Below are 144,179 nucleotides of genomic sequence, written 5' to 3' on the forward strand. Positions count from 1 at the left end.
CAGCCAATGAACACTCTAAGTCTCCCTTTACCTGGAGGCATTTCAGTTTTGGAAGGGACTGATGAAGTGAGGGGCAATGATTCCAGGTACAACTTCTAGAGAGAGGCTGTGCCTGGGTCCAAATCCTGACTTTACCATCTACTACCTCTGTGATCTTGGCAATTTACTTAACCTCTCTGAGCCTCAGTTTATTCATATGGAGAATGGAGATAATAATTCTGCTAGGATAAATGTTAGCTCTTATCATCAAGTGTATCTTAATGTTGGCATTTTTGCCCTCTAGGTAAATGAAAGAATAAATATTTGAGAGTTGGAAGCCCTGAAGTTTGCCACTAAATTCATACTGGGTGAGTGGTTAGCTCATCTGCTTAGAAATAAGTAGCAACAGAATTTCTGAGTTGTAAATGTCATCACAACCAAACCAGAGGCCTGCAGTTACAGACTCAAATGCCAGTGAAGCAGACCAGATGAAGACTGTCAAACTGGAGAGCTCACGACCCTTCTGAAGATGGCAGCCCTATCTGGCACCCACATGAAACTGTGGCCTCAGTAGTACCAAATCTTTGCCTTTTCCCCAAAAATACCAGAAGTACAGACTCTTCCGTAAAACCTTCTAATTTTTAAATGTTGGCAAATTATTTTTTAAATATTTAGCATCTTACATGTTTACTGACAACATACCAGCAGTTTGAACCTCTGGCCTAAAGACTGAAGTTTGAAGCCCCACTCCCCTAGTTATAGAAAGCACTTGTAGCTATCACATGCTATAACCATGACTACAAATAATCCCAGAGATAGGTCAGGAAACTTTATCTTATTTATGGAGCACCTCCAGACGGGGAAACCTGCGTGTCCACTCAGCTATGTGCTAGAGTCACCCTTTTTTTGCCACAGATATTAATTTACCACAAGACTGCTCTTGTCAGATCCTCCAGAAATTTCCAGGTCAAATTCCTGGCCCATCCCAAGGTTCCAGGCACTCACCGGTGATATTATCTATGGTGTCAATTTCTAATGGTGCTGAGATTAAGAACCTGGTGAAACAGTTGCCAGACAAGCTGTTGCTAAAATTGTCTGTGTATGGTTAGAGGCAGGGAGAACCAACCCCGCCCCTGTCCTGCGCATCTGTGGAAGAGAGGGGGAGGTTACTGGAGCCAGCACCTAATGTGCTCACAGTCAGGTCTGCTGAAGCCCACAAGATGACCCATTTGGGGAAACCAGGGCTGGCGGCAGCTGCTGAGTAAGCCTTGCTCATTGGAGGATTATAAGAGAGCTGGAGAAGCCTTGATAAGTCACTATGAGTCAAGTCTATCTTTGGAATATTCAACAAATTTTCCAGCAGATTCAACCCATAAAGGCTAGAGCCTAAACTTATCCAACTTTTAATGCATACAAGTAGCCAAAATGTATATTTTTAAAAGTTTATTTCAGCATTGTCTGGATTCACAAAACAAATAAATAAAATAGAAGCAACCTAAATGTTTATCTGTAGAGAACAGATAAAAATATAGTAAATCATACTATGAAGTAGTATAAAGGCAGCTATGGGATAAATGAAATTAATTTTAAAAAGCTACCTATAGAATAATACATATGGTACTAACACTTTGGGGTTAAAAATATTAATAAAAAAGAAAGGAAGGAAATAAAAACCTATGAGAATATATGTGTAAGTGTGAGTAGATATGTGAGTATGTGGGCTGAAAAGACTTAGGAAAAGACTCTGGTAAGGTACATACTAAAGAATCAACAATAGTACGCCAGGAAAAAAATATTTTTATTGAATATATGTTGGCATTTTATTTTGTTAAAACAGACAAGAAGTAATTTTATAAATTAAAAAAGTGAATATGTAAAGAAAATATTTAATCCTTATCAGATCAAGTCAACTCATTATTAATTTTGTACCTACTGTGACTCTAACAGGTGCTGCATATCATCAAAAATATAAAAGAAAAACTCCTATCCTCAAGTGTTATAATCCACCAGGAGAATATATATATATATTTAATACTACTCAAACCCAAATAATTGAGTCCTTCTCATTTCATCAATAAAAGAAAGTTAGTAAAGCTGTCACTGTTTGCAGATGACATGATACTATATAGAGAGAATCCTAAAGATGCTACCAGAAAACTACTAGAGCTAATCAATGAATTTGGTAAAGTACCAGGATACAAAATTAATGCACAGAAATCTCTGGCATTCCTGTACACTAATGATGAAAAATCTGAAAGTGAAATCAAGAAAACACTCCCATTTACTACTGCAACAAAAAGAATAAAATATCTAGGAATAAAACTACCTAAGGAGAAAAAAGACCTGTATGCAGAAAATTATAAGACACTGATGAAAGAAATTAAAGATGATACAAATAGATGGAGAGATATACCATGTTCTTGGATTGGAGGAATCAACATTGTGAAAATGACTGTACTACCCAAAGCAATCTACAGATTCAATGCAATCCCTATCAAACTACCAATGGCATTTTTCACAGAACTAGAACAAAAAATTTCACAATTTGTATGGAAACACAAAAGACCCCAAATAGCCAAAGCAATCTTGAGAACGGAAAACGGAGCTGGAGGAATCAGGCTCCCTGACTTCAGACTACACTACAAAGCAACAGTAATCAAGACAGTATGGTACTGGCACAAAAACAGAAAGATCAATGGAACAGGATAGAAAGCCCAGAGATAAACTCACGCACATATGGTCACCTTACCTTTGATAAAGGAGGAAGGAATGTACAGTGGAGAAAGGACAGCCTCTTTAATAAGTGGTGCTGGGAAAACTGGACAGGTACATGTAAAAGTATGAGATTAGATCTCTCCCTAACACCATACACAAAAATAACCTCAAAATGGATTAAAGACCTAAATGTAAGGCCAGAAACTATCAAACTCTTAGAGGAAATCATAGGCAGGACACTCTATGACATAAATAACAGCAAGATCCTTTTTGACCCACCTCCTAGAGAAATGGAAATAAAAATAAACAAATGGGACCTAATGAAACTTCAAAGCTTTTGCACAGCAAAGGAAACCATAAACAAGACCAAAAGACAACCCTCAGAATGGGAGAAAATATTTGCAAATGAAGCAACTGACAAAGGATTAATCTCCAAAATTTATAAGCAGCTCATGCAGCTCAATATCAAAAAAACAAACAACCCAATCCAAAAAATGGGCAGAAGACCTAAATAGACATTTCTCCAAAGAAGATATACAGACTGCCAACAAACACATGAAGGAATGCTCAACATCATTAATCATTAGAGAAATGCAAATCAGTACTACAATGAGATATCTCACACCGGTCAGAATGGTCATCATCATAATATCTAGAAACAATAAATGCTGGAGAGGGTGTGGAGAAAATGGAATACTCTTGCACTGCTGGTGGGAGTGTGAATTGGTACAGTCACTATGGAGAACAGTATGGAGGTTCCTTAAAAAACTACAAATAGAACTACCATACAACCCAGCAATCCCACTACTGGGCATATACCCTGAGAAAACCATAATTCAAAAAGTCATGTACCAAAATGTTGATTGCAGCTCTATTTACAATAGCCAGGAGATGGAAACAACCTAAGTGCCCATCATCGGATGTATGAATAAAGAAGATGTGGCACATATATACAATGGAATATTACTCAGCCATAAAAAGAAACGAAATTGAGTTATTTGTAGTGAGGTGGATGGACCTAGAGTCTGTCATACAGAGTGAAGTAAGTCAGAAAGAAAAAGACAAATACCGTATGCTAACACATATATATGGAATTTAAGGGAAAAAAATGTCATGAAGAACCTAGGGGTAAGACAGGAATAAAGACGCAGACCTACTGGAGAACGGACTTGAGGATATGGGGAGGGGGAAGGGTGAGTTTTGACAGGGCGAGAGAGAGTCGTGGACATATACACACTAACAAACGTAGTAAGGTAGATAGCTGGGGGGAAGCAGCCGCAAGGCACAGGGATATTAGCTCGGTGCTTTGTGACAGCCTGGAAGGGTGGGATGGGGAGAGTGGGAGGGAGGGAGACGCAAGAGGGAAGACATATGGGAACATATGATTATGTATAGCTGATTCACTTTGTTATAAAGCAGAAACTAACACACCATTGTAAAGCAATTATACCCCAATAAAGATGTTTAAAAAAAAAAAGAACCTAGGGGTAAGACAGGAATAAAGACACAGATCTACTAGAGAATGGACTTGAGGACACGGGGAGGGGGAAGGGTATGCTGTGATAAAGTGAGAGAGTGGCATGGACATATATACACTACCAAACGTAAAATAGATAGCTAGTGGGAAGCAGCCACATAGTACAGGGAGATCCGGTAGGTGGTTTGTGACCACCTAGAGGGGTGGGATAGAGAGGGTGGAGGAAGGGAGACACAAGAGGGAAGAGATATGGGAACATATGTATATGTATAACTGATTCACTTTGTTATAAAGCAGAAACTAACACATCATTTTGAAGCAATTATACTCCAATAAAGATGTAAAAAAATAATAAAAAATAAAAGGAAGTTATCATTATTTCTATTTTATAGATGAAGGAAACTGAGGTTCAGAGAAGCTGAATGACAGCAAGTGAAGTAACTGGGTTCTGGTTCTAAACCCAGGCATCTTCACTACTGAATGTTTAAAGGTGAATGTCTTTGGGGTTTCCTATTTCTTGGAGTGTCGTGACTGTGAAGAAGAAAGGACATTGCAACAAATACTAATTAAGTAACATTTAGAAGGTGCTTGGGCAGAGATGAGATATCCAAGTTTTCCTTTCTGCACAAGTGAGATTTTTCAGCTTATTGTTGATCTTTCTTTTCACTTATTTCCTTAAGTAGAATCTATTCTAAAGATTGACCAAAACATCATGGATGAGATCCAGCTATCTTCCATGGAGCATCAAAGATGGCAGACACCTTAGAAATCACCTCTGTGACATCTCTATTTTAAGGAGAGGAAACTAAGGCCCAGAAAGGCCTGAGGACTGTAATACAGCTAACTGGAGGCAGGCATGAACCTACTACCATTTTAGCCCATTCACTTCATGCTAGTCCCCGTGAATGACCCAGCTAGTAAGATATCAATTGGTGGGAGCACCTGCCTGGTAAACTGGGGTACCGAGGGATGCTACTTTGATGTCTCACTAGCTGGCAAGGTTCTCGCTGGTTCAAAGTAACCCAGATCAACTTTAATGGAGCAGGCAGTCATGCCATTCTAATCATGTCTTTTTTGAAACAGTTTTTGCTAATGTGTTATTTTCTGTCAGAAAGACAGATGCACAAACACCAGTACAACTAGCATTTATCAAGTGCCTATGTTATGACCCTCACTGTGAGTAGGGCTTTGTTTTGTTTTTGGTTTTTTTTTAGCTGTACGCAGGCCTCTCACTGTTGTGGCCTCTCCCGTTGTGGAGCACAGGCTCCGGACGCACAGGCTCAGTGACCACGGCTCACAGGCCCAGCCGCTCCACGTCATGTGGGATCTTCCTGGACCAGGGCACGAACCCGTGTCCCCTGCATCGGCAGGCGGACTCTGAACCACTGCACCACCAGGGAAGCCCGTGAGTAGGGTTTTTGATTGCACTGTCTTTTAATAATCTCAGAGGTAGATGATTATTTCCATTTTACAAAACCGAAGGCTCAAATCCAGGCCTTTTAAAAATACGTCTAGGGCATGTTCCCTGTGTGATGCCTTCCCTGGTGTAGCAGGAAAAGCACTGGATATGGCCCAAAGACTGTAGCTTCTCTAGAAGCAAAAGTGCTAATAAAAATCTCTGCTTCCAGGGTGGAGCCAATTGAAATCAAATAAGGGTAAATTTCATTCTGTCATCTCCTGACCTATAAAAGTGAGTTAGAAGAACAGACTCCTGGAGAGTTGCTGCCTCCGGGCTCTACAAGAGTCTCTATTCATTTCTTATTGTTCCAGATTTCTGATCTTGTCTTCTGGCCAGCTTCCTGCTCTCCTGTAATCACAGCAGCACTCCATTCTGTGCTTGGACAGTTTGTAAAATCTGTACTCCCTTGGAACAGATGATAGGTCTCAGGCTTCAAAATTCAATAAATCTCATCCTGTGAGTTTCTGGAGGTGAGCATTCAGGAGAGTGGAAGCCAAAAATAGATGCTCTTCATTTAAGTCTAGGGGTTACTCTATCATCCTCCCACTTCCTTCTTAATGTTTCCTGGTTCTGATCAGGTCTACTGCTTAACTCAGTGGAAGAAGAAAGATGGTCTGGGTGCAGCAGGATGCCCCACTGGAGCTTGTGCTCCTGGAGTACAACTCTGCAAAGCACCATTTTCCCTGAGATAATGAGCTGGAGTGAATTTACCCCCTACTACTGGTTCTTCTTTAATTATTTCTTGAAACAGAAAGGACAATGTCATTCAAAGTATAAAATGCACCTAAAAAAATATTCTTCAGTGAAGCCCAGTGGAATTAAGGTGTGACATCCCCAAGTCACAAAAGAGCTAGTCATGCTAAAGGTCAAGTTAAATAACTCATAATTTTGGATCTCTGGGTCCTGCTAGCACTCGAGAGTGGGCTTAGGAAATGCCTGAACTGAACAGGCAAGACGGCCCCTGTTGAATCTTGCTTGCCTTGGCCCTTGCATGGGTAACTCTTCCGTGATTTGGCTTTCCCCACACATCTCACACCTTCTCACAAGTGACATTTTCACCCAGTGCTTGGCTTTTCTGTGGTGGGTTAAGTGTCTGCACACATTTACGTCATCAATTTCCCAGTGTGAGGATGACGTGGCCATACATGCTGTTGCTCTCCAGACATGCGAGAGGAGTTGAAGTGCTGCTAGGGTTCCTGCAATCTTTCCTGGGATAAATATGGATGAAAAGGATATGGCGTAATGATGTATGCCTTGTGTCTCCATGATGCTGCTTCCTGTAGCGCCTTCTGATGGCCAGCACTTTTTTTTTTTTAATCAAACTGAGTTTCCACGTGGTTCCAATGGCACCTGGTTCCTTGGAACTAAATCTTCGACCAAGTGTTGTTATTTCCTAATATTCCAGATTCACATCTGCTGATATGAGATTTCCCTGAATTCCACGGGTATACTGCATCATGTAGCAGTGGGCTTCTGAACTTCTTTGGAGCATCGATACAGCCACCCTGATTACAATCACTGGTCCTCAGCTTATCCCGTGTATGTGTGAAGCAGTCTTGCTTTAATCATCTAACATCACCTCCAGGAAGTCTTCTCTGAACTCTGGATTGAACCAACTACTTCTCTTCTGTGCTCCTGCAGCATCCACGTTTGTCTCTACCCTAGTATTTCTACAATACACTACATTAATTGTTTCTGTCTATGGTCTGTCTCCATACTAGAATGTGAACTCCTAAATTGTAAGGACTATATATTACTGACATCTAGCACCATGTCCTGCACAAAATAGATTTTCAGTACATGTTGATGAGCCATTGTTGAAGGTTTAGTTGAATGAGTTTGGGTGAATATTATTTCCAGGCCTGTGAATTAATTCTATTCCAGAAATCCTTTTTTGCCAGTATTACTTTGTCAGGAAATGTTATACATGGCTTGTGTTGACACTCAAATAAATAGAAGGACACACATCCAGCTAAAGCTGTTACCACAGAAAGACTAAGTAGTTTTAACACCCAAAGGGTAACTGTATTTAGCAGGTCTTGTGGAGGCCATGTGGAGGGAGATGACTGTCTTCCCCCCATGCTTTCACCTTGTTAAGAGACAAGAAATTAGCAGCCACTTTGGATTGGCCTTTAGTTTGGTCTATAACTCAGTATCTTCTGACCGCATCTTCCTTAAATCCTCCCAAAAGACTCTCCTGGGATTCATACACATTATGAAATCCAACTGTCTGATATGACATATGGATGCCTCACCCTCTATATCAGATTTCCATCCACACACCCCACAAGTGTGTTCGTGTTCCTATATTAGATACAGACTGGGAACCCCAGAGATAATCTTCTTTCCCAATTTCAACAACTTCAGCTTGCTTGAGGATAGTTCTGTTCAGCTACATAATAGAGAATGTCCTTGAGTGATTAAGTCTGGAGGAGTCTTGCATCCTGGTGGTTTGAGGAGAAAAAAAAAAAAAAAAGTCTTTCCAACTCTGGATCCTCTGGTTTTTTCCCTGATATTTTACTAGGGCCTCAATCTTCTCTAATTCTGAATGGTTAAGGAAGACCTTTCCAGGCCACGTTTCAGAAGAATTAACCCATGTTAGAGTGAGGCTTGGAGAGCTTTAAGGAAAAGATGTACGTAAGCCCATATTACAAAGAAACAAAATCAGCATTTAGGAAAAAGGCTCTACTGATGAAGCATGAAACCCTGCTCAGGCCAACAGACTCTGCAAGTGGGAAAAGGATCTTGTGGCAGTTTGCCTACATGTTTCTGGGAACCATTTCTGGATGAAGGGATTGTTGAACCAGTTCTCCTTGGAAAAGAAGACTAATTGGACCAAGATGGTGATTGGCTTGTTCTACTGGGTGCCTCACTCTCTGAGCTTCCTCTCTGAGGCTCATCACCAGCAACACTCTGAGCCCAAAGGCCTGGGTGTTGTCTCAGGGTCAGGCAAAGCCTAGTTCCAGAAACCCAGCTTGGGAGTCACGGAGAAACATTTTACTGGGTCTTTGGCTATTGAACAGAACGTTACATGACAAGGCTCTCTGTGCTCCTACTTAGGGGTAGGAAGGGTCATTCCCCAGGCCTGCAGAATTACAGGCTGCAGAGAAAGTGATCCTGATACTCTAGAGCTGGCTTCCATATCTGTGTCTGTTTTGAGATGGTCTCAGCCTATGAATAGTGATGTTACTGGCTAGGAATGCCTGGGGGCGCTCACCTGGGCCCTACTACTGTGACTAACCCCCACAGACTTTTCCCCAGCCAGAACCAATGTTGTGACTGGACCAGCCTTTGTGGTTCTTATTAAGATTGCAAGATGCACCTCAGCAACAACCATCAGGAAACTTTGAAAAAAAACAAGTTTTCTTCACAGGTCCTGAAAGGTACATGGCAAGCCCAGGGCCACACAGCCAGATCATGGATAGAAAGAGAGAAAGAGACAGCGTGAACCTGGGGTTCTGCCTTTGTTGGAATTGAGGGTGGGGTGCCTAGTGTTTTGTGGATTCACTAGTTACTGGTGAATTTAAAACATAAGAGCAGGAATTAAGGTACTGGAAGCGAGAAGCAGAGTCAGTCAAACCCTCAGTTATCTAGGTGACTGAGGACTTTCTAAAAGGAGAAATTTATGGATGGGGTGGCCTTTATCTGGTTGTGTAGGTGACAATACGTTTATTGAAGATGGATGTCTTTGAAGTGAATCCCTTGAGAATCAAAAGCTTAATATCAGGCACTTACATTATAATCAGAAAAGCTAATCCTTATGTACTTACACTACGGTGTCATATGTGGCATCTTTCTGGGTGAAACCAAATAAGAGTCTATTCCTAGGTATCCCATGTTCTTGAATTGGAAGAATTAATATTGTTAAAATGGCCATACTACCCAAAGCAATCTACAGATTTACTGTTATCCCTATCAAATTACCCATGACATTTTTCACAGAACTAGAACAAGTAATCCTAAAATTTATATGAAACTGTAAAAGACCCAGAATCACCAAAGAACACCTGAGAAGAAAAAGCAAAGTTGGAGGCATAACACCCCCACAAGACTTCAGACAATACTACAAAGCTACGGTAATCAAAACAACATGGTATTGGCACAAAAACAGACATATGGATTAACAGAACAGGACAGAGAGTCCAGAAATAAACCACATACCTACAGTCAATTAATATTCAACAAAGTAGGTAAGAATATACAGTGGGAAAAAGACAGTCTCTTTGGCAAGTGGTGTTGGGAAAGCTGGACAGCTGCATGTAAACCAATGAAGTTAGAACACTCCCTCACACTATACACAAAAATAAACTCAAAATGGCTTAAAGACTTAAATATAAAACATGCCACCATAAAATTCCTAGAAGAGAACGTAGGCAAAACATTCTCTGACATAAATCATAGAAATGTTTTCTTAGGTCAGTCTCCCAAGGCAAAAGAAAATAAAAAATAAACAAATGGGACCTACTCAAACTTAAAAGCTTTTGCACAGCAAAGGAAACCATAAACAAGATGAAAAGACAACTTACAGAATGGGAGAAAATATTTGCAAATGATGCAACCAACAAGCACTTAATTTCCAAAATATATGAAAAGCTCATACAACTCAATAACTAAAAAACCAAAACCCAATCAAAAAATGGTCAGAAGACCTAAATAGACACTTCTCCAAAGAAAACATACAGATGGCCAATAGGCACATGAAAAGATTCTCAACATTGTTAATTATTAGAGAAATTCAAGTAAAATCTATAGTGAGATATCTCTTAACACCAGTCAGAATGGCCATCACCAAAAAGTCTACAAATAATAAATACTGGAGAGGGTGTGGAGAAAAGGGAACCCTCCTGCACTGTTGGTGGGAATGTAAATTGGTGCAGCCATTATGGAGGACAGTAGGGAGGTTCCTTAAACTAAAAAGAGATCTACCATCTACCATATGATCCAGCAATCCCACTTCTGGACATGTATCCAGAAAAGATGAAAACTCTAATTCAAAAAGATACATGCACCCCAATGTTCACAGCAGACTATTTACAGTAGCCAAGACATGGAAGCAACCTAAATGAACGTCCTTCAACAGATGAATGGATAAAGAAGATGTGGTGTGTGTGTGTGTGTGTGTGTGTGTGTGTGTGTGTGTGTGTATATATATACACACACAGAGATATATGTATATATATGATGGAATATTATTCAGCCATAAAATGAATGAAATTCTGCCATTTGCAGCAACATGGATGGACCTAGAGATTACCATATTAAGTGAAGTAAGTCAGAAAGAGTGACAAATATCATATGATATCACTTACATGTGGAATCTAAAATATGACACAAATGACCTTATTTACAAAATAGAAACAGACTCGCGGACATAGAAAACAAACTTATGGCTACCAAAGGGGAAAGGCGGTGTTGGGGGGAATAAATGAGGAGTTTGGTATTAGTAGATACAAACTACTAATATGAAATAGATAAACAACAAGGTCCTACTGTATAGCACAGGGAACTGTATTCAGTATCTTATAACTATAATAGAAAAGAATCTGAAAAAGAATATATATACACATACATATACACACACACACACACACACACACACACACATATATATGACTGAATCACTTTGCTGTACACCAGAAAATACAACATTGTAAATCAACCATACTTCAATTAAAAAAGAAAAAAGAGGCTATTCCTTCTATACTATAAGCTCTCTAGGGCAGAGAACATGACTTATCTATAGCATTCTCAGCATTTTGCCCAAGTAAATAAATATAAAAACAAAGAAATGAAAAAGCCTGCTGTAATTAAGTAACATATTAATTAATAGTGCAGGTTCTGAATGGGACAGCTTGAGCGTGCCCTTGGGCAAGATTCTTAGCTTCTCTGTATATTTTCTCTTACCTACAATATGGGAATAATGGTAATAGTATCTATCATGTAAGATTATTGTTCAGAATTAAATAAGATGATGTATGTAAAGCACTTAGCTGGTATGTAATAGCACTTGATAAATATTTCTTGCTTTATAGTTATTACCACTTGAGAAAATCTCATTCTGCATTTTGTAAATCCTCAAGATGTTTTAGGAGAATGGGAAGGAACTCCTATTGAAAGATATATCTTAATGATGAACTGAACCCTAATGGGGTAAAGTCAACTTCTCCGGGTTGTTTTGCAAAACATTTGAGTAGCTGGGACCAGAAGCTAGCCCTCTCTTTATCTGCTGGGTTTATAGGAAAAGCAGATCTTAGAAAATAAGCCTAGACTGGCTCAGGGGCTTGCAGAGACTCCTAAGTCATACCTAACAAATCTGTTTCCTTTCCTTCCTAGGTACTCAACTAGACTATATTTCCCAGGTTCTCCTGCAGTTAGGCGTGGTTAGAGTTCTAACCAAAAAATGGGGAGGAAGTCATGTAACCAATTCCAAGCCAGGCATATAAATATTTCCCATGTTCAAGTTTCCATTCTTCCTCCCTCTGCTACCTGAATGGAAAGGTATCAAGCTATGTGTTGAAGATAGTGGAATTTAGAAGGAGCCTGGTTCTCAGAATCACTGCTTGGAGAAGAGCCACCTAACCAGGAAGCCCATGCAGATTGTGAGATGAGTGAGAAATAAACATTAACTTGTTAATATTTGGGAGTTTATCTGTTACATCATCTAGAGACAGCTTAAGGGGGATTTTACCTGCCCATGGGTGAAAGAGGAATGTACAGTGTGGCAAGACAGGGAGAGCTCCAAGATTCCTCTTCATGGCCAGGAACTTCTCCTAGAACGCGAATTGCAGGAGGGTTGCCTTGGCCATCCTTTGGCAGCTCACTTTATCTGTTTTGGCTTTATTGAATAAAAGTACTAAAAAGGACTCAAAATCTCTTTGGTTTTCTGTGCTTATACTGGGCCTGCATTAAAGTTTAATAAAAGCAAAAAGTATGAGTAGGAAGCATCTGAAGTAGGAAATGCTGTTAGGTTGACCCATAAAACATGAGTGCTAGGAGCAGTTGTAGGGATGGAAAATTTACTCTTACCTTCTGGGTTCTTTAGCTGATTTAATAATTAAATTGACATAAGACAGATTAACAGAAGCAAAACAAATTTAATTCTGTCTGTACAGAAGCCCCCAGAGATATGAGACTAAAGGGCAAGTAGGGCAATTGAGGCTTACATGACTTCCTGAGCTAAAGAATGTCCTAGGAGCCTGGAGCTTCAAAGGGGAGGAGGGTAACTCACTGAAAGGTAAGAACAGCTGATGTCTGGTAGTTAGAAGTTTGCCCTGCCATGCAGGTAATCAGATAAAACAAGATGTCTCTGATAATGTTTTTGTTTTTTTTTCTTTCTGGTACAGGCCCCCTATTTAACTCATTTAGGTAATTAAGGGAGAGGTAAAAGTTTTTCCCCAATCTGCTGGGTCTTGCTTGCCTTCAGCTGAAAATAATCCATTCGCCAAAGTGGCATATTTTGGGGTGGCATATTCTGCTCCCCTTCACAGTAGAATGAGCTAAGAAAGAAAACATGATCTATGTTTTCTCAGCCTTAAGCAGCAAGTTTCACCTCTCTCCATCTCGTGTGGCATTGCTTTGCCTGGCTGAAGAAAGCAAAGGGCTCTGTGCAGAGCTGTATACAAGGAGCATGGCACCTGAACCTAACCCTGGGGACCTGGTGGGGTGGGGTGGGAGTGTTGGGGGGATGTAACTTGACTCCTCGATCACCCCCTAGTCCCCACTGGTACTTTCCAGAGTGAAGGTTCCCACTGAGACACTGGATGGAATCCTGAACTGCCCAAGTTAGAGTGTTGGGCTGCACCCCACAGGCTTACAAGGCCTGTGCTTGCCCATACTTAAGACCGAAGAAAGAGCCCGGAGTCAGCGACAGAGACATCAATGGTTTAACGGATGGGAGAGCTTACCTGTCTGAAGCAAGGTCCTGGGTTGACTGTGTGCGGTAGAGGGTCTGGCAAGTCATGGCGGCAGGCTTCGCTCCCCGGGGGAGGGGAGGGGTACCAGTTATAGGAGGAATTGATGTCAGGTGGGCTCATCGGTTACCAGGGAAACCAGCGGAGGAGCTCGCCCCTTAACAACCCTTTGATAAGCATAGTGGAGGGTTCTGATCTAAAGCTAGAACAGTCCTTAGCTGGGGCCTGGGGCGAGTATGTAGGAGGTGAAGCAGGTACTGGTGAGGGGGTGGGGGAGGAGGAGGATGTCCAGAGAGCAAGAGAACAGCCATCTTGAGTGGCCTGACCACACACAGAGCTAAGACATCTCCTATCAGAAAGGGGAGTCCAGGGGCCTCCCTGGTGGCGCAGTGGTTGAGAGTCCGCCTGCCGATGCAGGGGACACGGGTTTGTGCCCCGGTCCGGGAGGATCCCACTATGCCGCGGAGCGGCTGGGCCCGTGAGCCATGGCCGCTGAGCCTGCGTGTCCGGAGCCTGTGCTGCGCAACGGGAGAGGCCACAACAGTGAGAGGCCCGCGTACCGCCAAAAAAAAAAAAAAGAAAAGGGAATCCAGAGTCATGGAACTAGGAGCAGCAGGGAGAACACACGATTTAAGATTTTTGAGATTTGGCTTAAGAGAGCAAACATCCTCTCCCCCAATCACACTACCATAACTCATTGTCCCATACAGAGAACACCTGTCTTTGCCATGCTACTTCCCACCCTCGCATCTGGACGCCCTCCTTTCTCCTCAATTTATGTGGTTTCCATGAATTCTGAAAAGGACAATTCAAATTCAACCTCCTCCATGAACACCTCTCTTTATTATTGACCTTATAAATCTCATTTTGGGAAAAACACAGTAGTGGAAAAGCCTCGGTTGCAGCTCTTTGTTGCATACAAGCTGTGTTAATTTTGTGCACCTTACTGAACCTCTGTAAGTTTCAGTTTCCCTATCTATAAAATAGGGAATGAAGCACAAATCCTACAGGGTAGTTGCGAGGATTATAGGGATACCTTGCATAATATGGAGCATGTAATAAAGACTCAATGAAAATTTGCTTCGTTCTAAAGTTCTGCCCCATATATGGTGTCTACCACCAATTTAATGCTTTTATAATTCACTGTTTCATACACATATATCTTGACTCCTCGACCAGGCTGAAATCTTTTTGAAGGTAGAAATTTTTGCTATCTATTACATAGAACAGTTTTGAGAAAACCGTAGAATACTAAGCCGTATTTAGTATTTTCTTCTTATTATTATGAATATTAATTGGTTGCTTGATCACTTGTTGTAACCTTTTAATAAAGTCAGAGAGAAGGGATGACTCTCATCCTCTACCAAGTCATGAAAATAGAACTTCATTGGGACCATGTAGAAGACAGATTCAGATCTGAAGAGCCCCTAAGTGGTCCTGGTTCCAGAAAGTCAGCAGCAGGACTTTAGTGAATAAGTATCAGTGCTACAAAGCCTTTGGAAAGACAAAAATGCCTGGCTCCAGCTAATGCAAAACTAGCAGAGCACGTCTTCTAGTGAGGATATGGCTGCCCTTGTCATAAGCTGGAGTAAGCGAATTCTAAGATAAGGTCTTCCTTTGCACTAACTCAAACGTCACCCACTTAGAGTAGCCCTCTTAGAAAACCCTGTCTAGATGAGCCTTGACCCTCATTCCCCAATCACTCTCTATCATCCTATTATCTTTAATTTCCTCAGAATGATTTTTGCAGTCTGAAATTATATTCTTCATTTGTTTGCTATGTCACTCACACCAGACCATGAGCTCTTTGAGAGCAGGAGCGAGTTTAATTGTTCATTTCTATGTCTTCATGTCAAGTGAGGGCAGTGACTGATAGGCATTAAATAAGTATTTATTGAATTGAATGAATGAAGCCGGTCACAGTCATGGCCCTCTCAGGAAATCAAATCTCCAGTTGACAATCATAAGCAGAAAAGCTTTGTGAAAATGTGTCTTTGTGACTGGTTTTCCTTGAGAGGACAACTCTCCTTTAGCTTATTGAATGCAAATTGGTACAGCAGAGCTTCTCTGAAATCCTAAGTACCTACCAATGAATCAAATACGTGTCATCAGCCAAACAGCTCTGCCCTTCCATCTCAGCCCTCAAAACTTCCACTAATGATACAATATTTCATAAAAGAGGGTGTTAGTCTGTAGGCTGCAAGAAGCTTCCGAATACCTCCAATTTTATTAAATTGCCAGGTTTCAATTGAGATGCTATCATTTTCCCTCCAAAACTTATCTATTGTATTGACCTTTAAAATGTTATTTCATTCTTAACCTGTCATTCCTAACTTCCATAAAAATTCTGAGCATCCTTGAAATCTCAGTCAAGTTCTCCCTTCCCAGTGAAAACAATCCCAACTCCACCTTCTTACACTGAATATCTTCTTTGAATTTTCAGAGCATTTTATATCATTTGCCTCACACGCGCCATGACTGCCTAAAAAGTGAACCCTTTTAAGGACAAAACTATGACATGTATTTTTAAAAACCCCCTATTATGTGTAATGGATGCTGCCAAGCTAGTTTCTAAAGTAAATTTTCATTAATCTGTCACAGAATGCTATGTGAAGAACAATAAATCTTTGATAATGTGGGTCCCGTTAATTTGGACTGAATTCGGCCATGTAACCATTTTGCACTATCCTTGAAAAGTGGGTTTGGCCAACAAATTCAACAGTAAGAATGACTATGTATTAGGATTCATATTGGGGCCTTGAGGATCAAAGGGGAACAAGACAGCCTTTCCTCGAAAACACGAGCATCTTAACTCAAAGAAGAATAATCTTTCAATAGCCCTTCGTATGCGATCATTGTGCCAATTGAAATAAAATTTCACCATTTCATTAAAGATAATTGGGTAGAGTATATTCTTGACAATTCTTTATCCAGTTCGTGTTAAAATAAATCGTTTTATTACTTTCTCAGTTGCAGGTAGAAATGTATGCTACAATTCAAATGTAACCAACTTAGATTGTTCTAATTCATCCAAATTATAGAAATTACCTATACTTAAAACTCTTAAATGATTATTGCTCTTTAATAGGAAATAATAAATAAAATAAGAAATTATTATTCTTACTGTTAAATGAAAATATGGAGGTTCTGTGTTGAGTTTGCTGCTCAACGTATCATGCTTATCTATTACCTAAAACCTCAAACACTGGTAGACCAGTGAACAATATTTGGTATGCTGCTAAGTCAGTAAGAAATAACAATAAGCTTCATACGTAGTTGGTCTCGGTCTACCGTTATGAAGCGAAGTGTTGACTGCAAGGTTTTCAAATAGCAGTGTCGTTTTAAGTTTTGAGATGTCGCCCAGAGAGTTTACAGTCCATGAAGATACTCAATCAGCTACTGTCCCGGCTATTTTAGCAACAATCTGATGGCTAATGGAATTAACTGGCATGCCACTCTTTAAAGTTATCCATAAAACCAAAGCAATGACTAATTAAAGTTTTTGCTTTCCCAACCCAAGCTCCATTTCCAGTGAAAGAGTATGGTGGTCCAGCAGCCTCACCCTCCCCAAATCAAACCCTGGTGAAATGGGTCAGTGGGCTTCCAGTGTAACCGTCCACTGGGAAACAGTCTGAGGCAGGTGTAAGAGCAGGAGATTTTAAGTCCTGGCTCTGCTGCTTCCCAGCCACGTTTATGTATAGACAGGTCCCAGGTTTTATAATCCTAGTCTCCCATTTGCAGAACAATACGTCCTGCCCAACCACTGTGAAAATGCTTACAAATGGAATAGCCCTGGGCACTTTATTAGTCTCTTATATAAATCGTCATTTGATGCGTGACAACTCGAAATCACTCCTCCTGCGCTGGGTGGCACATTCAAGGGGGAGGGTATATATTTATGATTAAACATCCTAATCTGAGGTCCTAACCCAGCCTCAGAGACACTTTTGCCCCAACCCCTTAGAATTCTTTCTTGGTGGTCCGCGGGCGTCCTGAGACTGCTGGGGCTCCAGCAGAAAGGCATCATGTCAAATTACCAGCTCAATCACTTGCTACCTGAGGGCCTTGGTCCATTACTTTACCTTTTTAAAGTTGGCTTCCAAATCTATAAAATGATAATAAAAATAATACCTACCGCAGAATTGTGGGAGGATTCTCATTAAGACACATGGTATGATATCTGGCACTTAGCGACGATGAGGATTGCTATTAGACTCACAGGTTTTTGCAGCTAACATGAAAGTGGGTATCCCACTAGAGTCACACCTGGTTTCAAGTCCTAGTTCCCTCTCTGAGTGGCTGTGTGGACCTGGATAATTCACTCAGTCCCTCCGGAGCTTAGTAACTAACCATAACATGAGGACGATAATATATACTTCATGTGTTCTGAATAAAGATCATGTTACATGGTAGAGATGAGAGTGCTGTGCTTATTGTAAAGCACAATGTAAAGGCATCGGCTGCTGCTTGCTTTTTCCATATGGACGAACACACAGAAAACAATTGCAAAGATTTTATTTAGCGGCTTTCTGTGCTTGGCACTTAGAAACAGAGTTCCGTGCATAAGGGCAAATTTTTATACACCTTTCCTTCATACATATTTTACATACCCTTTTTATTGCCCCCTTTTTTAATATTCATAATACTGGATTCCCCACTAGGCACATAAATACATTTATCTACAACACCTCAAAACCAAAACTCTTAATAATATCTGTATTCTTTTACTTGGTATTATTTGCATTTCCACACCACTTAAAAAGTTTAGCTTGTACCAAACTTCACTTGTTTTCTTATCATTAAAGGATTTGAAGGGGAAGGGAAAGATGAAGGAAAAAAATCCAAAACTTCAAAATTGCAATGAACTATTTAAAAACAAAAATGGTAATCTAAGGGCAGGTCGAAGGATGTAGAAGACCCATCTGCAATTCTCTGGAACATGACAGGACTCCTCCTGCCACAGGGGTGATGGGCAGGTGATCCAGGTCAGGCGTCTGGACCTGGCATTCGCAAGGCCAGACCTCCATTTGTCACCTCTGTTCTTGGTATCATCTGTCGGGATTATAAAACCCTTCCTTCCTCACACTCCTTCTACTTCCTTTCCCCTGCCAGGCTGCATGCTCTGGAATCGGCACTTCCTGTGTGGCGCCCCTCTCTTCTGGATCACAATGGTCAGAACTGTGGCATGAAGACGCATTCCTTGCCCCGGTGCTTCTCACCAGTGCTCTGACCATGCAGTGTCCCAGAGAGGTTTACTCCTCAATGACTTCATGGTTCCTTCCATAACCTGTGGGGGAGAGGGGGAGAAACAAACCCAAACCACATTTCCTTGGTGAATTAAAACTCTCATCGTTGCTCTCACTTCATCATTCAGTCTTGCTCTCCACCTCTCTCTTGGTCTCTGTTCGTTCTTCTCTCTCTCTCTCTCTCTCTCTCTCTCTCTCTCTCTCTCTCTCTCTCATCTGCTCTTACTCCCCTTTTCACAGGCACCACTGGGAACATCAATGACAGCACACCAGTTGAAGAGAGCCAATGTTCAAAAGCGATCTTTCTCAGGAAGCCCGGTCCAGTTGTAGTACTGATGTCTTTCCACCCTCACTGACCCGAAGGGGTTCCAGGATACACGGTTCATTCCAGAAACAGGGTAAGCTGCAGAGGAGAAACGTTGGCAGCTGCTGCTGGCCCAGTCCATCTACTGTTGTACCTAGACACATTTTTGGTGAAAGCACCCATGCTGGGCTTCCCTCCACAGAGTTCACCCAGTTCCGAGTCAGCGTGCATGTATGTTTGTGTATGGATGAGTTTGTGTATGAATACATATGTATGTGTGTATGCATGCATGCGCATATTATGTGTGTATGTGTGTATGTATAGACCTGTATTTGTGTGTGGGTAATTTCATGACTGCTACATGCTAGCATCTCCCTTAACATTATTATAAAATGATTATTCAGTTTCTTCAAAGGCCACTCTGGGGAGACGATGCTTTATAAAACTAAGATTTGGGAAGGCAAGAGAATGGCCACTGAGTCAGAGATGATTCCACCACAAGTATCTTTCAGTGGCTTAAATGTCTCTTGTTCTTGGGTATGTGCTTTCCTCCTCCAGTAAAAAAATAATAATAATAATAATACACAGTTCCTGTTTTTCAAAGGCGTTGGGCTCCCAAAGAGCAGGATCTGCCCATGGAGACTCTGGGGCCTTGGCTGCTGTAAGCTCCGTGGTGCTAGGACTGGCCACTAAACCATGTGAACGGACATCTGGGAGGAGGAGCCTGGGACGGCCCCATACTGCCGGCCATCACAGGTGTTAGTCGCCTGCTGATTATTGGCTGAGGGGCTAATCATGTGCATGCCATGCTCCATCCCTGTAGGCAGGTACTGCCTCTCTCCAAAGGCCCCATTGGAAGGAGAAGAACAGAGTAAAGTGCTTTGAGAGGTGCTCAGTTTTTCTGGGCTTGCAGCTAGCCTTGGGGAAGTGGGGAAATTGTATCCGTATAGATTATAAGGGTTGTGGAGAGAGAAGGCATTGTAGGAGCTCTGCTGCATGTGGCTGCCCCCAAACATGTGTGGTGATGAGGAGCTGGACGCTGCATTGCCTGCCTGCATGACATACTGAAACTGGGAAGTGGGGAAGGACCCCAGCTGGCCACCGTAGGCTTCCATCTTGCTGTTGCTAGGCAACGAGGAAGGAGTAGGTATTCCTGAGATCAGGGATGGAGTCCTCTGGGGCATGAAGGTTTCGGAGGGCTGAGGGGCTGAAGCAGTGCCACTCTGGAGCCTGTTGTAGCCACTGTCACTCAGCCCTGGGTAGCTCTGCAAGGCAGCCATGTTGCTTCGGGCACATGGTGGGTAATCAGAGAGGTTTAGGTTACACAGCTGGCTCTCTCGGCAGCCCACGTTGAAAGTGTTGGGGGCCAGATGAAATGTTGGAGGAGAACAGGATGGAGATAAAAGATGAGAAGAAGCTGAAGGGGATGGTGTCCCAGTGCTGGAGGTGGTTGGGGAAGTGCCTGTGCTGCCTCCTGAAAAATAAAACATAAATACCGTTGAGACATGAGAATCACCTGAAGGGCTTGTTAAAACACAGATCGCTGATTCTACCCCAGAGTTTTGAATTCTGTAGGTCTGGGACAGGGCCCGAGAATTCGCAACAAGTTCTCAGATCCAAGGACCACTCTTTGGCTAGAGGATGTCCAGGTCCCTTTTATCTCCTAAAATACCTGAATTTGTATTTGAGAGAGTTGTTCTAATAACCTGGGGATATTAGAACTAGGTTGGTGGCCGATGCACCAACAGACAAAGGGCCAGTTTAACCCAGTCTACTTCAAATGTGTTCTCAGGTAATTTAAGAAGGTCAAAAATGACCTTTCCAAGCCTCCCCTTTACCGGGCTGGGGAGCAGCAGTGCTGCACCCACTTCCTGTCTCATCTACTGGAAGTTGAAGGCAGTGGTGAGTGTCAGGGTTACTGGACCTTTCATGTGAATTGCAGAATGGGCAGCTACTTTGTCTTCCATAGGGCATCTCCCATGATGGAATTTCTCTATCAGGGCAAGGTTGACTTGCCCAGAATTGTTGAGCACTGTGATTCTCAAGGAGCATCTTATCCTTTAGGTCACCCACAACTCATGCAGGGGGTCCTAGAACATGAGCTGCTATACAAGGGGAAAGGAACTTTTAAGTAGAAGGGAGCAGGAATAAGGTTTTTAACAGTGAGAAAAAATGTGAATAAAATCATCAGGATTCCAGAAATATAGGGACCCAAAGAAACCATCCACAGTGTACCAGGGAGGAAGGTCCAGGTGTGCAGGCTGAGAGGCAGATACCTCAAAGAGAAACCCAAAGCTAAGTTTTAGCACAGGAAAAAAAAAACAAAAAGCCTTAGCCTACCTCCACAGATATTGTAGCAGTTTTGGCTGTAGAAATACAAATTTAGCTCTTGTTAATGTTTTTTTTCAGAGTTAAAGTTTTCACAAAGCCCAACCAATATCGTCTCTTGCTTGGTCAAAAGAATTTCCCCAATGAACTTCCAAGGTAGAACTGGATTTAGATATAAACAGCTCCTGATTTCAGAATCATTTCAGGAAATTCTCCTTCTCTGTTTCTTGTTTATATCTTAAATTCCCTTAAGAGAAGTAAAAAGATTTTTATTCCACAAATTGAGATATGGCCAACATTGTAAATACCATTGGAGAAGTAAGCCAGCACTGACCATGGAAGGAAGGGCATCAAGCCTGATTCTAGGTTCACTGGCCTCCGTCCAGCTCCTGACCACAGGCAAGGCAAGCTACGTCTTAAATCTCCTCCTCTGTGAAACAAGGGCTCCAACTGATAGGATTCAGTTTCTGTCCTTCTCAGAGTTTATGTCTGAGGATTAAATTTCTGCTAAAGTGTGAATGGCCAGTAACAAGTACTTTCCGAGGAATCATTTAAGCACGAGGAAGTTCTTGAAGGGGAAAGCTAAGAAGGATGATGGAAAACACACTTCTTGTTTTTGTACCACTGAACAGCCTAGCCTACGGTGACTTAACGCGAAGCTCAGGGGTTCATTTTCTGCCAGCGTGGGGTTCCTCTCTGAGGTGTCCTACACATTTTCTCCCTCTTCCACCCTAAATGCCAGGCACTTCAGTGAAATAAGTGCTATGGCACAAATAGAGAAACTCAACTCCAGCTGTAAAGAGATTTGTGTTTTATGGGATGTGTATCTAGTCTCCTCTCTTTGAAAGTCCGTCCTTGCCCTCCCAGATATGGTGTTTATGTGGTCCTGGAGGAGACCCCCTGTTCAGCACGCTGCACAGTCCCGTTATAGGTATGCTCCATCAGGCCCGAGCCCTAGCCCTGCAGCAGGAAGTGCAAGATGGAGCAGATGACTTTTTACAACCCTAAATGGTTTTCTCGGATGGCCCAAGATGGAACGAATGGTACTGATTTAAGGCCTCAATTGGTTTCACTAGAAAAAAATAAGACGGGAACTATTAACAAGTTACAGGGATTTCTGCTGAGCAGATGAGAGGCACATGTTAAAAAGTTTGTAGTCAGCTTGCTTTGGCTTTCAAATGACACTCACTGGAAATGAGACTTGGTAGCCTGCTGAGCTTCAGGGGGAGAGAGTGCCCATACGAGCTAGTGTTTGAAGAGGGAGAGCAAGCCTGCCCAAGAGAAGGTCACATGGCTTCCATTCCCTTTGAAGAAGTGCTCTTATGCACGTAAAATACTCAGTACAGATAACAGCCATTTTTCAAAGTCCACACAGAGAGAGAAACTATGGCACTCGTTTATGCAGAGAAGCAAACCGAGATACTGAGAAGTCTTTACTCTCTTACGATCTAACAGCTTGTCAGCTGTTAAACAAGATTGGGCGTGCAGGCCAAGTGCTAAATAAGCAGAAGGAGGCAGGCTGCCCTCCCTGTGCATTTCAACACAGCTGCGTAGAGGCCTCTCGTCCCAGAAGAGCCAGGGCCGAGCGGGAGGCCAGGCCACTCTGATACAGAGGGGTCAGAGCTACCTCTCAAAGGAAAGCAGGCCTCCCTTTCCTGCGTGGCCTTCTCTTCTTTCCCTTATTCCCCTCTGTGCTCACTGGGTCTGGAAGGCTCTACGAGTCTTGATTTAAACTTCATTAAATGGATGAATGTGGACTACAGAGTCAGACAAGCCCAGTACTAATCCCAGCTGTCTTACTGATTATGGAACCTTAGCAAGTGAGCCTCTCCATATAAATGGAATTTTGAATATTGACCTTGTAAGCATGTATTGAGAATTAGATGAAATAATACAGATTACAAAGTGCACACAGGCATAAAAATGTGTTTCCTTTTCTTATCTATCAGTGAAGAAGGAGTGAAGGAAGGGGAAAGGCATCTTAGGGCATTTGGGTCCTAATGGGGATGGCTGCGGGGTGTTGGCCTCTGTCCATGGAGATGAACATCTCAGCCTCTCCACACTCTGGGGAGCCTCATGTCACAGCCAACTGCCTGGATGTAACAGGCGACAGGAGCCTTCAGAACTGTGAATGATGGAGAACTGGACACCCATCGGGCCCATATCCCCAAGGCTAATCCAACTCTGTTTCCTTTCCAAACTATTGGCCCCTGCCCCCTCACTCCCCACCTGGGATGGAAATCAGATGCCCCATGTCTCCATCTCTTCTCAGATCAGATCAAGCAGAGTGGAATTGAACACAAACAGGTAGGTTGGTGTCTTTCCCACTATCCTCAGAGGTCTTAATCCACATCTGAGAGGTGACTAAAATGTAATGCTCTAAGTAGCTGAAAACTCTCCAGCCTTGCGGGACCCATCCTCCACCACCGCACTTCCCTGCATCCTATTTTACCCATGGCCCAAAGTGAGAAGGTACCCGAAATTCGTATTCAACATTAACTTGCTCCAATATCCAAAGCTAACAGTCAAAATGACCAAAAAGAATACATGTTTAGCAGCGATTCCATACAAGGGCAATAACCTAGAATAGACTTGTGTACCATGAAGACAAATTAAATGTGACCATGAAAATCCTGAATACCAAACCTGCTGACTTCTGCATCTTTAGATTGATCACTTCCAGACTGTAACATGGAGGCTTTCACGTACAGTTCCCTTTTGGGTTTATTTTGTTGTGCTTTCCGCCCCCTCACCAAAAAAAAAAAAAAAAAAAATCGAAACACAGTGAAACAAAACCCATCTGGGCTAGCGAAGAATAAATCTCCATGTAATTGCTTGGTGCCACGAACCACACTCTTCTGTCATAGAACTTGATGGCATCTGTCCTTGAGTAGCCTTCTTCAAGGCTTTCAAACAGGTAAGAGGTAATATGTCAGCACTCTATGGACCGATCCCAGGGAAAACCCAGAGGCCATAAAGTTTAATGATCAGAGCCCAGTTCATCCCAACTAAGGAATTCCCCTTCGTTGAAATAAGTACCCTTCTCAAAATGCAAATGTGAAATTTTATAGCGCTAATGGGAATTGCGTGCTTTCAATCCTAGAAAGATTCCTAGTGCATCCTTCTCCATAAAATTTAAAGATCTGCATAGATCCAAACCTCCTCCCTTTAGAACAGCTTTTAATATATTCACCCGTTCTCATTTTTCACATTGGTTCTCTGGGTTCTGAGTCTCTCTGCTTCTTCAATGGCCCTATTTTACACCTATCAGAGGTGGAATACCTATTGATAGGTATGGTTAATGATACCTATTGATAGGTATGGCTAATACCTAATGATAGGAATGGCCCTATCATTACACCTATCATAGGTGGAATACCCCCCCACTTTTTCACTTTCCATTAACTTGCTTGTTTTCTCTGCTACTTGTTTTACTGCCTTCCCTGCTGCGGTTTACATCTGTTGTTATGGTCATTTAGAACTAATCTGCCTCTCTCCTGGCAACAGTACCATTTTCCCACTGAGAGACACCCCCTTTCCCACTCTTACCCCTTCACCTGTACCTCCAGGGAAGGCATGTGACGCATGCCTGGACAATCTAAGCATCCCCACACCCTGCCACAGCAATTAATTCAATGGTATCCCAATTAGAGTCAGTGAGACGCAGTGAGATTTTGCTGGAAATCTTGAGAGAGAGGCACATGACCCTTGCCATCCGATGTAAGCCTAAAAAGATGCAGGTGCCAGGGATGCTGGTAGCTATGTCACCACCCTGGGGAGCCCGAGAATGAAGTCAGGTGAGAGATGATAATGCCTTGGAGTGGGGTGGTAGCAAGGGAGACTAGAGACGTGGGCAGAATCAAGAACCTGGTAAAGGTTGGACATGGTGGGTAAGGAGGGAGGCAACCGTCTAAGGTGATTAATGGATAGTGGCGTCCTCCTCCCAGGAGAGGGCGCCAAGTCTGTGAGGTAAATCATGGACTCCATTTTGGACACATTGAGCATAAGGGACTTCGGGCCCAAATAGAATATGTAACCAATAACCATTTGCCTTAATAGACTGAATTGAGATACTCTCCCCTCCTTGTCAAGACCTCCTCACAGGCATTATTCCTTGTCTCAGGGATAAACGAGATCAGGATAAGTTGGCTACCTTTGAAACATTACAATGATCACACAGTAGTTCAAAGACTCCGTTCCCAATCTTTTTACTACTATGAATTTGCTCAGTATTTGCTATCTTTCACCGACCAACCTCTAAGTAACACAAATCAAACTGATGAAAATCCCAACACCAACAGAGACCTTCATGATCCTAATTTTTAACTGCCTGACAAACATTAAAAGACGCAAAGGTGTTGAAATCTAGTGACGTCTACCACCAGTTGAGGAGAAGGGAGGCCTTCTGTAAATGGCAGGTCTCCTTCTATCCACAGATGGAGACATATGATCAGCTTTGGTGTTCTGGTCCAGGATGGTTCCTTTTCTCACAACAGTTGTCAGATCACTTGGAGATGCCACCCACAAAAACTCTCGGTTTTGGTTATGCAAATAGCTCCACTGTATATATATATCTCATCAGAACAACCTCATAGCAACATCAGGATATCATCAGAACAATAGGATTGAACTTGGCTCTTATTTCTTTTTACGTCTTCGTCTGTGTCACCTCACTCCACTTCCGCCAGCATAACTTACTTGTTTAGTTCATTTTGTCCTGCCACAAGTAGTGTTCAGGAAAAAGCCATTCCTGAAATATAATTCCTATCTCCAGCCTCTCCAACAGCCTAAACTCCTTGCTGATTCTAAATGAAGATGTCTGAAAATAAAACCATACACTTGACTTCATAAAAATGAAATATGGACCTACTATTTAGAGTTAACAGTCAAGTTGCTGACACTAAGCCATCAATTGGATGAGTGAGCTAATTGTGTGTGTGTGTGTGTGTGTGTGTGTGTGTGTGTGTGTGTGTGTGTGTGTGTTAAGTAAAAAGGAAGAACGTGTGGTGGAAAGGAAAGGGCCCCGTAAGGCAGGAGACCCTCTTTGGAGCTCTCAACTTAGTTCTGCCACCACTTAACTGCAGATATGTTACTAGGCTGCTCTATACCTCGGTTTACTTTTGTGTTAAAGGCAGAGGAAAATGAATCCCACGCATTCTTCTCCATCAGAGAAAACAACTTTATAGAGCATCCATTCAATATGTTTTTGAAAATAGAAGGATTTGGACTTTTTTAAAACCATGGCTAATTCACCTAAGCACATTCCTTGAAATTTTATCAACAGATGGGTCTCAATGAAAGAGAAATTACAATGACAGCAAAGGCAAGAGGGGAAAAGCACCCTGAACTTCACTCCAGCAGAATGGCTGATCCAGTGTCCAGTAGCAGTAACAGCACAAAACTGTCCCAGGGCCACGTGTTTGACATCCAGATATTCATGTGCCTGAAGCAATGAGGTAATGTGGACACCTGGGTGGGTCGGTCACTTTGGATCTTCGGTTTGGTGCCAACACTGCCAATACTCTCTTCACCAAAAGGGAGTTACTACAAAAATCAGTCTGCCACTGAAGCGTCCACTAGACGCTCACCACTCTTTACGTCTTCTAAGACACAAAACAGTTCGACACAGATGGCTGTGTCTCTTTTCTTCATTTTATGACTGATACTGTCCAGGGTTACTGGAACTCTCAGTTTTTAAAGGAAGAGGGAATGGGTGTTGTTACTTTTACATCCTTTGCTAACGTCAAGAAACCAAGCCACATATTTTTTAATAATGAGAATCTGGATCAAGTTCAGTGTATAGTTCAAAAATGTATTCCAATTAAACTATTTAATAGAGTCTTGGCTTTTCCTCTAGCCCCATTTCACCACCATATGTATCCAATAATTCCACACTCATTTCCCCCATCAGCATAAAAATGGACTCAGTGAATAAGTGTGACATTTTGGTCTGAAAGTTCAGTTTCTCTTAAACCATTGTTTCCCACATGTCAATAATAAGTCTTCAGATCAATAAATTTTCAATAGAAGCACCATGAAACCTGCTATGCTGTACACCTTAGCAATGCAGGCTCCCCTGCCGCTTCCCCATGCATGCACCTGCCCAGTGGGTCCACATGCTGGTGAAATGCAGGTAGCCATCCACAACTATCACTCCACATCTGTATCCACGCACATTTCAGGTGGCTGTGCTCCAAGATTTAATCAGATAGTGACCCTGCCTACCTGAGCCACAGTGCCACCAAGTGACCTCATTCATTGTTCATTAAGTACTTCCTGGGTTCCGGGCCCTGGAGTAGATTTTGGGGACACAGCAGTGAACACAATGTCGCCACCAATGCTTGCTCTCAGGAACTGGCAATATCCCTGCCCACCGTCTCGTACCAGCCTCTGTGATACAAACTCCTGCTTAGCTAGAGCTTGGAAAGTCAACACATAAAGCAAAGGCAGATGAGCAAGAAGCCACCTCAGAAATAAATAGGGTCAAGTAAGTGTCTTTGCATGACACGTTTTCATTTATAAGGCATGTTTATATATTAAATATATTAAATGCATTTACAAATGCATATATTGGGGCTTCCCTGGTGGCGCAGTGGTTGAGAGTCCGCCTGCCGATGCAGGGGACACGGGTTCGTGCCCCGGTCCGGGAGGATCCCACATGCCACGGAGCAGCTGGGCCCGTGAGCCATGGCCGCTGAGCCTGCGCGTCCGGAGCCTGAGCTCCGCAGCGGGAGAGGCCATAACAGTGAGAGGCCCGCGTACCGCAAAAAAGATAAAATAAAATAATAAATGCATATATTAAACAAAGCATGTTATATATTAAATTCTTCACAAAAAAGAATTATCCCTCTTTGGGGTGAGGAAATGGACTCAAGAGTAGAAGTAACTTGCCAAGGGTATATAGAGGGTTAGTGGCCATCAAAGACGAAGGCCCAGATTTCCTGACTTCCCTAAACCTCTGCCCTCTTAAGGGCCACGACGGCATCAAAGCCACAGTGACACCCTGAATACATATGGACCCTGCTTCTATGACAGCATTATGAGGAGCAAGTCGCTTCATACGAAGGGCTTCCATTTCTCCTCCACTTATTAAAAAAAGAGATGGAAATTCTGGATCACTTGCCTCCCCGGATCCCTGTGAAGATGTATGGTCTAATCATGTTTTGAATAATTATTAATCAGAACAGCAATATTTCCTGTCCCCGGTGCATTTTCTTCTCAGTTACATAAGGGGAATGAAGACAGTGATGATGTTGACGATGACAATACCAGTTAACATGTACTGAGGGCTGACTGTGTTTTTAAATGCATTATCTCATTTAATCCTCACAAGAATTTTATTATATTCTCCCACTATACAGATGAGAAAACTAAATGTCAGAAAGGATGAGGGACTTGGCCAAGGTCACCAAGCTAGGCAAGAACAGTGATAAGAGCCTAACCCAAGTTGCCTCACTCCAGAGCCGCTGCTTTTAATCACCATCTCCATCTTAAAACCTGAGGGAGTTCAGTAATTCAGCTTCCAAGACCTAATTTAGTGTGCAAACTGCTAGAACCTCCCTGAGAAGGGAGTATAATATAATGTGTTATCACAAAGCCCCAAATTCAAAAGCTAGAACTCTATTAATGGCAATCATTTGACAGAACAGAAGGAGCTCCATCTGTAATTTTGATCCCTGTCACTTTGGGGCAAGAGGAGGGTGGAGAGGAAAACTCACAAAGTGTCTGACATTTTGGGAAGCTTTCAGTTGGGTACCCAGGTGCATGGGTGCTGCGCCTTGGGAGAGCCAGTGGTTAAACTGAGAGAAGGAGTTGAAATCCGCCCATGAGCCATCTGTACACATGGCCACAGGCTTCCCAACCTGAGCTGCAAGAGAAGGGAGATTAGAAACTGGATGAGAAGCACAAAGCGATGGAAGGAAAAAGTCCACTTCCCCCATGCACTTGAGATGGGTGTGGCTCCACGTCAGCAAAAAAGGAGAGAGCACAAGTTACAAGATTCAGAGGGGCTTGCGGCAGCTCCCTCCCCACTGTCAGACCTGAGCGACTTATCCCCATTGTCGGGAGCTAAGTTGTTTCTCATCTACAAACTAGAATAAGAAAACCGATGAGGCTGCCATGAGTAATAAATGAAATTATTATGAAGATCTCCAAATCCCAAGGGCTACATGAACACTTAGTGATAGAAATAATCATTTCACCACCATTACGTAACCTTGCTTTTGGGAAGGGAGAGAGAATTTGGGGTGCCAGGTGAAACACTGCCTCTGAAACCTGCTTATTTGCACAAGTGGTGATGCCTTGGTTATTTACGGAGCTACCTAGTTCTCTTCATTCCAGGAGAGTCGGTGTAACTCGTGGCTTGGCTTGGGGCCAGATGTGCTATATTCAGTTCAGCTCCCATTCCCTCCCCAGCACTGCCTCTAAGCAGAGGCCTTGCCCAGGGCTTTACCTTGCTGCTTTTGCATGGTGGTGAAATCTTCAAAGGTGAGTGTGCGGACAGGGGGTCTCCAGAATGCATAAGTCTCCATGATGGCTTCCAGTCCGGTTCTACACAGAGAAAAGCCAGCAAAGGAAGTTGTAAATAATCCCAAGAAATGCATGGACTTTAAAAAAAAAAATCCTTAAGTGGTCTGTCTGAGAAGTGGTATATGCGTAGGCACTGAGCGATACCACCACCAGGGTAAATTAGTCTGGAAGAGCCGGTACAGGTGCCACTGAATTGCAAGAAAAAGAAGAAATTAACCCAATTCAGATTATCTGCAAGCAAGTCAGAGCTATGATGGAATTTCACTCCAACCCTTCTTCAGAGAAGGTTTGGTCTGCATGAAAAAAAAATGTTAAGTGTGTTAAAGGTCAAGGTCACTGGTAGCATGCATAGAGTTGAGCAGGGAGTAGCACTGACCATTTCTCTAGCACAGGATGATGTGATCATCATTACCACAACACACTGACACAGCCCGTCCCAGAGTCCACTCCACCACCGGGTATGTGGAGTCAATGAAACTGTCATATTGCTGCGCCTTGAAAGGCTTCTTAAGTCCTCTTAAACAGAGACGAGCGCCATAATAGAAATAGGAGAGGTAAGCACTCAAATATACTTGAGTTTCTGCTGCAACAAGAAATACCTACCTGAAGGCACAAAGAGGGTTTGGTCCCAGAAATTATACCTCAAACAAAAAGACCAATACATTTCTGCAAATGTTTATCTGTATTTCGTAATATAATAACCAAACTGGTCTTTGAGAGTCACGTACTTGGGACTTTAGGAAACATCCAGTATTTTACCAATGTACTACTTTAAGGCTTCTGTTTCACTGACACTAGAAATCCCATTAATTGAACTATGTGCACACTGCCTAATTTATCCTTCAATAAATTCTCTCTATCATATATATGTATATATATATATGAGATGTTGATGAACATTGTTTTAACATAATTGTCCAGGCTATCTGGATTATCTTAGACATATTCTCGCTGATATTCTGTATCCTCAAAACAGAATATTGGTTGGTGCCTTGTTTGAAGCTTTGAACACAGCTTCTGATTATTGACTCCTCTTTAAAACTAACTGCTTCACTTCTAGCTAAGGGGAAAGAGGGGAAGTTAGGGTAGAGGAAGGTAGGAGAAGGAGGGTGGAGAAGAGTAGGTGGCATAAGTCCTTTCATTGCAAAGTTGCTGGAAAGTAACATGGTGTCCCTTCCTGGAAAAGACAAGCTTTCCCTCTTGAGATGAAACTCATCCTGCCTGTTCTTCTCCCTAGGTAATACATTTCCAGCATTCTCTTCAGTCTGGCACAGCAAGAATAAAGTGAGAAGCTTTACTTTAAGTGAGAACAAATAGCCCTTCCTTATAAATGACTATAAGGTCCCCTGAGGTTCTTCTGTGATGAGCTGCTGATACACTGATTGGCTCTTTGTGTTGGAAAATTTCCTCTCTGAACTGGCCTTACTTGCACAGTTAACTTTCTAAAGTCTCCCCTGGAATCTTGGAGGCTTTAAATACACCAATGTTGGCAAATTAAACTCTGTATTTTTAGAAGAGGTTGAGAGGAGAGGGTGTTGCATGGTGTTTATTAGCTGTTAATCTGTTAAAAGTAGGAATAGAAGACATTTCCACATAGTCACCCTGCATTAACGCTGAATGCAGTACATGAAACTACTTGTGGGAAGAAAGAGTCCAGGCAATTAGGGAGCTCAGAATAATAAGGGGATAGGCAGATAAAGCCATGCTGAGCCTTGATGGACATAAAAAATAGATAGGCCAGGCTTAGATCTTACTGCCCTGTTTTGGAATGTTGGGGGCTCACCAGAACATCTTAGGATTCCCTTTAATGGCACGGGAGGCTCACTGCAAATGGCAAGGTCTCTATTGTTCCACCTCCTATTCCATTCTTTCCAGCAACATGTACCAATGATGAGGACAAAATATTAGCTCAAGGACAAAGAACAGTCCTTTCTCATTTCATAATAAAGTGATAGAAGACTGTGAGTTAGCTATAATACACCGATATACTTCCAATGTTATATTTATTAAGGGAATAAAAAAATCAATGTTGATTTTATTTTCATAACAGGCAAAAAGACTATGGCAAAGGTATTAATAATTTTATTTAAGTAGTCAACGCTGTATAGGATAGCGACCATTTATCCAAATCTAATGATACCATCTTAGATGGAGAGTTACCCAGCCTCTGTTTGAGTATTTCCCAAGGAAAATACTTTGTTTGGGGACAGATCTGTTAGAAAGTTTTCTTTGACCTTGTGCTGAAGTATCTGAGGTAACTTTTCCCCTCTGGTTCCATTACCAATGGGTAAATGGTAAGAGTGCCAAACACTTTCCACATCCTCATCAGGAAGACCTTCCTTAACTGTTAAGAACACAATGTGTGACACACCACATATGGACACACCCATGGTCCATCCAGTCCAGGTGTCTTCACAAGAAGGGTCTTTTTGGTGACGAAGTTGGGTGAGGGGGATGACTACCAAAATCTAACGGCTAAGTCCACACATTCCTTACCACACTTTACTAATCTGTTGTGGATCTATCTCTCATAGATTCATCCTGGACCTTACTGAGTCTATTTATATATTCAGGGTGGATCTCTTTTTTAAGAAATTAATCCTATTTGTTTACTATATGCCACATCTTATTTGTCCTCAAACTCCATTAAGCTTCCTTGGATAGATCTAATTGTTCAGTAGTACTAATTCTATTTATCAGGATTTGGTGAAGTGCCACAGCAAGACAAGTATTAGCTAATTCACTCTCCACCAGGTTTTCCACCTCCCAGTACTTAGCACAATGCCTATTACCTGACAAGACTTCAATTGATAGGCATTAAATTAATAAGTAAAGGAATTATTTGTATTACTATTTTTATTTATTTAATATTTATTACTATTTTTATTACTGAGTCACAATTTCCTGAACTTTAACCAGCAATCATTTTTTCTAAGCCTAAATCTTAGGAAAACAACTTGATATCAAATCAAGAATCTGAAGACAGAGAGAGTCCTCTAGAACTGGTGACTTGGGAATTGCTTCTACGTATAGCTATTTGTGCCTTTCTTGACTCAGGTCCCAGAGAGGTTTCAGTTTTCCTTTGGTTTCTTCTTTTCTGGTCATGGAATTTCTGACCTTCAACAGAGTCTGAGTTCCCTAGCAGAGGACAGTCATTTATACTCTCATCTTCTCTTATAAGAATCCTTGCCAACCACCTGTTGACATCTTCAGCCACTTGGATGTCTATTCAAAGTTTATACTGAGCAATACGTTGTTTACTTATTCATCATCATTGTATCCCAGTTTTATAAAACTTTATCTCAAGGTTCTTAAAAGTGAATTCATTGTCTAACAGATAAAAAAAGTGGTGTTAGGTAACCACATGTCATTAACATATTCCACATGGTGGGCCTCTCCGGGTCTGCTGAACACCAGAGACCTGATGTCATCTCTTAAGTTTCCAATCAAAGATGATCAAATTGGCAAGTGTCCCCCTCTTGCTTACTTTTCCCTGTTCGCTCCAGTGACAACAGAGACCATATCCAAACCCCCTTTGTTAAGTCATTTGGCTGTAATCACCTCTCTGATTTCCAGGCCTCTTCTCTTTAGACTTTTCAGTCTGCTTACTGGCCAAACCAACAGAATGTACTGAAGAGGAGAGAGAAAAGGAAGGAGAGGAAGCAAGCCAAAGAGGTCTTTTGCAAATTGATGATGCCTCAAGATCAACTGATTTGGAAAAACAGCCAAAGTGCAAAGAAATATTCTTCCAACCTTCTCATTCAAAAAAAAAAAAAAAAAAGCTGGGACCATCTTTTTGAAGTTCAGCAAACATATGGTAATTATAACAATTACAACTACATTCATGAACCTGTTAGGTAACACTCCAATGCATAGTTTCTGCTTTTTATTTCTCTTGAGATAGAAAATTATTTTTTATGTTTCTTTCATTTATTTTCTTTGTAATTCTGACATCTGACTCTCTTTGCTGGTGATACCGTTAACAACAGGAACCTACGCTAGGAATCGATAAGATCACTGGTTATCCCTCAATAGAAGACAGTCAAGGACTAAGGGAAGTCTACTGAGATGGGGTCTTGAAGTCAAAAAGGGGTTATCCAATCAGGAAAACCATTATGTGCTAGGTTCAAGAGATATAAAGGCAAAAGAGGTGTTTACCCTTAAGGAGAATCCTGCTCAACAAAAAGATAACAACATGTAAATGACTAATTTCTGAACTGTGTGATAGATGCTACACTGGAGATGTGTAGACAATGCCATGAGGCACTGAGCAAGATGTACTGAATATACCTGGAAAACTCAAGGGGGATTCCATAAAAGGCCAGTTATTTAAGGTTAATGTTACAGGGCACTCAGTAGTTTTCCACACAGACAAGAGGCAGAAAGAGCTTTCTTAGTAGAGTTAATAGTATATGCAAAGACGTGGAGGTATGGAAGAGAAGCCATGTTCTAGGAACTGAAAATAGTTCAGGGTGACTGGAGCTCCAGGTGTGAGATGGGGGCCGGGGGTGGGGGGAGGCAGGCGGACACCATGGGTATTTATTCCATGTGAGGCACTTGGATTTTATCCCACGGGCGATACTATGCCCCTGAACTCCTTTTCTTTCTCCTCCTGTTCCAACATTTGAAAAGACACAAAACCAGAATATACTGTTCTTTCAAATCTAATCACCATGTGTCAACTTTCTAATCCTTTTCCTTAGACTGTCGTTGATCCACTGAGGTTAGGTCGAACCTTCCACACATCCCTCTCCTTCACTGGATCTGGAATTCGCTCCTACCTTTAGATTCCTCAGGGTTTTTATTGTCCAGAGATATTCTTAAAGACCTCCCAGTGGAGGTCTGCAAATTGGCAAAAGAGCCATCAATTCAAAACTTGGCTTTAGATGTACAATAAATGTATCTACCTGATGAACTGGATGTCAGTATGTGCTTTACAATGGTTTGGACGTTGAGTTAAGATTGGAGTTGAGTTAAGATTGTTCCTTGCCCAGTGATTCCCAACTTGGGAACCCTGTCCCCACTTGGAGTCCGAATAGGTAGCGATGGTGGTCCAAAAGGAGTTTTCGCTGCCTCAAGAAGTACGATAAAAATCCTTGATAACACAAAGCAGGCTGCCTAAAACATTAAGTTTCTTTGCATTTGACTGGCATGGTCTCACTTTAACTTAGTAATACTAAATCACATAAGGCACAGATTAGCATAGTGGTTAAGAACACAAGGTCAGGAGCCAGACTGCCTGGGTTCCAACTGCAACCCTGCCGCTTACTAGGGCAGCGTTGCCTAGTTGTATAACCTTTTCACGCCTAAAGTCTCCCTACCTGTAAAATGGGGATAATGATATTATTCCCTCCTAATTGTAACTTAATAAATGCATATTGATTAAAGACAAAATATTTCAAAACAAGAGAGAAAATACAATGAAAGCGTGAGGACCATTGGTCTAACTCAAGTAAAAGAAATCCCGCCATCTGCTCAGATTGTGATCTGTAACACGAGAAAACACTTTTCCTTCACTGGGATTCAAAGCTGTGTCAGCCCCCTGGCTCTGGATTGAATGTGGAAGGACCTCTACGTTACCTAATTTCATTTCTCATTCTCTCCTCTAAAAACAAAAAAAAAACGTGTCCCTCAAGCCTCTTTAGGCCTCATTATCTTGAAGATATTTCAGATTCCAATATGTTAGCCATTAAACAGACGTCTATCTGTTAGATGACACCATCCCTGGGCAAGAGCCATAGATAATAAAACAACTGCCAACTTTCTCTGGCAAACCCACATGGCCAAGAGGACAATGGTGGAAAAGATTCATGACAGAGGAGGGAGAACAAATAACAAGGCAGAGAAAAATGTTAAATACTGGTTGAAAGACCGTAAGCTGGGGGACATGAAAAACAACTAATGCCTGGATGAATAGGAGGAGTCTGGCAGGATGCTGCTGCCAGAGTCCAGTATGGAGCCAGCTACCTTGAACTGCAGATACGGCAATGCCTGCAGGGGAGTCCAGCACTGATTACTTCCATAGATCTGCTGAATGGCACCCATGCCAGGGATAACAAGAGTATACACAACCTACAGGGGCTAGTGAGACTGCCAGGAACGAGCAGGATGAGATTGGCTGGAAAAATACAGCCAATGGCTCTAGGGAGAACAAATGAAAATATAGAAATTGAAAGTGAGAGAGATACTTGGAAAGTTGTGCCGGTTGAAGGAAAGCGAGTGGTCAGCTCCTTGGCTCTAAGCTTGCCTTCAGGAGTGACAGGGAAATGGAGGTGGACAAGGGCAAGCTATGCCTATCAGAGGAGTGAGACCTCATTCTCTGGATGTTGTCACTGGCTGGCTTTGCAAATTCTAAAAGCTAATACCTCACTGTACTCAGTTTTACCGTCAGTAAGTGGGAAACGCTGTACCGATACCCATCAATGCAGAGGTAAAAATAGAAAACTTGGACCACAGATACTAAATGAAATGATTCTTACTATTATTTGTATATGTATGATTTGATGCCTAGAAATAAATTTACAAGGTTGAACTATATGAAATTGCTAATATCTTACTATTTTTGACCTACAACTAAGGAAATTTTGTATGTTCAGCTTAATAGCCAGATAAGGGTGTAGACAAGATTTGAGATACTTAGTTATACTAGAGAAATCTACCAACAGATTTACACTAGAGACCCACCCTGTACCTTGACTCCCAGAGAAAAGTTGTTTCTTTTGGATCTAAGCAAGGATGATCTGGCCCTGGAGCTAATCTTTTTTCCTCTTCCCTCCTGTTAACTTTCAGCACTCTTAATTCCTCATCTCACAGTCCTCTTTCTGTCTGCATACTTGTCTTTGTTGGGTGTTGTGAGGAGGGGCTGGACCTTGACAGGAGTTCCCATCGTGCCAAGGAAGTGGCTCTTCACTCTGTGAACGTGGCCTTGGGACAGCAGCTGCTTAAGAGGGGGCATCACAAACAAATCTCTACTCCCAAATACTTTCCCCACAACCAGTAGAGATTCCTTCCTTTGGGTTAAGTCTTAGCCTCGTTAAGCATCCTCTTCCAGCAAGTAAATACATCCATTCCCGTGATGCACCGAATGGCTCCATTTTTAGATCACCATCCCCCGATACATGTAAGGGACACTAGGCACGGGAACGACTGTCACCAGCCACATTCCCAGCAAACAGCAGTGCTTGCTGGAAACACTCTGAGAATTAGCCTATGAAAAAAACAATAGGCCCTATTGTTTTTTTAGTGAGGGACAACCTATTAAAACTACTTTCCCATGTAAACCAACCTCCCCATGATACAGGGCCTGCCACTGACCCTTTCTGACAGTCCCTGCCTTGTGGAATTTGAGTGTCCTTGTTCAAGCCTCCAGGGGAGAACTCCACAGAGACAAAGACACCCTCCCAAAAAGCTACAGCAACTCCCTGGACTACAAAAGGGCCAGTCCAAGGGGGAACTGTCATGCAGCCATAGCAGTGGCTTCTGGAGCACCAGGCCAGTAAGGAGCATCTGGAGGAAACCATGTCACCTGGGACAATCCCCCTTGCAGTTGTTTTAGATACTATGGAAGCTGGAAGTACAGGTAGATCCCAAGGTCAAGACAGGATGAAGGTTGCTGACAGAGGAGAACCCAGGGTCACAGACTCCACGGCACCTCTAAAACAAGTTCATAGAACCTTCACTCCACTTGACAGGTCATAATTTTAATCCTCCCCTCTTTATGTATGTGTTTGCTTCGGAGGAAGTCACTGGGAATTATATAAAAGTTCCCAAGCTAACTCGGGCTTTCGGTAAAATCTTGGCAGCCACTCCTCACAGGGACAAGGTTTTCACTTTAGATGTGGGCTGACACCCACAGAGTCTTCCTTCCTTATGCTCATCTGTCTATCCCCTTTCAAGTGCAAGGTCTCTGCAGTGGCAATTCTCCCTCTAGCTGAGCACAGTGGGCTCCCCAGGCACGTGGACAGATAGACATCCCGAGGCTGCTTCTCAACCATGAGACTCAGTGCAAAGACTACTGCTTCTCTTCAGCCTCATGCCCTTCGTCTTCTCTTTGGAAAGAACTGAACCATTGGGGTGGCCATCACCAAAGAAGTAATTTGACCTCTCATTTTGCTACTGACTTTTCTCAACCAAACCTCACTCTGCTTGGGCTCATCCTCTGCGAGCCCTTCTTTCCTGAGTCTCATGCCTCTGGAACTTGCTGGGTGTCTTCCTTCTCCAGGGAGCCAGGCAGCACAGACATGCACCCACTGTGCAGAGCCAGCTCAGATGGCCTGAAGGGTGTGCATGCCTAATCTACAGTTAAGCTAGATCAGTGTCTTCCAGCAGCAGTCCATCTCAGATTTGAATCAAAATTGCCCTTAATCTTTCAAACAAAGACTATTTATAGATTCACTCTTTCTTCCTTTCTCAGTTAGTATCTAAAACTAGCTCCCCACTCTTTCTCTACCTGACTCACCCTTGCTTGGGGTAAGGCTTTCTCACTCCCGAGGTCCTGGTTTTTAACTTCTCTGCCACTTGTCAACTCTGTTCAATGTTTTGTAACTAAATGAATGATTATTATTTTACTTTATATACCTGGCACTACAGGAAAAGAAATCTAAGAACAGGAAGCTGAAAAAGGTAGAGTTCTTTCTTCAAAGGTCTTCATTCTAGCAGGGGCCAGACAGAACCCAGGAACACAGACCACAAGACAAAACTTATTATCAGGCCGAGGGAATCTATCTTCCCCCAGGAACAAAAAGGTGTTACTGTCTTCTCCTTATAGGAGGAATCTCCCACAGGTAATGCTGGATATTGCACCATGGGGCTATGCCTGTTAAAGGTAAATATATATTGACCCCTCCACCCAAAACTACATTTGGGCCACATAATTTCTGAGAAGTCTAGAAGGAAGAACAATTTAGACATAAACAATTTCCCTCCCATTGCAGAGACAATGTCTGGAAGCAAAATCTGTCAGTGTTTCCACTCCAAAAGAACCATATGTTTACTACTCTTCTCTGTAACATGAACACACACACACACACACACACACACACACTTTGGTGGAGACTTCTAACGAGGGACATAATTACATGGGAATGAAAAGTAGCAGCTCCATAAGTAAAGGCTGAAGGGTGGTGACCTTCTCACACTGTAGCGTGAGAATGACACTTCTTAAAGAATCAGGAGGGGCTTCCCTGGTGGCGCAGTGGTTGAGAGTCCGCCTGCCGATGCAGGGGACACGGGTTCGTGTGCCGGTCCGGCAAGATCCCACATGCCGTGGAGCGGCTGGGCCCGTAAGCCATGGCCGCTGAGCCTGCGCGTCCGGAGCCTGTGCTCCGCAATAGGAGAGGCCACAGCAGTGAGAGGCCCGCGTACCCAAAAAAAAAAAAAAAAAAAAGAATCAGGAGGAACTATGATGGGCTCTGATGATGGTGATATCACAGAGCTGACACAGTGAACTCACTAGAACTCCTGTTGGGGTTCTGCATGGCCCAATGCACATCATCCCTTGTCCTCATTTGAACTCAGAATAAACTTCCAAGAAAGACCTAGGAGACTGATGTAGTAGAGACCAAAATACCAGTTTTATTATTGATAAAAAGTGTCTGGAGACTATAACATAGGTGTGAAGGCTGGAGTGAGCTAGAACTCCCTGAAATAAGCTGACTTCCCAGAACTGCAGGCCTCCTCTGCTGGGCTTACCACACAGTGGAAAGAGCCCAGATGGTACACTTTCTGCAGACAAGCGGGTCCCAAAGAGTTCCAGACTCAGCAGTCACATCAGTCACCTTGGTTCCCGCTGAGGGGAAGGAGAAAGTGATGGGGCTAGAAGCCAGGAATACTTCTCATGGATATCTCTTTTCATTCAAATAAGAACGGGGACTAAGTGTCCTGGCCACAGCTGCCTCAAGTTCTTCTCGACACTCAGAGGGCACTGTTGTGAACCCAGCCAGCTTCTGACTGCCCTGCAGTGAGAGGCTTGCAGGATGAGAGAGACTCGTGAGAGGCATTTCAAGAGAGTGCAGTGGGCGGCTGTGTCCTCCCCAGCTTTCCTCTCACACTCTCTTCTGGAGCCTCGGGATCGCACTGGCATGGATTGAGATCGACAAACCTGAACGTGTTTTGGTTTGAGGTTTGGCAATTTCTGTAACTCCAAAGTATTCCACAAATGTTTTGTGTTCTACAAAACCAAAAAATATTGGCCAAGCACTTTCCCCCCTAATTTTTAAGCTCATGTGTTTTTCAAGGAAATGTAATCCGTATGTTTGGGGTACATTTCTATGCAACTCATCAAACCATGCTCATCTGTACGAGTCATTTGATGTCGAAAATGCATGGGGAAAATCACAGATTTATGAGAAGAACTGTGTTAGCACAAGCAGGGCCAGCGATGGTGCACTGGTGGGCACTGCTGGGAAGGTGGTGAACTAACTGGATTCTGGTTTTGGCACAGGCCACCTCTTCCCAAAGATTTATAAATAATCCTCTATATCCTCAGCCATCAATTTTCCCATCTGCAAAATGGCATTAATAATTCTTGCCCTCATCCTGCAGGCAGCTAGTGAGAGTTAAAGTGTGATCATCAGGTAATTTTGAGCTTTTTAAAGAGAAAATAAAAGGGCTTCAATACTTGTCCCAACAAGTTGATTTTAGTCTAGCTTCCCAGAGTGCTGGAGGATGAAAATGGCTTCTACCTTCCCTAATTCATCCTTGTCCCTTGATGACACAGGTGACTTCAGTCTCCTCATATCACAGTTTCACCTGCTAGGGACGTTCAGCCTGACTTCCTGTCCTTGACTATGGAACCCTTTTTTGGGATATAGAAAGTAAATGACACAGTCATGGGGAAGAGTCTACACAGACAGAGAATATAGGTTGATTTATGTGGAAAAGAGAAGGTTCTGGCTACTTGAGTAGGATCTTTAAGTGGATGAAGGGGGTTTAGAGAAAGAGCTCTATTCTCGATATCTGTTGAAGATAAAACGAGTCAAGTTTAAACTGTTAGCATGATAAAGCACAAAGCGCACAGACTTTGACATCAGATGGACTTGGGTTTTCATCCCTTCTTCAATTTACTGTGTGACACTAGGAAAGCTGCTTAAACTCTCGGAGCCTGTTTCCTCATTTGTAAAATACAGGTTGCTTTAAAGATTAGAAAGAATGTAAGTAAAATGTCTGGAACACAGCAAGTGTTCAATCACAAATAACTTCTATAATTACTGATATTACTTAAAACAGCCTGAAGATTTAATAGGACACAATGAAGAATTTCCATGCGATCAGAAATAAATAAATAAGGCACTGACATGGGCTAATGAAGATCCATAGTTTTGCTTTCCTGGAGTTCTTACAGAGAAGAGCAGCCCAACAGGCAGGACAGGCAAGTAACTGTCTGTCCTGAGCAGTAAGATATTCACAGCCTTAAGGCAGACACAGGCCAGGGCCAAATGATGTGTCAAGGTCCTTTCTAGCCCAGTGAGAGGACAGAAGAACCTTGGGACTTTAACTGAGCTGTCATCACAATTTCCTAACCAGAGACAAATGCTTCAAGACACAAGGTCTTAATCTCAAGATTAAAGCGTGGCTCCAATTCCCAGCACAAGCTCTAATGCTGGTCAATACAGCCACTCTATTCCAATTTTCTGTTCTAAGTCATGCCTCTGAAAAACAAGGAATCCAATGGGATGACAAAGCAAAGAAAAAAGAGACAGAAAGAAAGCAGTCTTTGGAGTGCCAAGAATAAAATAAACAAATACTAAATGCCACTGGAGATGCAGAAGGAAAGAAAAAGAAAGTAGTTGGATAACTAAAGTCAGTAGGGTTGGTCTCTGGAGACAGATGGTGATGTCTAGAGTGGAAATTCTTAACTTTTGGTCATAGACATTTTTGAAATTTTGAAGAAAGCTGTAAACCTCTCCCCAGAAAAGTGCACACAGCTCATCCACACACACGTTTCCTTTCAATATCTGGGAACTCACAGAACTCCTGAAACACATGCGTGAACCCCAAGCTAAAGATCTTAAACACCCTAGAGGCTTCTTTATGAAAGGCCAGCTTCTATTTGAGCTCCTTATCACTAACAAGTTCCTCAATAAGCCCAGAAGGCAGAGCCCTGAAAAGGAGGCAACAGGAAATGGCTCACAGGCATGTTTTGTGACCTGGACATGGAATAGAAACTAATTGGGAGGAAGAGGACTGTCTATCTGAAATGGAAGGAATAAGCATTGGCTTCTTCATTGGCTAAATTTTGAAAACAAAGGCCTCTTATTTTAAACAAAGAGTCATTAACTGGAAAGCATTCAGCCTGGAGTCCATATGCCTCAGGCTATACGACTAACCAGTTGCTTGACCTAGAAAATATTACTCAATTTTGTCATCTTCAAACCAGAAGTTCAAGTGAATTTTACTTAATAGATGTGACGTTCAAAAATTCTGAGGAAAATAAAATTTTAAAGAAATCTAAGTGTATTTTAAATATGATAAAAAGTTTCATAAAAAGTGCTTTCATAAATCATTTTGTAAAGAAAATGATCACTACACGCATCTGAGTTTTAGCATAAACTAGGTTCTAATATAATGTGCTACACAGTTCACGAAGTGATTCTAAATATAATATTAGATAGTTTATCTGAAAACTCTTGAAGAGAAAATAGCAAAGATAAATCCTGACAAACTGTGTCATTCAGATGTAAAAAAAAAGGCCCCCAAATTAGGAAAATGTCTGAACATTAAAGTAAATAGTTATTGCAAGGTCTACACACTTACAGGACACATGTGTCATATTTGCTGTTTCAGTATAGTTTATATAAAATGAAATTTTCTGATTGAATAATCTTCGATGTATCTGCTTTCCCTGCCGATTTCAGCTCTCTCCTAACTCTCTGTGAATAACAGATTTTAATTTTATAGATGAAGAATGAGACAGGAAGGATTTAGACAGAAGCAGAGTTAACCAGAAAAATACCACAGTCCCTAAGGCTATTTACAACAGGCGCAAATAGTCCTACAAACGTCACCAATTCCTAAGAGTTCCACAGTATAACAACCTAATCATAATGATGATGCTGGGTCATCAAGAAAGAGTGTTCTATAAACTCTCTTTACTAAAGCAGAAAACATCTAGTAGAGTTTGGAAATATTTCCTAGGAGAAAAATGGTCAATTTTTAAACGAAGTTTTAGCTCTTATAGGGAATACTTTTCTGAAAAATTTTATTTGTCCACAATTCCTTTTTTCCTGATAATGAAAAATAAAGGAGATATTACTATAGTTGCTGTAGCCACCTATAGACACTTATCAGAAAAAGTTGCAATCTTCTAATGACAATAAATCACTGTCAAATTTGTTTTAAGTGACTAAATTACCAAGTACGATGCAGGGAGAAAAACACCACGAGGGATTCAATCTGATGATTTACAGTGTGTTAACAAAGAATTTCGAGAGTTCAACCTCTGGGGGGCAGCTTTTTGATTCTTGGGTCAACTACCCATTTCTCTTTGCCTGCAGCAACACAGTTACCTAGCATGCAAACGTTCTCCAAAAAACCAGAGCCAGAAGCCACCAATGGGGCTTGGAAAAAAGAATGTCATATAGAAAAGAAAGGTCAGTGAGTCTCTTGCCCAGTTTGCTCACCTGTTTCTTCCAGAATCTCTGAATCCTTTAGCAAAAGGGTTTCTGTCAATTTTTAATCTGGTGATCTGGAAACAAACAAAAAAAGCATGAATTGTATTTATATTAACTGACTTCTTTATTGGTTGCTCCTAGAACGTTAATAAAAATCACTCTGTTAACAACAGCTGTTGTTTTTATTTAGTTTCCTCTTAGTTTGAGATTTAGATTGAAGTTGATACAGGACTTGGTCCTGGCACACAGACGTCTGACCCCTCTGACCCACATCTCCCTAAAAACCAAGGTTTTCCCAGTATGCGACTCTGTAAGCTCTCCATCCTTGCCCCAAAATGGTGATAAATCACTTGCCCAGACAAACAAAGGTATCAAAATGGAAAATTGGACAGTGGTCAGATCCATAGTGCATGACACACAGGAGACAGTTGAAACATGCTTGTTGAATGAATGAGTAAATGAATGAGTGAGCAAGTGAGTGAAGAACGAATGAATGGGTTCAGTCAATCCAATCAGGTGCAATCAGGTCACCAGACAACCTGCCTCAGCCTTAAAGAACCAAATAGTTGACTGCATTTCCCATTTCACTTAAGTTGTGCCTTTCTTGCCGCTAGGGGTTGTTCATTTGATGACCTAAAATGGTCTTGTAAAAAGACACAAAAAAGTAGCTGGACTTTTGTCAAGGTTGCATCCAAAGAAAAATCTACAAATGTGGGACGGGATGGGGCAGGACACAGTGCAACTCACCCAGTCTCCAAGTCCCACAAGCCACTCAGGAGAAGCAATGAAGCAGCTTCATAAGGCTAAGCAAATCCAGTGCAAACAGTTGTGTGACCTCGGTTGGATGGGTCCTTAGTAGATATCTGGTTCGACCTCCACTCAGTGCAAGAGTCCCTCTCTATTGTATCCTATCTTAGTCCCCTCCCACTCTGCAACCGTATATATTACCCTCTCGCCTCCAGACTAGAATGGCCTGACCAACGAATTCCATCTGCGCTCTTGTGTTTCCGCCTTTAGCCTTTGTCATGGGAGGCATTTGGATACCTTCTGTCTGAACCTGATGTTAATGACTCGCTACATTCAAGCGATAGAGACTTAGAGGTGGGGGTTAAGGAGTTCAGGAAAGGAGGAAAGTCACTCAATAGAAGGTAATTCTGAAAAGAAGGGGATCTCATTTTCAAGACCATCTTCCCATTCCTGATCACTGTAGAATTTATCACTAGGACGGCTGAAGTTGTTTCTTGTGTTGCAAATCTTTCCAAGTCCCTCTTCTGTCTCACTTCGTCAGAGTGGAATTTCCCAAAGCCACATTCTAAAGGTCTTTAAAACGCAATGTGAGATTCTGACAGACTCTGACTTGAAAGTACCAAAGCTTTTTTTCCCCCCTAAACGTCCTTTGCCTCTAGAGTGGCACACTAATAATGTAGCACTCACAATGAAGCAAAAGCAATTTGACATCTATTTTATAGACCAGAGCAGGAGCCTGAAGCTTTGGCTTTCTCAAGTCTAGCGTCTGCCCTGTGAATATTGTATTGAGTTTAAAGATTGTCACTGCTTTTCTGTTGTTGACTTAAAATCAGTTCTTTCTTCCTCCATAATCCACAGCAATAAACCACACACCATATTTTCTTTTCAAGTTGGGGTTATAATATTTTATTTTCTCCTTCAAGTTGGCTTATCCTGTCTGACTCATTTATGATAGGGGTTGCTGATATACGATTGTGCTGCTATGTTTTGGGGGCACAGACCCCTGTAAATATAACGACCTTCTATTTCACGGTCCTGGGAGAAATGGTTGAAAACCAGTTCCCCACAGCTCCCTGTATCACAGGCCAAGGAGTCTGCATGGAGATTTAATAGACAAATGACACCAAATGTTAGGAAACACAACACCTCTCTACTTGTTTCAAAGCTTTTATTGTGGGATTTGGACCGCTTTATGAAGAGTGTGACCGTGCTGCTCATCATTCATTTATTATCAAGTGCCTTTTGTGTGCAAAGCAATGTGACAGGTAGCACAGGTGACAGCGTGGCAGACAGTCAGTATACGGCTGTGTATCATCGCCCCCAAGAAGTTTATAATTGAGGAGAAAAAAGAAGACATACATATTAATAATTACAATGTAAAACAGAAAGTGATAAGGTTTGAAATAAAGGTAAAGTGCCCCAAGAGCTTAGAGGAAGCAGTAATTGCTCCGAGCTGAAAGGCTCTGGGGTTTCACTTTAGTGGAAGCACGTGAGCCAAGCTGGGAAGGATGCATAAGATTTTAATGAAAACATTAAAAAGGGGAGAAAGGAACAAGGGAAGCATTTCAGAAGAAAGGTCCTATGTAAGCCATAGAATTGAAGTGGGAAGGAATGAAGCATTTTTGAGAAACACTGAAGATTCCAATTTGACCAGAGCACAGGGTACAGGAAGAGAAGCAGTGAGAAAGAAAGCTGAGATGCTGGCCTGAGGCCACATCATGAAAAGCCTTTACTACCCTGCAACATTTAGATACCCTATAGGTAGAAGAGAGCAATTCTAGCTATCCAAACCGAATTATGATCCCAGTTAATGCTTGTGCTGACAACTTAGGCTATATCTACAAATAGCAAGGGTAACAATGAGAGTATTTTGGAGGAATAAATCAATGTATTCACAACCTCAATAATCCTTAGTTTCTAATAGTCCCATGGTTTCCATATCAAGAAACTCCTGGTAGACTCAGTATAGAAAGGGATGCAAATGACAGGTTGCTGTCCTACAGGAGACAAGGATGTTGCATAAGATGAATTCTCACCAGGTAGAAAAAGAAGTAAAAATCCTCCCCTTCCACTCCAGGGGAACATGAGAAGAGAGGAGAGAGACAGGAGAGAAGCAATCAGTTAGACTTACATGTGCCTTAGCTTTCTACTCAAACCAAAATCCAAGGGCGGTGGGGGAGACTCAGAGGAACACGGGCAGGGTCACCTCCATACACACATGGGGGTGGCTGCACCAGTATAAGTGCTGTAGGAAGAGGCCTGAGTTAGGATCCCCAAGCCTTCCATGGCCCTTTGGCAGTGGGTCAGGGACTCAGAGGTCCTCACATGCCATGACAGGGAAGGCAGGGTGACCCCGACATAGAGGTGCTACAGTCCAGACAGGAGTCAAACAGAGGCCCTGGATGAGAACTGAGGTGAGGCTGAGTCATTCAGGGAGGCCCAGGAGGTCCAACTGAGGCAAGAACACAAAAGCACAAGGTCAGCAGTCTACTGCCAGTAAAACAAATCAACACAAGGAACCCCAAGACCAGCCCAGACCTGACCCCACCCCAGCAGAGGCCAGTGAGGCCCAGAGAACAGCACAGGGGTCCACAAGCAACCACAGTGAGGGCTCAGAAACCTCACTGCCTCCACCCCTGCCCATGCACCGTACATCTAGAGGCCGTCTGGAGGAGGAGGCGAAGCTCATTTAAATAGTTAATTTTCAACCCTCCCCTCAATTATATTTATCAACTAGGCTCAAATATGGCGGTCGATCTCCACCTCGTCACCTTAGACCAGGTCAGTGTCGTATTTTGACTAAACCACTCTAAATACTCTTCAAACTGATCTCCCTTCTTCCACTCTTTTCCCTGTCCAATCTCTTCATTCAGCAACCAAAGCGATCTTGGTTAACGCACCATAGTTGGACGATGTCATTCCTTCAGTGCCTACCACTGTGCTCAGAATTCAATCCAAACTCCTTGCCTGGCCTTGCGGGGCCAGCATGCCCTGACCCCTGCCTATCTCTTCATCCCCACCCACCCTCCCCTGACTCTGGTCCCCAGGCTCCAGGCAACCTGAGCTGCTCTCAGTGCTGGCATGTGCCCTGCTCTTTTCCTGCTCAGATTCCTCACATGCACTCTACCTCCAGACTGAAATGCTCTCTTCTGTACTCTTCATATAGCTGACCCCTCATTCTAAGTCTGAATCTAAATGTTATCTCCTGAGAGGCATCTTCCTTGATCCATTCCTCCAAAATAGGATATTTCTGCCACTCTCTTTAACTACACCCTCTTTAATTCCATCTTTACTCTTAACCCAGTTGGTAATTACACATTTATTTTGTTGTTTACATATTTACTATGTGTCTCTCCCCCTAGACTACAACTAGGAACCCTGTCTATTTGATATACCATTTTATGAAGCAGAACCGAATATGACATGCTATTCATGCTCAATGAATATTTGTTCAGTGAATGCATGGAGTGAGGGAGTAAATGAATGAATGAGGATGCGGGAAACAGAAATCACCAGTCCCAAAGCCATCACAAGCCTTAGAGGATACAAATCAAACAACTCCCCCAATCCCATTTGCTTTCACTGTAGGCATTACAGACGAAAGTCTTGAATGTCTTTCCAGTCAGAACAAGGTCTATTAGTAACTTCCATTGTAGCTAAAGCTATGCCACAGCAGTCATGCTCAAACTTGGTCTGATGATAATGAGGAAACATGGAAAATACAGAGGTTGTGGAAGCATTTTTCTTCCCTGATTTTCCTTCCATAACGTTATACTGATGTGTGTAGTCTGAGTTATTGAAGACTACGGGATACAAGGGGGTAATTACTGGCTTGCCACCATTCATTTTAATCATTTTCCCTCACTATTTTGCCTAGTAACATAGAGGCAGTTAATAAATGAGGTATACCTCACCACGCACAGTGCAGACATAAATAGCACAACCTACAAAGAAAATGAAACCTGAATATTCTCAGCATAATTTTACAGGACCAAGGCTCAAAGAGACTTCCCTTATTAACATTCTTATTCTTTTTTTTTTTTACCATATTGCTTGAAAAGCATTCCATCAGGATAAAAAAAAAATTTTAAGCCAACATAAAAAAAAATTCTGCACTAATTTGATTGGAAAGTTAGAGCAAAACTGGCTCAATAGTTCAGGATCTAATGAGTGGCTCAGAAATCCTATTGAATTTGCTTATACAACACTGGCTGTAGTTTCAGACTTCCTATGTAGTTCATGTAGCCAATTCTCATCAAGAAATAAGACTGTATTACCTGAGGAGAACATGGCTGTGTCATTTTGAAATCTAGTTTCCTGTTTGGAAAAAAGAAAAACAAATCAAGGTTCAGCAGACTTTTTCCCTTAGAAAAGACAAAGACTCTGCAGTGGAAATTTCCTGCTAATTCCATGAGGACATATTGGCGTCAGCCTCTTCCAAGGAAAAGCATTAAGTGTAGAATCACCTTTATTCCCGCTTCTACCACCTTGTTCTCCATGATGAGAGTCTGGGCATGGTGTACTTTCCTCTCTGTGAAAAGCCTGCCAAGTTGGCACTCCAAGAGCAAATAATAGTAATAATAACTTCAGTATGCTAGCGGCCCTGGGAGTCTATGCATCAGTCAGCAAGGGTGAGAAGGAATGGGAAAGGGGGAAAGAAAAGCATAAACTATTTCATGAAAATAGAAACTCTTTCTTCACACTTCACTCCTACCAAGAAACTCTTTCTTCACACTTCACTCTTCATCCAAGGAAGCAGAACCACGGATACATAAGGAAACTGGTAGTAGAGGTATGCTGGCTAATTATTCAGTCATTTTCCAAGCATGTAGTCAGTACTATGCATAGACTATAAATATCTTCGAATTATGGAAATGGAAGGGTCCTTCCTCCTAATTAGTGGCTTGTGGGCTTCAAAATGTCATAGGCCAATTCTAATCCCCTCCCCTTCCAACATGTGAAGGATCAACATTGGCATTACAATTTTTTATTCTACCAGATAAAGAGAATTAACAGCTCTCCATTATCTCCTGCCATCATTATTCCATAAAATAAATGACATTTTAGTAACAAACTGAAGCCCAGAAAGAGAAAATAGCTTGCTCAGAGTGACACAGGTAGCTAGTGGAGAATTTAGGACCAAAACCCAGGTCTCCAAATGCCTAACCCATTGCTATCTGTGGAACAGGCCACTGCCTTTCCTTAGGAAGGCTAGGCAACAGTTCATTTCAGTTCCGTTCCCTCCATTGTCCTTCCTGACTTGTGCTCCTCCGAACAAGTCCCTGAGAGCAATGAGGATCTATCACTGGCTCTTCTCTCTTTCCTTTCTCATTGCCTTCCTAACCCTTCCCTTTAAAAAAAAAATGAAGTAAACAACTTTGCTTTAAAATATTATTTGTTCTCAATCTAGAAGGTTGAAGGAAATAAAAACACGGTAATCACTGAATATAGCTCACAAAAGAGAACAGTTTATGCTACCCAGCATCTTCATGACAAGTCTGCAAATTATTTTTAGGTAACAGATCTGACAGGATGCAGACCTCAAGATTCCTGGGGGAGAGACCTGAGGTTAGTTTGCTTTATTAGAAGGCACTGTATCCTATTAAATCATATCTACACAGCTAAAGGGAATGTTAAACAATCACACTTGATTTACCCAGGGACTGGAGGCTTGTTAAACAGGCAAAAGCTGTTATCTAGATTTTAAAATGGGCAGAATTGAGAATGACTCATCTATTTTGAATGTCAGCACATCATGAATTCACTAACGTGACATGAGAACAGAGAGATCAAGGTAGTTACCTATTGAATATAATACCTTCGAGAGCCCATGTAGCTCCTCCAATTCCCAAGAATCTACTTTCTTCTTAATGAGCAATTTATTCTTTAAAATTGCCTCTATTCCCCACTAGCCTTCATGCCTGTGCAGGTGCAGGTATTTAGCAATGTAGGCTGACTACTGACAATTTGATGCCAGGTTTGTGTCAGTGACTTAATGCAGGTTCCCTCGTCTAGTCCTTATAATTCTATGAGGTCAGGACATTTTCAGACCAGGAAACACAAGTTGAAAGGGGTTAAGAAACTTGCTTAAGGTCACACAATTCACCAGTGAAAAGGTCAGAAACCAAACTAGATATGCCTACTACCAAGTCCCACGATCTTAGTCATGGCATCCTACCCCCACCAAACCACCACTGCCCCACTCAAGTCCAAATATAGACAAAATATTTATATGAATAGAATGTACTCAGGTGCAGGAACACTGTGAAATAATGCAGAGGAAGTGAAAGGGATTTCAGGTACCCATGTTTGGTCTTCACAGTGAGCTGTAGGTTTTTAGTTTTAGCTTGGGTTATACTGACCCTTCTTGGCCTCTAGAACCGATCTCAGTGAGGCAGTAGAATGGTCATTTATCGGTGTTCTAGTTTGCTCTACAAACTACGTTCTTGAGTCATATTTATTGCCACATCTGTCTGTCTTCATGAGAAAGTAATGATAAAAATGGTGGCTGGGGTGGTCTTGGAAAAAATCCAATTTTCCGAAGAACTTAGACTTATATTCCCCCTTTTCTGTAACACAGTTAATCCCAAAGTTCCATTTGCTCAAAAGCCATGTCTATAGTGCTGCTCTATCTAGCATCAGAGCTTAAAACATCTTGATTACTGAAGTTTTCTGTAAGGACTCTCCATGGTCTCTGCAATTTTACTATCTGAAGAGTTCGAGAGGGCTTAATAATTTTAAAATAGCGTCCATGGCAAACTAAAGCTCTTCTTCTACTTTAGATCAAATGCGGCATCTAAAAGGAAAGTCCAAAGTTGGGAACACTTTACAGCTGCTGAGAAAGCCCAGCAACCATAGAGCACTTAACATTTATTGGACTAAAGGGTTGTTGTATATCAAATTCCCCTGAAGGTAAAAAGCATCTAAGGAATTTTATCAGGATGTGCCATGAAAGATAGAAAAATTCTTTCTACTGTATATGAACTAAAGATTGTATAACTCACCTTCATCTGCCTGTTACATACTAAGCCCTTGATAAATATTTAGTAAATGAATGTTTTTCCTCATTGCTTTCTTTGTCAGAGCACAGTATTCAATATAAAAGGTATTAAGTACTATAGTATACGTCCATTTTGCTCCAAGCAGGCCCAAAATAAAAGTAAGCAGATTTTCAAGCTAAATAAACAAGCAAAAACTCTGTTGTAGAAAAGAATTCACTGCAGGATCCTACGAATTAGACAATTTACCAAAATATGAAATACAATCTAACTTACAAAAATGAGATTCACATACAACTTTCAGAGAACTGCATAAAGTGAGATCACTTGTGAATCCAACCAGTCACCCTCCTCAGAAAAAGAACATTGTTTAGAAATGCCCACAGTAATTCCAGACTTGGCCTCTCTCTTCCCCTCACCCACTCACTGGCTAATTAGTGTCTCAATGTCAGAAAAAGCATCGGTTCTTCCACAAAAACTTCCCTCATTCCCCAAACCAAAACGAAAAAACAAACAAAAAACTGTGTCCACATCTCTGTTGTTAAGTTATTCCACTGTGTTATCATTATGTATTTATGTGTCTTTCACTCAACTCAAACTCTTCTTTTCTTAGGGAGAAATGCCTTCATCTGCTAAGCTTAGAATATCGTAAATTCTCAATAAACATTAATGGAATGAATGAATATATTACTAACATAAAAACATACACATCTTAGGGTGTGGCTGGTGAACACATGGAGGCCAGTTTAGTCTGAAAGTGTAAATGGAAGCAGTGGGTCTGACATAGAGTTTGAGAGGCTTGATGACTTTGACGTAGCCTGATGGACGGCTCCACGGAGAGGATAAGAGGGAAGGAATGAATCAAACCTCAGGAATTTCAAGTGATGAGGAACATTTGCCAGGATGTAGTAGAGATCACGAAACATGGGTACAAGTCCAGAGAGACATGAAAATGACTTAGGAGGTTTGGTCCTCCTGGTCAAAGATCTTGCCTCTGATCTAAATCTAGACTCTGACAGCTGCTACTAGACATTACCCCCTTGTCATCACCAGTGCCGCGTGTGCGCCGCCAGCCTGGTGTCTCTCATTCCAGCATTTCAGTGCCATGCAGAAGGACTAAGCACTTCTTACAAAAGGATGAGTAAACTCCTTTAAAAGCGGCTGCAGCAGGAGACTCTCCAAGGCAGCCTCTTACCTGCTGGTTCTGATAGGCTGTGACTGTGGTAAACACGGTCTCAGGAAAGTTGAATGTTTTCACTCCATCCCCAACAGGAACGGCTTTGGTGGGTGAAAGGTCGCTGCTGAAATCCTTGCGAATCACATGAACCCGAGGCTGGTATTTGTGCATAGAGTGAAGAATGATCTGAAAGGAGAAGGGGAAACATTACTCCAGCGTTGTCTCTAAGGTCCCTACATCTTTTCCAGCTCTCATGCAAACAAAATTACAGGATAAAAGCGTTACAGGAAGAGCACAGTTTAGAGGTGGGATGTATGGGAAACTGGAAATCAGTGTACATTCCCATGGCTGGAAGGACTAAGTGATCGGATAGCATCACATCACATGGAACCACGTAGCAAATATCCCAATCATAGGTGGTGAGTGCAATATGTTTGCTTGAATTGGATAACTACTGAATGAATCGGTTCCAGTACCAGCAGACATCACTCCACTAAAAGGTCTCAGAACCTCTACTATGTGACAGTCGTTCCCTCCTGCTTCAAATTTTCAGCACGAGTTCATCTGTCTTTAAATTCTACAAGCTACTATTTGCACTTTGTTATTGATTTTACGGACATTCTCTTATGTCATGTCAGAGCTAAGGGTATATGCGTCTTCTCTCTTCCTTAGAAAATTATCATTTCCCTAAAGATAGGAGCCATGGTTTTAGCTTCTTTCATCTCCCCATATCATCCAGTATGGATCCCGGCATTCAGTGAAAATTCAGTATGTGTTTTACTACCAAAAATAAATTAATAACATTAGTTGCACCAATTATACCTGGCAAGCCTTACAACCTATTCTTCTCTTATAAATTCATAAATTTCTTGACCAAGCAGCCAGAACTGTCCCCACAACAGTTTCCCTGAGTTTACTGCCCTGTGAGTTATTCTATTAAATACTGTGATTTATTCACCATTTTAAAATGTGTCCTCTGCTTCTGTCGCTGAATTCTCCTGACTTGACCGTGAGTTCCTGGAGCACAAGAACTCTGTCTGATAAACACAACCTGACTTACAGCAGACGTTTGCTAAATGTTTGATTCGTAATAAATGTAATTTCACAAAAGGAAAAAAACATTTTATGCTTACTTACTTAAAATGACTCAAAGATTCATTTGAGATGATCAAAATCTCAAATGAATCTGAGAATCTCAAAAAGATTCTTATTTTACATGTTTGAAAAAAGCCTGGGGCTAGTCATTTCTAGAGCAAAAAAGGGGGAAGAGGGAGGAAGAGGAAGATGGGATTATTTGACTCACATGTCCTTGATCATCCAATTCATTGTTGGTCAGCTTGAGTTTGTCGAAACTGACCACCTGTCTCATCCAAGTATCTCCAGAAGCTAGAGAATCAGGGTGTATATAAACTCTTGGGGGCACAGGGGAATCAGCGTTGCCAGCCACCATCCACTTGGAGCTGTGATACACATATCTGAGACAGAGAGGGAGAGAGGAGAACTCAGAGACAGATGCAGAGAGGGAATACAGGCCCAGGAAACAATTAGGGACAGGAGGGAGGAGACACAAAGAGATGAGAAGAATGGAGTAGGATGGATTAAACAGAGAATACAGAGGAGAAAGAGAGAAGGGTGGATAACAAGGGAAAATGAAATAGAGATGGAAATGGAAAACAAGATGGGTGGGGGAGGGCAGGAAAGTGTTGTAGTTAATGATCAAAGCTGCAGCTCTCACAAGGAAAACATTCTCACAGTCCTTTTTCTTTCTTCTTCCTCTCCTTGCCTTGCACCCCTGTGTGCACACAGGCATCCTGAACCCACGTGTTTAGCTATGGAAAAGGTATTTTACTGCAACCTTTCACCTTTCAAATGCAAACCATATAATCCATTGGCCACTTGTTCAGGATTTGGTTCCTTATTAAAAACATCTTCCATATTGTCCTATAAAACACAGCCATGTGCAGAGACCCTCCAAGCCTCTCACGTGTTAACCATTTCCTAGCTAAGAGTCTGAATTTAGAAGCATTTCAATGAAAACCTAGTTTTGAACATCATCACCTTCCACATTATTTTCCCACAAAGTCACTGGAAATGAGACTAGGTTAATCAAAGGCTTCCCACTAACTGGGAAGACTTAGCGGTGTTTCTGGGAACGGCTGCACTAAGGCAGAGACCTCCATTTTCATTGAAATGGAGGATGTTTTTAAAGAAAAGAGCATCTCCCCTCCTAAGTCCTACATCAAGACCACTTCTTTCTTAGCCAGCTCACCCTCTAAAATACAAGCAATGGTCTTCTCTATTCACCTCTCACCTCCAAATTCATGGGCTCAGGACCAAGTTCTGAAATATCTCAAAAATGAGCCATGACTCACTGATTTGACTGAGAGCTCAGGAGATCAATTAAGCCACAACTTGTTTCAGACAAGAACTATGTGTAAGACACATGGAGACTATGTTGGCTTTTAATGGCTTTGAAGGAAAGTTATTTAGCAAACTTGTTCACAACCCATTTTAATGAACAAAAATTCCCCTTAACTAGATGTTCTTCTTGAGGTCTTACCCAATTCTCCCATTCTTCCCCTCCATCATCCACAGGATAATCCATCAGATATATGATTGAAGGTATTGTACTAATCCACTTCTCCCATTTTCCAAAATAAATCATCTCAACTCACTTAGTACTTCATAAACCAAATCATTCAATATGTTAATCACTTTCAATGTTAAGTGAGTTAGTTTTAGACTTAAGATCCATTTGATTTTTGCTGCTCTGGCAGACATTATACAATCCCACTCTTTAGAGAGATGTAAGGAGGATTCCAGACCAAACCATTACTGGTTCTGACTTCCTACCTCTAGGGACTACTTCCTGTCTGGTGTTCTGCCACAGGCCATTGGCATGTCCTCCATCCTTGTTCCTCATCCAGTACATTGTACAGTGCACTGTTAAAATGCTTCATCTAATGAGTTTAGAGAACCATCCTGGGATACTGGTGATGCCCACAGTTCCACATCTCAGAGTCATCCTTACCTGTATCTTTTATTGTCCACAGGTACAATGTCCATTGCTATGTAGTACTGCTGGTGTGGATCCAGGCCAGTGATCTTCACTCTCATGGCAGGAAACATCCTCCTGTGGATGGGAATAACGTAGGAAGCTCAGCAGTCAGAGGGGGAGAAGTAGCAAGAGTAAAAGCTTGATGAGTCTCTTAATAGAATGCTAAGCACACAAAGTCCCATATCCTCTAATTCTCAAAGTTGGCTGTTTTTTTTCACTTTGGAAATGATCACTGTCAAATATGCTGATGATTTACATTGCTGAAATAGCACCTCTTCTTAACTTAAATTGAACTGTTTGATTATTCATACACTCAAAGACCTCATACCATAACTTGTTTTATAGTATTAGTTAATCTTTAATGTGAGATAGATGGATAGACGAGAGATACATAGATAGATAGAATGTGTGTATATACATTTCCTATTAGACTATAACACTCTTAAATATACTTATACTCTTATACTTAATATACTTGAATAACTTATATTCTTCTTATTCCCCAAGTAGCTTGTCACAGTTGATTGTAGTAATCATGAAATATTTTCTGATTGAGTCTATTTGAAAATGACCACTCTAAAAATAATATCTCAAGAAAAGAAGAAAAAAAGGAATGTGCTACCAGTTCCCAAATGAAGGACCACCAAAGTCTTTTTATCTTTATGCATAAAGCTGTAGAAAAATTTCTGCAAGTTCTCAGGCTGTCAACGTGTCTGTCAGAGGAAGGACACCGCAGAATAGGGAGCAAATACCAAATGAATTCTAGTGGCCTCTGGGCAATACCTCGTTTCTACCACAATGGCTTGTTAAACTTGCCAAAGCAAGCGAGGTCAGGATATGACACTTTACAACTACTCTCATAATTGAAGAGGAGAAGAGGGAGCAGCCCCAAAGAGGTATTGAGTTTCAAGGAGACTAAAACAAAATTCACCCTTCTTCTTTAACCGTAAGAAAGAAGAAAAACATCAAACTCTTTTGCATGTCGTGAATTTAGGAAACAGACATAAGAAGTGCTTGGTTCAAAAATTTGGATTGCCCTGAATGTGCTCTAGAGTACTTGTACACAAAATGCTGCATTAAGGTTAACCATCTGGGGCCAGTTAGTTGAGCTGGGCAGAGCATGGTGCTAATGAGGTCAAGGTCACAGGCTTGATTCACATATGGCCTAATTGGCTTTGCTCCATTTCACGGCCATAGACCATACCCTAACCCCAGACAGCCATCTTGCAAATGTGCACTGGTTGTTTACATGACAGGCTTTCTGTGCTAGTCACACGCTCTACTACTCAACAGAAACAACTCAAAAAGCAAATATCCTCTGGTAATAGGTTGGTGACATCATAATCATATTTGGGGGGAAAGCACAGAGGGACCACAGACCTTCAACAGGGATGATGGCTAATTCTTAAATATTTACAAAGAATAATATATTACCAATTCTTTCCCACTTTATAACTTTTCAGAAGCTTCTACTGGTATATCATTTTAGATTTTCTTTCTCTACCCTCACAAGCTTAATTAGAAAGCCTTATATTTTATTTTATTTTAAATTACTTATTTATTTTTGGCTGCGTTGGGTCTTTGTTGCTGGGCACAGGCTTTCTCTAGTTGGTGCGAGCGGGGGCTACGCCTCATTGGCGGTGTGCAAGCTTCTCATTGCAGTGTCTTCTCTTGCTGCAGTTGCAGAGCATGGGCTCTAGGGCATGCAGGCTTCAGTAGTTGCAGCACATGGGCTCAGTAGCTGTGGCTCGCCGGCTCCAGAGCACAGGCTCAGTAGTTGTGGCGCACAGGCTTAGTTGCTCTGCCGCATGTGGGATCTTCCCGGACCAGGGATTGAACCTGTGTCCCCTGCATTGGCAGGCGGATTCTTAACCACTGTGCCACCAGGGAAGTCCCCAAAGCCTTATATTTTAGTCTTACGGTTGGCTAATGAAGTTTGATGGTGGGTTGCTCATAATGACTAAATCTAACATTCACTATAGGTGAGGCACTTTGACTCACATTAACTCTTTCCAAAAATTTGGGAACCTTGGTCTATACATGTATATATAGATCATTAATTCCCGACTTAATAACAATGATCTGTGATTGCCCTGTATATATAAATATTTGGAGAGCATCTTGCCGGGGATGGAAAGTCCTCTCCCTTGCTATCTGAGATACGAAAATGTGGTTCCTCTCAGCCATCTAAAGAGGCTGCATTACATTGAAAGAGATAAATTTATTTTCTTGATGACTTTAAAAAAAAGGGGTTAAGGTGTTTTTAAAGTCAATACCTGTTTTGTCTGAAACACTTATATGACCTTGAGTAGAGAAGCTACCTGTCTCTTTTCAGAACTCAGGTTCTAAAATGAATGAGCTGTGTGGCTCTGGATAAGCCATGTAACCTCACCATCTATAAAACAGAGGAAAGGAACTAAATAATCCTTAAGGTGACCTTTTGCTTTAACATTCTCTGACAATTCTTAAAATCTGACCAAAGTTGCTCTTTCTTTTTGTCAGTATTTTAGCACAGAATATCAGGTAATGTCATAACATCCTAGAGAAAAACTAATCTTTCATATTCATAAAATGAGATGTGTTTGGTTTTAATTTTATGCCTAAATTTAGGCCAATTCTTTTGACTTCCAAACCCGTTCATCCCTACAAACACCTCTGTCCATGGTGCTGATCATGCAGGTTTTGTTGGTGCATTCAAAGATTGAGGGCTCTGTAGACTACAGTAGTTCTGAATCAACGGGATTATACTTTGGGATGTGAGAAGAAGTAGGTGGTGACTAAGATCTTCTGAGAGGGAAAAAGAACAGCGAGTCATACATAACTAACAGTAACTAAGAAAATGGAAATTGGGGCTTCCCTGGTGGCACAGTGGTTGAGAGTCCGCCTGCCGATGCAGGGGACGCGGGTTCGTGCCCCGGTCCAGGAAGATCCCACATGCCACGGAGCGGCTGGGCCCATGAGCCATGGCCGCTGAGACTGCGCGTCTGGAGCCTGTGCTCCGCAACGGGAAGGGCCACAACAGTGAGAGGCCCGCGTACCAAAAAAAAAAAAAAAAAAAAAAGAAAGAAAAAAAATGGAAATTGGAGTTAAAACTGAAAAAGACACTGCATAGGAAGAAAAATGAAGTGAAAAGCAAAGAATCAACTTGGAGGATGGGGAGGGAATGAAAAAAATTCACAGAAGAGGAAGACTTCTTTGCATGTTTCTGAGTGGTTCTGGAATTACTTGAGCAGAGTTACTGGTAGCAACAGCAACAACTGAGGCACTCCAATATGGAAGCAATGAATGTAGTTTCTAAACCTAGATAAAGGGATATGATTAAAGAACAAACTGTATGTCTGTGCTGGGAATCTCTGGATATATTCAGGTATCAACATGAATTTGTGAAGGCAGAGATATGGAAAAGTAAACATTGCAGAAAATCATGAAATGAGGTCACAGGAGAATTGTCAAGGAGGTGCTCAGGTAAACTGAATTCACTGAAGTGCAGGGAACAAGGGAATGATATCAGGAACAAAAGTGACTAAAATACACAGACATAATAGTAGTAAGTAAAGACCCAAAATAAAAACTGGAAAATCTTACAGACAAAAAAAGTAATATTTCCCCCTCTCACCAAACCAATGCCCTTGCCAAAAACTAAGAAAAAGAGTAAACACTTTTTCCTTGAATTGCTGTTTCTTTCCAAGTCATATCTCAAAATGTAGACTCAAGATGTAGACTGAAAAAAAAAAAAAAAAGATGTAGACTGAAACACAAGTAACAATAAAGAGATGGTTTTTGAAAGTGATTCTGGATAAACAACAAGGTCCTACTGTATAGCACAGGGAACTATACTCACTATCCTGTGATAAACCATAATGAAAAAGAATATAAAAAATAATGTGTATATGTGTGTGTGTGTGTGTGTGTGTGTGTGTGTATAACTGAATTACTTTGCTGTACAGCAGAAATTAACACAACATTGTAAATCAACTCTACTTCAATTTTAAAAACAAGAAATTCCGAAAAGTAATTCTCCTTCAAAATTGCTCCTCCTAAGAAGCTTTTTAATGGTTTTATTCTCTACTAAAACTTAAAGAAGGAAGAGGGTTTACAGAGGAGGATGAAAATGAATAAGACTTCAGGTTCATTTTAAGCTCACCTTTTTGTGATATATTATTGTATTGAGAGGTTTCTCTATGTGCATTCAAGTGAACTAGACCCAATCAAACTATGCTTTTACTTTAAACGTCTATGTGCATGAAGACAGCTTATGATCAATGAGGTGAGTCTTTCTGGTCTCTGTGATGTGAGACAGTGGGTTCACTTTGTAAATATGAAAGCACTATCATTATTTTAATTTCAGTGAACTATTCCTATATACTAATAAACTCAGTCCAAATTTATTTTGATTTAAATCATTTTCATTTTAAATCCAAGGGGCAAAAGCTATAACCATTTCTTAACAGTGCAGACTTACAAACAGTTGAGACAATTGTTTTGGAGCCAAACAGATTTGTGTAGAATTCTGGAGCTGCCCTTTACTACCTGTGTGGCCTTAGTCAAGTTAATTAACCTCTTCCAGCTTTTGCATCCCCATCCATATATGGAATTATCACATCCTACCTCATACGATTCCTGTGAAGTTTAAATAATGAAATACATGTTGAATATCCAGCACAAAACAGATACCTAACCATGAAAAATTTAAAGATACCAATAAAGGAGTAGCTTAATTAACTGTTTATTTCAAGAGATGCTGTGTTTTTAAAACTTTTATCATCCTTACATAAATCATTTTGCAAGAGTTTCCACCAGGTCCCATTAAAGTAATCACATTTCAAGCCAACTATAAAACACAATGGATCAATCCGCAGGGCTCCAAAAATGCACCAAGCCCAAATTTTACCAAAAACAAAATTCTTACAAAAATACCTGACTGATTTAAATGCCTTAGAAGATGCAAGCTTTTTCTCTTGAAAACATTGGCTGGTGAAGTAACACTTGCTTTGGAAATCTATTGTTTGACTGTTATGCACCATGGATCTCCAGTATTAGCTGGAATACATTTGCAGGCAGAAAATGTTTGTGAGGTCAGAGGCGATTTAGGTTTGAGTGGTCCTTGGAGGAAAATAGCAAAATCACAGTAAACACAAGAAAAGCACTTTATCAAGACATCCAAATGCTGAAAAGTGAGTGTGAGTTGCTTTGGCTGCACCAATGCTACTACCACAAATAAGTGAAAAGAAAAATGTAACAGCTCCTACATTTGTTTTCCTGTTCTTCGAATGTGGCTCTGCAAAGGAACTTGTCCTTACCTGCCTGCTTTGGTGATGATCATCTCGGTTCCAATGTCATGGAACCTCTTCCAGAGGTCAGCACACTGCAGCTCCACCTGAATCTCCTCCATGGAAGACATGGCAGCAGGCACAGGGCCTGCAGCACCAGGGCCCAGGTCAGTGTGAGTGTCAAAGGAGCAGGAAGACCGCTCAGTGATCACCTCAGAGTCTGAACCAGTGCTCTGCTCGGAATCTGCAAAACAAACAGTCAAGACTTAGGTGAGAAACTGCTGAGCTCCCTCCACACCCCTGGCCCTAAAAGATGGATGCAGGGTAGGGAGCTCGATGGGGTGGGGAGAGGGGTGAACAAAAGGAGACTTAAAGCTGGGAAGCTCCAGAGCACAGCACTCAGCGTATTTTATTATTTTTTTTTTTATGGTTTGTTTTTGTGATTTATGACCTTCTTTCAGGTTTCGTGTTTCCAACATGACATCTGGCATTTTAGTAAGTTTTAGCAACAGCTGAAGAAAATTGGTCCACAATAGGCAACATAAAGAGTACTAATGTCACCATGTTGAAGGGAATGAAGCCAAACTGGAGCAACAAAATAGACAAATGCCAAATTTTAAAAATAATAATAATCACAGACTATAGCTGCAAATCTAGATTAGACCATTTAACTTGGGGTAAAAGATTCAGTGCTAACAACAATGTGTTCTTTAATTCCATACCACTCAGCATCACTGTCCTTCAGTTAGTTATTTTTAAACACATTGAGTTTTCCTCCATTTATATATCCTGGTCATCAAAAGTAATGAAAAGTTATTTGGGATCTTTAGAAACACTTTGTTGTATAGTTGAGTAAATGGCTTTTCCTAAGTCTAATCAGGTCATTTTGGATGAAAAAAAAAAATGTCTGTTGTGAGGCAAGGATGTAAGCATATGGAAAAAGTTACCCAAGAAGGTGGTTGAAACAAAGGGAATAAATGAGTTTAGGAGACACCTTGATTGGTTTCTGAAGTATGGGCAGAGGGGAGGGTTGATCCAAACAGGAAGGTAGGATTGAGAGCAACCAAATAAAAAGCTGGCATGCTGGGCCAGATGGTCCTTTCCTCTTTCGTCTTCTGTTCTCATGAAGAGGGTGCTGGTGGTGGTGGTGGGGGGGTGGGGAGGCAGGGGGGATGTAGACAGATGGAGAAGCCTAGAGTCAGATCTACTAGAGAATTTTCTGTAATTTTTCAGATTTTTTACTTTTAGAGGCCCTATGCCAAGAACTTTATCTCCTAATATTTTCCAAACTTGGATTAGCTAGTACAGTTTCCTTATGTCACACGATACTGCAAGCCAAGCCTAAGAACCTATTTCTCTAACTCACCCTTAACATCTAGGATTCCGATTGCTTCCCCCATAATTAAATACATACATAAAGAAAGGTTGAAAACAATGATGTCTTACTCTGACAACTGGCTTTTCAATGCTGTCAAAGGTCAGGACCGCTTGGGTACCAGTCCTTGACACTAGCAGGATGGAAGGAGGCTGGGACAGAAAGCCGTATCATCTTGCTGCCATCCTCACTAACTGGAGCAGGTTTCTAGGCCTGTGAACAACCCCTCTCATGACACCTTTAATTTTCTTTTCTTCTAGCCCTAGTGTGCTCCTCTCTCAAACCCGGGCAGCATCACTGCTGAAGACATTCAGCACACTGCAGAACTGAACCAAGCTCCTAAATAACACGGAAGTCTCTGCCCCAAATCTTTAGTTTATCCACGATCACTGGCCCAGTCACCATCTTCATCAAAAACATTAAAAAGTTATATGACTAGATACTACATGTATAAGCATATCATTTTATATCTTGGACTGAACAGGAGCTAATATTTGTCTCCTTCAAGTACAGAAAAGTGGAGCTGCTTTTCTAAGGTGAGCGCTGTTGGGTGACAATCAGGCTCTATCCCAGCCTGATGCTATCTGCTTTTCGGTAGCAGAGCCATGATGTCCTCACACACTCTCCAAACACAGTAATCTGATCCCTTGAGACATGGATTCCCAAATCCCATTTTGTTTCTGCGATATGCCAAGGGCTCCTCACTTATCACTAAAATTGGGAATTTTTCAAGAACTTCCTGAAGCAAGATTTTTAAAAAATAGTCTTGTCCTACCTTTGGAAGCAAAGTGTTATGAAATCTCCTTACCATAAAGTGCTACGGTTATGAAACAGTTGGAAACAGGCAGGGCCCAGCAAAAATTTTGGACATATAATTTCTCCAATGTGTGTTTAGGAAGGGGGAAAGGAAAGGAAAGATATCACTGCACTAAGTGATAATATTTTTAAGGTAGCCAACTTGAGGTTAGTATTGGAATGGGAACTGTGGCTGGAGATTTAGGAAGTAAGAGACTGCTCTTAACTCTCTTATGTCATCTGGAATAAAACAGGTACTCAGGGCTTCCCTGGTGGCACAGTGGTTGAGAGTCCGCCTGCCGATGCTGGGGACACGGGTTCGTGCCTCGGTCTGGGAGGATCCCACATGCCGCCGAGCGGCTGGGCCCGTGAGCCATGGCCGCTGAGCCTGCGCGTCCGGAGCCTGTGCTCCGCAGCGGGAGAGGCCACAACAGTGTGAGGCCCGCGTACCGCAAAAAAACAAACAAACAAACAGGTACTCAAAATGTAACATTAAACGGATTGATGAATAACCTTGGACAAGTCACTTAGCCGCAATGGACCTATTTCTTCATAGTACAATTAAAAAGATTGAACTGAAATCTCTTATAATCTCTTCCACCTCCAATGGCTTAAAGAATGTAAGACTCCTTCCTAATGCAATTTTCAGTGATAACCCAGGTGGCCCCAATTAGAAGCATCAAAAATATTTTTCTTCTACTTAAAAACTTTTATTTAGGAAAAAGTCCAAAATAACATGTAAATAAGTCAAAAGAGATAATCCTTTTCAAAGATCATTATACAAATTGTATAGTTTAGTTCTAAGTAACTCAATGGCCAATCATTTGTAATATAGATTGTTAGTTGTTCATGTTTTTTTTTTTTTAGGTAAAACACCAAAACCATGATTTGTGAAAGAATTAATTGATAAGTTGGAGTTTAAAAAACTGTAGAAGCATCAAATTTAAAACTGTCTGGGAAAGACAAGTTAAATGAGAAAAAAGACTGGGAGCTCACATTCACATTATCATAGGAGTTAAAGAATTGAGTTAGTATTCTGTTTATAGTTTCAATCAAACCCATCAATAAGCACCTATCAGCATGTGGCCCTATATGAGATACCATTCAGATAATTTGAAACAGAATCCAGACCTTGGGAAATTTCCCAGTTAGTGTTGATTAATTATGCATCTACTGAGTGCTTACTATGTGCCCAGCACTGTGCTAGATTCTGGGAAATATCAAAGTACACAATGGGGCTCCTCTTAAAGGTATTTACAGTACAAGTGGAAACTGGGAGCATTCGCAAATAATCAGAGACCAAGACAAATACTACCATGCAGTTTTCCACACCATTACACATTTTCCTGTATGTCTCATAGGAATTCAGAAAACAGAGGGATCTGAGAGGGCTGGAACATTCCTGGGGAACTCATGGTTACTAATAAAGAAATGGACAAGATGTGGAGGCATAGGCAGTATTTTCCCATGAAGAGGATTTTCAGAGACAGTTATTTGTTTCCCTGGAAATACTCTGTGCTCCTCTACTCTCACTCCCTCACAAAATAGAGTCCAAGTGACTTTTATATACAGAATGCAGGCACCAGCCCTCATTTTCAGTCACACGAATGTATCATGTAATTTTCCATTCCTGATTGTTTCTTAACTTCCATAGGTTGGAAACAAAATTAGTATTATATTTTATATAGTTTGTTTTGAACCCCTAGAGTAATGAGGGTTACCTGTGACATAAACTACTCTACAATACCCTTCAAATAGTAATCTCAGAGTCCACATCAACAGCCCAGGTAAAAATAAAGTTTAATTCTTTGTAAAATATATTTCTAAATCATAGTTATATAAAATATTTCGGCTAAACAGATCAATTATTTCAGCTATTAATCAGAATGTATAACCAAGTTACCTAAGTCATAAATGTAAGAAATGCATACAGAGCGGGTGGGTTATTTCAATCAGATCAGGTCATCCATTCAGAAATATAATCAGTCTTTTGAAGATCAGAAAACACCTCTGTGTTTTCAAGGTTTTTTCATTCTTGGCAATTTGTGACTTCCTGCCTTCAAAAAATAACCACTAGGAACTCATTTGAATGACCTGGAAAGATGTCTTGGCCATCAGACGTCTCTTGGGAGTAGTATTTTAACAAGGAAAGTTTTAGTAAGTCAGAACATAAATGATAAAGTTATACATAACTAAGGAAGTTAAAGAAGAAAACTTTGGGAACCTGCGCTAAGCCAGCTACAAGTCACTGGAGAATACCATGTGACCGACTCATAGGGTCAAACTAACATATCTATTACCATCCCAAAAAAAATCTCTAAGAAGGAGAATCTGACCATCCGTTCGCTGTGTCACTCATTTTCTATCTCTGACCTATTTCACATTGAGAAAATGGATACGGTTAACGCTAAGTTCCCAGAGAAAGTTGAGTTTAGCTTAGAGAGAATTTCAGTTCTCAACTCATACAAAATAGTAGCAATAATAAAATCGTTTCTTAATTTATATTTTACATATTACCTAATATATCCTTCCATTGGATGAGCTAGACATGGCCTATATTTTTATGTCCATTTTGTGGATGAGGAAACTGAGACTAAGAAAAATTGAAAACCACATGGCCTACAAAGTAGGTCTCCTGCCTCCTGAATCAACGATCACGTCTCCCCAAGATCCTACTACATTCATCCCTGGCCAAAGCAGTCAGCAATTCTGTAAGACCCTTCAACTGTTTTGGCCATCCTTACAACTGAAATGGCTTAACATGTTTGATCTTGGCCAAGTCACATAACTATTCTGGTCCCTATTTTCCTTGATCTTTATAGCACAGCACATGCACATTTAATTAGGGCCGCTATAAAGTCTCTTTTAAGTTTAATGTTTAACGGATGGATTCGTAGTACAGCTTAAAGACCACCAAGTCTAACAGCAGCAACCCAACCACGATAAGCTGATTTGGTTGACATGTATAGAAAAAGCCTGAGTTATATGTTCTCTGACTTCATTTCAACATTAGGGGACTTCCCTGGTGGCCCAGGGGGTAGGACTCCACGCTCCCAATGCAGGGGGCCTGGGTGCAATCCCTATTCGGGGAACTAGATCCCCCATGCATGCCTCACCTAAGAGTCCGCATGCTACAACTAAAAGATCCCACATGCCGCCACTAAAGGATCCTGCCTGCTGCAACTAAGACCCGGCGCACCAAAATAAATAAATTTTTTAAAAAAAATTAGACGTTATTAGAACATATTTCACAGTCTGCCAGGTGATTTTCATCTCCACTTAACTAATAATTTTAAGGAATCATTTTTTTACTACAGGTAACAAGGCACATTTACTTTTAGGGCTCTGCTACCCACCAAGAGTGGGGTCTTGGAAAGTCACCTCATTTCACCAACCCTCAGTTTCCTTATCTTTAGTATTTCCTTACTTTACTATTAGGGTCAAGGAAAAGATACCTTCCTTCTCAAAAATCACATTTATATCTGTGTGATAAAGACAGAATCTAATGGTTCTGCTGATAACAATGTCAGTGACTTTGGACAGTGAGACGAATACAAGCTCTCAACAACGATCCCAACCAAAGAGTTAATAGTCAACATGTATTGAGCACTTACTGGCACTCTGCTAAGACCTTACATACATACCATCATTTAATAGAGCAACTCTAAGAGTTATTATTATTCTCTCCATTTCAAATATTATTGACAGCCAAATCCAAATTGCATCGGTTCTACCTCCTAAGGATTGCAGGCATGTGAAATTATACGTAATTTCTTTTTTTTGAAGAAGATGTTGGGGGTAGGAGTTTATGAATTAATTTATTTATTTTGGCTGTGTTGGGTCTTCATTTTTGTGCGAGGGCTTTCTCCAGTTGCAGCAAGCGGGGGCCACTCTTCATGGAGGTGCGCGGGCCTCTCACTGTCGCGGCCTCTCTTGTCGCGGAGCACAGGCTCCAGACGCACAGGCTCAGCGGTTGTGGCTCACGGGCCCCGTTGCTCCGCGGCATGTGGGATTCTCCCAGACCAGGGCTCGAACCCCTGTCCCCTGCATTAGCAGGCAGATTCTCGAGCACTGCACCACCAGGGAAGCCCTTTAATTCCATTTTTATTCCACCAAACATTTCTGCTTTGTATAGATCAGGTTGTGTATTCATGTGGGAAGACAGACACAACAGGTTCTTACTCTGAAGGAGCTAACAATCTTGTAGGAAGGATACAGAAACTGTTAAAGAAGATGGACTGTGATAGGTGCTCTGGCAGATGTATAGGAGCAAAGCGCTACCAGGAGCTTTGAAGAGCAAACAAGCCAATGGACAAGAGGATCGAGAAGATGTCACGAGGTGACATTTGAGAGTGGGCTTGAAATCTATATGCGCTTTATATGAGTTTAATATGAGCAAGCAAAGAAACTATGGGGACAGAATCTCAGGTACTGGGAATAGCATAAGTAAGAACTTGTCATTTTTAGAAAATTACAAGCACACAGATATGGCCAGAGCTTAAAATACATAAGGGAAGAGGGGAGGTGAGATAAGAGATAAGTTGGAAAATCAGGCTCAACGCAATTATACAACAACTTATTTAACATTTAGTATGTGCCAATCACTTTTCTAGATTCTTGAGACATCATCAGGGAAAAAACAAAAATCCCTGGCCACGTGGAGTTTATATTTTAGGAAAAATGTGTGTGTCATAATATGGAGTTTAGACTTTATTTTCTTTATACCAAAGTTTTCTTTTAAATGTAGGTGATGATGGTTCGGTCTTCCCTTCTAGACTATGAATTCCATAAACTGAGTTTCATGCTTTGCCACATCTCCTGAATGAATGATACACGATAGCCTGGTTTCAATGTGGAAGATGGGTGGTAGAAGACTACTGCAGAGTCAGATAAGAGATGCTGAATTTTCTGAGATTAGATGCACAAGCCACTTCCATGAGACTGGACCTCAGCTGTCATATTTTACCCAAGGGAGAAAATAGCTTGAAACAATTAAAAGAGAAAGACCCAAACCAGATGATAATCAAACAATCGTTCTTGTTTTTGTTTCTGCCAATAACTGGGACATGACTACATTGAGTGGTGCCCCCTAACTGATACTGGCAGGGCAACCACTCCTTGGCCTACTTCTTAAGTCCCAAAGTCTCTAAAACCAAGACCCACCCACAGTCATCTCAGGGCTCCCATTCACACCATAGGAGACATCAGAAGCTATAACCCAGGTAGCACTCTCTGTACCAGGCTCAAGTAAATTCTTATTCCCAGAGGACCTCTGAGGTGGAAATTGGTTCTGGGACATCAGATTTTATCAGATAGCTTAGCAAAATCTGGTGATGAAACTTTTCATAGAGTAATTCTAAATACAGCAGAAGCAGAGCATTTGGCACTGACCTGAGTACGCACTGAGCCCACATTTGATACCCAGTCCAGAGCTTCAAGGGAATGAACTATAACCCAGGTTGGATTAAACTAAAATTATGATGATAGCAAACACTCAAATGAGCCTGTTAGATGACTTTAGTAATGGAATGAAGTCTCTGAGCCCTCCATGCCCTCCAAGTTCTATTTGGGAAAAAGGGGGGTGGTAACCTGAAGCCTGCAATTCCCATGCCAATAATCCAATTAGGGAGACTGAGAGCACATATCCTTCAGCTGCCTAAAGCACTCTCCACCTGACAACCAGCGCCTCTCTCACTGACATACAGACCACAGGCAAGGACCCAACGTCATCCCTGAGATCTAAGCCTTTTAAAGAGGCTTTGCAAAGAAGTGGCGGCAGGCATTTCTACATCTATTTCTTGTGGATCAAACGAAGGCTCAATGTCATTAAAGGTTCAGCCTCTAGTGCTCCAGCTTGCTTTGAAGGTGGAAGCAAACAAAAGAAGAGAAATAACAGGCACTACACTAAATAGTTTATATACATTTATATTTAAGCCTCATGCAATTTTCACAGAAAACCCTATGAAGTAGGCATTATTGCTGCCACTTTTTAAGTGAGAAAGCTGAGGTCTGGCAGATGAAAAAGCTTTTCTCACATTATATAACTAGGAGGTGTCAGAGTGGGATTTGACTTAGTCTGACACTAGAGGTGATGCTCTTTCCACCGTCAACTGTTGCCCAGGTTTTAGAACTAGACCTGCACAGTTCTGTGCTTCCCACTCTGAACTTGGAAATGCAGAGCTCACGTTCAGGCTGCTCGGTCAGAAGATAGCTCTATGGAAACTAAAACATTATCAGTTATTTGGGGAAAACAGAAAATTCAAAGCCAGGTCAGATGGGAATTTACCTTTCATAGTAGCAGAGCAGTTATGTTCAGGAATATTTTAGGCCTCTTCACTAACTTAACATTATTTAACAAGTAAGAACAAATGTAAAAGGCCCTCTTTTGTTGCATTTCACTTCCTGTTCCCAGCACCCCCATGTAAAAGATACAAATGTGACAGAGAGATCACTGAAGATCACTGTCAGCGTCAAATCACTCTTTTGCTTCAGCCTAGAGCATAAGAAAAATAATGTTAGAAAGTACTTGGAAGATGTCTGGACTTTGAGAAGTGTGTAATGACAGCATTGAGAGACAAGAAAAGGCAGCTGAAGTAGTTCCTACTTGTACATAATTTGGTTTACACAGGCTTAAGTCAAGAGTTCAGGGCACATAAGTGTTTGATAGTACTAAATATATATCTGTACTTGAGGAGAAATCAACTGATAATTATATATATGAAAGCACTTTATAAACAGTAAAGTGCTAAATTAACAGATAAGATTATATGCCAATGATCAAGGTAGTCGGGAAGGCCAAGAAAAAATAAGGACAAATATGGGTCCTGGATTTTCTAGAACAATCCTAATTTCAAATATTTTATTTCATCCTCCCCATAAAATTAAAAGTTTTGAGACCAACTTTTGGTTCAGAAAACATTCTTGATGAAAGCACAGAAAATGCATAAATGGAATAGTCAAAAATTGGTCAGAAGCCACGTGGCAATATTCAGATCTAAATACCTCTTGCCCCAGAGGTCCTCCAAAAGTTGATCCTGATGGACTGGGTGGTCTTCAAGATTTACCAGTAAATTTTAGGCCAGGAGCTGTCAACACAAGCCCCTTCACAAGGCTCTTGGCATTTTTTCTGAGTGAATTGACACATTAGCTCATTCCTAAGCCCGTGCTTATTTGCTCTTTGCAACCACAGCTACTCCCAACCTCCCACCCCCACCCCCATCGTCACAGCAGCCACTACCATTAACACCATCAGATGTTTGCCACAGTGGTCTTTTAATTTCCATGATGTGAAAAGGAGGCCTTCCCCCAAAGGCCCTGGAAGAACTTGCCTTATATCGTGTTAGGATATTCTCACTGAGCACCAATAAATAAATAAACCCATGCTAATATGCTAAAGGGGAAGAACTAAGCAGCCAGTTTCCAAGAAACAAGTGTAATTTAACTATGACTTCAGGAGACAGTGCCCTTGGAGGTGGCAATGTCAAACATGTAAGTAGGATAGACATTCGAGTATAGCCAGGAACATGCAATACCCTTCAAATTACGCTCAGGACACCACCAGCTACACTGAGTTTAAAATCTCCCCAACCACTTTGTTATAAAGCAGAAACTAACGCACCATTGTAAAGCAATTATACTCCAATAAAAACGTTAAAAATCAATAAATAAAATCTCCCCTACCTATCAAGCCAAACATAAAGAACCATCTGTTTGATGAACAAAAGAGCTAAATGGCTGGCAAACATAACAACTTCTCCAGTAATTTTCAGAATTCATCCATTCAATCAATTATTTATTTTTTCAACAAATACTAGTTGATTATCTAGCCTGAGCCTGGCAATGTGTTAGGTAATGTGAGGGGCACAAAATTAAATAAGATACGCTCCTACATCCTCAGGAACTTACAAAATCACTTAGGAGACAGGACAGGTTAATAAATAATCTAATAAAAGTAGAAGAGTCAAAATCCAGCATGGCATAGAGCATGCTGAGGGACTGTAATTCAAAAGACCAAGTTCTAAAGTTCATCTCTTCTTTTTCCAACTGTCTAATCTTGAACAAGTCACTTAACCTCTTTGAGCCTTAGTTTTATCATTTGCAAAATGAGGGTATCATTAGTACCTACTTTGTGAAATTTTTATGAATCACTAACAAAGTGTGTGTCTGTGTGTTTACGTAAATACTTTATCAGTAGTAAAAGGGATATATGAATGCTAATTTTCATGTATGATCTAAAAGGAGTATCAATAAATGCTATGGGGGTTTAGAGGTGAGAAGAACTTCTTCCCGCCCGGTGGTCTTTTCTGGACCTAATGGAGAGATGTGTGCAAGATGAAAAGGAAGAGATGGGAAAGGAGGAGAAAGATCTTCCAGGAAAAGGGAATTTTATGGCAGAGGCACAGGAATAAAGTCTACCAAGCAGGTCTAGAGAACAGCAAGTAATTGAGACCACATCTGTGTGATTCCTCTTGTATCCTCAGCACCTGGGACAGTGTCTGGCACCTATCATGCACTCAGTAAAATGTTGGTTTTGTTAAATGAATGAATGAATGAAACGCTGTATGTTTAGCAAAGCAAGAGAAGAAATGTGGCCAGAGAAGAAGGCTGGAGCCACATCAAGAATCTTGAATGCTATTCTTCTGATCCTCTTCAGGAGACCACTATATCCCTAGTAATGAGGTGTTTTAATTGAACTCTGTGTTCCCAACAAAATCCCAACAGGGTCACCTCTACACATAATCTAAGCTATTGGAATCCCACTAGCTTTTCCTTCCATGACCGTGAGTTGGCAAGGTCTAACCTGAAATCTTTCAGGGGCATCAAATGAATTCAGTGACTTTGATCACTTCTGTGAGTAGCAGTCACAGTCTATCATCTAGAAAATTCTCAATACTAACTCTCCTCCACGTGAACCTAAGAAGAAAAGGTGCCTGTGATCACAAGGGTAAAATGAGGAAAGGAGCAAGCCCTTCTACAAGTGCTGGAGCTGGTGATGCTTTCGTGTGTGTGTGTGTGTGTGTGTGTGTGTGTGTGTGTGTGTGTGTGTTACCTGGCAGGGGATGGGGTGCAGAGATGCCTTCTCCTTCAGGAACAGGATGACTCCTGCACACAGAGCTGCTGCACCCTCTAGACCCCCACACAGCAAGCGGCCCTGCTGTCTGCAATGAAGTGGGGTTTCCAGAGAAGCTGCCAAGAGGGGGAAACAGCACGGTCCTTCTTTAGAATCATACAGACCCAGCTTTATGACTTTGGGCAAGTGATTTAACCTGCCTGAGCCAATTTCCTCCATAAAACAGATATGCCCATGGCTCTCAGTAAAGCCCCTGGCACACAGTAGGAGTATATTAAATGTTAGTTCTGTCCATAACTTGGAAAGGGAGGTGGCCACAGGGTTAGATCTTTTCCCAATCACTTGCCAATCCACATTTGCGAGGGAGAAAGAAGGTTTGTGTTCTTTCAAAAGGAGAAAAGCAAATCCCAACAAAGAAAATTTTAAATGTAGAATAGGAAAATATCACACAATGAAGAAAATAATTCAGGGCCTGAAGCAAAATTATCAGAATTGAATATGTTAGAAGGAGAAATTGTGGAAAGGCAGAAGGAGGGAAAAGCAAAGGAATAGTAAAAATGCCAGCTAAGAAAGCCTGTTTTTGTGTAGGTCTACTCCAGGTTCATGATGGCTGCCATACTAGTTGAGAAGGAAAATGACTAGAATCTGAAAGAAGAGAAAACAGGGTAGACCACTGAGAAAAGATGTAGGCTGGATCTTCAGTTAGGAAATGGGGCCCCGAGAGCAAATTCTAGCCTTCAACAGAGAAGCAGAGAGATCAACCTTGGCTGAAGAAGCAGCCCAAGGGCACTGCTCCACAAGAGGTGCGAAAGACAGAAAAGAGCTGGGGGGCTGCAGGATCCCCTGACTCCAAATTGACAACCTTGTCAAGAGCTCTCACCCTCTGGCTCAGGCTAAGGAAAATATATACATTGAGGAGACAGAAAAGATCTAGTGCCTGAGGGAGGCTCCCAAGAGCCTCAAGGTGAGACCTGAGAGTTGCGCATTATAACCTATTTGACAGGTGAGATTACTGAGACTTAGTCAAGGTAACATGCCCAGTGCCACTCACCCAGAAGCATCAGAGAGAAGAAAAGGATCCAGGTCTTTCTTACCCCAAAGCTTGAATCAACCACCATCCACTCCACCTTCAGAAACCCTAAAATAAAATGCTTTAACAACAGAAATGAATCTACTTTGGGGGCAGGGGGCAAGCATTAAGAGTGAAACAAACACTCTGGATTAATTGTATTCATAGCAGTGTCTGTATTCTTACAATACACCATCCCCTGCTTAAGATGCTTGCCAACCTCAGAAACTTACCCTCATATCCCAAGTCCCCAGACTCCTCCAGGAAAAGTCCACCTGCCAGGTGTCTCTCCTGCCTTCTTTTTTTCCTACAAAGCCCTCCCCAGAGGAGAGTGAGTTGTCAAAGGAGTCTAACCTGATGGGAATTTTGGTGATAGCCAAGAGAGTGGAGCAAGGTAAAACAGCCTAACACTGTCTTCTACGTAAAAGCCGACTTGGGAATCCCGGAGTCAATATTCCTACCTCCATTCCTGACTCCTCGAACCATCTTGACCAGGTCACTTAATTCCATTCATTCCTCAGCCAACACCTTGGCCATAGCATGCCTCTGTTTCTCCCCAGGCCTACCTACCTTGAACGGTCCCAGTGACCTTTGAAGAAAGAGTGTCCTCCAAGTGTGCCAGCAATTCAGAAACGGACAGCTTCTAAAATAGCTGGTATGTTGTTGGGTGTTGGTTGCCTTCTGAAGGAGTAGTGGTGTCGCAGAGGCAGCAGGATTTCCTTGCCAAAGTGGCTCCCACCCTGCTCCCCATGAGGATCTGCACTGCCTCTCCCAATCCCAGCCCATGAAGAGTTCAAGCCCAGGGGCCGCAGCATTTAAGCACTGTCAGAGTTCCCACTTCAGTCCTCATAGTGGTGCCAGTTCAGCATCTGTCATGATGACCCAGCCTGAACTGTATTTAGAAGTTTTGGACACGGCACCATGTCCTGGCCCATCTCAGAGTGACAGATTTCCTGAGCACCTGGGCCTGTGATTCAAGGGCTCCTCCTCCCAGGGAATGGGGGTCAGAAGGACTTTCCTAACGGTCTGTTTCCTCCTCAGGTAGGGGACCCATCTGTTGGAGGAGTCTCTCTGAGAGTCGATCTCCATCAATATTATTATACAATGTTATTTTTTTTTAAATACATACTTTTTATAAAGCCTGTAAGACATGGCAGAGGAAAAAGAGAAAAGCAGTCAGAAAATGGGTTTAGTGCTCTGTTCACGGACTACTCTTACAAAGATAAATTTCCCTGGAATTACAACCTGGGAGCGCTCAGAATCTAGCAGATACTGCCAGTGAATAGAAAGAGCTAGCCTAGGACTCGGCCTCTAGGGACAGTGCATAATAATTCACATCATCTTCTTGACAGGCTCTATGCCAGTCCTGAAAGTAGCCTACTGGAGTCCAAAAAAATTTATAAGTGATCCCTGGTTAGCGGTTAACAAAATAAAATTTAATTTATTTACAGTTTAACATAATCTCCGCCAGGCAGGAAGACTGATAATTAAATAACACTAATCGGGTGGGCTTTGAGGGTTACTACACACAGAGTGGGTGTGGGTCCTCAACTCTGCTAGACCACAGGAGAGAGAAAGGCTTTTTTTTCCCAATTGACCCTCAACTCTCTGCCCCAGTGTCCCTGACCAGAGTCCCATGGAGATACCCTGTCATTTAAAAGGCATCAGTGTTTGTGGCCTCTCCTCATTTCTGGGCAAGGACCCAACATTCAGAGAATGTGGTTTTAGGATCAGGGCATCTAATCCATTCAAGGATTATTTTTCCCCCCTACTGCTCAAATGGGTGTGTTAATCATCACCTCCCTTTGTTCTGTAATAAATTCAGCCCTGGCTAATTCCAAGCCTCTATGCATCACTAAAGTTTAAAGATGGCGTTTTGACAGGTCAGATATTTAGAATCAATAGACCACCAACCAGTCAAAAATCTTAAGTAGTTTTAGGAACATGTGGAAGTAATTTTTTCCAAGAATTCACAAGTTTGGAGGATGAGATCTTATGGATGGTGTGTGGGCTGTTGTAGATATTAAAGTATTACTTTATATACCATATTCTACATGTAATCAAAATTGATTTACAGTGAAGGCAGATTTTCCTTATTATACCAAATATTACACATTATCAGATATAAATTACAATGGAATGCACGCTATATAGCATCTTTAAAAGAAACCAATAAAAGACTGAGATAAAATTATAAGTGAATGTGCAATGATTATACATGTAAAATACAAATGTCATAGGCTAGGGAATTTCATAGAAATCAGAATATTTTGTGTGACACTGGCTACAGACCTACATTTTAATTACAATCATTTCAACTGCATGCAGTGAATCTGTTTGTAAAGGAAAAATTATTTCATAAAGTGTTAATTTCTAATTTTTAATTTTTTTACTTTTTAAGAGAAATATTTATTTTAATTCAACATAAGGTAAGTTCTAGTCACCTGTCATCTTTCAGCCTAAAAATTAGCAAAATTGTTGAAACAAGGCACAATTTTTCCCCATACTTGCTACATGGCTCCAGTTATGAAATATATATATATATGAAAATTTAAAAACAAAAATAGAAGTCTGAGGGGTTTTTTTTAAGTGTATAAAACTCCCACAAAACCTATCAGCATTGTTTCTTATTCTACAAAGTAGCACCAGTAAGAAGAGTAAAGGGTGTTAAAAACCATTATGACAGCATTTCTGAAATTAGGGATACATTTCTAATTTTTTAAATGAAGAGGTTATTAACCTGAAGTCAATGGATGGGTTCTGGGGGTTTATAGGTGACCTAAAATTATAAGTTAAATTTGTAGGAGCTTTCATTTTTCTGGGAAGAGGATGTATGGTATTCATGGAATTCTCAAAGGAATCTATGACTTTAAAAGGACAAGGACCACTGGTTTAATAGGATTCCTTCAAGTGGGAAAATTGTCTATTTTCCAAGCTCTCTTCTGCTGTAATGTAAAGCATTTCCCCTTAGCTGGATATTTCCAGTGGGAGAAATATTCAAAAGAATATGACACAGAATACTAGTGGTGCATCCTAATAGAAATATATTCTTTGTCTCCCTTACGAAGACAAAGTGGTTTCATTTTCTGGGACTGTTAAATGGTCATATGGGACCACCCCAACTTTCTCTGTATGGGCCCTTATTTCCTATCTGTCTTTATTTTAGCCACATATACATGCATGTATAATTTTTTTACTGTAATTCATAACACATCATTTTGGGAAGTAGGGAGATTAGAAATTATCTTTAAGTGAACGAAAATGGGGCTTTTCCTTTAGCCTGGCTACTTTTATTCTTTCATACTCTCTCAGTGTCCTTCTCCCTGCCCCTCAGAAAAACCTCAGTGGCACAAGAATCCTGGGGTCCCCAGGCTGTTTCTCCTGCTGTGTGCCAAAACCAAGCAAGCTTGCTGCTGTGGGACACACGGTCCAGTCCCCACACCAGGGGTGTGCTCTCAATCCATGGCCTCCAAACCTCAGAAGAAATCTTCCTCTCCCTCCACATCCCCCACCCCTGCCCTGTGTCCTCTAGGGCAGCACCTGAGTCTGGCCCTGGAGCCAAGAGGCAGCTCCTCAGGGAAAGCTGGACAAGGTGAGTAGCTGACACTGTCCTCAGCAGGACTGCCAAGGCTTTCCTAAAGGCCACGGCAACCAAGCCTGCCTGCGAGAACATTTTGATGAGCTCAGTTTGTTTGCTACCGCGAACCTCCTTGCCCTCACAGTCTATTTTGACCATGTTGTGACGCTGAAGACTCTGCTGTCATTGAAGTGAATGATAAATAGAGTAAACTGTCCATTATCTATTGTTCTATGGTGGAAGAAACCCCGGATTCAGAATCAGAAGGCAGGAGCTTGAGTCCTGGTTCTGACCTTGGTGTGGCCTTGAGGACGCCACTGAACCCTGCTGAGTCTCAGTTGAAGCATCCGTGGAAAGTGGTTACGGAATCCTACGGCTTACCCAACTCCGTGAGTCCTCAGCAGGATAAAATAATGCAGATGAAAGCACTTTGGAAGCTACAAAGTGACTTAGAAATGGAAGTGATCAGTACTACATTTAATCAATCATCTCATTCACAGAGATTTCTCCCTGTGCGCTAAACACATGCTGAATCCTCACTTACCTTATAGAGCCCATTAAAGATAGGAAACTGAGACTCAGAAGCAGAGCAGTGACATGAGAAGACCTGGATTTCCTCCTCTCATTCGTCTACACCTCCCCCGTGTTGCACCCTTAATGTACTCTTACTGAGCAACTACGGCCTTGTCTTTAAAATGTAGATGATAATCCCTAGCTCCTGTGAGGCACAGATGTAGACAAAATGACCTCCCAGCATCTCATTCCATGACCTATGATTCCACTAGATGTGACCAAAGTCAAAGGGTGCCTAGTGGTAGAGTGGGAACGAGCACTGACCCATGGACCCCATCATATCCTTGCTGCCATGCCCTCTGAACCATAGCACCTGCTCATCTCCCAAGTGATGACCCTGCAGTATGACGAGATCCCGAATTATCAATGAGAAATCACAGTACAGTTAGATGCTAAGTACATCTTACTATATAGTCTGATTCCCTGTTAATCAAAGTATGTTGCATCTTTTCACCGATCAAGCAAAATAGCCCACCCTCCAGTGAGGCAAGCAGATTCCTTCTTTAAATGATCATTTATACTCCATTCCAGGAGATCAGCTCTATCACGTACCCCTTTATATGGAGGTCACGAGGCTGTAGGATAGTTATTATAGCCATACTGCTTTAATCATTACCAGTGACAGGAGGTTTTGTTCAATCCAATGGCGAAATGTCTTGTCCATAGGCCCATGGAATTCCCAGACCTGCATCAAAGCTGGCCTTCTGCTCCCTTCGTGTGAAATGAAGGCCAGTCCCAATGAAACCTCAGGTTTTCCATAAAGTTACTCAGCTTCTCCAGGGTCCATCATTCCTGTCTCTTTTCTCTCCAAGCCTCAGAGTAGCTCTTCTCTCAAAGCCTGCCTCACTTCTTTGCCCCACAGAGTCACTGTTGTAGCAGGACTCAACAATGTCTACAACCTTCTTTAAACTCTGCAAGGAAATGCTTAATGAAGGATGCTGCCTTGATTCTCATTTCTTAAAAGGACCTTGTTCAGAGGAACTGACTTCCTTCCCCTCCAGAAAGATCCTACTGTGGTTTGGGTTAGGATTGCACATTTGGATTCAGTTCACACAAAACTGTGTATCTCTGGCGTTAGATGTTCTGCTAACTTAGTCTTTAGAAGAAAGAATATGACATGTTTTGTGTCAGCTCCTAAACTAAACTACCTGTGAAAGACTTCCTTCTTGTCATTATTTACAATTTAATGATGAGCCAAGATGGTCCATGATAAAATACATCCCCTTAGACAAAGAGGACAAATGAGTTTTAACTAACCTATGTCAACTCTGGTCATTTGATGGGAGAGCACAAAATTGAGGAGTATGAGGCCCAATCCAAGCTTAGAAGAAGAGATCGATTAGTGATGTCTGCCATGGGCACAGGAGTAGGGAATAGCAGCTCACATGTTACATATTCACTATCATATTCTTTCCAAGGTTTCTACTGAAATGCTGCCATGCATGAATTGCAGTGCTGTCCCTCTTATCTGTTTTAAGGGAATAAAGGCTATTGTATCATTGTTCGTATTTTGTGTCATTCTTTCCAAGTGGACCAGGTTTTCCAGAGGCAGCAGATAGGCCACTAATCTTTCTCCTTTACCAACAAGGTCATCACGTTAGCAAACGTCCTCTGCTCTGACACAGTTTTGGTTTTAATGGCGAACTAATGTCTTCATCAGTATCTGTGCTATTTCACACTTCATTTCCGTCCCTAACTCTTGGATGCAAACCATCCAGTCCTGGTGATTTACTTTGCGAGAGTTTCTTTCAAGTTAGTTTCCTTCTCTAGGGATGCCACGCAAGCATTTTCAGGGCTCCAGCTGGGGAGCACCCAGCCTTGAAACATCAGCATGTGATCAAGTCATTCAAGAAAGCCAAAGGCCTTGGCAGGGATCTGACAGTGAGGCCCTTAGCTGAGGCCTTCGAGTCTGAGGGTAACAGAAGCAGCTGCTAGTTGTTCTGCTTCTCAGTCAGCACAGTGGCTCAAGGTGGTCCAGATCATCAGAACCAGAGAACTGTGAGCAGATGGAAAGAACACAGATGCTCTGAAACTGTGATCCACAATTCAAGCTGTTTCCAGAGCTCTCAATGCGTTTCACAAAATCTCCAAACACTCTCAAGGTAAGAATGGTCTTAAACTTCTTTTCTATGTCCTATAGTTGCTGCAATCATCCAACCCAGATTTCTCTAAAATAGTCCTAATTTCAAATAGTTCATTCTGTGGTCCTTGAAATACATTTGCATTTAAAATGTAAAGATAGGAGATAATATCCTAACATCTTGCTTGAAAAACCATCCCTTAGCATAAGTACACAATAAATACTTTACCTTTGATTTAGTACATTCTGGCCACAAGGCACAGCTGGGAGGAGTGAATGGGGAGGGTGAAGAAAGAAGTGTCATGATTTCAAAAAATCTGTAAAGGATGGCTCTTATGGAACCGAAACAGAAAGTATCCCTCTACGGTAAGAGTCACACACAGCCCTGGGGGCTGTGCATACGTGGCTTGTGGAGAAGAGATTTCTCTGCTGAGGTCTGAAGCTTCATCGGGGCAGGGCCATGTCTGACTTTTCTCCACAGGGAGGGAACATATGGGGCTGAGGATGAAAGACCCAGGATGAAGCTGGCTAATGCAGAGCCAAGACCCAGTGGCATAAAGAGGACCTCTCTCTTCACGCATCCTTGGGGCAGAAGCCCTCATGATGTGGTCTCATTTTCGGCCATAAAGATAGTTTAAATGAGGACCACTGAAGTATCTGTCAATGCAGCAGAAGTAAATATATAAGCACCTTCCCTCAGAGCACACTCCAAATAGAAGGCAGAGCTGAGGCCTTCCAGACAAGCCTGAGCTGCGTGACCTCTGATGTGGCTTTGCTGTTACTGTTTTGTTTTTGTAAATGAATATCCAATATTTATACCCTGATAACTGTGAGACTACCCCTCACCATTCTACCAAAGGTAAGCTTTAATCAGAGCACCCGACAGAGCTCAAACAGCATTACCAAGAAAAATAAGAAAAGACAGCCTCAGTTTCTCAAAGCTTGCTGGTATGAAAGCACAATGTGCTTCATGTTTCTCACTGGAGGAGCAGGTGGGTCAGTCTCAACATCAGCCTGTGACCTTGGTTCTTTGCCAAATGAGGCAGTGAAGACGGACAGGAAGGCTGCGCGTGCCGCTCTGAATAGGTGCTGCTGTTTATGACCCCAGAAAGCAGCACACACGAGCAATTTTGATATGCAACAAATTTAAACTTTTAAGAACAGAGAGACTCATGAATTCAGATGTCATCCAGCTATATGCAGTAAGGAAGGGCAGATTACTCCAGAAAACAAATGACTAGAAGTAAATTTCGTCAGTAATGTCACAAAACATTGGAATGAATTTCCTTGACAGCCAAGGTTCTCCTTAACCAGAGACTAACAAGGTCCAAATTGCAGCTGTCAGAGGATAACAAAATAATGAGGAAAAAGTTCATCTCCCAACAGTAGGCGATACTGGCCCTGGTTGGCTTGGTATCCTAAGCCTAACATTGAGTTCTGTGGAGTTCCACACACAGGCTACTGCTGATGTGAAATCCCCCAGAATAAGAAGCAGGACGTCTCTCTGCCAAGGAATAGGAGTAGCCTGTGTCCTCCTACTCCTCCCAGCTGGAGAAGGGCCACTGGAGGAGTTTGGGGGTAACTGTAACAACAGTCATTGGCCCTGAGCCTGGGGCAGCAGATCTGTGGAATCCCAGGCCCTGGTCCTCCCCTTCTGGCTGGCAGGGTCTCCAAATGGCTCTTGAGCTCTCCTTGGCAGTCATTACAGTTCACCTGTTGCAACCGCAGGTGCCATTTTCTGCTCGGCCTCATGGACGTTGTTGCAACACCCCATTGTCCCTGATCCCATGTGCTGAAAACTGAAGGTCACCACTGACCTCAGCCAAAATTGCTTCTTGCTCCCACCCCTGCCAATCTGTACCACATACTCCAAAGGTCACCAGCCCCGTGTTAGTGCCCCCTGTCCCAACATGGGCCTTGCTGCTTCTCCAGACTTACAGCCCCTACAAGGTCCTCTCTCTTCCCTGTGCCACCCCTGCTGCTGCAAGTGTGAGAAGGCCCTGTCCTCGCCAGTGCCAGAAATCTGAATATGACTCTTCAGCAATGCATTCAGCTGGCAGGAACGTAGGGCTGGGGTGTAAGATGATACAAGTCTAAACAAGGAGTGCAATTTCTTTTAAGTGATATTCCATGCTTAAAACCAACCATGCCTTCAAAACAAAACAAAAACAAAAACAAAAAACAAACAAAGGGGGCTTTCCTGGTGGCGCAGTTGTTGAGAGTCCGCCTGCCGATGCAGGGGTCACGGGTTCATGCCCCGGTCCGGGAAGATCCCACATGCCGCGGAGTGGCTGGGCCCGTGAGCCATGGCCGCTGAGCCTGCACGTCCAGAGCCTGTGCTCCGCAATGGGACAGGCCACAGCAGTGAGAGGCCCACGTACCGCAAACAAAAACAAAAACAAAAACAAAAACAAAAACTAACCATGCCTTCACAGATTGAAACCAAAACTCAATTCTCAATTATTTTATGTGCAAGTGCCACTCTCACCCAGGGCTCTGAGAGGCAACAGTCTTAGGCCCACTCTTTTTATAAGACCTTTTACAACCCTGGAGCCCACCATCAGTTCCAGGTGTTTAATCCCTCTGTCTCCTGGTAAGCCTGCCCTAACATAGGCTTAAACACCCACAAATGCCCAGACTGGGCACCCACATGAAGTATGGCTGAATTTCGCAAGTAGACTAGCCCTAGGAAGCTCAGCAAATAGAATCACAGCTACACTTTGGCTCCCGGAAAGCTGACAAGGACTTTTTCCTTGGCTAAGAACCTGCACTAGAGCCCACAAAAGACAGAAATTGAGTACTCCTTTTACTTGAAATTCTGCTGTCTCAGAAAACCAAGAGCAGGAAACCACCAGGAAAAGGCTGTTAGCACTTGAAGCAACGGTACATCTCATATTTAGATCTACCCTCAGCTCAAGCCTCTGAGCAGTATGAAATAGAGAAAGCAGCCACAAAAGAAGGCTGGAGAAAAGGGGGGCATTTCATTAAAAAAAAAATATAGACCCAATACTGACATTTTTTCCATATTACAAAGGACTGGGTTCTGGCCTGTGGACGGCTGAGATAATACTCTTTAAAAGTGGATTTTATTTAAAAAAAATGAATTAAAGCCACTGATTCTAATTATAAAACACATTTTAAAATTCAGTTTCATTATTTCACAGTTCACACCAGAAGATTTCAGATGGGAATGGATGACACACGAGAAATGCCGAGTGCTTATAATATGTATGATGTTACACATATGGGAATTATCTGAAACCAATGTCTTCCTAACCCAGCACTAATGTTTTACACACAGGGTTGTTTCAGTTTTCTTTTCCTCCCTCCCTTCCTCTCTCCCTCCCTCCCTTCCTCCCTTCCTTTTTAAGTTTACTGACCTTCACACTCAAGAAAGTCAACAATTCTCCTCTTTCCTAAATGAAAACTTTTAATGAATTTTGGTGAATACTTTCTTGCCCCATACAAAGGTAGACATTATTTCAGCAGATCTGAATTTATTCTAAATAAACACTCTAAAATTAACCGGGCCAAGCAGTTATCTTTATTTGCAGTGGGAGTGGACTTAACATGAATATTGTAAGCTGTCTATGGTGGCCCTTGCCTACCTTTCTAGGTTCTCATAACCAGGAAGACCAAATAAAGCCCGATGTCCTATTCCCCAAGAATTGTCCCATGACAGCCAGGTGATGGCTGGGAGGAATACTAATCCTCACATGGACGCTTGGAAAAGCATCAGTCTGATCAGCTACTTTCCAGTAGACTGTCAAAGCTTTTTCTTCTCCAACCAGCAATCAAATCAATCTGTAATTTGAAGACTAAATGTCACAAATTCTCAAAGTCAGATGAATTTGGGGGGACCAAGGAAAGCTAAGGAGTTCCCCTACTTGGCTTGCCAAAGCAAGGATCAAAGGAAGCTTGGAGTGGGTGCAGTATCACAGCCCTGGAACGGAGGTCAGGTATTTGGCCTTTCCCCGGCTTCCAATGATATTGAATACAACAGATAAATTAAGATCAAGGCACACGGCAGTTCTAAAAGCACCAGCCTGTCCCCAGGAGATCCCAAGGGAGAGTCGTCATCTACCACAGGCCAGGTCTTTTCCTCACTTGGAAGAATGCCTGTTAACATTGGGATGGATTACATACAATAACGTGTAATCCAAAGCCCTACAACATGATCACAGAAGGGGGCACACTCATCAAGAGCGTTCACTTGACCAAGGAAGAGATCCTAATGCAGCACAGGGCACAACCGACAAAATTCACTCTGCTCCGACTCCTGATGAAGCATATGTGTGTGGAGAGGTGACTACCCGAAATAGCAAGAGCTCAAGTGCTTACAGGAAAATCTGACCCTTTAACTTAAGGCAAGCAGAGCCTACCACCAAATCTCAAAGACAGGAAATGTTTCTGGGCTTAATAACTCAAGCCGATATTCATTTCAAGTTGGGGGATTTCCTTAATCCAACTGTTGGTTTCCACAACTGATATACACAGACATCCTAGCTGGGAGCACTGCATGATTTAATAGGTTCTTACTTGGCACAGCCTTCAGGTTCCGCCAGACCTACCCAGACCAGCAAGACGGCAGACTCCTAAGCACCTCCTAGGTTGGAGGAATGACAGGATACCAAGCTTCGGGCTTCATCAGGCTCAAGAGTAAGGCCCAAGAAGGGAGTATGAAGAACGTAAGCCATCTTTCCAGAAGCCGTCTTCACAGGTAATGTAGAAGTCACCTACATTTTAGGGTTGCCAGGAAGGCCTCTCTTGCTCTAAGTTTGCCTATAGCTCAATACTGGAGATCATCTAGGCCATGGTTTTATTTTTATTTAAAAGAAATTTTTCAGCATATAGGAGCCTCCTTCTTTTAAAAGGCCAGCTGCATTTTAAATAAGGAAGAATATGTTAAAATATACATATGTATGTATATAAAAAATATATATACACATATATCTATATATAGATATATGTGTATGTGTGTGTGTGTGTATATATATATTTTTTTTCCTTAGGAAAAGTGAGGTCTGGAACTGCTATAGTGATTTTGCTTCTGCAAGGGAAAATTTAGAGCCACTCCAGGTCCACAATGTTAAGCTAACACAGCAAAGACTTTATATTTACAAGAGTCAACAAATTTCATCATTCTGTCTCCTATCACACATATCCCAAAGCAATCAGGGATTTTCAGAAAACCAATCAATCAATGAATAATTCATGCAATGGGGGCACAGGCAATGGGGGATGCCAAAAAGTATAATGCAGGGCCCTGCCCCCAAAGCATTTACAACCAGAGTGTAGACAGTATAGAAATATAAAATTGTTGGGTCAGAAAAAAAACCCTGTCATGCTTCTCTGCTAGGTAATATTCTTTCTGCGAGCATCTGGAAACACAGCTCACAGAACAAGTTCACAGAAAGGAAGAGCTTCCTGCTCTAGGACAATCATGGAGTGAAAAAAAGGCAGAGAATCACATAGGTCATGCTCTCCTGCTTCAACTCCATGATCCTGTTCTAGGCTCCAAGGAATGCTTGTGTATGGAAATTTTAGTGAGCCCCGAGGCTTAGTGATAGCAGCCCACTCTTCCCCATGTATGTCCTATTGAGATTTATAACCCCTGTGTAAAAGGTCACCTATAAAAGATCTCATCTTTCCAGGCAAGGTAAATGTGCAGAGTCCATTCTAGGTCTGTAAAGACCTCCTGTCCTGATGGCTATGAGCTGTAGAATCTTGTCTGCCTTCTCCATCCTCATCCATAACCTCCTCTCAGAATTGGTACAGACTTACTGTTGGTACCCGTATAACACAGTGATGATTTATATACCTTAATGCAGTACTGACCATGGCTTAGTATATGCTCTTCTTGTCCACCTTTTAAGAATATAAACTTCTTGGGAGGAGGAACCATGTTTTATGCTCTACAGAATCTATAAGGACTAGCAAAGAACCAACCACCACTAGACAAAAGCATATTAGTTAACTGAGGGGTTTATTGCAGTTCTCAACAAATATTCAAATAAATCAATTACCTAAACAAAAATTATACATCAATGCACCTGTGTGAATCACACCCAGGCTTGAAATGGTGAACCAAAGCAGATTCAAAGAAGACTAACTGATGACACCTTCTCACAGGAAATACTGATGACGTCACATAAAGAATATGCTGCCATAGCACAGTGAACACAACAAATAACATCAAGTTGACTTTCCACATGGAATCAAAACTCCATCCTCAGAATAACCTCCTCAAAAAGGAAAATAGTTAATGAACTAAAATTCAATCATATTATTCTAGGGCTTGGGCAGAAAACGTACAAGTCAAGCTCAGAACATCTTGTTTCATCAGAAAGTAAGAAAGTGCTCAAAGAATACTGGGAACATGTCAAAGCACACAGGAGCTAATTGGAAAGGACTTCCTCTGGCCAAGTCAGGAGTGATTGGAGTATCAAAGTGAATAATAATAACAGATTATAATCCACTAAATAAAATAGGAACTAAAGAGCCCAGAAGTTCATTTAAATCAAGTTAATTAATTAATCAACTATTATAAAAGAAAAGCTCTTCCTTAGAGTAAAAGGTCAACTAATAAATATAGAAGGAATGATGGAGACAAAAATGTCATTATCAATAGACTTCCAGTTCCCATGCCAGCATGTAAGGAGCTTAGAAGTCAGCACTCCACTTTAACAACAAGTAAAAACCTGAACAAACTGAAAAATCAACTACTCTTCTTAGATATGTCAGAGAAATTAGGTCACAAGGCAAGTCCCTCTCCCAAATCAAAGAGACAGAGAGGGGGATACTTAGAATCACAACTTACCACAGCAGAAACCCATGAGCACAAACCTCTGCAGGAACTGGAGCCAGGGTAGGAAAACCTAAACCATAACTGACCAACTGCTGGAGGCAACTCCAGGGAGACCCAGTTATAGGGGGAATCCCACACTTTTGTGAGTTTTACCTCTAGGAGCTCTTTTTAGTGAATATCAGAGAAAAATACCTTCATACTTCCATCATGGAGAGGGAAAAGGGAACCATTTTGAAATACACCAGAGCATTCTCTTCTCAACAAGGCCTCCCTTAAGAAACTATTTGCCAGAGCATAACATACCTGGGGGAAGGAAATTACCCAACTTCAGCACCCCTCTATCCATCCTGTACCACTCAAGGGGAAGGAAGGAGGAAACTGAGAAACACTGGTGAAGTTTACAGTCCAGGACACAGGCTCACCTGTGCACTAATTATAGAACTATAGAACACTTTCTCTCCCTTCCACACCTTACCACCACACCACTAAAAGCCTATTGACTACAGTTCCTTTCACACAGTACAACACGTCCAGATTTCAACCAAAAATTACAAGGCATACTAAAAGGCAAAAAATACAGTTTGAAGAGACTGAACAGCAGCAGAATCAGAGTCAGATGGCAGGGATGTTGGAATTATCAGACCAGGAATTTAAAACAACTATGATTACTAATGGAATTTAAAACAACTATGATTAGCAATGGCTCTAATGGAAAAAGTAGACAACATGCAATAATAGATGGATAATGTAAGCAGAGAGATGGAAATTCTAAGAAAGAGTCAAAAAGAAATGCTACAGATTAAAAATACTATAACAAAAATGGAAAATGGTTGTAATGAGCTCATTGGTATACTGGAGAAGGGTGGGGAAAGAATCTCTGAGATTGGAGATATAAAAATAGTAACTTACAAAACTAAAAATTAAAGAGAAAAAGACTGAAAAAAACCAGAACAGAATATCCAAGAACTGTGGGACAACTATAAAAGGTGTAACATACACATAATGAAAATACCAAAAAAAAAAAAAGGGTGATAGGAATGGAAGCAATATATGAAGCAATAATAACTCAGAATTTCCCCAAATTAATGTCAGACACCAAGCTACAGATCCAGGAAGCTGAGAGAACACCAAAGAAGATAAATAAAAGAACAAAACAAACAAACAAAAAACTATACCTGGGCACATCATATTCCAACTTCAGAAAATCAAAGATAAAGAAAAAAAATCTTGAAAGAAGCCAGAGGGGAAAAAAACACATTACCTAAAGAGGAACAAAAATAAGAATTACTTCTGACCTTTCCTCAGAAACCATGCAAGAAAGTGGAGAGTGGAGTGAAATAGTTAAAGAGTTGAGAGAAAAAAACAACCAACCCAGAAGTTTGAACCGTCCAAAATTCTCCTTCAAAAGTGAAGGAAAGATAAAGACTCTCAGGTAAAAGTTGAGGAAACTCACTGCCAGTAGACCTGCTTTGTAAGAAATGTTGAAAAAAGTTCTTCACAGAGAAGAAAAATGATACAGGTCAGAAACCCAAATCTACATAAAGGAAGGAAGAGCATCAAAGAATAAGTGAAGGTAAAATAAAAACTTTTTTTTTCTTATTAGTTGATATAACAGAATAATGCTTATATATTTCTTTATGCTTATGTGTATATATATATATATTTACATGTATATGCTTATTTATGTATGCTTATTTGTATATACATATGTGCAAAAGCATATATATATATATGCAGACATACAAATAATATACTTATGTATAAGTGAAATGAATGACAGCAATGATTCAAGAATGGGACGGAATAAACTATATGGGAAAAGGATCTGAAAAATATATATATATTCATCTGAATCACTGTGCTGTACACCTGAGACTAACATGACATTGTAAATCAACAGTACTTCAATTAAAAAATGAAGAATGGAAGGGAAGAATTAGGAATATTTGGTTATTATAGGAAATTATCAGGGAATTCCCTGGTGGTCCAGTGCTTAGGACTCAGCACTTTCACTGCAGGGGCCCAGGTTCAATCCCTGGCTGGGGAACTAAGATCCCACATGCCACGCAGTGTGGTCAAATTTAAAAAAAAAAAAAAAAGAAAGAAATTATTACTCACACTACCCATGAAAATACACTTGTATTAGTTGTAAATGTATATTACAAACTCTAGAGCAACCACTAAAAACAGTATTTAAAAAAAAGAGTATAATTGATATTCTAAGAAAAGAGAGAAAGTGGAATCATATAAAATGCTCAATTAAAACCACAAAAGGCAGAAAAGTCAAAAGAAAGCAGAAGTAGCTATTAAGTTCAAACACAGCAGATTTCAGAGCAGGAAAATTATCAGTGATAAAGAGGGTAATTACATAATAATAAAGGGGTCAATACTGCAAGAAATCATAACACTATTTCATGTGCCTAACAACAGAGCATCAAACGACATGAGACAAAAACTGACAGAACTACAAGGAGAAATAGATGAATCTACTATTATGGTTGGAGACTTCAAATACCACTCTGTCAGGAACAGACAGATCCAGCAGGTAGAAAAATCAGTAAGGACATAGTTGAACTCAACGACACCGTCAATCAACTTGATATAATTGACATCTATAGACTACTTCAGCTAACAACAGCAGAATACACATTTTTCTCAAGCTCACATGGAACAGTCACCAAGACAGACCACATTCTGGGCCATAAAACACACCTTGATGAGTTTAAAAGAACAGAAATAATACAATGTCTGCTTTCAGACCACAGTGGAATTAAACTAGAAATCAATAACAGAATGATAGCTGGAAAATCCCAAAATACTTGGAGATTAAGCAACACACTTATAAATAATGCATAGGTCAAAGAAGAAACATCAAGAGAAATTTTAAAATATTTTGAATGAAATAAAATGGAACAAAATCATCAACGTATGCTAAAACAAATGGGTGAACGTTTAATTAGGAACAAGATACGTAGTCTCAAAATATCTCTCCATAAATTATTTATTGACTTCAAAGTAGAACAAACTAACTTTATAGTGGAGAGAAATGGTTGACACCATCTAAACCAAGTGATCAGAGTTAACATCACCAAAATGGACTTATTGTGGTAATCATTTCACATTAAACGCATATATCAAATCATCAGATTGTACACCTTAAACTTACACAATGTTATACATTGATTATATCTTAATAATACTGGTCACAAAAAGACTGGGGGAAAATGCAGCTAGGTGATGTCTTCTTTAAAACAAAAGTTAACATCACTAAAATTAGGAGAAACCAATATCATGTGCTCTTGATATGGTGGTGTACTTAGGACACACTTCTGTGGTATTCCTGCCAAAATATGTATAACCTGAATCTAAACATGAGGAAACATCAGACAAGCCCAAAATAGCTGGCCTATAAAATAACTGGCCTGTGCATTTCAAAAAATAACAAGGTCAAGAAAGATAGAGAAAGGCTGAGGAACTGTGTTGCAGATTAAATGAGATTAAAGGAATTGGACAGTCAAATGCAATGCATGATCTTGGATTAGACCTTGAGTTGGCAAAAAAGAATATCTGTAATGAACATTAGGACAAATAACGAAAATTAAAAGACTTGATTATATAACAGATTGTATCAGTGAACAAGGTCTCCAATTTATTAACAAATGGTTCAGAAAACAATTATATAAATGTGTGTGTATGTATACACACGCAGACAGAAGCAAATGAAACAAAGTATGCAATTAGTGAAACTGAATAAAAAGTATACAGACAGAAGTTCTTTGCACAGTTCCTATAACTTTTCTGTAAATTTAATATTATATCAAAACGAAAAGTTTAAAAAATGCTTAATTTTAGGAAAAGTTCAAAAATTTTTTGAAAAAAGTCACCATAATATCAGATAGCTGAAGAGACATTTGTAGTCTTTAAAATTAGATTAAATCTGCTGACACACCAAAATTGCAGAAGTCACCACCAAAGTTTGCCTAACAAAGCTGAACATTCAGAATGGGTTCTCTGGTTCCTGCCTACCTCCATTTATAGGAGAAATGTAAAAATTAGACTTGATTATGGAATACTATATTTAACTAATTGCAGTGTTGGATGAAATGCAAAGTACTGTGAAACGATGAAAATAATTAAATGTTGAAAATGCAACCACACACTTGACAATAATCAAGGAAGAAATAGGAAATGAAGAATTTGGTCAGCATTGGACAATCCAATGAGTGATCAGACCCTGACCCTTTGGCTCAGGGTGATGCCTTGGCCCAATGCCCCCACCCCAGAACCAAGAGTAGGGGTTTCCCTAAGGCAGGGCCAGGATTGAAAATTTTAAGGAAGCACCAAAAAATTCAGCTATCAAGATAAACGATATTTTAATGCAATTTTTTTATGGGGAACATTTTTAAAGTCTTTATTGAATTTGTTACAATATTGTAACAAATATCTTTTATGTTTTGGTTTTTTGGCCACAAGGCATACGGAATCTTAGCTCCCCAACCAGGGATTGAACCTGTACCCCCTGCATTGGAAGGCCAAGTCTTAACCACTGGAAAACCAGGGAATGAACAAAATATCAAAATATTAAACAGAGACAGTGGTATGAACTGAACGTTTGTGTCCCTGCCAAAATTCGTATGTTAAAGCTCTAACCCCAATGTGATGGTATTTGGAAATGAGGTCTTTGGGAGGTAATTAGGGTTACATGAGGTCATGAGAATGGGGCCCTCATAATGGGATTAGTGCCCTTATAAGAAGAGACACTAGACCTCTCTCTCTCTCTCTCTCTCTCTCTCTCTCTCTTCCACGTGAAAACACAGTGAGAAGGCAGTCATCTGTAAGCCAGGAAAAGAGCTCTCACCAGAAACCAACACTGCTGGACCTTGATCTGGCACTTCTCAGCCTCCAGAACTGTGAGAAATAAATTTCTGTCGTTTAAGCCAGCGGTCCCCAACCTTTTGGCACCAGGGACTGGTTTTGTGGAAGACAATTTTTCCATGGACAGGGCAGGGGTGGTGGGGTGGTGGTGGTAGTTCAGGCAGTAATGCGAGCGATGGGGAGCGGCAGATGAAGCTTTGCTCACTCGCCCGCCACTCACCTACTGGTGTGGGGCCTGGTTCCTAACAGGCAGTGGACCAGTACTGGTCTGCAGCCTGGGGTTTGGGGACCCCTGGTTTAACCACCCAGTCTATGATATTTTGTTATAGCAGCCCAGGCAAACTAATGCAAATAAGATCAGTACTACCAACTTTTCCTTTTGCCTCAGGCTCCAATATCACTCTAATATTTTGATATTTAGTTCACTATGGATTTTTTTCACCTTAACTTTGATTTTTTAAACGTTGCACTAAAGTATTGTCTTGATTAGTGTAGTAAGCTTTTTCTCTCCTAGTCCTAGCCCCACGATAGGAAACACAGTCTAGGACTTAACTCTGCTCCCACAATATTCTCACATATCGCTACCAGCCCACCCTCCCACAGCAAAGTAGCCAAATACCCATGGTTCCAGCCCATATTTTACCAAAGCTTGTCTTCTTAGGCAATGTTGAGGTGCTCATCAACTCCCTAACAACTCCACTTGGCCAGCCCTGCCTCTTCTGTTTTCCAATGACCTAGCTCCAAACAAGGAAAATATTAAACAGATCACCCTAGGAAAGGCAAAGACAGAGATTAGGACAGTAAGTGAGATGTCAAAGGATCAGTAGAAGACCATGTTTAGTGTTCCAGTATTATAAATACTGTTTAACAGAGAATCAAACTCAGAGAAAAGAAGCGTTACCAATCATCAAACAGTATAACATCTTCCATTATGTGTATACATATAATGGGAAATTAAATGCAAGTTCTGGTAACTTTCCTTGAGGGAGAAGGTAGGAAGAAAGCAGAAAAGGGAGGTGGAATAGAGGAAGAAACGTCAACAATTAAGTGCCTAGAGAAAGACGAATACCATATAATATCACTTACATGTGGAATCTAAAATACGACGCAAATGAACATATCTAAGAAACAGAAACAGACGCAGGGACATAGAGAACAGACTTGTGGTTGCCAAGGGGGTTTGGGGCGGGGGAGTGAAGTATTGGAAGTTTGCAATTAGCAGGTGCAAACTATTACATATTGGGTGGATAAACAATAAGGTCCTACTGTAGGCACAGGGAAGTATATTCAATATCCTGTGATAAACCATAATGGAAAAGAATATATATATGTATAAATGAGTCACTTTGCTGTACAGCAGAAATTAACACAACATTGTAAATCAACTATACTTTAATAAAATAAAATTTAAAAACCATTAAGTGCCTGATCTGCACTAGGGTCTGTGCTAGGTGCTTCCCAATTACCTCACTGAATCCTCCCAATTCTGAATGCTGGGCTGTGAGGGATATACTCTGCCCCTATGCCAGAAAGCTTTCAGGCAAGTGAAGAGTATGTATTTATAGACATCTGCAAAAGAGACCATCATCGCTCCCTGTTGGAAGGCAGAAAGCTGTGGTCTGCCAGGTGTGCAAGGCTTCTGTATCTGAATGTTAAATGTATGAGGTGTCTCAGGCTGGTGCCTGAGCCATGATGGTCCTGGTTATTGCCAGTACCTGACCTCTGTCAGCACTGTAGGGGCTCCAGTCTGTGGAGCACAGTCTGCCAAGCTGTGCTGAGCCCTCCCTGGAGTTACCGCTGCTACAGCACCTGTTTCATTACTATTATCTTTTACCCATCTCCCCAGATCACCTTAACACTCTGAGCAGCAGCAAAATAGATAGATTTGTTCTTCAGTGCCAGTCCTACTTCAGTCTCCTAATTCATTACTACCAGATAGAGAGCTACCCACAGACCAAATGAGAAAGAGATGAAATCTGACTTCCAAACCAGATTACGCATAAATATCTGCCATAAATTCAACACATCCAAAAACACTCTGATGAAAACTTGAGTTAGGGGCTTCCCTGGTGGCGCAGTGGTTGAGAGTCCGCCTGCCGATGCAGGGGACACGAGTTCGTGCCCCGGTCCGGGAAGATCCCACATGCCGCGGAGCGGCTGGGCCCGTGAGCCATGGCCGCTGAGCCTGCGCGTCCGGAGCCTGTGCTCCGCAACGGGAGAGGCCACAACAGTGAGAGACCCGCGTACCACAAAAAAAAACCCAAAAAAACAAAACTTGAGTTAGGAGTCAATTTCTCCTCCTTGTTCAGACACCTGGAATATATTGCCTTTGGCTAAGCAGAGAGGCATGTTTCCTATGGCTTCCCAGAGAGGAAGCCCTTGGGGAAGACCAGATTCTCTGCATCCCTCCTGCACACCAAGAAAAGACCCAGCAACTCAGAGACTGGCAAGACAACCATAGTCCTGTAGGCTAGCTGAAGAGACCCGGAAGCAAGTCAAAACTTGAAGAGACAAAGAAAAACCAAGAAGAAGGCAAAGCAAGAGAGAGGAATGTCTGGCAGGAGCTGGTGGGTTTGAATGAGGCAAGATGGGGACCCCTGAGCTATTTTTGCCTCTGCTTTTGGCGGCCTCTCCTGCTTGCTGTGTTTATGGGCCTGACGTGACTTTCCACCCAAGCACACTTGCTAGGCTTGCATTGGAAAACTTGCCACCTTCCACACAGCTCAGGTTTCATCTGATTCATACCAGCAAGCTCTAGTTTCAAAAGCCCGATGCGTGTTTTTGCAACTGGATGGAAACAGTGATGCAAATCAGACCCACCTGCAGCTCTTCACCACACTGGTAACTTCGTCCTTGCTACCAGCTCCCCCATCTTCGGGGTAACTGACTCGGTGGCCCGATTCAATGCCCAACCTTCTCAAGGCATTGGTGTCCACAGCTGCCAACTTCCCAGGACCCCAGAAGAAGGAGCCGGCCCCCCAAAGCACCAAAGTTTACACAACAAGGTAGGGTGACCAGGAGGCCAGATTGGAGGTTGAAAGGAAGGGCTGCTGGCATACATGCCAGGGCAGGAGGCACAGGGCTGTAATTTATAGGACATGACACAGCTTCCCAAGCAGACTTGTGGGTGAACCGGCAGAGCTTCCCTCAGGATCAGGCCTTCGTGTTCCAAAGCTGAGCGGGTGTGAGGAAGTAGGGACAAGTGGCCACTCTGACTCAGTCATACCAAATTTTAGCTACTCATTGCTTGGAAGGGAGGAGGGAAGGCAGAAACCAAGACCTGGTCAACACAGAAGTGTTTGAGGTGCAGTTTAATCATCCTGGGCTTGGCCCAACCCATCCTTTTGGTGCGAGGGAGGAAAGATTTGTTACTGCTGCTGTCATGGACACTGGGCAGCCACAGCCAGAGACCCGCAGGAAGCAGTAGGAGGAGAGGCTGAGAACAGACGAAGGGGAGTGGCTGTGGTACTGGACTGTGGGTTCAGCAGGAGAGGGGTGACCGCACAGGAACTGGGAATTCATGCAAGGTCTTCCTTCATCCAGGCCCTGCTTCTGGGAAACCTGGTGGGACCCAGGAAACTAAAAACTGCTTCCTGGCTCCTTCCCAACCCAGGCTAGGTCAGGCATCCCTGCTCTGTGCTCTGTACACAGCACATAGCCTGTCAGAGCGCTCCATCACCCTGCATTACATTTGTCTGTTTACATACCTGTCTCTTGGGAGCAGGGACGGTATGTATCCATCTTTCTGCCTTCCAGCACCTAGTAGCCTATCTGCCTAGGTTAATGCTTGGTGAACAAGTGAATGAACTACTGCTGTGATTAAAGTGTGACTCGTTCCCTGTACTGAAACCGCGGGGGTGCTGCTGTGTTGCAGGGCCGTCTCTACGTGTCCAGGGCACTAGCTGGGATAAGGCAGCCATCTCGGCTAGGACAAAGGAGCATCACTTGGGGCTTTCTCGTCACTGTCATGTGACCTCACCTATCCTGACTAAATTCTGACCTCCCCATTCTTATCTCTCCCCATTCCACACTTTATCATCTTATTTCCTACTATCACACAGCTCTTCCTAAGGCATAGCCCTGATGACAAAACATCTGCTAACATTAACTGATCACTAACTATGGATGCCTTTATGTAATTCTTGTAACAGCCCTAAACAGATAAGGAAACTGAAGTCAAGAGGAATTAAGTAAGCTTGACTTGAGCAGTCAAGTTTTCAGAGCCAGTAAGGGACAAAACTCACAGTTCAAACCCACCTGAAACTTATAACCGCTATCCTCAAAATCTTGCAGGGGCTCTAAATAACTTACTCATTTATCCTTTTTGTCTAGATTTTAAAGTCCTTAGGGCAGAGACTATTCCTCACTCATCTACATGCTGTAAATGTTCAATAAGTAGTTGTTGAATTTAATTGAATGCACCATTTGTCTTAGGCCTCTTGTAAAAACAACCTGAAGAGCTTGTGCATGGGTCAAAGACGCAGAAGCACTGGGACTGAACAAGCAGCATGGATCATAACGGCTCACAGCCATTCTTTGGAGAAAGGTGGGAATAGTCATGTAGGAAGCATACTCTGGGTCCCCCTCCAGGCTTTTGCAGTGGTTCCAACTCTTTCTCCTACAGGAAGAGATAAACACCCTTCATGTATTTCCTCTCACCCCCAACTGCAAGGAAAACAGTAACACTAATTAGTTGTAACAGGGTGTTCATTTCACACAGTTCTCAGCAGGTTGCCCTGCTGTTCTTTGAAATGGTCTGGAAACAGCCTTGATTTTAAACATCTGAAGATAATTGAACCAAAGTTGCACCCAGAAACCCTGAGTGACATGCCTTTTATTCTCTCCCTCACTAACAAGAAATGTTTGCTGCCATTTCTTATTGACTCAACACCTTGAAAGCCTCCGGCACTGATGGCTTGCACCCCAGGATCCTAAAAGAATAAGTTAAAGTAACGATTGGTAATAAATGGAGGAGCAGGGAAGCCTGAGCGATTAAACAAAACCCTATGCCTGTTTAAAGGGAAGAAGGAATTGCCCTACAGCCCCATAAACTTAAGGTCTGTACCTTGAAAAAATAGGGAAGTTGCGGGGAGAGCTGAAAAGAATTTATGACAAGATCAATTTGCAAACATTTTTCAAAGACAAGGATATTAGTTAGCAAATATGGAAACATTTTCTAATACATTGTTGGCAAGTGGGTGGGAAAATAGTCTGTCACGTCTTGTGGGTGGGAGTGTAAATTACACAAACTTTTTTTGGAACGTCCATCAAAATTTTAAATGACATAACTTCAACTATACAACTCTACTTCTAGAATTTATTCTATAAATGCTATCACAAGAGTGCCCCCAAAGTAATCAAGGAGTTTTATTTATAGAAGCAAAAAAACTGAAAACAACCTAAAGGTTCATTAAAATAGTTTGGATAAAAATTATGATAGATCCACACAATGGAATACTATGGGACTTTTAAAACAGTGGGAAGGGGGGAACCTGTAAGTACGTCTATTTAACAATCTCCAGTATAACAGTTTGAAACTAACTTCATAAAGTCCAAAGTACTGTGTGTACTATGCCACATTCTATGTTTTAATTTGAAAGGTTTGTATATATACACAATTAAACATGTACATATACATCATACCTATATGATGCAAAACAAAGTAGTAACAGTGACTGATCCTGGAATGATAACCTAGGAGACTAGGGATGGGAGATTAATTTTCACTTTATGCTTTTCAGTGATTACTTTCTATCCTATCTGAATTTTTTAAATATGTGTACAAATTATTTGGGTCTTTTAAATTTGTAAGCAAAAGAGAAGAATAAGTAACAACTGTCACAGCCTATAAAGGAACAGAATCTTGCAGGACAATTATGATCATCTAAGACACAGAGGTGGGCCTGGTACTTTAAGAGGAAAAGTACAAAACCTACCTTGTGATTTTGAGGCCTTGATTCAGTCTGTCAAGGAAAACCTGCACACGTACTTGCCAAGCAGACATTGATTTAACAGGTATACAGGTAACCAGAGGCCCATCCCCAGAAGGAGGTACCTAATGATCACTGTCACTCAGCAGGAATTTAACAAATAGTATAGAGCAGGTGCTCCTGGGCCTACTGGGCAGCAGCTGAGGAAACGTACAGGTAGACATTCTGGGCCCAGAAACCCTGGCTCCTCAAGAAGAGTGAAGGAAACCCTCTACATCGCTACCACGTGCCTACGAACCCAGCCCACGGACAGACCCCCGTAGAACCAGAGGAAAACCCACTGCACATTCAAAGGCCCTCAGACAGTAAAACAGTATTCTACCTGCGTCCAGCTCATCTTCCAACCCCCCACCCCATTTCCCAGGGTAAGGGAAGTGGGGGTACTGAGTCTGAGGGGAGGCTGTTAATGGGAAATCAACGGCTCCATCCCAGGGCTCTGCTCGTACCTGGCTGTGATCTTGGGCAATTTGTCTTCGTTCGTTTCCTCACCTCCAAAATAAGATGACTAGTAGCTCCATTTTGTGTGGTCTTGAGAGAATCAAATGAGATTATCATGATTCTCCTGCTCTGAGAAAACAAACTACCATACAACTATAAAATATTAGCAATATTACCCTGGTGATCTGTTGTGTGAAAAGCCAGCAACTTCACTGAATTGTCTAGCCATTTGGTTTAGTCAAAACAGTCAATCAGACAAACAAAACCCAAAGTTAAGATCAGTTCATTAATTGCCATGCAGATATATTATTCTATTATTATTATATCATTATGTATTAGTGCAAGGCAGGGGTGGTGTGAGGACTGGAGACACAGAGATAAAGAGAGATTCCTGACGTACAGGAAATGCCAGGTCTAGTCAAGGGGATATGTGAACAAATAACTGTACTCCAATATTGTCACTACCCTATTCTGTTAGAGGTACAGGAGAGGTGCCACTGGAGAAAAACAAAAGGATTGACCCTGTGATACTTACAGAATCAACCTCCAAATACTGACTCACCAAACACCAAGGTATACAGACCAGTAACAATTGCTCACCAAATTACACATTTATTTGTTAAGGAATCTGCAAGTGATTCGGAGTAATTTTTGGTATCAGAATGTTAACCAACATATTTGTTTAATATTGTTTGGATTTAGTCAAGCATCTCATTGAATAATTTCAAAACTAAAGGACAAAAAAAATGACCCCATAATTGGTAGCCATTTCAGATCTCACAGTGGTAGGAACACTGGGTAAAAATTAAAGAAATGACCTGTAAGTAGCAGCGCTATTAGGCAATATTTCAATCAAGATAACTTCAAATAATATCTTTACCACCATCGTGCTCAGGGCTATGTTCTCCAGATGCCTGACAGACATAGCTGTATTCCATCAAAACAGCAGTTCACCCACCAATTCAGTGGATCCTGTCCATCAGTTAAGTGAAGGAGAGGGACAAATAGAAGATAAAATAGACAAAGCAGTTGTTTAAAGTCATGTAGACAAAAGAAATGGTTAACCAAATGTTTCACTTTCAAACATGTGTTATATTCAACTTGGTGTTTCATTCAGGTCTAAATATCATTCTAAGAGTTGCAACCGTTGGGCAGAGCTCCCTGAGTTAACCTGCATAAAATTAAATTTAATTCTAATTTAATTCACTTCCAGAATGGTATTCTGTTGCCAATGTTAAAACCCTGAAGGAGTCTCCTTTTCCATGACCTCTATAAAATAACAAGTCGTAGTTGCCACAACCAGAAAAACATCCTGAGCCTCATTTGCCTAGGGAGTCTGTAATCAGATCTTACTTACTGCCCCACGTTATTTCAAGAGCCACAAGTCATTCCTATTAAAACAAAAAGTAATTTTCTGTCCTTGCTACAATAACGAATGTTCTCGGTTATGACATTTATTTGGGTGCTGGCAGAACTAGTACAATTGCTTTTAAAATACAGGGTCCAGAGCACTCATTTAAGATGCCAAACATGCACTAACCAGTCCCTTGTCTTCTAGGCATTACCAATGAAAAGATAGTGGCAGAGAACACTAGTTTCCATACCTGTTACCCAACAAAACCGACTATTCTAAAACACAGACTTCACCCCCTCATCCCCATCCAGATCTTCTGAAAGGAGTATTTGGATTGGGGCCCTAGAATCTATCCCAGTAAAGTACCCTTCAGGTACATTGGACAGTCAGCCCTAGTGCAGAACCTTGTTTAGTGTGTGGTGTCATGAAAAGAACCAAGTAGGCGGGCTTCCCTGGTGGTGCAGTGGTTGAGAGTCTGCCTGCCGATGCAGGGGACACGGGTTCGTGCCCCGGTCCGGGAGGATCCCACATGCCGCGGAGCGGCTGGGCCCGTGAGCCATGGCTGCTGAGCCTGCGCGTCCAGAGCCTGTGCTCCGTAACGGAAGAGGCCACAACAGTGAGAGGCCCGCGTACCGCAAAAAAAAAAAAAAAAAGAAAGAAATTCCCTGAAAATAGACACTTTCATTTTCAGTTAGAAATACACTGGGGCTTCCCTGGTGGCACAGTTGTTAAGAATCCACCTCCCAGTGCAGGGGACGTGGGTTCGATCCCTGGTCAGGGAGCTAGACCCCACATGCATGCCGCAACTAAGAGTTTGCATACCACAACTAAGGAGTCTGCCAGCTGCAACTAAGGAGCACACGTGCTGCAACTAAGGAGCCAGTGAGCCACAACTAAGGAGCTCGCCTGCCACAACTAAGACTCAGCACAACCAAAAATAAATAAATAAAATTAAAAAAAAAAGTAAACAGTACTGCATGTTTAAAAAAAATCATGAAAAAAAACCAAAAAGAAATACACTGAATCTGTGAGCTTTGCAATGCAGAAGGTAAAATCCAAGTCATCAAGTATACAAAATGGGTCTATTTTCTTTTTTTTTTTTGCAGTACGTGGGCCTCTCACTGCTGTGGCCTCTCCCGTTGCGGAACACAGGCTACGGACGCGCAGGCTCAGCGGTCATGTCTCACGGGCCCAGCCGCTCCGTGGCATGTGGGATCCTCCCGGACCGGGGCACGAACCCATGTCCCCTGCATCGGCAGGCGGACTCTCTCAACCACTGCGCCACCAGGGAAGCCCTGGGTCTATTTTCAAGGCCAAACAAAAAGTACAGAATCTGTTACAGTAAGATATGACTTACTTTTAGCAAATTTGGAATATGAAAATCTGGCATTACCAAAGTGATAGGAATTTGTCTTCATTTTATCAATGGATTTTTTTTTGCCTTCATAGCATTTCACTCTCTATCACCAAAAATAACAAACATTCTTTGCACATTGAAAAGTAAGTTTATCATCCAAAGATTCTATGTACACATTTGGTGAAAAGTGAGGTATAGCAGGACCTAGCAATAAGTCCCACTGGGTAAAATTAAACATAAATTTATTTACAGAGACTATTCAGATATTAGAAAAGTTGGTGCTGATAATATTTTGCACTTCAGCATCTGAAGACCCCAGCTGTCCTTCAGAGACAGGATACTTCATGACCGACAACTAGATCTTGGTGAGCTGTCATGTGCACCCCTCCTAAGTTTGAGTTCCTGGATCACATTCTCTTTCTAAAGAGGATTCAGAATACCTTAAGTTGGAATGGTGGACTCCCAAAAGACACCAGGACATTCAACACGTCCTATAATCTGTTGGCTATTAACATTTAGGGACCCACAAGCTCATCTTGAAGTATCCTCACAATTCAGGATCAAAGATATGCAATGAGAGAAAGACTCAGAGTCATCCTGCTGTTTACATATAAACTGTGGAGAAGCTCTCTTTTCCCACAACTTGGAGCTCAAGGCATCAACTCATCCCAGGTCTGTCAGCCTTCGTGTAATTTTGTCTCCCTTCTGCTGTGTTTAGAATTGAGCGATGGCTTGAAAGCCACCAGTCCTGTGGAACCCACAGTGATACTGGGCTGGTCCCAGCAGTCGGCCACCATCGTGGGCATGGTAACCAAGAGCCCAAACAAAGACAACCTTGAAGAGCCTTTTCCTCTAAAGTAAGTTCCAGCTACACACAGCAGTAAGGCAGAGCATAAAGAACGAAAGGAAATAGCAAAGTAAGGCTGTTTTTCTTCTTGACAATCTGAATCAGACCGCAGACAGTACTAAGGATTTTATATGTAATTTGACAGGTACCAAAAAGTACCTGGCACTTTGTATCTCAGTCCCTGACTCTTCTTTTATGACTGTGCTGGTTCTGAAAAGCATTCTCAGAGCTGCCACACATTCCTCAGCCCTCCATCTTCCTCAAAGATTACCTTGTGTTTCAGAGGGTTTTCTCTTTTTTCCTCCTGACAGCTCACCTTCTTTCCCATCATGGGGCTGAGCCCTGAGCTGGGACCTCCTGCCAGTTCACTCACATATTCCTACTGCTCATAGGAAGAAACAACCAGAAGAATTTCTATCATTCTGCTTCAGCTTAACACAACTCTACTTTCTCAGGCAAACTTGTGCAATCTGTCTTTCATTTGGAGATATTTTTGTACTTCTGTTTAACACTGGGGATTTTCAGATTGCCTTTTATTCTATTTCATTTTCTCCCTTGCTGGGCAGAAAACAGAGGCTGCCATGGACATAAGGCCTGAAACAAACAGGGTAAGATGAGGCAGAGTTATTCCCACAAACTAATTGTGCTTCCAAATGCTAATGCCTGGTCACGAGAGAGCTCTGAAATAGACTCCATGCAGACAGCATTCAGCAAATCCCAGCTACAAAAATGTCTTGTTAATGGGACAATTAGAGATTCTTTCCTTCTTAAAATCCAGTGGTCTTACCTCCATTAGAGATAGAGACTTCAGTGTATAGAGATACCAACTCACACGTGCAAGACCACATCTAGAGGCAACTGGCAAACACCTCATGCTGGGCCTCCAGGACCATCCGGAAGCCAAATCATTTGTAAAGTGGCTGTAGTGGTTACCATACCCCTCACTAAAGTTTGACAACTACCGATTCAGTTTAGCAAATGTTCATGAAGAGTTAACAGGGATTCGAAGAGGAGAGAGTCACAGTGCTCTGCAGGGTTTTCCAGTCTTACAAAACAAATATGCCCTCCAAAAAGCTAACACTCAAGGCAAAATGTGTTAAGTGTCATAAGAAAGGTACAAAGGATTGACTTTTACAGGCTTCTACTTTGTCCCTTCTTCTGTGACCAATTTTAAAGCATAGAGAAGATCGATCAAAAGCACTGTGAGAGCGTACGTGTGTGCATGGCCACAGAATCAAGAGAGACAGCCAAAGTCACTGCCTCCTTGGCTATAGACATCAATTGCCTGAGAGTCTACAGGTTAATCCAGTCTAATAGGACAACAAGAGGATAACATGTGTATATGCTGCCAAGAAAAGAAAGAACTAAATTCAAATTACTCTCCTGCTGGCAATGCAAAGTCTGCAGGGATTCTATGAAGCCAGAGGCAGGGCAGGAACCTTGCTCATAAATGGTCTAATCAGATTACTCAGTGAAGACCTCCCCTCAAGAGGAGCTTTATGAGGATGATGGCCAGTGGGGAACCTCTGTATTCTTACCATCTTGGCTTCACATTTGGTAGTTGCAGTTTACCTAGCTGAGACTCCCTTATTACTATAAAGTCACAGATGCACACTGGTACCATTTTGAGAGGAAATTACAAGAGAAGCCCCTAAAAGGGAGTTCCCAAGTGGGAAGCAGCCACATAGCACAGAGAGATCAGCTCGGTGCTTTGTGACCATCTAGAGGGATGGGATAGGGAGGGTGGGACGGAGATCCAAGAGGGAGGAGATATGGGGATGTAGGTATACGTATAGCTGATTCACTTTATTATAAAGCAGAAAGTAACATACCATTGTAAAGCAATTATACTCCAATAAAGATGTTAACAAAATAAAATAACATGAACACAGAACCCAAAAAAAAGAGGAGTTCCCTATAGCGGACTCCAAGTGAAGAAAATGTTGGTGACGTCTGAGAACTTTCTTCCCTATGGCAATATCCAAATTGGATTTGAGCTCTGTATGGATATATGTGGTTTTCTTCTGAGGTCATCCTATGTTTGAATGTGTACATCATGCCAATTAAAATTATATATCAAATTATTCTTTTTCATCTTGGAATAATTCTGTTATATTAGGTGCTTAAGATGAGTCTTGAAAGTAGGATAAACTTTCTTCAAAAGAAATTTTAGGGAAGGAGAAGGAGAAAAGTACTAGAGACAGGAAGAGCAGGAGCAACTGCATGGAGGACAATAAAAGCCTCTGGGGGCTTCCCTGGTGGCGCAGTGGTTGAGAGTCCGCCTGCCGATGCAGGGGACACGGGTTCGTGCCCCGGTCTGGGAAGATCCCACATGCCGCGGAGCGGCTGGGCCCGTGAGCCATGGCCGCTGAGCCTGCGCGTCCGGAGCCTGTGCTCCGTAACGGGAGAGGCCACAGCAGTGAGAGGCCCGCGTACCGCAAAAAAAAAAAAAAAGAAAGAAAAAAAGTTAGCCTCTGTCCAAAGGAAATGCAGTATCCCAAAAGGAGGTCTGCACTCCATGTTTGTTGCAGTATTATTCACAACAGCTAAGATATAAAACACACTACGTGCACAGGGAACTATATTCAGTATCCTGTGATAAACCATAATGGAAAAGAACATGAAAAAGAATGTACGTATAACTAAATCACTTTGCTGTATAGTAGAAATTAACACAACATTGTAAATCAACTATACTTCAATAAAATAAATTAAAAAATAAAATAAAGTGACCATCAATGGGTGGATAAAGAATGGATATATAAATATATATGCCTACATATATGTGTATATATATAAGCGTATGTATGTGTGTGTGTGAATATTATTCAGCCAGGAGAAAGAAAGAAATCCTACCATTTGCCACAATGTGAATGGACCTTGCGGGCATTACGCTGAGAGAAATAAGTCAGAGAAAGACAAATACTGTATGATCTTACCTATACGTGGTACTTCTAAAAGTTGAACTCATAGGAACAGAATAGAATGGTAGTTACTAGGGTGTGAGGTGGGGGAATTAAAGAGATGTTAGTCAAAGTATACAAACTTGCAGTTAGAAGATAATTGAGTTCTGGAGATCTAAAGTACAGCATTGTGATTATAGTCAACAAACTGTACTATATACCTTAAAGTTGCTGAGACCACAAAAGGTGGTAATCATATTTCAGTATATTAATGTATCAAATCAACACACTGTATACCTTAAACTTACACAATATGTATGTCAATTTTTTTTTTTTAAGTCAGCCTGTGTAAAGGGAATTGGAAAGCAGTGGAGATAAGCTAAGAAGGGTAGGTTGGGACAACCCTATCTGACACTCACCGAAAGGTTTCTCATAAGAACACTGAAGAGTTTCTGAGTTCCAAAATTTACCAAAAATATCATTATAAGCATGGTAATACTGAGCACTTTCCATGGGCCTGGCACTGTGTCAAGCACTTTGCATTTGTTATCTCCTTAATTCTCACAACAGCTCTGCAGCAGGTATTCTTACCCTCATTTTACATGGACGCACCGGAGGCACAGAAGTCGGTCACTTGCCCGAGGTCACACAGCCAGAACCATGTGCAGGGGTCTGGTCTCCCCGACCCGCCCTCCATGCTCTTCACTGTTGCGCAAGGCTGCCTCTTTGGCCTCCACCTGTTGTCTTAGTTTCCCACACCAGCCAGTTTCTTCTGCTTCTAGGATATGAAGGACCGTCTGCTTTCTTTAGAATTTCATACTCATTCCCCAACAGAGGCCATCCAAGGCAACACAGGGTTGGTACCCAGCTGGCAAGATGATGGACCAAAAATTATCCTCAAAATTTAGGAAAGACGCTGGATGAGAACACCTCAAAATCTACCTATACACATGCCCCCAAATTGCCCTTGCGTTAAAGCCAGATCTGTCATTCTCAACACTCACCAGCGAGGAGCCACGCAGCTGTGGAGGCCTAACAGACAGGCAGGAAAACAGGCAAAGAAAGAGAAGAATGTAGTCAAGCCCCAAAGAAAAAATGTTAACATCCGGAACAAACTCACCCACACAGGCTGGGGAACCGTTACACTGAGCTCTCCATAACATCCCCCAGGCACCGTCCCGCCCAGCCCTCCCTACACACACGCACGCACTCACACACGGATACACACACACTCTCCAGGGCTTGGTTTACTATTTGCTCACCCGCACAGCAGTCAGGTTGTCCTGTGTCTGTAGGAAGTGCCTTCTGCCGTACCTACCACCCAGTCAGGATATCACAGAGATGCCTTAAATCTCTGTGATGTCACAGTCTAATCTGGGTAACGCACAGTTGCAGCAGATGGGATCTAATGTTCCCAGGACTAATGCTGGTCATACAACCAGTGTTCTGAACACTAAAGGAACATTGAACTGGCCAAGGCCTGGCTGGTTTCATATCTTGCAGCAGTTCTAAATGGACAGATCTCATGGATGAGATCCAGTAAATCACCCAAGATTGCAGCATTCATCTCATCCTCTGTCACACTCTACACTTCAAGAGTTTGGCTCCACATGGGTTCCTCGAGAAAGGAAATGGGCCCAGAGATTCATATGCTTCTGTTGCTGCAAGAAGATATCAAATCCCACCAGTCGCTGCCTGCCCCGAGTGAGGTGGGCAATAGGAGAAAGTAAAGCTTTAAAACAGAGATTGACTTTACATCTTTCTCTTTTTAGCTTCTAAAAGCCATTTTTCTATCACTGTGTACACCAGACAAGAATATGATAGACCTTACAGTTAAACAGCAAAGAAATACAGTAATACTAAAGCCCACACACTGAAAGTGGGGGTCGAGGTGGGGGTAGCTTTTCTACAAAACCCTGTTGGAGGCATGAGACTTCCTAAGTGGGGAAGGTTACTCAGAGTGGAGGAGAGGGTGGGAAATGATGGAAAGACAGTGAACAGGTCCACCAAAAACTTGAAACCCATTGTTAATTTCCCTGAAACTCACTGCTGAGATCACAACCACTTAAAGTGGGTCAGAAGAGTAAAGGAGCTCAGAGTGTAAGTGTTTATCGGAATGAGAGATTTCTGCAAATCACTGATCCCATACGGAACTAGGCTGCTCTAATAGAGCTGTTATGAAATAAATGAATCAGAGCAGTCACTCAGAGGTTAAAGTTAAAGCCATGACTCTGAGAGTCAGTGTACTTGCTGTGGGTCCTCAAGGCAGTTTCCTAATCCTTAGGCATTAGAAAGAAGCCACTGTGGAAATCAGAATCTCCTCCTTTGTAAATTCAATCCACGGCAAAGGGATTTCAGCTGAGATTGCTGAGTTCGAAAAAATCAGCAGTACTTAGAAATGCATGAATTGCTCCTCACTGCAACTGATACGTTCCTAAGCTGTTCCATTTTGAATCAATTACCAGTAAGATGCCATCCATCCCGTTGTGAATGGAGAAGGGAATGGGTAAAACAGAGCAGTTAAAGTTTCCCCTTTATTTCACTGCATGAGGGGGATTTAGGATGAGGAGGCTTTAGATCAAAATCAATATTTCAGACACTAAGATTTCTGTGCATTAAACTCAAAGAAAAGCAAGTCACATTGGGAAGGCTGCACTCGCCCCGTTCCAAAAACCATGGTGTAGAAACGCAACCCTGTGATCACTGTCACAGCGGCTTCTACCAGCAGGTATGAAGAAGGCACCTTAGAGCTAGAAGGACTAACAACCATAGGAAAGAAAGAGACCCAGAAACTATAAATGAGCTCTCTCTCATTTATGATTTAAGAATTGGTTTGGGGGGACAGCATAGAGAGCAAGCATAAATTTCCATCTACGAAAGTTCAAAGTTCTCTCCATAGCACTAAAGAGTCATCCGCAGCAGGGAGCAGTACAGTCTAGTGGTTGAGACGTTGACTCTGGAGCCACATGGAGCTGGGTTTAAATTCTGGCCACACCAGCTAAAGTGAACTGGAGTTGTGTGTCTGTGGGCAAGTTATTTGAGTCTCAATATCCTCATGTGTAAATGGGGAAACAATTACCTCCCTTGAAGGACTATTGGGTGCATACAATGAAAGAATATAAGACCATCAGCACAGTGCCTGGTACCCTCTAGCCATGAAAGCTCTTATGGTTAGCAGCTGTGGGGACACTGAGATAATATGATGCTTGTAAGATTGGAAGTATGGAAACATCTGATAAAATGTGGAGCAGAGAGTCTATTTTGAAGACTGAGACCTGCCTTCCAGCCAGGACAAAGCAGCTCCCTCCTCTGAATGGCCAGGCAGGACCTGAGTGCTACTGGTGAAGGGCCCTGGGCTCCTAGAAGGAGGGAGGGCTTGGGAGAGATCCTTTCTCTGTTCCTCTTCCCTGGGAATGCACCTTCGCCCTCTGTGGTGGAGAATCAATATAAACAAAGTCTAGGGTGTGACTATTTAAAAAAAAAAAAAAGTAAATGATCAAATCCAGCCTTCCGTTTTCTGGAAGGAAGAAAACGGTGCAAAACTGTGCAGCCAGATGTGAGTTCTAACAGAATGGCTGGAGCTTCTGCTGTTTCCCTGGAAAAAGACTTCCCAGTGTCTTCTTCCCGAACAGTCAGCTTGGTTATAGATTTTCCGTTCATTTCGTCCCTTCCCCTCCACCTCCGTTTCTTTGAACTCAACCAAGGGCACCTAAAAGTCCTTCACTGCAGCCTCAGCTAATCGGTGCAACTGGCTTATTTTGCCCAGAATCCTGGGGGGTCCGTCAGAATACAGGCTTTACAAACAAAGCCTTAGGAAAATGAATGTTCTTTATTTCCTATACGATAAAACCTGAATTTGGGGGGATTTCTAGGCTCCAAAAACTAACCAAAGAGAAACACGCTCATGTTATTCCACTTTCCTGCATCCAGAAAGGCCCCTCTGTCTGCTGCCAGAGCTGAGTTCCTGAAGAGCTGGTAAAGCTGAGGCTCCGCAGCCCCACCCTCTGCCCACCCCCTCTTCCTACCATACGCCAGGGGGCTGACCCCCACCCTTGGAAGCCCTCTCCGCCTCCCTTCAGTGCTCACTCAGGTGCTGGCTTTTTGCCTCATGGGACCCTAAATAGCAACGGCTTTCAAAGTTTAATTTGATTTGATTAAGCCATGCCTGCTTCAAAGCCTGTACTCTGTTTCCAGCCACACGCTATACACCAAGTACGGATCCCACTCCAAGTCCCCAACATGCCATTTAAAGCAAAAAACTGGGACAGAGGGGCGGTGGCTACAATAGATTACGATTTGCAACAATTTCTTATTTAAACTGGTCACTAAGGTAAGTAATCACCGTCAATTCAATTGATAGGAATAACAGGCACCGTGCTAAATCCTTTGTTGCTTCAACACGCGCTATCTCATTTAATCCTCACAAACACCTGTTGATGAATACATTTATTATTACCAATGCAGAAACTGGGGTTGACAGAGATTAAGTAACTTGCCCAAGGTCATATAACTAGCAAGTGTTGGAAGCAGGGCTCAGACACAAGCTGTTTAACCCCAGAAACCTGAGTTTTTAACCATTCTACAATCCATTCATTGTAACAAATAGTAATGATAATAGGAGTAATTATCTCATTAGAGTGTTCTGGAAAATCATACATATATATACAATTGTTATATATTATTATTTGGAATATATATATATAATTGTTACATATTACATTTGGAATCTATGTATATATATAAAACTTAGCACAGTGGCTGGTACATAGTGTTCAATAAATTTGTTTTCATTGTTCTTGTTGTGTTATCATTATCATTATACTTTTATCATTTACTAAGTATTTCCTCTGTGTCAGCCACTTGTGTCAGGCTCTAGAGATACAAAAGCAATGAAGACAACATCCCTGCCCCACAGCAGTTTATAGGGCAGTAGTGAGAGAGGATGACCAGTAAATCTACAAGCTCCATGATGACAGAGGTCTGCACAGGGGCTGGGGCTGCAGAGAATGGGGCATCAACTGAGAGTGGAGAACTGTCACTGGGGTTTGAAGCCCAGCTGTACCAGTCTGTAAGGAAATAAGGTCCCACAAGACAGAAACATGAGAAACCCTCTTAGGTGTGTCCTGGGCCCAGTTTTTTGTCTGACCCTGCCCTCAAGTTCAGCAGCTATGAATAGAGAGGTCTTGAACGCTAAGCTGTCTTCTGATCTATCTTGTTGACAAGCGTTTTGCCTGTTACTAAGTCATCCTTTTAGCATTCTCACAACTCTGCCAGATCAAGATCTCGGCTTAGCAGACTGGACATGGAAAATAGTTACTAGTGCTTTCCATTAGGCTCAAATAGAAATGAGGGGCAACTGATTTGGAGGGGATGGAGGCAGGTGGGAAGGGCGGTCCACCAATTCAGTTTACCAGTGATGAAGTTTTTCTCATTCTTCATTTTTCAAATCCATAGAGTTTTTCCAGCTATTTCTGAGAATGGCACAAAAAAATGTTCAAAGCATAAATAACTTATATTTCCTTTAAATTCACTAATGCCATAGAACTCTTTTAGTAGGAGGGTCCTGGGCATTCACACAAACAATAGATTACATCAGACACAAAAGACTAGAAATCACTGATCCAGGACTTCTGAACATGTGATATTAATCTAAAAACTTTTCAAGAGCTTTATGGAAGCTCTTAATTCTAGCTGTAAAAATCTTTTTTTTTTTTTTGGCCTTGTGTTGCTATTACTGTTACTTTCTACAACTGCAGTAAAACTTCCCTCATTCAAACAAAGTACGGGATGAGTCAAGTGATAGCCACAGTGCATCAGGAGAAAAAAAAGATTTTTTTTTTACGATAACAAGATCACAGAATCTTATAGCTAATGGGCTTCAGGTGTTATTTAAGCCTCTCTTGCATCTCACAAGCCAGGAACTAAGGCCTCATCAGTTACTATAAAACAACTTTAAAACATTTTTTTCAACATTTATATGTCCTCCTTCAAAACAAATATCCCTGGTTCCAACATTAATGACAAAACTAGCACTAGAATCTAGGTCTAATTTAAGCGAGTATAGCCCTCTTCCTACTTTAATACATGGATATAATCTAGAATACGAGGGCCTGTGTTGAAAGCTTTGTAGTATAGTGAAGGCTCATAGATATCCACATAAGCAATTAAGGCTTCTGAAACGTTTTACAATTCAGTATTCCTCTGCAAGCTTGCATATACGATTAATTTTCTAAGCCCTTTTTTTCCTATATAGCACATAGGTATATAGATATATATATACACCTAGCCCCTCCCCAGCTTTGCTGCAAACAAATAAAGAAATCAAAGTATTAGACTTCTGAATTAAGGAAGACTTGTCATATCCAGGGAAAGCATTGCTGCGTTCACAATCATTTATTGGCCCAAGTGCTTGCCTCTCCCCACTGTGAAAAGCAAGTATTTATTTTTCAGAAGCAAAAACATAAGGCCTGAACCACCCAAGTCACCTAACCCCTAGGTTAAAATTCTGGGCCCTTGGGGCCTGGTGTGATTGATGCTTTGGAGCCAGGATGCCTCGAGGCGGGACTTCCCTCTCAGCTAACGCTGAGCTCTTGAAGGGAAGCCGTCTGGCCGGCTTCTTACAGAATATAGTCATTTCTCAATCTGCTTGGTAAAGATGGGTGGTTTCTTTGTTTTTTTTTTTTAAGAAAAGAATTACTTCATTGTTTTAAATCTCCAATAACAATGCGAAGAACAATTGTCTGCTGTCCCTTTGTCTCGGTGGGCAATGCCGGGTTTCTGGGAGGGGGACATCTCTGCGGTTATGAGCCCTACACACTCAGGGATCATGTGTGTCTCGAACCGACAAAATGACCTTCCTTTTTAATGGACTGCCTGTGATATTGACTGACCCTAGAATTACCCATTTGGAAATGGTTAGAGATTAAAAATCCTACAAGCCGAGAGATTCTTGGTTTCTAATTGCTAATGTTTGAAGTGAGTTTGATTCCTCAAAAATTTGTTCAGTCTGTTAAAAGCAAAAGCTCAAACTCCCCTCTGGGCGCGAGGTGTAAGATCCTTGGGTGCTGTCTGATTTGAGGTTAGTTTGGGGTTTTAGTCCCCTGATTTTTTTTTTGTGGGAGGGGGGACGTCAATCTTTCACCAAAGCCTTCCTGATTAGCCCCATAGTCCCCGCATTTCTCCAGGATGTAAACAGAGCTGAGAAAAGCACCCACCATCCCTCAGGATGCCGGCACTGGTTTCAAAGGCCCCGCGCTAGCCCCGGGCCCACGCGGCCCTGCGGATCGGCCAGGCGGAGCCCCGAGCGCCGGAGCAGGAACGCGAGCCGCTCTCCCCGAGGCCCGGCCGCCGCTCTCGCCCGGCGAGGCGGCCGAGACCCGAGCGAAGGAAGGAAAGCGGGCAGCCCTAGCCGCGGCCCAATTCGCCGACTAGTGAAGGTCACCCGAGCGGCCCTGGTTTCCCAGGGATGGTTTCACGAAAAGAGATGCAATCCCAATGCCTTCCTCGGTGAAACGTCATCTGAAATTTTTTTAAGGGGGTGAAAAAATGAGCTGCTAACGTGTGTGTAGGAGGTTGGAGGAGGGGACCAGGTCGGGGTGAGGGGAAGTGAGGAGGGAGGGGAAATACAGGGGGGCGAACTGCACTCCGAGCCCTTATCTGGGCCTTTGACATCACGTTCTGGGCTGTGGGACAGTAAAGGAAAGGTAGGGGGTGTTCGGGGTCAGAATTTCGGTTCACCCGGTGGAGAACTAGGCGTTAAAACTCTAAGGATCCGTCTAGGTGTGTAATGACCTCCAGTGATCCTTGTAAAGGGAACCCTACTGTTATCTGTAGCATTTTGGTTTTTAAACGAAGGCTATATTAGGAGATTAGTTCTGCAGTCCACAATTAGGGGTTGGTGTTTTGTTTGCTGTAATCCTCTAAAGTGTGTGGCAATTTGGAAACAGCTAATTTGAACCTCAGCAACTATATTGTAGAAAATATAAGAGGACAAATAGGGAAAAGATGTTGAATATATTTCCTACCTTCTTAAATTATTTCCCCCAAATCACACTGTTTCTCTCACTGTTTCTATTATTAATTATTATCCAGATTCCTCTTAGTTGTTCCGTTAGCTCTCTTCATGGAAGAACATGAAATTACTCTTCAGAATACAAGGCAGCTTCTGTCCATCCAAAATGAAGATGGCATTATTCACAAAATTAAAAGCCAAATTTAGAAAAATGTCCACTCTCCTCCTTCTTTTAAATTGCATCTGCCGTCTCATTTTCTGCTGTTTTCTCGTAGGCTTTAGTCAAAATCATCAATTAATTTGAGAGTTAAATAAAAACACCAATAACTAGAAGTTTCAGGTCTGGGGATACTCTTGAATTGTCAAAGGATACCTAGAGATGACAAAATTTCTCGCCCCCCAGATTTTAGGTGTTCTCAATTTGTTAAACTGGCTCCACACACACACACACACACAGAAAGCAATTTATTTTCTCTGCAACTTAATCTATGTCTCATTCAGAACTTAAAGTTCACACATAAATTTGTGTATAAAACACATACACTTGTGTAAATACTTTTTAAATATCCTGTATATACTTATGTATAAAGGGCAGAACTAGACATTGGCTGATTTTAAAAGTACAGAATAAAAAGTAGTGATTACAAGGCCTATTTTCACCTCCGGTGTCAAAAGCTCATCATCAGTTTGTAGTCAGCAAAAAACGTCCTGCCCTGTCTCAAAGTGAAGCCATTAATGGCAGAGAATAAATGTTGATTTGTCGTCACCAGTTGCTTTAATTCCCCACCTCTTCCCATTTCACCTCCGGTCCTCCCTACTGAGTCTCATTTTCCACCCTGACACTTAGAGTGAGGGCCTCACTTAAATTAACTAATAATTATCCTTGCCCAAAGAAGTGTAAACAGACCTTAATTGCAAAATTTGCTAATTGCTGTTCCCAGTACAGACCCCTGAGTATCTCAGTCATGCACATATAAAATTCAAAGCTCACTAGAAACCAGAAAAGGCAAAGCAAAAATAAACCATAGGGATGAGAGAAAGAAGGGGGAAAGATTCCATGTTCCACCAGCTCCCTACTTTCCGCTGTGGAAAAATATCCCAAAAGGTTAAAACTAGAAAACCACTTAAATATTCTCCCCATGCTTAACTACTTTATCTTTTGGGAGTTAGAAAGCAATAACCAGCTACACCCCCAGAATAATCATTGGACAGATTTCTGCATTTCCAAAAAGGAAAGTGAAATGCCAATCTGCTCTTTATCCCTGTGGAATTTGCACGGTTCAGCCTGGCTTTTTTTTTTTTTTTAAATCTACAGTCACCTAGAGAAGAAACTCCCAGATTTCAGAAGTAATCATTTTTCTCCCAGGTGTGAGAAATAAACTTCTACTAGAGTCCATAATAAGAATCTCAAAAAAAAAGTGCTCTCATCTTATTAATATTATAATTTTGGCAATAGAGAAAAGGATTGTCACAGACCTGGAATATTTCACTCCTTAATACTAGCAATGCCCTTGGAGAGGCTTAGACGAACAAAATAGTTGTCTTCTGAGCCAAAATGTATTTGTCCCTCCCTCTTTGTGGCGCAATATGAAGGATTAATGATGAGGGACTTGCTTCCATTAAACTCTCATCCACACAAGGAAATTATACAAATAAACGGGGGAACACAAACCACCAACACCCAATCATTTTAGTATTGGCTCCCAGGTTAGGCATTTCATACCATTCTTCACTTACTCCTCACGTGCCGAGTATATGAACTAAATATGTTAAACAAATTTTCTTTAATAATTAAAAGATGTTCATGATACCATTTGAAGTAATGGAGTGGCGGTGCACAGGAAAACGGCAGCGGGTATGCGTCAATATAATTTCAATCCGAGCCCCACCATAAGAAATTTAATTCCCCCTTCCTCCTGCATGAACGTCACCTCGTAAACTTTTCTTTCTGGAAGTTTTATCTATAAAATCAGGAAACCTAAAGTGGCTAGCTCTGAAACCAAATAAAGTATTCAACAAGAAAGAGCGTTGGGTGGGGCGTAGAAGACGCGAATTCAGAATCGCTGCTCACCGAGGCTGGAAGCTGATCTGTCCAGGAAAGCCTTCGCCGGCCTTTAGGCTTGTGCTCTTCGGAATGGTCTCCGAGGGGTAGAGGTGGCCGTGAAGCCAGCCGGGCAAAGGGGCAGCCCTGCACCGAGTAGCGAATAAACGAGAGCAACCCGTCCCACCCGCGCGCGCGCGCCTTCCACACGCTTCACGTAGGTTTCTGAACCCCCCGGGGGAGGTGGAGGGGGGTATGGGGACGACCTGCAGAGGAGCAAACCACAGCCCACTCCATTTCTTCCAACACAGTCCAAACTCTGGGCACCTGGGTTTTCCGCATTCCCTGTCCTCCCCACTGCCCTCGAGCAGTTTGCTCCATCTATGGGACAGAATGGGTTGGAATTATCTCCTTTTTCCGAGTGGCTTCTATCGTGCCACCACTCCAGGACCGGAGCTTTACGCAGAATGTCTCCATAACCCTCCCCACCGCGCGGGGGACATTGTGGCGCGCTCTCCCAGCCCCGTACATCCAGAAGGCACTAATTTAGCCACTGTGGGAGCAGAGCGCGAAAAAGGCATTTGGCAGTCATGCCCCAGCAAACCACCATCCTTAACTGGCCTACAACGAATTCAGATCTTGCCTACCCCTTCACTCCCTTTCAGAATCGTGACACAAGGTCACTGACCAAAGAGGCAGCCACCGCGGAAGGCCGTTTTGACCTGGCAACCGGGAGGTTTGGGCACGTTCATCAGGTCCTACACTTGGCTTATTCGCAGGGCGCAGACCCGACACTTCGAGGCCTGCATCGGTGCCGGGACGCACGCACCGCCGAGGAGCCGGAGTTCTACCCGAGAAAGACCCTTGGCGTCTTGCCCAGAGCGCCGCATACCCATACACTGCGGTCCACGCCCCAGCCTGTGCCCTGGCTGGTGCTTGCCTCGCACAAGTACGTTCTCCCCACTGGCTTCAAACTCATCGCCTTTTCTCCATTACTTAAACATCAGTGAAGAGTCACTTCTTCCGTTTTGACCCTAATGTTCCCGTATTGGGGGGTTGGGAGTGGGTAGAGGGGTGATGTCAGGATTAAAATCTTGGAGTTCTACTCTGAGCAAACAAGCCGTAAACCGGCAGATTAATTCCTGTGACCGGTTGGTCTCGCTAGCTCGAAGGAAGCAAGTGCCTGGGGCACTGCGAGGAATTTTCTTGTCTCATTTCACTAGGGGTTGCGCAGCCGGGTGCCTGGGAGAAGGCGAGCGCCTGACGTGTGTGCACGTGTGCGCGGAGTGCGTATCTCCCTCGCGTTATTGTGTGTGCCTGCTTTGTGTGCCCACCCGCGTGCGTCGCCACCTCCTTAGGCCGCCGAGCGCCTTGGCTGCGAAGCTCAGGCCCGCGGGCTCCGGAGGGGGAAATCCCATCGCAGACGGTTTAAATCATTTTTCTCCGCGGGGGATCGGGCCTCGGCCGCACTCGGCTGTGGGTTTGGGCGGGAAAGACCCAAAGCCGAGCTGGGGAAGCCGGGTGGAGCCGGGGCTGCGGTCCGAGCGCAGATGGCGCCGCCGCGTGCCTGAAATATACTTCCAAGGCCGCAGCCGGAGCAGCTGTTCCCAGCGATCCTGGCTCGAAAGTTTCCATCGTTGCTGCTGTGTGAGAGGCGGGGGCAAGCCGACCCGAGAGCCAGAGACCGGTTTTGAGACCCTCCGCAGACCGCAGAGGCTGAGTGCTGGCGGCTTCTCCAAAGGACTGGAGCGCTGGCCCGGGTGTAAAAATGACGGTACCTTACAGGCCCTTCTCAGGGCCTTCTCCAAGGCCCGGAGGGCCTCAGGGTTTTTTGGGCCCACCAGGCTCGGTGGAAATCTTTGAAATACATACTGTGTGTCCTCTGATGTGTGAGGGCCTACAGCAAGCAGGCCAGGCTGGTCCCCCCGCTTATGCAGGTTGGTGCCCCAGGCTGCGGGCGCTCGGCGCCAACTAAAGCCAGCTCTGTCCGGACGTCGAAAGGAAAACGGGCTGTGAAAAAGCAAAAAGCCACGTCTTTGAAAAAAACTTAAGCATTAAAATCGGACCCTTCGGTTGTCTGAGGATCCCGGAATTTTGAGGGAGGGCTGAAAACGATGGTACCAGTCAGGGAGGGTATGGTGAGAATGATAAATATGGCTGCTCTAAGGCGGGTGGCCTGTGTATGTGTGTGTTTGTTTAATCCTTCCCCAACCCCTTGGCAATATTCTTTTTGTCGCTGTGGGCTTTTTCCTGTTCCTGACTTCTTTTCGGCCTAGGGCCGGCGAGCCACGCAGTGGGTCCAGCCCCCTCTTCTCCTAATCGGGAGAAGAAAGTTTAATGATAATTGCGAGGCTCAGCCGGCTAGAGACTCGGCCCTGGGCTTAATGGAGTCGCCCTCGCCCCCTTTCCCGCCTCCAACACCATGCACACACCATTAAATGTGGCTCTGCCTTTGTATTTGTTAGGGCGCTGTATTAAAGACAAAAAGAAAGGCCTATAGGGAACTCCAAGCCCCGGCGTGCCTTCTACTACCCCGCTCAAAGCCCAAAGCTCTGTCTGCTCCACTCTCCTGACTGCCAAGTCTCCACATCAGAGCACGCTTTTTCTGAAAGATATTTTTTCATCCTACATCCTGTTCGTCCTGTTCAAAAGAAAGTCTTGGCCACTACGGGAACTCCAACTTGGAGATCCCCTCGACCCACGACGGGACCGGCCCAGCTGCACGCAGCCTGGCTCCGCAGAGGGCCCACGAGTGCTTTTGACTTCCAGCTTCTTCCTCCTACCAGACCTTTGCCCCACAAACATATTTCGTTTTCTCTAACCCAAACGCCCATCTTTTTCTTTAAAAAAAAAAAAAAAAAGTGACAAAGGTAATGAGAACTGGTCAACTGACCTCTCTATTATGTAAAGTTCTATGTTAGGTCCTCACCCCCTACCCCCATCCCGCGGGAGCCAGGAAAGAGCATTCTGGATGCCAGGTTCTCGTGTTCACATCCCTGGACTGGTCTCTCCTTGTCCCCAATCCTCATTTTCTTCTCCCCATTATTTTCTGAGAAGGACGGCGGAAAGAAAACTGCCAGTTGAGTCTCATTATGATCCCATATGTTGGTCCTTTTGAACATAAGACCCTACACGGGCTCCTTACGACCTGTACCCCCCTCCCAGGGAAAAGTACCCGTGGACAGGACAGGGCGTCTGCCATACTCAGTTAGATAACTTCTGCCTTTTCCACCAGCGGGAAGATAAAATAAACTACATCGCCAATCGTGAGTTGTCATAAGGCCTGAGAAAACTTCCACTAAACTGTGTGAAGGCCCAAACGAGATTCTGACAACAAATAAGTACGGTGAGGAAATAGGGTCTGGCCAGAGATGGGAAACACACATTAGCCATGCGTTCCTTTCTGGATTGCCCACACAGGGGTCCGCGTGGACAGGCACCCGCATCCAAATACAACGAAAGGCTTGAGCAGACGAAATAAATCTCCTTTTAATTTTCTTTTCATCGACTAATAAAAATAATTCCCCAGCACGAAACCCAAATACCGTAACCGGCCGCAAGAACACGGAGAATTCATCAAACTCTGTCTCTGCAGGTCACCCGCTAATCGCGTTATTATTAGCCTCAGGAGCATGGAAATTGAACTGTCACTGCCGAAAGAGAAAATGTAAGCGACAGCTGTCTCTCCTTGGGTCGGCCAGCTTTCCAGCCCCCAAGCTCCTGGGCCCCAAGCTGGGTCCCCAAGCTCCTGGGCCTGCGGCCAGCCCCATCCCTTTGCGAGCAGCCCTTCCCTTCCGACTTGCCGGCGCTCTGACCCAAATCTACTCTCCAGCCCTAGCTGGTCAGCAGGAGCACCTCCAGAAAAGTTTTAGAAATCCTGTACGGAAACTTTCTGAAGCGCTAAACTAAGCCGCTGCGAGCGTTGAGTGTGTGCGCGCTCGCGCGCGCGCGCGCGCGCGCGGGCAAAATTCTTCCGACAACAGCTGTTCCCCCTGTGTTTTGCACAGTTGAAATCTTGGCACTTAATACAAAACGTTGTTTTCCCCCCTTCCTAGGGTTCTGTTAAAGTATTGATGTAGACACCCGCCCGCTGTTTTACGTGTTGTGTGTATATAACGTGCATAGAAGGCGCACAGATCCGAGACACGTTGCTGCACTGATCCCCACAAATACGCAGAGATGTGGGCCCTGAAGAGGGGCCCAGGGCGCAGGGTAAGCGGGCTAAAATCCATTCCTCTTTCCACAAATGCCAACGAAGCAGAAATATAATTATGCTCCCTCGTCACGGGCATTAGGAGAAACACAACTTGAGTCCCAGAAAAGTTGGTGTGGAAAGGGAAAGGACAGAGGTTGAAGGCTAAATGGGACAAACTGGGCAATTCCCACAGGGGTGTCGGACCGAGAACTCCGTGCCAGTCCTCGGACCTCTCAGAAGTGAGTCCCAGCTCCTCTCCGCTCCCGCCATTGCCTTGCATCGGCGCCCCTCTTAACCCCAGGGGCCTGCAGCCCCAGCAGCTGCGGGCACCGTGAACACTGCATTCTGCTCCCAGAAGGAGAAGGGGATGCGAGCAAGAAGGCCTCCCGGCTTGAGGTTGGCGACGAAACTGCAAGGCTCAGGCCAGTTTCCCCAAATTGGTTCCGGCGAATTTGGGGAAGGCTCAAGGCATTTGCGCAAAGAAAAAGAAACCCGGGTTGGAGCAAGACGTCGTCACCGCCAGGGCCTTCCTCTTCGCCACTCTCCCCGCCCGCTGGCCGCCCGGCGTCCCTTCTCCGCCCGCCTCCCGTGTTCTGGCCCTACGCACTCACCCGGGTGAGGCTCCAGGCCGTGCGCGGCCGCGTCCTCCGTGTCTCCAAGTGGGCCCGCGGGGCTCAGCGCCTCCATGGACAGGTCCAGCCCCTTCTCCTCCCAGTCTCTCAGCTTCCGCTTTTTATTTGAGCCGATCAAGGCTTCAACGGAGAAGGCATGTGCTCGCGAGCTCAGGGCGACTGCAGATCTTCTCCTTTCACTCATCTTAGCCGCCCGCACCCCGGCCCCCGCTCGTCCCCGCTACACAGGGAGCAGCCCGAGCCCTCACGCTCCGAGCGCCCGCCGGGCCGGGCCCGGGAGAGGCGGCGGCGAGGCGGCCGAGACTGAGGAGGCGGCTTTGCGGGTCCTCGGCACCCTCCCCCTGCGCCCTCCGCCGCCGGCTCGGACCGACGTCCCTGGCTGCCCCAGCCCCTAGGAACGAGCGCCCCGAGCGCTACCCGCTCGCTGCATGAGCGCCCTAGTCCTGCTTCCCACCCACCCGGGCAGGCGCTCACAGGCTGTGCAGACTGGACTTCATCTTTTTTTTATTCTCTCTCCCTCCTCCCTCTCCCTTTCTCTCCTCCCTCTCCCTCTTCCTCCCGTGGTCTTCCCGTCCTTCCTCTGATCCAAACTTCTGGGAAACCTTTTTTTCGAAATTCCTCCCTTCTCGAGGAGCTGGGGGCAGGCGGTGCGCTCCTGTCCGAGGGGCGAGGGAGAGGGAGGGGGGAGGAAGAGAAAGACTGAGGGGAAAAAAAAAAAGCCCCCGACCAATGGCGAAGAGGGAACAGGAGAAACCCTGAGAGCGCCGGCCAATGAGAGGAGGGGAGAGACTGAGGCTCGGGCCAAGGCTCCGCGCGGATTGTTCCCGGGATGTTCCTGGGCCGACTTTAACTCCTGGCTTCCCAGTCCCCCACGGTTCCTCGTGGGGCGGGGGGGTGGGGGGGAAGGGAGGGGAGCTGAAAGTCGAGGTCTGATCTGTGCCGTTACAAACTCCTGCAAGTCCCACATCCATACCTTTTCCTCCCAAATCTGCTAGGTCTCACAGACGCTGCAAGCGCAGAGTCATTTAAATTACGGATCTGGAATTGGGAGGCTCTGACAAAAGGTCAACCTGTCCAAATACGCCAGAAAAAGATTCTGGCAATCTCGCGCTTGCCCCCCAGATGCTATTAGATCTGCTAGTTCCGCCGGGGTTTCGCTACACAGGTTCTTATTTTCCTGTTGAACGATTTCTAAGCGACTCTGGTTAAGGCAAAACGAAAGAAACAACAAGAAAGCCTCGTTACTATCCGAGGTCTTGTAATTGAAAATATAAAAATCGCTTCGTCCTTCCAGCTCTACCTGGCAGAGAAGGAGACTAGGCGCCCTCAAAGCGAGAGGGCTGCGGTGGGACACCCGGCTTACCGCGCGCTCCTCAGGCGGATCCCGACTGGGCCCGCACGCAGCAAATGCTCTCCTGCTGTTCGGCGTGGATGCTAAGCCGGGCTTCGCCTGCTTGGGGCGCTTGCTCTGGAGAACCCGCCGAGAGGGGCTGGGAGAGGGCAGCCAGGAACTTTGACAGTGGAGAAGGAGCTTTTTCAAAATTCCCTTTAAATCCGATCATCTCGGGAGCCCGGCTCTCCCCGCCCCACTGATCCTCCCTCCACCCTTCAAAAAAAAAAAATCTTTCAGGACAGTGTGGTCGTCAGGGATTTCTAAGGAACTTAAACCCAACACTTCTGGCCATTCTGATTCCCCACGCCCGCTACCGGTTTCGGGCCGCTGGAGACCCCGAGCTTAGCCCAGCACAGAGCAAGTTCAGAGGGGCCAAGAAGTTGATCCTGCCAAGCTGGAAAAAGGTCTCGGATTTCGCGGACGACGGCCGAGCCACAGCCCTATCGCCCCAGCGCCCTGGTCCAGACGCTTCTATCCCAGCGCGAAGAGGCAGGAAAGAGCCAGCTCCCAGATGCCAACGACAGACCGACAGGGCCCTGCAGACAAGTCTTGCCGACACCCAGGCTCTGAGCAGGGTCTAAACCCGAAAGCCTAGGGCAGAGGAGCACACGGTGTGTCACAGACCCCCCAAGAACGAACACCCATTGGTCCTTCCACCTTGGGGTGAGAAGGGAGGGCCTGTTGGACCTCTGAAAGGCCACATTCCCCTCCTGACCACCGAGAAATCCATTATAGTTCTTGCTATTACGGTTGGATGTGCTCTGGTGCTGGAGACAACCGCGGAGTGTCCTGAATGTACCTTGGGCCTCTTAGGAGGAGAGCAAGAAAGGCCAGTTTGGGAGCCCCCTCAAATGGGCCTCCAGCCTGGAGGAGAGGAAGCTATCTGCGCAGCAAATGCAGAAAGAATAATGAAAAGCCACCGGATGCGTAAGATTCAGCTAGGCTTGGCCTCCCAGGCATTCCAGGAGCCTGAGTCTCAGGCTTGGGGGTCCCCCAGCAGTACTCCAAGAACCCTGGGATCGGGCACTGAGCTCTTCAGCCTCTCCCACCGTGCTGCCGGGCAAAAGCCTGGGTGGCAAGGTGCAGGGTCTCCCACCTCAGCCACCACTCAGGGTTGCTTTCAGGCGACCTTGCTGAAAGTGATGGCGCATTCACCACTGCCAGGCTTCGGCAAAGGAGCTGGAGACAAGGCAGGTCAGGAAGGTGCAGTTACCTTCCCCCCGGCTCAGACCTCTCTTTCGGCTCCCAATTCTGATATTACCACCCTTGGCCAGAGCCTGCCAGGCCCAGGCCCGATGGAGTAACAACGGGGCAGGCCTCTATTCTTTCCCAGCATTCCCCTCCTCCCCCAGCACCTGTATGTCCCATCTCCCTCTGGTAGACTCTTGCCTTCCTTTCTCTCACAGACCTTCCTGGGTTTGAGAAGTAGATGCACTATAGGCCACACACCCTCCCTGAGGTCATGAAAGTTTCTCAGAAAGAAGACATTTTGGTTACCCACCACCTAGATGCAGGTCCCGAAGGCCTGCCTGATGTAAGTGTCACTACCCATGTGTCCACGAGTCATACGTAGAAAAATCCTGAGCAGTGCCTTCAACATCCTGCATCTGCACCCCACCCCAAAACATATGCTCTGCACAGAGTTCTCAGAGGAGCTCCTACACCCTTCCTTCAGGCTGCACATAGGTTGCCGCCACCCCCATCCCACATACACATACATCCTAGAACTGTGGGTTAGTCCATTAAAACAAATCAGATGCTAACGAAGCCAGACTGGTTTAGAATAGTCATGAAAATAGGAGTTTTCCTCCAGGTAAATGGAGGGGCAGGGAAGTTTTCTTTCTGTCACTATAGGGATCAATTTAAGTTTTTCGGGGTGTGACCTTGTGCTGACAGGGAAGAAGGTCTGGAGAAAGATTCATCAGGATGGTTTAACGTCCGTGACTTAGATACATAGTTTTATGCAACTGCAGAGACGAAGAAAAAGAGGGTTAGGGGGATTAAATGTGATTATCTGGGAGTACGGTATGCATTTTCCTTCTCCTCATTGCATCAAGGGGCTTTCAAAATTTCCTCTCATTACCACAGTTTCTCTCTCCTTTAACCTTCAGGAATGAGAGTGGGGTCTCCAATGTCTGAGGCCAATTCCTGAGGCAATCCCCAGGTTTCCCCGCCGTAGGCTCCACCCTTGGGTCCTGGGTGGAATCTACAGGTGGTAAGTCCAGTTCAGGTCTATTTCAGGCTTGAAGATGACTGACAAGGACCAAGCTGGAAACCCTACTCTACACCCTGCGGGGCCCCCAAAAGGATGAAAAGGTTGTTAAGGGCCTGAGATGTCAGAGCGATGGGGGAGGGGGAAGGAGAACTCACTAAACCCCTCAATAAGGGAAGTGGATGTCCAGGCCTAGCCTTGACCAGAGGAAAGCCAAGAAGAGAAGGGCAGCATAGTGACTGCTTACCTAAAACTGACTGCGTCCAGATAATTTGATTTTCCAAAGGAACATCAGAGTTCTGCAGGATAGGGACAAGAATCCTAGAAATGGAGCCCTGCACCCTCCACATAGCTGTCCTTTCCTTTTGTTTCTCCACACTAAATACCCCTAAATACCACCACTGCTAATGCCTCAATACCAAGGTGATCCGCCAGATGCTGTGACTTTGCAGTTTTGAGTAAGTAACTGAAAACAAAATTTAAAAAACAGGTGGTGGGGCTTCCCTGGTGGCACAGTGGTTGAGAGTCTGTCTGCCGGTGCAGGGGACACGGGTTCGTGCCCCGGTCCGGGAAGATCCCACACGCCGCGGAGCGGCTGGGCCCGTAAGCCATGGCCGCTGAGCCTGCGCGTCCGGAGCCTGTGCTCCGCAACGGGAGAGGCCACAACAGTGAGAGCCCCGCGTACCGCAAAAATAACAAAACCAAAAACAGGTGGCCAGCAGGACATGTTAGGCTGCCCTTACATGCCTAGGAGGACACCCTATAGAGGTGGGAAAATTACAATGAATTCGGCCTCTCTAAGCGGGTTTGACACATTATAAGGCGGCGGTGGGGTGCGAGGAAATTATCAGGACTCCAAGGCAGGTGGAGCCTAGCGACCAGGTCCCATTCAGCTCTAAACTATGGGAGCTTAGGCAAATCGATGAACGGCCCCGCGCCTCAGTTTCCCTGTCCGCAGAGTGAAGGGGTCTTAAATACTTTACAACTAAGCAAAGCAGGCAAGATAATCGGTGGGAGACTGGACAGACCTGAGGTTTTGTTATTGCTGTGATAGAATCTTCTGGGAACGTGAGGCCAATGGACCCACTTTTCACTTCTTTTCCTAAATTAGCGCCCAGTTATGGGGTGGCACAACTGGCCTGGAGCCCTCGAGTGAGCGTGGGCTGGGAATTGGTTTCTGGAAAGGCCTGCCCAGTGCCGGTCCCGCGAACCAGCGCGGGCTCACTCCTGTGGGCCGCATCTCCAGTCTTTCGGCTGCGTCCAAGTTGCCGGGAGCTGTGGGTCCGTCGTGCGTCTTTGACTACTCAACCAATCCCTCTCACTTTTAAAAAAACAAAAGTCCGTGGGGGCGAAAGGGTCTTTAATGATGTGTTTTTGTTTGCGCGAAATAAAATCTTTTGTTTTTATTTTCAACCAGCAGCGTGCCCACCGCTCGGTCCTTCCAGATGTTTGCAATAAAATCGCAGGTTTTGCCTTTGGGACTGGAAATAAAATTTAACGGCCTTTACCCTGTAATTATTCTCTTAGCTCGCCCTTCATAAATTTATCTGCTTTATATCGGACTTGAGGTAGGGGGTGAGCGTAAAGGGAGAAAACCCCAATTTTATATTGGCGACTATAAAAAAGCGCCACCCGGTTTCCTCGCCTTCGGCGGCCGTGGTGTAGCCGGGAGAGCCTGGCCCGGCGGGCGGCAACATTGCGCTATTGTTCGCCGCCTTCGGTACGCGCCGGAGCCGGGCCCCTCCACAAAGGGGTCCTTGTGCGGCGGGGCCGAGCAGCCGCGCCCAGGAGGCGAGGAAATCGTGTTCCTCCAGGCCGGGCTCCTCTGTCCCCAGGGCGTCCCGTGCGAGCCGCAGCCGGCCCTCGGCCTTCGGTGTGCGCCCGCCGCGCCGAGCGCCGGCTTCGGCCCTGACAGACTTCGCAAGAAGCGAAACCCCGAGCCTGCGCTGAGCCCCCTGAGCGCGAGGGAGGAGCCAGCCTCCGTACCGAGGCCCTACTGAAGGCGGGCCTGGGGCTCCAGGGAAGGGGACTTCCTGGAAGGCCCTCCAGCCTCTATCCTTCGCCTTGCTTGGTTTGGCCTGGAAGGTAGCGTTCCGCACCCTCAGGAGCTCAGGGTTGTTTGGCCACCCTAGGTAACCCAAACCAAAGAGGATTTTGAGGCCGCCAGCGAAATTTCTTGCACCCCGAAATAAATGCGGGCACATCAGTAACTGCTTCATACTTTTATAGGAATCTAGTAAATACAAGGTTCATGCATTATGTTGTGTGACAGCACAAAGCCATGGTTACAGCTGTCTGGTAGCACACACATGCCCGTACACACAGTGTACAGCTACACATGTGTAGCCACATGCCTTTCTAGAATCAAACATGCATAGGAACAACACGTGCTTGGGTATCCAGGTCACACACAGGCATACGGGGAAACATCTTACCCACACACTCAACTGACCCCAAAGGCTGCAAAAATCTACAAGCCTTTGGCCCTTGGGCAGTTCTTCCCACAGCAGTTCCCCACTCCACAGCTCCCCGGGGCTCTCCCTTGCCTCCTGAAGTTTAATTCAGGTGGCTGTTCCCCAACCCCCTCTTTTACATCTGCCCAGAGAGACCTTCGTGGTCAAGGTCTCTCAGACAAGGAAAGAAGTTGGAAAAATGAGGAGTACCCAGTGTCAACCCCTGAGAGAGCCATGGAATGCCTGGGTGAGACCAGGGCACTCTCCAAAGCCCAGGAGCCCCAGCAGGGACTGAGAGACGGACTAAGCAGGAGCAATAGGGTTTCCTCTTGTTTGGTTTTAATTGTGCGCACTCCCTTACACCTTTCAGCCAGCCGGCCCCCAGCCAGCCTCCCCAAACCCGGGGAGCCAGATGCTTCCTAGGCAGAGCATTTTTCAGGGTTCTTTCCGACCTGCCGACTCCCAGGTCTTCCAGGTCTGCCCCCTGACTGTGACTGTATCTCCCCCTTCCTGCTGAGTTTGCTGGTGCTTGGCTAAGCAAGGTTAAGAGTTCTCTTTGGTCTTTCCACTGAGAGGAAGGATTATCTAAAGCTTGTGAGGGCGAAGAGGCGAGAAGTGCCAGGCCCTGCAGTCTATCACTGCCGGCAGGGACCTTGGAATCTAGAGAGGTTACCTGGGATTCCTGGGTGGGGTGGGGTGGGGGAGCTGAGGTTGTCAATAGCGAGGCAGGGGAGAGGGGCACCTAGAACACTGAAATGGGGCCGCCCATGAGGACCAGCAGCTAAAAGCAAACGATTTGAGGCATTAGGGGCTTGATGTGATGGCTTTTTTGCCAGAATTGTTTGGATTTCACGTTTTACTAATAAAAATCGGCCACCCAGGAGCAAAATGTCCTCGATAGAGCTATGTGAGCCAGCTGCCGGACCCCGAGCCATTACCCATAAAGGAGGAAAAGTAGATTTTTCAGCCTCCTTACAGATCAATTTCTCCCTCTCCACAAGGAGAGAACGAATTGTCCATCATACAAGGAAGAGTGGAAAACAGTTATCTGACTGCAAAGCTATGAGTAGGGGCTGGGGAATTAGATTCTCAGGTGTATGGAGGTCAGGGTAGCTGGGGTGGCCAGAGGGGTGCTTGCCTCTGTCCTCAGAGTGCAGGAGGAGGAGCTGGGGAAAGGCATTAGCTAGATCATGAGAGGCTTTTCCTTAGTTTTGGTCCATAAGTCATAGGCCACCTCACTGACCCTTCTTGGACAAAACCAAACCACAGGCAGTAGAAGAGAATCTGGAACTCCTAGGTTATATGCATTGAGTCCCTGGTGACCTCAAAGTGGGTACGGAGATTACCAATGAGGAAAACCCTATTGTTTGGACAAATGAGCCTTCAAAATTGTTTTTTATATATTTAAAAAACCCATTTGATATGCATATAGTATATGACATATTATACATAGGGTATATATTATATGCATCATATTATATGTAATACACCATATAATATAAAACCATATACTATAAAACCAATTATGTATATTGTTTTATAGCTAAACAAACTATATGCTTTTTAAAATAACTCAAAAGGTCTTTGGAACAAAGACACACGTTGGGTGTCTGCAGAGAGCCAGACGTGGCCAGAGTTCCAGGGCCTGCCGCGGGGGAAGAGGTGGGGGGACGGGGGCAGTCCCACTGCTGGCTGCATTCAAACAACTGCAGGAGGCATTGCTTTCTGGCCCACAGCCGCCTACTCCAGAGAGTCAGGGGTGAGGAAAGTTGTCTATCCCTACTTAGGAAAAATATTCACTTAACCTCACATGCTTTCCAAGGACCTCACAGGACAGTCAACAAATTCAGGTAAATGAAAGCATTCTCAGGACAGAACAACCCATGAATCCACATTCTCCTAATTCTCAATGGTGTCTGCAGTGCCAGGGGCACAGGAGGTTTGAGGTTTCTAAGGGGCAAAGGCCAGAGGCACTAGGGTGGGCTGGAAGTGCACCACTGACACCTGCTCCCAGTACTGCTCTCCTTGGCTGCCTTCACTGGAAAAGAGAACTTTTGACCCAGCTCAATAAAACAGCAGAAGGCAATACCATCCATAGGCCCCTGCTCTCAGGAAAAGCAGAGAGAAAAAATGAGAAGTGTTGCAGCCTTCCTCTCTTGTCACCATGTCTCATTCTGTATCTCCTCTCTTTCTGGTCTGCACCGCTTATGAAGAGCTAATATTTATTGACCCTTTCACTCTGTGTCAGGCCCTGTGCTAAGTGTTTTACATGCACTAACTCATTCTACCCATTTCAAGCTCTATGAACCAAGAATAGTGTTATCAGTCCCATTTTACAGATCAGAAAACTGAGGTATGGAGGGGTTATATAACTTGGCAGGGGTTTCACAGTTTTTAGTGCAGGTAATCTAACTCTAGAACTAGAATTCTTAATCTCTATACCCCCAAGCCTTTCTAGGTGCAAACACACATAAATACAACTTGTGCACCTAGGTTCCCTCTTCCTGCGACTCGGAGGTGGGGGTGGGTTCAAGAAAGGGACTTTGATGGAATTGTCTTATACTAGTCAAAAAAAAAAGTATATACTCTCATTTAAAATACAATTAGGAGGCTTTCCTGGCTAGACAGCAGCATCCTTTCCAGCAAGCAGTAAAAGGGCAGAAGGGCGCCTGGTGCTGAGCAGAACCGGAAAGCTGTCGCCCCCAGCAGGGCTCAGTCAACTAAGGTCAGGTTAGGCTCCGGTGGCTCCACGGTACCAGCCCCAAGCCGGCCTTTGCCGGGGCAGACTTGCCAGCCCTGGGCCAGCTCTCCCGGCGCCTCCCAAATCGGTCTGGGCTGCTTTACTAAAGTGTTGGTTTCCCTGGCTCCAACCCGTTTTTGGTTCAAGTCCCCAACCACCTACTCCTTAATGGCTTCCTGCCTGCGCTGCCCCACTCCTCCCGCCCGCCCGCCAGCCCAAGTAGTCTCTAGACTGCCGATCCTCCACCCACTTCTGGGCTGGTAACTGAGCGATTAGGAGGCGACCTTGGAGCCCCCAACTCAGTTCCAAGCATCTGTCTTTCTCCAGTGGAACCTGGTCCACGCCATCCATCGTGGACGGTAGCCAGTGCCATGCAGACGGGCTCTGCCCTCAGACTGGGAGCTTCTTGAGCACAGGGTGTGTTAATCCAGCGTGGGAGCCATCTCCAGGACTCCATGGTCACTAGAGAAATTCTGCTCCCCATGGCGGTCTGTCAAATGTCTCCAAACTGAATTTCCCTCCATCCTGCCGTCTGCCATACACACATTCACAGGGCTCGACTCCGAGGTGATCGAGGTCCTCCGTATATTGTAGTCGTTATTTCTAAGGCTCAGATCCAGATGAAATGAAGATAAGGAACAGGTCCTGTGGCTTGAGCACTGAGTGGTATCAGTCATTTATTCCTCAGAATAACTGAGGACTCAGAAATCAGGTTTGTCAGGGAAGCGGGGATAGAGAGGGAAAACTCCTAGGCTCTTGGGGCCACAACTCCAGAGTTCCCAAGAAAACCCTCAGTTTGGGAGAGAAAGCTTTTGGCTTAATTTGGCGAGAGAGGGAAGTACAGCAGAGGTCTTCGCTGCCCAAGGAGGGCCACCTGTGCTGGGCAGGAGACACCAACTCCCCATCAGAGTCCTCACATCAGAAGTGGTGCCCCGGAAGTCCCTTGTGACCTTTGAGCTCCCAGGCGGCTCAAACTGAGTTGGGTCATATTTTTCAGCGCCTGTGGCTTCAGCCACCTCCCCTTGTCCAGGCTGCAGGCCTAGGTCCTCCCTCCCACTCCCAGCATAAGGCTGGCCTGGGGAACTGGGGCTGCAGGTGCTAAGGGAGCTGCAGGGGAAGACAGTCCCTAGGAAGGCCCAGCCAGCCATTTCCTGCGGGACCCAGAGAGAGGGAAGTGGGTGAAACGCAAGAAGACCTTACCTCCTCCTTCTCCCCTTTTCCCGATTTCAATTTCTCGGTGGAATGTTGGCGGCCTCTCTTCTTAGGCTATTTTTTTTTTCTCTCCCCCTGATGGCAAATCCAGTCTCGCTGGCGAACTTGCTCTGAGCAAACACTGCTTTTTAAAACTCCTGTGCAGGCAATGGAGCGTTGTGCCGGTTTCCTTGGTGTGCGTATGACACAAGGCTTGAGCTCTCTCTGTTCTTTAACCTCCCTCCTGCCCTCACCAGTAATCTTTACCCATGTCCCACCCACCAGGGAGTTTCCCTCGATGCCACAGAAGCATTTTTCCACCCAACAAGCTGGCCTGGCCACTCTCCTACCTGCCTGGGAAAACTCCTAGCCGTCTTTCCATCTATTTTCCCTGAACTTTTACATGATAACTGGAAGCTGAGCTCCCATGTGTCTTGTGGGGAAGACTGTGGGGAGAAATGTGGGTGAGTGGGAGTGCTGGTCAAACAAGTGAGAGGAAAGGTGTGTACAAGGAGGACCTGGCAGGCCCCTCTCCTGAGCCCTCCAGACGGTTGGCTTCTGTCGTGCTCCCAGTTTCCCACGCCACCCCCCTGCAGGCTCTATCTGGGTGTAACAGTCCGGGTGGGCAGGCTGGCCATTGGCCTCCTTAGAGCCTGAAAAACATGGACTGGGGCGTTTAAGACAGAGAGGCTGGATAAAGTAAAAGCCAGAGAAACATGAGAGGGAAAGGAAGGATAGAAGGAAAAGATAAAACTTAAAGAAGAAAAAGAGAAAGGAAAGGGAAAATAATGAAAGGAAAGAAAAGGAAAAAGAAAGCAAAGGGAAAGAAAAAGTGGGAAGAAAGAGGCTAGGACTGCTTCAGCTTCTGAAAACCTAGCCCCAGTGTGGTCTGGCCATAAAATCAGGGTCCTGCACCCTGACCCATCTTCACAAGGTAGGATTTGGGGTGAGTCAGGGCAGAGCATTAGGGAAGGGGCCTGGAAAATCAGTCTTTCCAGCAAGCACACCGTGCACTGCAGAGCCCTGGTGGCCTAGGTTTTGAAGCCCTCAGGTAAGGGTTCTTAAACCAGACTCCTGCAGAGAACCTGGTGGCCTAGCAGGACCAGCTTGCAGATTGAAGGGCAGGGTGACCCCCCCACACACACCAAAACACACACACCCCTCTTCCTCAAGTACCGGATAGAGAGTCTCCTGGGACCAGAGAGAGGGAAGAGAAGAGATTTCAGGTAGAGTACAGAGAGCGCAGTGATGGGGAGACAGGGCTGAGGACCGCATGCAATCAGAGACCCCAAGCAGACACTAGAGCTTTGGGAATTTGGCCAGGTCTGCCCAGTCAGAGGAGGGAGGGCTCTCCAGATGCGTGTGAGGATGGGGGGAATCGGTGGGAAGCCCGCCGCGGCGTTTGATTGGCGCTTTCAGTAGTTGAATATTCTCCCGAATCTTAATCCAGTTTGAAGTTATTAGGCAAAATACCGGGAAAGGTTGCGTTGTTTTATTTCAGTAAATCCCCACGGCGGGAAAGACCTATGGGAACGGATTGGTATTGGCCCTCCACCCACTGAGTCTGCAGCTGCCCCCATTCCCTCCTTTCCTGGCAGGGAAGAGGGTGGAGGGCAGCGGGCACCGAGTTCTCCCCTGGAAGGCAGGAGGTACTTTTTCCTCTGAGCTCCTCCTTCCCTCCCTCCCAATTCAAGTCATCTAAGTGGAGCCTCCGTCTTAGCTTTTCTGACAGCACCTCCCCACCCCGCACCCCCCACACACACACACTCGCAGCTTCTCTCTCAGCTTCTCTAGGTCGAAGACAAATAAAGCCCAGCTGCCCGCCTGGGGTGAGTCACAGGGACCGGTCCGCCGAGGAGGGGAAGAAGAAACTCTGGCGGAGAGGAATGCGCTGCAAAGCCGAGCGAACAGATGTGTGCCTGGCGCCTCGGGCCCAGCCTGGCCCGGCCCAGAAAGACTCTCCTCAGCCCTGCGCCCGCGGAATTACATTATTTTCTCCCGGGTCCAATCATCCTTTTACAGAAAAAAAATAAAGAAATATAAATTGCTGCTTTGCAAGATCAAAGCACCGCTTGCTGGTGCATCTGGCCGAGCGGGGAGCTGGGGGAGGGAGAGTGGTGCAGTCACAGATACCCAACTTCAAAGTGTTCTCAACAGCGAATTTTGACCAGTGTACTTGAGATTCTCTGCCCCTTCAACTTGAGGGGTGCCCAGCGGGGTATCGGGTAAGCTGGTCCTGGGCGCTCGGAGAAACCTCTCCTTGACCAGCTCCACACCCGCGCTAGAATCAGAGCCCTGAGGCTCCTGCCAAGACACTGACTCCGAACAGCACGTGGGGGTGTGATGAGCGGGAGGGCGAGGGTAGCTAATCACCGACAGGACGTCGGGTCATCAAATATCCGAGTAAACCGCGGAGACACCACCAAATCGCCTTGTCCCTCCCCAGGTAGCTACCGGAGGCTCCTTGTCAGCCTCCTCTGCGCTCCGGCTGCAGGTCGCTTCTGCTCTGCCGGAAGGACTGGAGTGAACCAGGATAGGATTCGGATTATTCGGGGTACCCGGGTCAATCCCAGGCTCTCCGGGCAGAGGGGAGCGAGGATCTTGACTGTGGATTTGTTTCTTTGTGACAGGCCACCTGAGAGACTACGCAGGCCTGGTCGATTCGACTGGAGCTCCCTCGGGCCCTCAAGCGCTTTCCTTAAGCGAAGCGCGGGGCTGGCGCCCGCTTCGCGGACAGCTCGGAAGTGTGGCCCGGGTGCCCACGCCGCAAGGCGCGCGGGGTGCACCGCGGGTTCTCAGGGCTTGGGATTTTGGGCGGCCGAAGAAGCTGAATCCAGGTTGGGCTGAGTCCCGGGAAGGGACCGACCGTCTCTCAGCTTTTGCTGCCCGGTTATTGTGCAGCCAAGCGGCAGAGGGTTTTTTCTCGCGCGTCTGCGGGACCTAGTTCCCAAGCAAGAAGCGTAGGGGCACAACCACGTACCCACTGGGCTCCCTGCGCCCTTTGGGGCGGGCCCTGGGGGCAGGCCGGAAGACTCGGCTTCTCCCAAACCGCCAAAGTCTTTCCTTTGCTGGAAAGACCAAGAGTACAATATCACCTCCATTGCACTTGACTTCAATTGTTCCTGCATGGCCATTTCTGATGTTTCAAATTTCAGATTTTCGTGCCACGGCAGGAAGGGTTAAAACAGCCGAGAGCGCGCCTGCTCTCTCCAGCTCTGGGTTCCGTGTCTCCCCAGTTGCCCGAGGGACCGCATCTCAGAAAAGAGAACTGTCATCCCCCCCGGGTGGGTGGGCAACACAGTGTTATTCTCATTTCTCTCTGAGAAAACCAAGGTCCCTAAAACTTCGTTGACATTTTCTAGGCTCCTGAGTGGCAAAGTTAGGACCCGTTACCAGGTCACATAAAAATTCTTGTTCTTCCCGCTCCCTTGGGGGTGATTCCACCCGCCTCGCACTCCCTTCTCCCGCCCGTCACTCGAGGTCATCGCCCCAGCGGCTTGAGCAGCTCTGCGCGGGCTTGTGCGCACCGCCCTGACCTCGCGCCGGGCATCTCACCTCAGCCAGGCAGGTGCAGAGGTGGCGGCGCGGCAGCCGTGGCTCGTCCGGCCGAAGGGCAGGAGTAGGCTGGCCGCCTCTTTCTGCTGCCCCGTGGCTAAGGGGGGCAGAGAAGGGGGGGGGAACAGGGCTGGGGAAACCGCCGTCAGCGGGTCCCGGCCCCGCCTCCGGAACACAACGCCCAGAAAACCTCGGAACTTTCCACTGTCTAAAGAGCTTTACTAAACACATTGTCCCTATAATTGTGGGGCCACTCAGGAGAGTGGATAACTGAGAGGTTAAGGAGGAGAGCGGGCCTGGGCTGGCCCTGGAGGAGCCCAGTGCCCGGAGCCTGCCTGCTGGGCTGTGTGACACAAGCCCCCCACCACCTCGGGCCCCGCGAAGAGGGAAGCCCGCAGCACCTCAGTGCTTCCCCACGCTGCAGTCGGGGAGCTGAACACCTGGCATCGAGGCCCGGGGAGTTCGGGGCGTCCAGGCCTGGCCTCCCGGGCTCCGGGTGGACAAGGGGCCAGAGTCAGGCAGCGACAGGCTTCTGGGAGAGCCAGGGCACTTGTTGCTTGCAAGACACGGTGCCCAATAGCCGATTTCGAGCGCCAGGCTTTCCAGATATTGAATTTGTAATCACTCCCATCCCGGAGGGTGGCGGGTGGTGAAGCTTCCCCTTCCTTTCCTGCAGAGAAGTTACACTCTCCACCTTCAGAACACATGCTTTCCTATCTCTTCAAATCTCTAGTCCCACTTTTCCTGGCACACGCCTTCCCGCAGTGCACTACCCTTAACCCCACCCCACCTTTGGAGGTGGATTCCTAAGAGGGACTCTCCGAACGCAAATCTTCTATTCTTCTCACCACACCGGGGAAAACATCGTCGGCCTTCTCTCAGGAAACAGCCGCGTGTGGGCGCAGACCTGGCTCATTGTGCCGATGAGTCGTGAGCTAATCTTGCACAAGTCTCTAGATTACCAAATCCACATTTCCCATTTGTAAAATTAGGATGATTGGGGCAGCCTAAAAGAGCGTTACGGTTTTCCCAAGACGCGTCAACTGTGGCGCCCATTCCCAGTACATCCGACACGCGTGCACGTCTTCGTTTGAATCCTGCCACCTGAGCCCGCTGAACACCAGCGCACAGACCCACACTTTCTTTCTGTCCCTCTAGCTACTTTTCCTGCTTGCCGGGCTGGTTTCTGCTGGGTGATTAACGACCCCAGATAGTGTAAGGAATTTGGCTTCTCAAGCTCAGCATTTTCAATTCCTTAATTTGTCCCTAGGTGACCGTTAGCGATCACGGCTGTAGATCACAAGGGGCAGGTCAGGTAGAGTGAGCAGCTGATTCAACACTGTTGAGTTGGGGTTTGGTTTCGATTTTTAAAAGCGGTTCAGAAAGCAGCCCCTGGAGAACTTCAAGAAGGCGGCAGGCAGCAGGCTGCGGAGGTCCCTGACTAGCCTTTGGGTTGTCACCACTCTCGTTCTTTATAAACTGTAAAGTGCTAGCAAAGAGCAAACTCCCCTTGGGCCTTAGTCTCTGATGTGGGTGGGGCAGACACGTGAGCAAAGGGGAGATCACAAGTGTCCTGCCCCAAATCCAAGGCCTCACTGGGAGAACTGTGCTCTAGGTCAGGGCTGTTTCTGGAAACTATTCACCACAGAGCTGCTCCAGATGCAACCTCAGTCTGACGTTCAGGATGGAAACAAGTTAGACTAACCGTTCAGGATAGAAACAAGTTAGACTCCCCTCCACTTCTATAGCATCCCTCTTCCTCCACTCCAATGAGTCCAGATTGCTGTCATCTCATTTAAAGAAGGGATACTGTCACTCCTGAGGGGCTGGGAGTGGGTCTGAAACATACCAGGTTGTCCCAAAGAGCTGCCACAGTTTCCCTGGCAGTTTGGCTTTAGAGGAGCTTTAAAAATACTCCTTTCCTACCCCTGTCCCCCACTCCTTCCTGAAGAAGCAGGCAGCTGCCCTGGGGGCAGAGCCTTTAGAAACAGCTCCCTTCAAGGACCTCCTGGACTCCCAAATGCTAGGGGCAGTGTGAGGAGAGAGGTGGGAGATGAGGAAGGGGAAAGGGAAGGGGAAGAGTCTCTGTTTTTGTTTTCCTGGGCCTTTCAGGCTGGGGCAGACTATTTCTGTTCAGAGGGGTCAGAAATTAGCTCCTTGCCTCCCCCGTGGTGACTAGGGCACTGGTTGGCTGCCTCTTCCAGTCTGCTATCCCTCTGAAAGGGTCTGGGGGCAGTGGGAAGAAGAGGGTATCCGCACCCTCTAGGTGGTAGCAGGCTGCCACAGGGCAAGAGTGTGACCCACTGGACTCTCTTCTCCGAGGTACCAGGTTTGTAATATCTGAAGTCACACACCATTGTGATTAAATACGTGTTTTGTAAAACAAACCCAGAACATTAGACTAGCCTCAGCCAGATTGGGAACAGTGGCTTTCTTCTACCCTTCCTGGAACTGACAATCCTCTCCCAAATGAAGACCCCAAGCTTTCCTGAGCACTTCAGCCAGTCTGTGAAAATGCTGACTGAGCCTGGGTGGGTTAACAGGGACGAGCGGTCTGTCTGCAGGCCTGTGAAACCCAAGCAGTATACCACCTAGAGAGGGTATAAAGGAATGTGGGTGTGTGCGGGGTGAAATCAGTCAAAGAACCTTTATAGAAACATGAGTGTGACCTGTAAGGGAAGTAAGGATGTGACCAAAGTAATGCATTTGATTTTACTGGTTGACTGACAGGCTTTGGTGGGGGTCGGAGAAGTTTACCAAGTGGTTGCAGAGACCTGCGCCTCAGGCAGGGACACGGGGAAGGGGACTGCTCAGGAGAACTGGAAGGGAAAAGAGGCAAATACCAAAAAAAGTTATCCTACATTCTGGGATATATGACACAATTCTTTGTCACATATATATTACATACACATATACAAGCTCATTTAGTTTAAAAAAAAACAAACCTTAACTTGAAAATAATAATTAGTCACGAGTTCATTCATTCACTCAGCAAAAATATCATTGAATGTCTACAGTGTGCAGGGCATTTTACTATGCTCTCCTTTGTAAAAATGAGTGTGTGTCTGAGTACAAATTCATCCAGCAAACTCTGAGCTGGCTTCATGGAAGGTTTCAGCTCAACAATCAGAGTGATGGGGCTCAGACTTCAGGACACACACACTTTGGGTCAATGCCAGAGGTGGTAACCAGTCTGCAGGCGCCCTTGGAGTTCACACTTTTCCTCCTGTGCAGTTGTGGAAGCGGGGGCGCTCCAACTTCCAGCCCTACTACCTCGGGGGGAAATGCTGAGAAGCAGAGTACGCTAAACACCTTTTAAATAATGCTTTCCATTCCTAAAGCCTGTTCTCCTTCTAGGAGCGAGCGAGGAGCGGTCTAAGGGGCTTGGGAATCACAAACCCTGCAACCAAAGAAATTCTTTTCGATGCATATGCCATTGAAAAGGAGAGACTGATTTAAGGTAATTTCCACAGGTGCACACTTCAATAGCACGCTCACACACCCAAACACATGTATACACAAATACACACATTACTATACAAGCTCCTTGACACAGCGTATAATCATACCTACAAAAAAAGCAAAATGGGAGAAGAGTGCCTTCAGTTTCCCTGCTTCCCAAATTCAGAAACTCTACAAGTAGGTTCAAAATACCACTTAGCTTTTTAACAATCTTTTCCATAAGTTCTTATCACCTTATCTGCTTTATCGGTGCGTGACCAGCCCAGCAAACACTATCCTGAAAGGGCAGCACTAAATGGGCCAGTGGCTCGTGACTTCATGGCATAGTCGGTGAAAATCAGATTTACACTCCTTGGCATCAATGCTCAGACCCTCTGATATCTAACGGAGCTGGTGAATGAGGCTCAGCAGCCTTGGCGTAGGTTTCTGCTTGTACAAGCATATTCCTAGGCTGTGACTTTGAATTCTATGATCCAAGCCAAGCGGAGAGATACCAGGGTACGGATTCTGTCTCCAAATGCCTTTTTTTTGGGGGTGGGGGTCCAACTGGGGAAGAGTGTGACAAAGGGGTGGAGAGGAAGGTAAGATGACCCCAAAATAGAAAAGCTGGCCACAAGCCGCAGTAGAAAATAATGCTGCTGGAGGGACTGGGGTCAAAGGCGGGGGTGGGAACCATACGCCGCCACGGGAACTCGTCCAGATCCTGCTGCGTTCAAGCATACGCCGCACCAACGGCCGAGGCGGGTACAATTCCCCCAACGCGAAGGTAGGGAGGTGAGGGTACTGCGAACCGAGCTTTTCCTTTTACGGATTCAGAGGACAGTGTAAACTGCACACGACCTCCCTAAATGTCCATTCGCCTTAGCTGTGTCTAGTGAAGTAGACAACGGAGAAAAACATCCAGCCCCATCAAGCTGAAAACATTTTCACTTTCACCCTAAACAAGTGAAATAAACGGCTTTTCCTTTTCTGAACATCGCTCTTATTTTGCCATCTAGATTTTGGAAATGTAGACTCGGAATTAAACGCGCACAATCACTTCCACTGCACCTGTACAGGTGAGACACGCGCACACCCCTGCGACGTCGGATCTCTAAATGACCGAGCCGGGCGGCTATCACCCAGAAGAAGTCCTGGCCACGAGCTTCCCCCCCCCGCCCCGCAGCCCGGGTTCAGGGGCAGTGGTGCGGGCCGCTTGGGAGAGGCAGCGAGGCTGCCTGCGGGCCCGCACTTCCACCGGCGCCGGACCCAGGCGGGAAGAGTCCAGCCCCCGGCCGCTCGGCGCAAGAAGCTGGCGGTGCCCTTAGCGGCTCTGCGCTTTCTCCCCGTCGCGAGGGCGAGTGGAGGCTTCTTCGACTCCGGCGTATCTGCGATATTCAGACGCAGGCCAGGCTGCTGCGCCTGCTTTTGTTCCAGGAGGGAAGCCGCAGCGCGGAGCTCGGGTGTGGCTTGGGGGGAAAACAAAAAGAAAAAAGGGGAGGAGGGAGCGGCCAGGACCCTCTAGGAAGCCTGCCCTGCATCCCACTGAGCCTGTCGGTCCCGCGGGCTACTTGTACCGGACGCTACCCCGGGTTTCACACGCGTAGGGACCTCGAGGAACTTGGATCCGGGCGCCCCGGCGCCCTGTGATCCCTTGAGAGGTTTCCTAGCGCTCCCCACCCAGCCTCGCCGCCCACCGATCCCCTCCCCCCGCCCCCAAGCGAGCGGGCAGCGAGGGCGTGTACGGCAGTCCGCGAGGGGGCAAAAAGGAACCCCCGCCTTATTTCTAGGAGCTAGAGATGGGGAGGGCTGCAGCTCCTAATCTACCTTAACCCGGCATTGCCCTCTTCTCCGTCTTCAGCAGGAAAAAAAAAATGCCGTTTGGAGCTTTCACACACCGCCCCCACCCCCCCACCCCCGATTTTGAAAAGAGACTGCCTCTCCCTCTTTCCGAACAAGGGTCTGCCCCGCAGGGCACAACTTCCGGAGAAATGGGCCCACGCGGTGAATTCCGTGGAGCCGGCGCGGGGGCCCCGATCGGCCAGTTGGCGCCGCGAGGCCCGGCATGGGGCCTGGGCCGGAGGAGGCCTCGGAGCGGGCTCGCGGTGAAAGCCGAGGCCCCAGCGCTCGCGGAGCCCATTTGCTCCGAGTTCCCGGCCTGACATTTTGTCCCTCAGGAAACGTGACCCCTTCTTCTGCACGGTGGGCCCGCGGGGGAAGGAGGTAAAGCCTCGAGGAGGAAGTCCTCGCTCATAAACCCCGAATCCCCGCCGCGGTTTTGTGGAGCGGGAGTCTGGCTTTGTTTCGGGCTCGGTGCTCTGGGCTTGTATTTCACACTCTCGCGGCCCGCACGGCCGACTGCGCTCGTGCTCAGCCGGTTCTCGGGCCGCCCCAGACGCTGCACAGAGAACCAAGCCCCCCAGGCCCAGGCGCTGGCCCGTGGCTCCGCTTCCCTTTCACGGCCTTTACCCTCTGGCGCAGGAAGGTCTTAGGGACTCTTGATGCTAAGACATTAACCCCCTTGCGTCGCGCACAGCACGAAGGTTGCAGACAGTCTTGTGCCCCGACTGCGAAGGGTGCGGCCGGTGAGCCTGGATCTCGTCCCGCCGCGGCGGGAGGCGGGCGACCTGGGCAGGCTCTGCGTCCCGGGGGCCGGCTGCGGATGGCCAGGTTCGGGCCGAGAAACGCCCCCGGAGCGAACCGAGGAGCACACTCGCTTGTGAACCGGAACTTCCGACTTATGTGGCCGCAGCTCAACTTCAGGGCAGGCCTGGGGGCCGGAGCCGATGTTTCCACGGTTGGAGTCCGCGAGCACCTCGCAGGGTCCGCGCCCCGCTCCTCCCTTTGCTAACAAGTCCCTGCGCAGTTGTGGGCTGGAGCCGGGGGTCTCGGAACCTGAGGGGCTAGCCCGGCGAGGAGGGGCGGGGGCGCAGGTGCGGGCTCCGGGGTGGAGGCCTCGGGAAAGGCCCCGAATCGGGCCTTTCGCCCTCGCCGTCCGCGCTGAGGTCGTTAGCATCCCAGGACCCGCTGTCTGCGCCCCCGCCCCGCCGCGTCCTCAGCTTCTGAGGCCTTTCCATTTCAAGGAACCAAAGGAAAACTGTTGTGACCCTTCTGCACATTCTCGTGGAATCACCTCCTGTCTGAGGAGGGTGGAATGCTCAGTTCCTAAGCTGTCTTCCCCATTGCCCTTTTTTCTCACTCCTCAACCTCGGATAAAGAATCTGAACACGTCGAGGGGAAAAATAAGTAAAATCCATACTAGAGTGAAGCAGAGGAAATTTAAGTCACAAGACTGCCACCAGGTGATGGTTTTCAGCAACAGCATTTCTGGGCGACTTTAGGTCGCTTTATCTTTCTGCTGAGCTAATGTCATCTGTGGTAGAAAAGTTATTGAATCCAAACGTTTACGTTAATCCCCCAAGAAAAGGAGAAATGGCCCCGAGAAACCTCTTTCCCACAGACGCTGAGAAATTGTTCAATTTGTCTTTCTAGCCTCACTACCATTAACATCTGATAACTGCACTTTCAAAATCAAACTCTCCCCTCCCCAAGGTGCAGCCCTGCTCCCAGCCATCCCCTTTTCTTCCCCCCACCCCTTCCTCGCTGTTTCCTCCTTCTGAAACAATAGCACGGGCTGCTGGAGTCAGTCTGATGATATAATCCTTAAGGCATTCACGGGCAGACCAAGGGCCAAGCTATCAAAGGGCTCAGCTTCTTCTTTTTTTAAAAGCTGTGTACTATTCAGGAAATTTGGTAATTATTTTTTTTCTCCATGTAGTGGTATTACCCTCTTCCTTTTGATATTAGATCCTCTATGGGCCCCTAGCTTCATGCTGTAGAGACAGGGGAAGGATGAAGGGGCTGAATTCTGCATCAGAATGTAATTTTCCTTTATGTCATCATTGCTGCTAAAGACCAGCTGAGGGCTTCCAAAAGAACAGGAACCCCCAGAGCAGGCGGAGAGTCCTCATGTTTCTAGGAGCAGAAGAGAATGCCGATTTCATTTATTCCTTTACATCACAAACTTGGTTTATTTTTGTACTTCACTCTACCAAAATAATTTCAGTACTTTTATAGTAGGATTGAAAAGTCACCTCAGTGGGAGAGCCAAGTTCAGGACTTGGTCCACCAGAGACCTCCCGGCTCCACATAATATCAAATGGCGAAAGCTCTCCCAGAGATCTCAATCTCAACTCTAAGACCCAGCTCCACTCAACGAGCAGCAAGCTACAGTGCTGGACACCCCATGCCAAACAACTAGTAAGACAGGAACACAACCCCACCCATTAGCAGAGAGGCTGCCTAAAATCATAATAAGGTCACAGACACCCCAAAACACACCACCAGACACGGTCCTGCCTACCAGAAAGACAAGATCCAGCCTCATCCACCAGAACACAGGCACCAGTCCCCTCCACCAGGAAGCCTACACAACCCACTGAACCAACCTCACCCACTGGGGGCAGACACCAAAAACAACGGGAACTACGAACCTGCAGTCTGTGAAAAGGAGACCCCAAACACAGTAAGTTAAGCAAAATGAGAAGACAGAGAAACACACAGTAGATGAAGGAACAAGGTAAAAACCCACCACAACAAACAAATGAAGAGAAAATAGGCAGTCTACCTGAAAAAGAGTTCAGAGTAATGATAGTAAAGATGATCCAAAATCTTGGAAATAGAACAGAGAAAATACAAGAAACATTTCACAAGGACCTAGAAGAACTAAAGAGCACATAAACAATGATGAACAGCACAATAAATGAAATAAAAAATTCTCTAGAAGGAATCAATAGCAGAATAACTGAGGCAGAAGAAGAATGAATAAGTGACCTGGAAGATAAAAGAGTGGAAATAACTACCACAGAGCAGAATAAAGAAAAAAGAATGAAAAGAATTGAGGACAGTCTAAGAGACCTCTGGGACAATATTAAATGCACCAATATTCAAATTATAGGGGTCCCAGAAGAAAGAGAAAAAGAAAGGGACTGAGAAAATATTTGAAGAGATTATAGTTGAAAACTTCCCTCATATGGGAAAGGAAATAGTCAATCAAGTCCAGGAAGCTCAGAGAGTCCCAAACAGGGGAAGCTCAGAGTGTCCCATACAGGATAAATCCAAGGAGAAACATGCCAAGACACATATTAATCAAACTATCAAAAATTAAATACAAAGAAAAAATATTAAAAGCAGCAAGGGAAAAACTTCAAATAACATACAAGGGAATCCCCATAAGGTTAAAAGGTGATCTTTCAGTGGAAACTCTGCAAGCCAGAAGGGAGCGGCAGGACATATTTAAAGTGATGAAAGGGAAAGACCTACAACCAAGGTTACTCTACTGAGCAAGGATCTCATTCAGATTCGACAGAGAAATCTAAACCTTTATAGAGAAGCAAAAGCTAAGAGAATTCAGCACCACCAAATCAGCTTTACAACAAATGCTAAAGGAACTTCTCTAGGCAGGAAACACAGGAGAAGGAAAAGACCTACAATAACAAACCCAAAACAATTAAGAAAATGGTAATAGGAACATACATATCAATAACTACCTTAAATGTAAATGGATTAAGTGCTCCAACCAAACGACATAGAGTGACTGAATGGATACAAAAACAAGACCCATATATATGCTGTCTACAAGAGACCCATTTCAGACCTAGGGACACATACAGCCTGAAAGTGAGGGGGTGGAAATGGAAATCAAAAGAAAGCTGGAGTAGCAATTCTCATATCAGACAAAATACACTTTAAAATAAAGACTATTACAAGAGACAAAGGACACGACATAATGATCAAGGGATCAATCCAAGAAGATATAACAATTGTAAATATTTATGAACCCAACATAGGAGCACCTCAGTACATAAGACACATGATAACAGCCATAAAAGGGGAAATCGACAGTAACAGAATCATAGTAGGGGACTTTAACACCCCACTTTCACCAATGAACAGATCATCCAAAATGAAAATAAATAAGGAAACACAAGCTTTAAATGATGCATTAAACAAGATGGACTTAATTGATATTTATAGGACTTTCCATCCAAAAACAACAGAATACACTTTCTTCTCAAGTGCTCATGGAACATTCTCCAGAATAGATCATATCTTGGGTCACAAATCAAGCCTTGGTTAATTTAAGAAAATCGAAATTGTATCAAGTATCTTTTCTGACCAAAATGCTATGAGACTGGATATCAATTAGAGGAAAAAAATCTGTACAAAACACAAACACATGGAGGCTAAACAATACACTACCAAATAACCAAGAGATCACTGAAGAAATCACAGAGGAAATTTAAAAATACCTAGAAACAAATGACAATGAAAACACGATGACCCAAAACCTATGGGATGCAGCAAAAGCATTTCTAAGAGGGAAGTTTATAGCAATACAGTCCTACCTCAATAAACAAGAAACATCTCAAATAAACAACCTAACCTGATACCTAAAGCAATTAGAGAAAGAAGAACAAAACCCCCCAAAATTAGCAGAAGGAAAGAAATCATAAAGATCAGATCAGAAATAAACGAAAAAGAAATTAAGGAAACAACAGTAAAGATCAATACAACCAAAAGCTGGTTCTTTGAGAAGATAAACAAAATTGATAAACCATCAGCCAGACTGATCAAGAAATACAGGGAGAAGACTCAAATCAATAGAATTAGAAATGAAAAAGGAGAAGTAACAACTGACATGGCAGAAATACAAAGGATGATGAGATATTACTACAAGCAACAATATGCCAAAAAAATGGACAATCTGGAAGAAATGGACAAATTCTTAGAAAAGCACAACCTTCCAAGACTGAACCAGGACGAAGTAGAAAATATAAACAGACCAATCACAAGCACTGAAACTGAGACTGTGATTAAAAATCTTCCAACAAACAAAAGCCCAGGACCAGATGGCTTCACAGGAGAATTCTAACAAACATGTAGAGAAGAGCTAACACCTATCCTTCTCAAACTCTTCCAAAATATAGCAGAGGGAGGAACACTCCCAAACTCATTCTACAAGGCCACCATCACCCTGATACCAAAACCAGACAAAGATGTCACAAAGAAAGAGAACTACAGGCCGATATCACTGATGAACATAGATGTGAAAATCCTCAACGGAATACTAGCAAACAGCATCCAGCAGCGCATTAAAAGGATCATACACCATGATCAAGTGGGGTTTATTCCAGGAATGCAAGGATTCTTCAATATATGCAAATCAATCAACGTGATAAACCAAATTAAGAAACTGAAGGAGCAAAATCATATGATCATCTCAATAGATGCAGAAAAAAGCTTTCAACAAAATTCAACCCCCATTTATGATAAAAACCCTCCAGAAAGTAGGCATTGGGGGAACTTACCTCAACATAATAAAGGCCATATATGACAAACCCACAGCCAACATCATTCTCAATGGTGAAGAACTGAAACCATTTCCTCTAAGATCAGGAACAAAACAGGGTTGCCCACTCTCACCACTACTATTCAACATAGTTTTGGAAGTTTTAGCCACAGCAATCAGAGAAGAAAAGAAATAAAAGTAATCCAGATCAGAAAAGAAGAAGTAAAGCTGTCACTGTTTGCAGATGACATGATACTATACATAGAGAATCCTAAAGATGCTACCAGAAAACTACTAGAGCTAATCAATGAATTTGGTAAAGTAGCAGGATATAAAATTAATGCACAGAAATCTCTTGCATTCCTATACACTAATGATGAAAAATCTGAAAGAGAAGTTAAGAAAACACTCCTATTTACCATTGCAACAAAAAAAATAAAATATCTAGGAATAAACCTACCTAAGTAGACAAAAGACTGTATGCAGAAAACTGTAATACACTAATGAAAGAAATTAAAGATGATACAAACAGATGGAGAGATATACCATGTTTTTGGATTGGAAGAATTAACGTTGTGAAAATGACTATACTACCCAAAGCAACCTACAGATTCAATGCAATCCCTATCAAACTACCACTGGCATTTTTCACAAAACTAGAGCAAACAATTTCACAATTTGTATGGAAACACAAAAGACCCCGAATAGCCAAAGCAATCTTGAGAACGAAAAATGGAGCTGGAGGAGTCAGGCTCCCTGACTTCAGACTATACTACAAAGCTACAGTAATCAAGACAGTATGGTACTGGCACAAAAACAGAAAGATCAATGGAACAGGATAGAAATCCCAGAGATAAACCCACGCACATATGGTCACCTTATCTTTGATAAAGGAGGCAGGAATGTACAGTGGAGAAAGGACAGCCTCTTCAATAAGTGGTGCTGGGAAAACTGGACAGGTACATGTAAAAGTATGAGATTAGATCACTCCCTAATACCATACACAAAAATAAGCTCAAAATGGATTAAAGACCTAAATGTAAGGC

At 44.0% G+C, this 144,179-nt stretch overlaps 1 protein-coding gene across 1 annotated transcript; it reads right to left on the bottom strand.

Annotated features, from left to right (window-relative positions):
* Positions 1 to 19,779: 19,779 nt before the first annotated feature.
* Positions 19,780 to 119,266, bottom strand: TBX15 (T-box transcription factor 15). The gene is made up of 8 exons (XM_032650719.1): positions 118,777 to 119,266; positions 60,838 to 61,051; positions 55,511 to 55,612; positions 53,783 to 53,954; positions 52,498 to 52,665; positions 43,567 to 43,631; positions 29,871 to 29,968; positions 19,780 to 20,564 (listed from the first exon to the last, which is right to left on the bottom strand). Exons 1-8 carry the CDS (start codon positions 118,979 to 118,981, stop codon positions 19,780 to 19,782), a joined length of 1,809 nt encoding a protein of 602 aa, XP_032506610.1. The 5' UTR covers positions 118,982 to 119,266.
* Between the last annotated feature and the right edge of the window lie 24,913 nt (positions 119,267 to 144,179).

The sequence above is a fragment of the Phocoena sinus genome, chromosome 1 (assembly GCF_008692025.1).
Source record: "Phocoena sinus isolate mPhoSin1 chromosome 1, mPhoSin1.pri, whole genome shotgun sequence".
In the NCBI taxonomy this organism is placed as follows: domain Eukaryota; kingdom Metazoa; phylum Chordata; class Mammalia; order Artiodactyla; family Phocoenidae; genus Phocoena; species Phocoena sinus.

Coding starts and splice junctions, on each gene's coding strand:
- TBX15 (XM_032650719.1), bottom strand. CDS start 118,981: ATGAGTGAAAGGAGAAGATCTGCAGTCGCCCTGAGCTCGCGAGCACAT. Junction 43,632..52,497: donor CAGCCTATCAGAACCAGCAG/GTAAGAGGCTGC, acceptor GTTTGTTTCCAG/ATCACCAGATTAAAAATTGA. Junction 29,969..43,566: donor AGAGATTCTGGAAGAAACAG/GTGAGCAAACTG, acceptor TTCTCTGTGTAG/AACCGGACTGGAAGCCATCA.